The sequence below is a fragment of the Rutidosis leptorrhynchoides genome, chromosome 10 (genome assembly GCF_046630445.1).
Source record: "Rutidosis leptorrhynchoides isolate AG116_Rl617_1_P2 chromosome 10, CSIRO_AGI_Rlap_v1, whole genome shotgun sequence".
Classification (NCBI taxonomy): Eukaryota; Viridiplantae; Streptophyta; class Magnoliopsida; order Asterales; family Asteraceae; genus Rutidosis; species Rutidosis leptorrhynchoides.
The window spans coordinates 65,500,147-65,644,325 of NC_092342.1; the positions used below are offsets into that span (position 1 = coordinate 65,500,147).

Genomic DNA, 144,179 nt, shown 5'->3' on the forward strand with positions numbered 1-144,179 from the left:
ATTCGACAACATATAAATGATGGTACTTTATTATTGGAGAAAATCCTTGGTACGAAGAATCCTGCTGATATGTTTACTAAGGTTGTTACGACAGAGAAATTGAGGTTTTGCATTACCTCAATTGGTCTTCTAATGAATTGATGAGAGAAGACCCCAACTAGAGAATTAGAGAGTTAATGTTTCAATTCTAACAAGTAGTGTTGAAGACCTTGTATCGAAAGTCTGCTCATCCGAAGTATGTGTTGAGTGTGCGTGTCCCAAATGGAATTTGGCGGTATAATGGTGGTTTAACATTCTTGGTTAGATCGTTGATATTTTAGGTTGACGAAGGTTGGGTTTGTTCAAAGTCTCCAAGTGGGAGATTGTTGGAGATATGGAGAACTTTAAACAATTAGAGGGAAGATTTCATGAAACTCACACGAAGCTTCCACGAAGTTGTTAAGAAACTCACATGTAGCTTCCACGAAGTTGTTAGGAAACTCACATGTAGCTTCCACGAAGCTGTGAGAAAATTCACATGTAGCTTCCACGAAGCTGTCAGGAAACTCACATGAAGCTTCAAGGAATTGTTTTTAACTTACTCCTTAAACCATTCTATAAATAGACCCTCTTGTAACTCATTGTAAACACACCACAAATATTCAGTAAATACATTCTCTAGTTGGTCCGTGGACTAAAGCAATCACAACGATTGCATATAACCACGTTATCTCTTGTGTCGATTTACATTTCTTGCATTTATAATCTTTCGTTCATTAAGTGGGTTAGTAATCTTGTAGAATTACTATCGGTGAGTGATCTTGTTGAATCACTTGCGTTGTTTTGGGTCCTAATATCCTTACACTCTCTGCTCTATATTCCTCTCCCGCCGAAACCAACAAAAGTTTGAGGAAACCAAAGGAGGATCACTAATATTTTAAGGTTGGAAATTTTGATTCGTGTTAAGTTCCATGTGTCAATTTGGGTTTGTTTGAAAGATAGAACTTTAAATTCATATTGCTCATGTTCATTCGTTATTATTTATCAACAAAGAATATATATACTACAAATTAGGTAAACAATTATTTTACATCGATTGTTAGATACATTGTGAGATGGGAAGAAAAGAAACAAATATGTGAGTATCATATAATGTGCAGTTTAGACAATATCAGCTGCTTCATTTTGACAAATTTTACAAAAATCATAGTAGTGTTTGATAAATGAAAATGGAGAAAAGAAGTTAAGAACGTTATATAAACCTCACCTCATCTGAAGTTGCAGGAGCACCATTTTTTTAGCTTTAGTAGTTGGTATAATTCTATTTGTGGGTAGCCTCTCACTTTTTACCATTGCCACTGCATATTGTTAAAAAAAACCTTCTCAGAAGTAGAGAGAAACTAAAAAAAAAGAAAATGTAATGTATCTAAATCATGTCTTGACTACATACCTTCAGGAAGAGCATTATCATAGTAATTTCACACCCATTCATGAAAACAGTCCATAACTTTTAAATGTAATTCCAAAAAATTAAAAAATATATTTATTATAATAATAGTTTACACTACGGTATCATATTGGGGGATGATTCTCACACACATTTTTTTGATCCTCACACACCAATTGAGCATTATTAGAAGAGCAAAAAGGTTAAAATAGGTGTGTGAGGATCAAAAAAGTGTGTGTGAGAATCATCCCCCTATCATATTTTATTATGTTAGGAAAAGATTTCCTATTGTTAGGAAAAATTTTCTTTTTGTTAGGAATTGATTGGATAAAATCGGTAGTTAATATAAATCCCTTAATTAGTGGGATTTGCATTTATCTAGGGGATTTAGTTTCCTAATTCATATCCCCAAGACTCTATAAATAAAGAGGTCTTGGGATGAGGTTAGATGTCTTTGCCTGCAGTAAGAACCGATCTCATAACTTTGAGATCGTCTATCCCCTGTTTTTCTTTGTTTATTCTCTTCATTGATTCAATAATAAGTTAAACTTTGAGAAACTTTTTATGTTTTTCGTTTCCGCACTAAGATAATGCTTAATTCTTTTGCTTGATTGACGTTATGGGGTCTATCAATTGGTATCAGAGCAGGATCAACATATGTTGTTGATGATCCAGTCATTTTCGAGCAAAAGATGTCTTATTAAAGATACAAAAGAAAAATCATTTTCAGATTCGTCATGCTATGCGCAGCGATATATAAATGATCATATCTCATTCGTTAACCGTTCAATCTTCATAAAATTTTGACTGTAGGTTCACAACACATGGAATTAAATTCCTATTGAAGGAAATTTCGATCGGAGCTTTGGATTGAGAGATATCAATGGTTGAAATCTGCTGATGAGATTGGAGGGTTTTTCAGTGCAGTTTCAGTATTTAATTACTGTATCTTCGTTATCATCTATATTTTTATGATTTTCGGATATATCATTGATTACATATAGATGGCCATTGTGTAAAAATTTAATCTTGATTGGACATGTCTATGAAAAGATATATATTTTTGAATACACAGCAGTCTGCTTGTGTTTCAATCTGCGCAGTTAGTTTAAAACGATTATTTTGAATTCGTTGACCGTTGGATTTTCATGATTTTTGGATATGCGGTTCAAGGCATGTGGATCTATTTCGTGTAAAATTTTTAGCTTGATCTGATGATTATTCAAAGAGATATGTATTTTTTTGTTCTACAGTAATTCTGAGTCTGAAAACTCAGACTCAAGACTCTGATTGAGATATGAATCTGAATTTCAGACTTAATTGTTAGACTTAAATGCAGATTCAAAATCAGACTCAAGCATAAACTTTAAAGATCAGAATCAGACTTCAGTTTCATATGAATCTATACTCAGTAGAAGTCAGACTTACACGAGATCAGACTGAGAAGACTTCAGACTCTTGGACTCCAGATTCAAATCAGGTCAGACCCATCTAGGTTCACTCAGATCTAGAAGTGGTCATTCCCCGACACGAATACCGGATGTTAGCTCAACATAATCAACATTTATGAAGATAAAGATTCAACTAATTTGTTCAACATTTATACGCAAGTGGTTACGCGGTGGTGAACGCGGTTTTTCATGCATATTTTCAAATGCGGGTAAGTCATGGTTATGTTCAAATTAGCTTGATGATTTGTCTTGGTTGCACATAAGTGCTGGTAAGGTATTAAAGCTAAGTGTGTTACAATAATAATAAAGAAAAGGGAGTATCGAGCTTAAAGAAAGATCAAATTATCAAGAGTTCTGAAGATCATACAAGATGACTGAAGTTTTAAAGAGGAAGATTAGATTTATTTTTAGTATATATTTACATCTTGTAACTGATTATTTTATCCTAATCAATTAGCGGGAGATTGTTAGGAAATGATTTCCTATTGTTAGGAAAGATTTCTATTTATTAGGAATTGATTGGATAAAATCGGTAGTTAATATAAATACCTTAATTAGTGACATTTGCACTTATCTAGGGGATTTAGTTTCCTAATTCATATCCCCAAGACTCTATAAATAAAGAGGTCTTGGGGTGAGGTTAGATGTCTTTCCCTGCAGCAAGAACCGATCTCATAACTTTGAGATCGTCTATCCCCTGTTTTTCTCTGTTTATGTTCTTCATTTATTCAATAATACGTTAAACTTTGAGAAACTTCTCTTGTTTTTCGTTTCCGCACTAAGATAATGCTTAATTCTTTTCCTTGATTGACGTTATGGGGTCTATCATATTAATAATTAAGATAATTATTATGAAAGCCTATAATAAGTTGTTTGAAAAATGCACAGTTAGTTCGCATCAATATTATTAGTATTGCCAACAAAAATAAAAGATGCATTTGTTTAACCTTCTAATTATATACCTATATCTAAAAGGCAACGGCCAAATGAATAGTACTATTCATTTGGCCACTTTTCGCAAACTTAACCCCCAAACTTTTATTAAAATACAAATCGCACCCCCACTTTATACTCTTATTAAAATACAAAACGCACCCCCACTTTATACGTATATTTTTTCCCAAATTTCACAAACGTAACCCCCTAACTTTTATTAAAATACAAATCGAACTCCCACTTTACTAACTTTTTTTTTTTACTAATATTCAATTTTCACAAACTTAACCCCCTAACTTTTATTAAAATAGAAATCGAACTCCCACTTTATACGTATATTTTTTCAAATTTCACAAACTTAACCCCCTAACTTTTATTAAAATACAAATCGAACCCCCACTTTACTAACTTTTTTTTTTAAAATAAAACCCGAACGCTAAAAGAAGCAACTTTCACAAAAGGAACAACCCTTCGAAAAAAATTCTTTTTTACAAAATAGATCAAGACTTTTTTTTTAACTAGCATTCAAGACGGAGCCCCCGGCGCGAAGCGAGGGCTCCACATCTAGTTTTATTCATTTTGGTAAACTTGTCTCATGACGTCTTTTCGCAAAAAAATGGTCCTGTTACTGTCGCCGTACCGATAATTAAAGACAAATAAACATCTCTATACAAAGTTGTAGTAACACTTTGGGCTTGGGGAACAAGTTCAACTTACCTTCTTGATCTTGATGCACCTTTCACTCGGAAAGAATGTGTTGGTCTTCAAGAACCTTATGTAAGATGTGAAGAAGATCAGTATGATTGCTACTCTTCCGTTTAATGTTAATGCAATCGGTGCATCGATGCATGATCATAAACCAATTCTTCCTGTCCTTCACTCAACTAAATACGGTTGCGGTTGCCACTTATGTTCAGTCACCTCAGTTAACCCCATCTCAGAATCATGTGAACTATCGCAATTAGCCACTAAGGTATTGATTTTAGCTATGACCAATGGTCAAAACCTTACTTTGTCACATATGAATAACTATTATTATGTATTTTCATGTGCACCTTCTGACTTGTTAAAATCACTGCTTAAAGGTTTCACTGGTGTGGTTGCCTTTCCATGGTCCGATTTAGCCTTTCCTCGTCAAGATACTGTTACTAATCTGAACGAACAATTTGCACTTTGTACCTGAGTTGGTTCATGGAGTGACATTTATTGGCAATGGGCAGTATTATTTTCTTCCTTTTCCAAATCATTGAACAAACCTATATAACCAATAAAGGGAAAAAATGAAAATACCCTTTTTCAATGTGAGAGCACTTAAAAATGGAAAAAAAAAAATAAATGTTTGATTGAGCCACCATAAACTTGTATCATTAGAAACCTGTAAAGTATCAAGAAACACAACATTAGCATTCCTCTTGACAACAGCAGAATCTCAACTACGGTGGATTCTAGCTTGATCAGCTATGGGTTGCCGATCCTCTTGCTTATGGCTTTAAGTAATTTGGTGACCAGTGCCAGTAAGCTGTACTTGATGCTTGTAGTGATGTCTACCTAGATATTGTCATTCACTTAGCGTTATGTTAATTCCCCCACAGTGTTTTGCCCTGCAGGTGTGTATTAGCAGCTTTTGGTGGGTTTTGCTGGACAACTGAAGCTGTTTGACACAGTGCATAACTCTGATGTTTTATAATAAACAATATGTTTAAATGGTTCGTAGTAATAACGTAACACCTGTGATTTATGTAATCATATATTTCAGTAATTAATATTAATATATGATGTGTAATTAATAAGTCTTCCGCTGTAAGTGTCTTTAAAAAAATGTGTATGTAAAAAGTACGGTGTTACAGATGTAATAGCTGAAGAATTTCCAACTTATCAGAATGATAAGAATGAAGATCTTTCGGGTTTTGATGAATTGTTTAGAACAAATTATGAATTTTTGAATAGAAGGTGCGAAGCAAAGGAGAAAACTAGAAAACTGAGGTTTTTCCTTGTTGGGGGGGGGGGGGGGGGGGGGGGGGGGGGGGGGTTTCTATCAGTGAAGCTCATCAAAGAGAAGGTTGAAGTATTGGAAGATGAATGGCGAATATTGCTATGAATAAGGCAGTATTGTGAGAAGCCTAAGCTTGAGCCGAAATACTTGAAGATAATTAATCTGAAAAAGGGTCAAGTTTCTAAAGGTAAAATCCTCGCCTTGGCACACATTGAAGAATTCAACACGTTTGCGATCAAGAAGGAGTTTGGTGTTGATTATATCAGCATGGTCATGAGTTCAAGTCACTTCCGTATTACGAGCTCATGCAGTTTGCCAGGATAAGGATGTTGTATTGTGGTGTTGATGATAGATCCTCATTGCTGGTGAAGAAAATTAGAAATGTATTTCGGTCAAAGAATTGGGAAGATTTTCGGCCACAGTATCTGAGGATTAGCTACAAAGTTGATCCTAAGACAGGTGAATCTCGAAAGATTGTCAAGTATAAGCCTGCGAAGACGATGAAGAAAGTTCCTTTGAGGAAGATGCCGCAGAACTTTAGTCAGAGATTCAGATGGTGGTATTATGACGACCGATCTAAGGAAGTTGTGATTGTTTTGGAGAAGAAGACCGAGAATGATGAAGACAGTATTAATGTGTTAGATCCAATCTAGCTGCGAAATTGTATAAAGGCTGATATCTTTACTTTGTACTATTATCAAATGTTATATCGCGGGGAGAATCGAGTACAGGCTGAGCAGTTTCCAAGCTGTGCTACTTGAACAATATGATTACGGATCCGTTTGAATAAAGAGAATGATTGAAGACATGTTATAGTAGGTCGTGAGGGGAGTTTGTTGGTGCATTTTTTGTAATCCCCCATTCTATATTTAATACTCATTTAATTCAGTCATTTCGTGTATGAACAAATTTTTGAATGTTTCGTTATCGTTTATTAATGTTTATCTTGTTTAACCAATACCGAAGGATGAGTTTAGAGTTATTGGTTGGCAACTCTGACCATCTCCAGATGGAAGGCACCATCGGACGAGGGACATGGACCATCGGACGACTGTAGATGACTATATATATGGGTTACGGGTCACATTGCTAGTCTACATACCCTAATCACTCATAGATGTATCTCTGATCTCTGTAATTGTCCCTAACACAACCCCAACTGAATAGCAATCTTAGACATCGATCTAATCTCGTTGTAGGTTTGATTCTTCGATCCCGAAGGGTTAATCATATTCAGTTCTCCTTTTCTAGTGATTCTGCCTCTAGTTTTAGGTTAAACGTTTGATCTATGGTCTATAATTCGTCTACAAAAGTGATAACCCTAATTATTGATTTTAAAATTGTATAAACGAAATTGAAAAAACACATAAACAAATTGCACCAGAATATATAAACATATTAAGAACATGCAATACAATTATAAAGTGAAAAGTAAAACGATCAAACCGAATTTAAGAGTTAAATCGGGCTTGATCAATTTGAATTTGACACAAGCCTGGTTCAACTCTTAAATTTGGTTTGATCGTTTTACTTTTCAGTTTATAATAGTATTGCATGTTCTTAATATGATTATATATTCTCGTGCAATTTGTTTATGTGTTTTTTTCAATTTCATTTATACAATTTTACTAACAGTCTTAAACAGATTTGTCTATTCCCAGAGTACACCGGTTCGAAGCAGCGTACTGTCGGACTTGAACCATTTCCTTAAAAGTTATCAGAAGCGGTGAGACCGTTGTTGTATCGAGATGAAGGCCGAAAAAACAAATTTGAGAAGCTCAAAGTATTCGTAGGTGTATAATGAGGATTTGCAGGTTTTGTTGTGTGTTTCTCAATACCAAAAGGTTGGTATATATAGTGCAAACACAATCCTTTAAATAAGTAAACAATTTACAATATCAATAAAAAAGGAAACGATTTATTTTTGGTGAACAAGAAAAATGCTTTCTTTGGCGGACAAGAAAATAATTTTTCTTGAATGAAAAGTCAAAAAACGTATAGCAAAACCGTGTTCGCGTGTCGTGCGGGCACGCATTGGATCAGAGAAATCCTGATATCCGCTAAAAAGTCACATTGTTACCTTGATATAAGGCCCAAAAACAATAAAGTTCCAAGCTTTATCGTCGAAATAATCACTTTGTCTGTTAATTTTGTAGATTTAGTAATTACAAAGATGATGCAAAAAGAATCAAGCAAACGGAGCTAAAACGAAGATTCTAGAGCGAAAACGGTGAAAGACAAGTTACGACACCGGAAACCAAGTTACGATCCCGGGACCGAGCAAGACGGTCCAAGCAAACAGCAAACCAGTAGCCCACACCGGCCTCCTGAGTCGGCTTGCCACGCATGCCATATGGGCGCCGGCTTGCCACCTGTTTTGGACACCGAGTAGGGAACACGGCCAAGGCAAATAGCCTGCCTGGCACCGGTCTCCTACGCCGACATGTGGTGCCGGCTGGCCAGGCCAGCCTGCCACCCATTTCCCAGCCAATTTCCACTATTTAAGCACCATTTTGCATCCCATTTTCACACACACTTCTTCATACTCTCTCACTACAATACACTTTCTCTCACTAGGAGCTTTCAAGGCGTTCTCACCTCCGATAGGGAAATTTTGTACCTGGAGGCGAACGCCGAAGATTGTACTAGGAGCTGTCTAGAGGATGTCAGTACTTGAAATGATCCAGATCTCGTCTGTAAACGGTGAACGTCTTCCTTAATTTAATAAAGTTACTTTGTTACTTTGAGTTGCTTTCATCTTGCATGCTTGACTATCTGTTACAAATGTTTACTATATGTGAATATCTTATCCGAAACTTATACTATTGTTATGCTGAAACCTTGTCGGGTTTAGAAGTGTAATTTACCAACCACCCTTTCCATTTACTTACGTGGCTATAACCTAGTGTTAGGACCTGATCAATCCTAGGATACAAGGTTAGTAGTTATATGTGCTTAACGACACAATAGGGAGATAGTACCTACGTACGGTTAATCACTTATCCGTCAAAGAAGAGCTGCCCATTTAGATTGTGATTAGAGTAGGAAATATATAGTTTAGCGAACATTAGCTTACTCAAAAGCATGGTTCGCGTCAGAAGCAATGTTCTTGAGATATTGTAAGATGATCCGGAGTTCAGTAAGTGATCGCAAAGGAGAGACCTTTAACCCAATTTGTCACGCCCCGTAGAAATTCATCGTGTACGGATCATCAACAACAGGATCATTACACGGTTATAACACTATATGCTATTTTAAAGCAAGTTTTGCATTCATAAAAAGATAACGTCTTTACCAACGTCAAATGTTTTACAAAAGATAACGTGCTTCTACAAATAGAGAGCATTAACATAAGTACATGACACAAAGGTCATTACAAAACCATAGCTCGTAAATAACATAAGTTGTGAATGCAAAGTAAAAGTTTCATGATTGAGACATCTCTAAACAATGCAGCGGAAGTCTAACACAGCGAGTCTGTAACAGCAAGTCTATAGCACCAGGACTATAACATCAAGTCTAACAGCGGAAGCAACAACGTCTAAGCACCTGAGAAATACTTGCTTTAAAATGTCAACACGAATGTCGGTGAGCTATAGTTTTATTGTAAACAACAATGTAATGTAGACCATGAGATTTCGTATTCAAAATAGTATCTCAAATCCGTATGATAAAGTATATGCTTATCTGTGGGCACTCGGTAACTAACTTAACGTAAAAAAAATATATCACCCCCTAAAAGTACACTTGGCGAGTGCGTATGTTCTCGAAGTATTAAACACCCGTTAAATACTAGCGCGACTAGCCCGAGTGGGGATGTCAAACCCTATGGATCCATATCTAATATTCGCGTCTACCGGTTCAAAAACCAATAGTTAAACGTTACCGAGCTAAGGGAAATGTTTGTGCCATTATATCACCCACACATATATAAAGTTTAAGTACTTGTGTCTAGTATGTAAAACATAAAAAGCGCATGTATTCTCAGTCCCAAAAATAGTTAAAGTAAAAAGGGAGCTATAACTCACAATGAATGTGCGGTAAAAGTCGGTATGAAAAGTATGCAAGTAGTAAGTCGGTCCGAAAGGTCCTCAACCTAAATCAAAGATTACTAAGTCAGTAAATTGTCCCCCAAAAGTTTAAAAGTAAATAAGTTAAGTCTTAAGTATCATCATCATCATCATCATTCGTAAAAGATAAAGTAAGTTTTCAACAAGAATAGAGATCGAAACAAAGAGCTGACTTCGGACAGCTGCTACGACCTCTGTACAAACTGAAAAGACGCGTGGTCAGTGGCCAAGACTCCGTATGTGAGTCCTCTTACCGCTGTCAAATTTTCAGATACTAACTCGATGTCGTTTGACCGTGGTGACGGTTCAAGCGCGAGTAGGTTAGAAATTTCAGCACGTCGTTACAAAGGCGTAGTGATTTTCGAAAGGCTATAAATCCTAAACCGTATATCGGGTTTAGGCGAGACTTAAATGAAAGGTCATCTACTCGAACCGAAATATCTGAAAATCAACTTTCCAGAAGTCCCAGGAGTCTGATCAGACCCTGAAAAACAGTAAACAAGTGCTCCGGTAGGTTTCTTGGTGTTTGATGCTCATCACGGTTCTCATCATTGATGCGTATAAGCCTCAAGTGTACAACTCTTGATGTTTTAACATCACTTTGACCAAGTTTCAACCATCAACACACAATGTCAAGACTAAGAAGAAATACAACTCACTTAAGAGTTTTAGAAGGATGATGAACCAAGGTTACATCATGTTCTTAGTCTTAACACAAATACAAGTTCTATTCAAGATTAAAGCTACAAACTTTGATTAAAATCAAGCAAGACCTTAAGTCACATAACTTAGATCAAACAAAGTAATGAAACCCTAAGCTAGAAAGCTTGGATCCCTTAACAATAATTATGAGATTTCAAAGCTAGAAAGCTTGAATCTTTTATGTTCTTGAAGATCTTTAAAGCAAAAAATCTAGATCTTCAAGTTTCATGAAGATCATAAACACAAGTTTTGATCTTTTAACAAAAACAAAGTGATCTTAAGCTATAAAGCTTAGATCCATCAAAGTAATGAAGATCCAAAGCTAGAAAGCTTGAATCTTTTATGTTCTTGAAGGTCTTTAAAGCAAAAAAGCTAGATCTTCAAGTTTCATGAAGATCATAAACACAAGTTTTGATCTTTCAACAAAAACAAAGTGATCTTAAGCTATAAATCTTAGATCCATCAAAGTAATGAAGATCCAAAGCTAGAAAGCATGAATCTTTTATGTTCTTGAAGGATTCAAATCAAAGTTTGAATCTGCAAGATATAACAAGATCAAAAAGCTAAAAAGCTTGATCTTATGATGATGATGATGATGATGATGATGTCGTGATTAAGAAGAGAAGAAGAAGAAAATTTAAGAACTTACAATTTTAGTGTGAGAAAGACTAGAGAGAAAATTAGAGAGCAAGTGTGTGTAAAATGAGGATGAGATCAAGTGTGAAATGGATGAATGAGGCTTGATATTTATAGTGGTGGTGGTGGTGGTGGGTGTCTCCAAACCATAGGCATCATGGGGGACAAAGGGGGACAACTTTTTGCTTTTTGCATGGCGGTGGTACAAAGGTGGTGCTTGTTGTTGGGATCCCATGCAACATGTGTAGTAATGGCTAACAAAAATGCTAGTATGTTGGCTCACCTTAATGGGTTTTTGTCTTACATTTTAATGGGTCATAATTCCATTAAAATTGAGCTAACTTAAAAGTCCATTAGCTAGAGTAGGGTGGGCTAAGTCCATTAAGGTAAAAAGTCCATTAAGACTAACTAGCGTACATTAGTAAAACACTAAGCGTAATTAAGAAACCATCAAGCCAAGTAATTGTCATAACAATTAGTATTACGTAGTCATAATATTCCAATTATGACAAAAGTTTAACGTGTACAAAGTACATAGCTCGTTTTAAACGACAAGTGACACTATCGATCGTAAAAGCATTCGAGGATCAAGTTAAGTGATTACGCACTTAATAACACGTTGTAAGATATTAACGAAAGTAATTAATCATGAATAAAGATCCCAGAGCATAAACTAGCTCAGTTCGCACATATACGTAGATTCGTGAAAGTATAGAGCACAAAAAATATAATTCGAAAAGTCGGGTCGTTACATTACTCACCCGTTAAAGAAAATTTCGTTCCGAAATTTTGAGGAGTGACTAACAACGGTACCGAATTTGAAGAAGAAGGAGCGTATCAAAATTCTGAGAGACTCGTGGGCTCAGAAGTGAGCTATTTACCTTGAAAGGTACTTGGGCGTATAAAAGTAAGAATAGGTATATGCCATTAATTAAGTCTCTTGACCTTAGAGATCAACAAATTGATTTCGTTTCTTGTTAACATAAGTATGTCATCTGAATATATATCCACAAAAGGAAAGATGATGTTTTTAGCCTTACAGGCATCTTCAGTAGGCTGGATGCATGAAATGCATCATGAATGTTACCAACTTATCTAAAACATTGAGCGCTTATGTCGCAATACAAAGCTGACAGGTAGAATGGAAAACATGGTGATCACAACCATGCGATTTGATGTCTGGATAGTGTTAGCCACGGATTTTACTAACCCCTTAATTTCAGAAGGGGGCCATAGGCATAAAGAACCCGATATTTAAGAAACGTTTCATTTGAATAAAAGAATTAAAATTTAACTGAGAGTGACTAATCAGACTTACATGCAATGCAAGCCATAATTATTTATAGTGTCTTCAGGACGGTCTGAACGAACGATGAAAGATATCACCCAGTTTAACATACTGCTGGTGAACTTATCCTGGGATGGAATGAAAGCACAGTTCCATAATGTAACTATATGCTTTCAGTTACATGCTGAAGTTAGGGTTAACATCGACTAGAACAACATATAGTTGCAACCAACGAAGGAAGAAATATATATAGAGTAACCACATCAGTGTTATAGATGTTTTAAGCAGTCCCTTCCAAGAGGATAACAAGATTCATAGATTTTTAAAGTAATTTACATTACATTTCCGAAAGAAAATCGCACGAAAGGTGTGATCTTTAAACGAGAGTGAACTCTTTGTACAACGAGTTAGTTGATCTGAATTTATCCTTATACTTAAGGGGATGCGCGGATGAGAAGATACGTGAACCCTTGGTCATAAAGAATGGTTTACTCCAAGTGAAAAGAATCTCAAAAATGATTTCTTGTACCTCAACATACTGATTCATAGAGATGATGTTTATGAGGGTGTTGCGATTAGCCGAGAAATATTGAGAGTAGAAACCCACCTAATGCCTTTCCTACAATAGAGTGACAACTGAGTGTACCTCAGAAAACTGATTTACCGGCCCGCGTTTTTGCCATGTCTAACCTTAAAAGGAACATTTTATGAGCGCAAAGACTTCCTAACAAATTTTATAAAACTGCCATCCAAAGTGGCTCAAGAGTTTTTAACAAAGATCTTAATGGTAAGCTTCATCCCTAAACGGGTGACGAGAAGAAGTGTGATCCATACATGGTGTAGACTAATACGAAAACCTTTAATAAAATCAACCAAGGAAGCTTTGAAAATGCTTTAAACGTTTGATGTGACCACATAAACGGAACGAAGTTCTTAGTAAATTTAGAAGCATGTACAACGTGTACCATTTTGCACAAAACTATTTGACTTAAGTTAAACAACTCAATAAAGGAGCGAGTTTTAAATAATTTGAAGGTATAACTTAGTATGTACTAACTAAAATAAGTAAAGGTAAATTTATTAACTTTCTTATATACATACATATATAATTTTATAAATCGCATAAGTGACAGAAAAATTTTATTACTTTCATTTGTCTATAAATCTCGTGAGGACCGCACAAATAAACAACGTGTAAAAATTTCTAATAAACATAGTTTTTCGTATTTCAGAGGTTACGAGTTGAAAAAGATCGAGTGAAAAATCTTTGAATCATCGGGTGACATGTCACTAGGTAATGAAAACTAATGAATTAAATATAGTTTTGATAATTATCAGGACATAAGTCTTTGGGCCAAAAATGTTCACGTGCGAAGCCGTTGCTAAAAATGTGAGGTATGAAGGATAGAGCATGAGGACGAGAAGTTAATCGCTTCTTGACTTTGCAAAATGCCAAACAGGTTATGACTAATATTAAAGTCGGAATACTGATGGTGTTAACATCTCTAAATGAGAATCCCCTAGAATAAGTCAGGACTTAGAATTGTGTAAGAAAGAGCATCGCTCCAACAGGTGTGGCAAATAAGATCCCTGGGGTAACGCAATAATCTTGAATGGTTTAAGTATTAGTGAATGCCCAAAGGCTCTGCATGACGTGGCAGTAAGTGCCTTTATCACACACACACACATGAATCTCTCGATTTCGACGGTTGTAAAGTCTTCATGATGACTTGGATACGTATAACACGAAAAAATTTCTATAACAAGCAACGAAAATTTTATAGAAATCGTTTGAGGGACAATGTAAGAAAAGAAACGAAGTTTTTAGTAAACATGTACTATTCTAAGTAAAATATCTTTTGAATAAAAGAATTGATTTGTAAAAGTGAAAGTAAAATTTCACATGTACTAGTCAAAAATAAGTAATTATTTACTTTATTATATATAACATATACGATTTCTAAAATTTGTACGAATGGCACTGACATAAATTTATTTTTATAAAACTTCGAGAGGATCGCACAGTAAAATAGTGTGTGTAAAATTTTGGCAAACAAAATTTTCATATATCGGAGGTTACAAGTTGGAAAAAGATTGATGAGGATCGAGTAGAAGATTTTTGAAAATTTTGGGTGATATTTGAGCAACAATGTTATGAGGTAATGAAAACTATTGAATTTAAATGTGGTTGATGGCTATTAGTAGGGCATAAGTCCTTCGACCAAAAATGCTTAAGTGTGAAGCTGTTGCTTATAAGTGAGATACGAATGGGAGAGTATGAGGATGAGAATTAATCACCCATTGATTTGGAAAATTTTGAACTGGTATGACTAATATCGAAGTAAGGAGGATGATGGTGTGATTATCATCAAATAAGAAATCTCTCGGAATAAGTTAGGATTTAGAGTCGCGTATGAATGAGTATCAAATAAGATTCTTGGGTAGTCTTTAATATAGAATTTGAATTGCTGAAGTGACGGGATACAATTTCCTTTATGTATCGTTGTGCAAGTTTGTCCATTGTATTGGTTTCTTTCATGGCTAAAAAGTGAGCAGTTTTGGTGAGACGGTCAACAATAACCCAAATAGTGTCATAACCGCCTACCGTTTTCAGTAGCTTCGTGATGAAATCCATTGTTATTCCTTCTCATTTCCATTGTGGGATTTCGAGTTGTTGAAGTAACCCAGATGGCTTTTGGTGTTCGGCTTTGACCTTGGAACAAGTCAGACACTTCCCAACATAAGTAGCAATGTCCTTTTTAAGGTTCGGCCCCCAATATTGTTCCTTGAGATCGTGGTACATCTTACCAGCTCCGGAATGAATCGAATACTGTGACTTATGGGTCTCGTCTAGAATAAGGCCTCGTAAATCCTCACAACTGGGTACCCAAATTCTTCCGGTGAAATATCGGAGTCCGGTCTCTTTAACCTCGAATCGAGAGATGAGAATGTTCGAGCGTTCTTGAGCAATATTCTCCTCAGTCTCCAATTTCTTCGCATGTGCCAAAATAGCAAAACGCCCTTTTCTCATGACCTTTTGTGCCTTCATGCAACTAATAAAGTTTAGCTTCGGGCTACTTCTCTCCCAGTAACTATTAATGGCTCACCATTCTCGTGAGGTATACGAATAATCTTCTCACTATAAATAACTTTCTCTTTCATCCTTGAAAGCCAGTCCATTCCAACTATTACATCAAGCTTCCCAAATTGATGGGTGTTAGGTTAATCTTAAGGTTCATTCCAACCAAATCTTATTATACTACCGTGAAAAATTCTATCAATCTTCTCAAATAACATCTGCTTGTGTTTAGGTAATTAATCCTTTCCAACTACTACTTTAAAACTTCCAAGTTTTGTTGACATGAGGTCATCTCCAAATGACCCACCTATTAATTTTAAGGTACTACCTTAAATCATTCCTCTATCTCTGCCAGCTTACCATTAGCTTGTCCTATAGAATACTTAACTCTCATGGTTGTTAATGGCTTGTTAGTCATAACACTAAGGTTCTTAGATATAAGGTTTCTATCGCTCTAGTATTAAACAACTTCGAGACAATAAAATGTTGTGACGAAACGTACCCTAACTAAAATCAGGATCCATGCGAGTCTCCATAGCTGAGATAACGATTGGTCTACCGCAAGTAAGTCCAAAGTTTTTCCTATTTGAGAACTTTTTCCTTAAGTGTCCAGGGTGTCTATAACAAATTTTCGGGTTATCAATTCTGTAATCAAGGCCCTTCTTGTACAGTATCTGGGCTACGTGGTTATTCTTTCCCACCTTTAACAGACCATAATGCGTATACTCAAGTGGTTTCTATCAAAATTTTCTTTGAATCACTTCATATTCCTTATGTAGTAACATTGGAACTTCTGCATGATTTACTTCAATATAATCACGCTGGCCAGGTGTCATTATATTGTACTAAATCGTACATTCATTCCAATATCACTCCATATGGTCAATGTAGCGTGATCACTTCAAGTTCTACTCAATTTCATCTAATGGTGCTTCATCTATGCTATCTCAAAACAAAATCTACATAATTAATCTCACAGCTTCTCAGTGTGGGTGCGTAGGTTCCATAGGTCATGCATCAATGCCTAAATGTCCCGAAATTTCTTCAGAATGTTCGGGTTCAGGTAATATAGTTATGTTCCTTTCTATAAATTCAATCTGGGTCTCGTGTCGAGTTGTACGTGTAGCAGGTAGTAATACGATATGTCTTGAGGCGACTCCCAAGTCCTTGGGTATGGCTGAGCATCAGTAGAAGACACTCTGACCTTGTGAAAGGAGATGCCTTCCCGACTTCTGTAATGCCTAAGAGTGTTAGGGACCTAAGTTCAGAAGTGTCGTTAGAGCGCCGAGCAGTGGTGAAGGATGAAAAAGATAAGTGACGGTCATGAAAGCGTACGGGATACGCGTCAACTTGCGAAAACTGAACAACCTTCTAACATTCATACGTTGTACGTGGCTAATTAGGGTGAGCTCGGGAGGTGGGGCGAGGTGCGGTTACTCCGACAAGTCCTCACATGTCTTCTCCTCCGAGGATCAACTTTAGTGGGCGTGTAATCCGAGGGGTACTCTTCCTAGATTGCGTGAAGTAATGTTTCGATCTCTAAAACAGTGGAACGGTAGTAACAGGTGGATTACAATACTAGTCCTTAGGATTAGACGAGTGGGAAAAGGGTTCAGAAAAACATCTGAACTAGGAAAGATAAATTTTCCAAGTCGGTACAGCGAATAGCAGACATGTAGCAAGAAACAGCATCAACAATAACCTAGGTAGTGTCATGTAGTAGTATCAGGTAATCAGTAGCATGCAGTAGTAATAAGCAATAACATGCAGTAATATCTAACAGTAGCATGTAGCATTTTCGCAGAAAAAAGTAAAAGAGCAAGTTGTAGATTAGTCCTATTAGTGAATCCTACTCGACTCGATCAAGACACACTAATGCAACCTAATTCCCTACAACCAATGCTCTGATACCAAATGTCACGCCCCGTACAAAATCAATGTGTACGGATCATCAACAACAGGATCATTACACGGTTATAACACTATATGCTGTTTTAAAACAAGGTTTGCATTCATGAAAAGATAACGTCTTTACCAACGTCAAATGTTTTACAAAAGATAACGTGCTTCTACGAATAGAGAGCATTAACATAAGTACGTGACACAAAGGTCATTACAAAACCATAGCTCGTAAATAACATAAGTTGTGAAGCAAAGTAAAAGTTCCATGATTGAGACATCTCTAAACATTGTAGCGAAAGTCTAACACAGCGAGTCTGTAACAGCAAGTCTATAGCACCAAGACTATAACAGCAAGTCTAACAGCGGAAGCAACAATGTCTAAGCACCTGATAAATACATGCTTTAAAATGTCAACACGAATGTTGGTGAGCTATAGTTTTATTGTAAACAACAATGTAATGTAGACCACGAGATTTCATATTCAAAACAGTATCTCAAATCCGTATGATAAAGTATATGCTTATCCGTGGGCACTCGGTAACTAATTTAACGTAAAAAAAAAAATATCACCCCCTAAAAGTACACTTGGCGAGTGCGTATGTTCTCGAAGTATTAAACACCCGTTAAATGCTAGCACGACTAGCCCGAGTGGGGATGTCAAACCCTATGGATCCATATCTAAGATTCGCGTCTACCGGTTCAAAAACCAATAATTAAACGTTACCGAGCTAAAAGGAATGTTTGTGCCGTTATATCACCCACACATATATAAAGTTTAAGTACTCGTGTCTAGTATGTAAAACATAAAAAGCGCATGTATTCTCAGTCCCAAAAATAGTTAAAGTAAAAAGGGAGCTATAACTCACAGTGAATGTGCGGTAAAAGTCGGTATGAAAAGTATGCAAGTAGTAAGTCGGTCTGAAAGGTCCTCAACCTAAGTTAAAGGTTACTAAGTCAGTTAATTGTCCCCCAAAAGTTTAAAAGTAAATAAGTGAAGTCATAAGCATCATCATCATCATCATCATCATCATTCGTAAAAGATAAAGTAAGTTTTCAACAAGAATAGAGATCGAAACAAGGGGCTGACTTCGGACAGCTGCTACGACCCCTATACAAACTTAAAAGACACGTGGTCAGTGGCCAAGGCTCCGTATGTGAGTCCTCTTACCGATGTCAAATTTTCAGATCTTAACTCGATGTCGTTTGACCTTGGCGACGGTTCAAGCGCGAGTAGGTCAGAAATTTCAGCACGTCGTTTCAAAGGCGTAGTGATTTTCGGAAGGCTATAAATCCTAAACCGTATATCGGATTTAGGCGAGTCTTAAATGAAAAGTCATCTACTCGAACCGAACTATCTGAAAATCAACTTTACAGAAGTCCCAGGTGTAGTGACCCGAACTTTTCCATGTTTATATATATTAATTGAGATTAATATTTACATGATTAAATGTTTCCAACATGTTAAGCAATCAAACTTGTTAAGACTTGATTAATTGAAATATGTTTCATATAGACAATTGACCACCCAAGTTGACTGGTGATTCACGAACGTTAAAACTTGTAAAAACTATATGATGACATATATATGGATATATATATATAGTTAACATGATACTATGATAAGTAAACATATCATTAAGTATATTAACAATGAACTACATATGTAAAAACAAGACTACTAACTTAATGATTTTTAAACGAGACATATATGTAATGATTATCGTTGTAAAGACATTTAATGTATATATATCATATTAAGAGATATTCATACATGATAATATCATGATAATATAATAATTTAAAATCTCATTTGATATTATAAACATTGGGTTAACAACATTTAACAAGATCGTTAACCTAAAGGTTTCAAAACAACACTTACATGTAACGACTAACGATGACTTAACGACTCAGTTAAAATGTATATACATGTAGTGTTTTAATATGTATTTATACACTTTTGAAAGACTTCAATACACTTATCAAAATACTTCTACTTAACAAAAATTCTTACAATTACATCCTCGTTCAGTTTCATCAACAATTCTACTCGTATGCACCCGTATTCGTACACGTACAATACACAGCTTTTAGATGTATGTACTATTGGTATATACACTCCAATGATCAGATCTTAGCAGCCCATGTGAGTCACCTAACACATGTGGGAACCATCATTTGGCAACTAGCATGAAATATCTCATAAAATTACAAAAATATGAGTAATCATTCATGACTTATTTACATGAAAACAAAATTACATATCCTTTACATCTAATCCATACACCAACGACCAAAAACACCTACAAACACTTTCATTCTTCAATTTTCTTCATCTAATTGATCTCTCTCAAGTTCTATCTTCAAGTTCTAAGTGTTCTTCATATATTCTACAAGTTCTAGTTACATAAAATCAAGAATACTTCCAAGTTTGCTAGCTCACTTCCAATCTTGTAAGGTGATCATCCAACCTCAAGAAATCTTTGTTTCTTACAGTATGTTATCATTCTAATACAAGGTAATAATCATATTCAAACTTTGGTTCAATTTCTATAACTATAACAATCTTATTTCAAGTGATGATCTTACTTGAACTTGTTTTCGTGTCATGATTCTGCTTTAAGAACTTCGAGCCATCCAAGGATCCTTTCAAGCTAGATCCATTTTTTTCTTTTCCAGTAGGTTTATCCAAGGAACTTAAGGCAGTAATGATGTTCATACCATCATTCGATTCATACATATAAAGCTATCTTATTCGAAGGTTTAAACTTGTAATCACTAGAACATAGTTTAGTTAATTCTAAACTTGTTCGCAAACAAAAGTTAATCCTTCTAACTTGACTTTTAAAATCAACTAAACACATATTCTATATCTATATGATATGCTAACTTAATGATTTAAAACCTGGAAACACGAAAAATACCGTAAAACCGGATTTACGCCGTCGTAGTAACACCGCGGGCTGTTTTGGGTTAGTTAATTAAAAACTATGATAAACTTTGATTTAAAAGTTGTTATTCTGAGAAAATGATTTTTATTATGAACATGAAACTATATCCAAAAATTATGGTTAAACTCAAAGTGAAAGTTTGTTTTCTAAAATGGTCATCTAGACGTCGTTCTTTCGACTGAAATGACTACCTTTACAAAAACAACTTGTAACTTATTTTTCTGACTATAAACCTATACTTTTCTGTTTATATTCATAAAATAGAGTTCAATATGAAACCATATCAATTTGATTCACTCAAAACGGATTTAAAATGAATAAGTTATGGGTAAAACAAGATTGGATAATTTTTCTCATTTTAGCTACGTGAAAATTGGTAACAAATCTATTCCAACCATAACTTAATCAACTTGTATTATATATTATGTAATCTTGAGATACCATAGACACGTATACAATGTTTTGACCTATCATGTCGACACATCTATATATATTTCGGAACAACCATAGACACTCTATATGTGAATGTTGGAGTTAGCTATAGACACTCTATATGTGAACAACCATAGACACATCTATATATATTTCGGAACAACCATAGACACTCTATATGTGAATGTTGGAGTTAGCTATACAGGGTTGAGGTTGATTCCAAAATATATATAGTTTGAGTTGTGATCAATACTGAGATACGTATACACTGGGTCGTGGATTGATTCAGGATAATATTTATCGATTTATTTCTGTACATCTAACTGTGGACAACTAGTTGTAGGTTACTAACGAGGACAGCTGACTTAATAAACTTAAAACATCAAAATATATTAAAAGTGTTGTAAATATATTTTGAACATACTTTGATATATATGTATATATTGTTATAGGTTCGTGAATCAACCAGTGGCCAAGTCTTACTTCCCGACGAAGTAAAAATCTGTGAAAGTGAGTTATAGTCCCACTTTTAAAATCTAATATTTTTGGGATGAGAATACATGCAGGTTTTATAAATGATTTACAAAATAGACACAAGTACGTGAAACTACATTCTATGGTTGAATTATCGAAATCGAATATGCCCCTTTTTATTAAGTCTGGTAATCTAAGAATTAGGGAACAGACACCCTAATTGACGCGAATCCTAAAGATAGATCTATTGGGCCTAACAAACCCCATCCAAAGTACCGGATGCTTTAGTACTTCGAAATTTATATCATATCCGAAGGGTGTCCCGGAATGATGGGGATATTCTTATATATGCATCTTGTTAATGTCGGTTACCAGGTGTTCACCGTATGAATGATTTTTATCTCTATGTATGGGATGTGTATTGAAATATGAAATCTTGTAGTCTATTATTATGATTTGATATATATAGGTTAAACCTATAACTCACCAACATTTTTGTTGACGTTTTAAGCATGTTTATTCTCAGGTGATTATTAAGAGCTTCCGCTGTCGCATACTTAAATAAGGACGAGATTTGGAGTCCATGCTTGTATGATATTGTGTAAAAACTGCATTCAAGAAACTTATTTTGTTATAACATATTTGTATTGTAAACCATTATGTAATGGTCATGTGTAAACATGATATTTTAGATTATCATTATTTGATAATCTACGTAAAGCTTTTTAAACCTTTATTGATGAAATAAAGGTTATGGTTTGTTTTAAAATGAATGCAGTCTTTGAAAAACGTCTCATATAGAGGTCAAAACCTCGCAACGAAATCAATTAATATGGAACGTTTTTAATCAATAAGAACGGGACATTTCAGTTGGTATCAGAGCGTTGGTCTTAGAGAACCAGAATTTTGCATTAGTGTGTCTTATCGAGTTTGTTAGGATGCATTAGTGAGTCTGGACTTCGACCGTGTTTACTTGAAAAATGATTGCTTAACAAATTTTGTTGGAAACTATATATTTTTAACATGTGAATATTATGTGATATATTAATCTCTTAACACATTTGATATTATGTGATAGATGTCTACCTCTAGAACAAGTCCCATTGACTCACCTAATAATAATGAAGAGTCAAATGTAAATTGGAATTATTCGTGGACTGATTCACAAGTTCCCGAAGAGGAACCGGAAGAAGAGTCGGAACCGGAAGAAGAGTCGGAACCGGAAGAAGAATCGAAACCGGATGAAGAAATAGAACCGGTGGGAGAAATAATAAAACGGTTAAGTAAAAGAAAATCCTCAACCAACCGACCAAGGTTAATTATGGTCAATGGTGTTTCCGCCAAGGAAGCAAAATATTGGGAGGATTACCAATTCTCCGATGAATCGGATTCCGACGAGAATTCTGATGATGTTATAGAAATTACCCCAACTGAATTTAAAAAGGCAAAAGAAAATAATAAGGGAAAGGGCATAAAAATAGAGAAATCTAATTCCAACCCCGATGAACTTTATATGTATCGTCAACCCCCGAAGTCCTTAAGTTGTAACAATGACCCGGGAACCTCTAAACCACCAGGTTTTTCTAAACTAATGTGGAAAACGACGGCTCGTATTAGGGGAACATCATATATCCCTAGAAACTTGGCAAAATGAACCAAAACCGAAGAAGAAGAAACAAGTGAGTTGGAATAAGATAGTTGTATTCGTGTGGTGTAATATATGTAATATAGTGTGCTTATGCTTTATGATATATGTAAAAATTGCTTGTATTAATAAGTATTTTTTTTATGAATCTAACTCTTGTCTATTTTACAGTATAAAAACACAAAATGGATAGACAACCCAATATTTTAAGAGACCTACCCGGAGACATGATTGATGAAATCTTGTCTAGAGTTGGTCAGAATTCTTCGGCACAACTATTTAAGGCGAGATCAGTTTGTAAGACATTCGAAGAACGTTCCAAGAATGCCTTGGTTTATAAAAGGCTTTCGTTCGAAAGATGGGGGATATCACATTGGGAAATCCATAAGTTACGATGTGTTTACTTTGACGCATATATTGCGGGGAACCCAAATGCTATTTTACGCAATGGGTTAAGAAATTATTTTGACTCAATATATCCGAATATTGGACTTCGTGATTTAGAAAAAGCGGCTAACATGCAACATAAAGAAGCATGTTATGCTTACGGATTAGTAATGTTCGCTTCTCACCAAAGTGCGAACAAGAACATCGGGCTACAACTATTAAACAAAACGTTCCCACAAGTGACGGAGTCGGTAATTGGGGTAAGAAATGAGGTTTTTAGATTGTTACGGGACTTTTGGACATTACGTAACCCTCGTCCCTTTGACGACGTTACAACACGCTGTCTTATCAAGGGCCATAACGGTTATGTTCCACAAGACCAAGGATGGGAAGTAATCCTAGTAAAACCAGAATGCATGACTTGTTTCTGGACGTATGAATTACGTGTCTTTATTGCCTTTGCTGAACGACTTGTGTACTAGCTAGAATTATCTTCACAACCATCTTGTATCAAATTTATTGTGTGCTATATTTCATGCTATATGTAAAATAAGCGGTATTGAAAGTTTGTAAAATATCGTGTAAAAGTTTGAACGCGAAATATTATTATAATCAGTTTTTCATATAGAATTGTAGTAGTTGAATTGTATATTAGCTACTAAGTATGAACTTAACGGGTAGGTACTACCCGAATTTAAACTTATAAAACGCTAATATGAAGAAAAAGCTTTTATAAATGAGTTCATATTATGCTACGAAATACTATTAACTACTCTTAATATTCTGTATGATTAACTTGTTCCATTTGACTATTTTGAAGGAAATGGCACCGACTACTCGACACACCGTGAATATGAATGAAGAGGAATTCCGTACTTTTCTAGCTTCAAACATAGCCACAGTACAGGCTGCGCTACATACCAACAATAACCTTGGATCTAGCAGTACAGGAAATCGTGTAGGATGCACCTACAAAGAATTCACTGCCTGCAAACCTTTGGAATTTGATGGAACCGAAGGACCGATCGGATTGAAACGGTGGACCGAGAAGGTCGAATCGGTGTTTGCCATAAGTAAGTGTACTGAAGAGAACAAAGTGAAGTACGCTACGCATACCTTCACAGGTTCTGCGTTAACATGGTGGAATACCTATCTAGAGCAAGTGGGACAAGACGATGCGTACGCACTACCGTGGTCAGCATTCAAGCACTTGATGAACGAGAAGTACCGTCCCAGAACCGAGGTCAATAAGCTCAAGACAGAACTTAGGGGGTTACGAACCCAAGGATTTGATATTACCACGTACGAAAGACGATTCACAGAATTGTGCCTATTGTGTCCGGGAGCATTCGAAGATGAGGAAGAGAAGATCGACGCGTTTGTGAAAGGATTACCGGAAAGAATCCAAGAAGATATAAGTTCACACGAGCCCGCCTCCATACAACAGGCATGTAGAATGGCTCACAAACTAGTGAACCAGATTGAAGAAAGAATTAAAGAACGGACTGCTGAAGAGGCCAATATGAAGCAAGTCAAAAGAAAGTGGGAGGAAAACGGTGATAAGAATCACCAATACAACAACAACAGCAATTACAACAATAATCGCAACAATTATTCCAACAATCGCAACATCAAATGCAACTACAACAAACGGCCCAACAACAACAACAACAACAACAACATCAACTACAACAATCATCCCAACAATAATAATAACCGCAACAACAACAACAATCAGAAGCAGCTATGCCAAAGGTGTGAAAAGTATCACTCGGGGTTCTGCACCAAATTTTGCAACAAGTGTAAAAGAAATGGTCATAGTGCGCCGAAGTGTGAGGTCTACGGACCAGGGGTTAATAGAACGAAAGGAACAAATGGTGTCGGAACGAGTAATGGCGGAGCAAGTAGTGTCGGAGCAAGTTATGCCAATGTAGTTTGTTATAAATGTGGAAAACCGGGCCACATTATTAGAAATTGCCCGAACCAGAAGAACACGAATGGACAAGGCCGCGAAAGAGTTTTCAATATTAATGCGGCAGAGGCACAGGAAGACCCGGAGCTTATTACGGGTACGTTTCTTATTGACAATAAATCTGCTTACGTTTTATTTGATTCGGGTGCGGATAGAAGCTATATGAGTAGAGATTTTTGTGCTAAATTAAGTTGTCCATTGACGCCTTTGGATAGTAAATTTTTACTCGAATTAGCAAATGGTAAATTAATTTCAGCAGATAATATATGTCGGAATTGAGAAATTAAACTGGTTAGCGAAACATTTAAGATTGATTTGATACCAGTAGAGTTAGGGAGTTTTGATGTGATAATCGGTATGGACTGGTTGAAAGAAGTGAAAGCAGAGATCGTTTGTTACAAAAATGCAATTCGCATTATACGAGAAAAAGGAAAACCCTTAATGGTGTACGGAGAAAAGGGCAACACGAAGCTACATCTTATTAGTAATTTGAAGGCACAAAAACTAATAAGAAAAGGTTGCTATGCTGTTCTAGCACACGTCGAGAAAGTACAAACTGAAGAAAAGAGCATCAATGATGTTCCCATTGCAAAAGAATTTCCCGATGTATTTTCGAAAGAATTACCGGGATTACCCCCACATCGATCCGTTGAATTTCAAATAGATCTTGTACCAGGAGCTGCACCAATAGCTCGTGCTCCTTACAGACTCGCACCCAGCGAGATGAAAGAACTGCAAAGCCAATTACAATAACTTTTAGAGCGTGGTTTCATTCAACCAAGCACATCACCGTGGGGAGCTCCTGTTTTGTTTGTCAAGAAGAAAGATGGTACATTCAGGTTGTGTATCGACTACCGAGAGTTGAACAAACTTACCATCAAGAACTGCTACCCACTACCGAGAATCGATGACTTATTTGATCAACTACAAGGCTCGTCTGTTTATTCAAAGATTGACTTACGTTCCGGGTATCATCAAATGCGGGTGAAAGAAGATGATATTCCAAAGACTGCTTTCAGAACACGTTACGGTCATTACGAGTTTATGGTCATGCCGTTTGGTTTAACTAATGCACCAGCTGTGTTCATGGACCTTATGAACCGAGTGTGTGGACCATACCTTGACAAGTTTGTCATTGTTTTCATTGATGACATACTTATTTACTCAAAGAATGACCAAGAACACGGTGAACATTTGAGAAAGGTGTTAGAAGTATTGAGGAAGGAAGAATTGTACGCTAAGTTTTCAAAGTGTGCATTTTGGTTGGAAGAAGTTCAATTCCTCGGTCACATAGTGAATAAAGAAGGTATTAAGGTGGATCCGGCAAAGATAGAAACTGTTGAAAAGTGGGAAACCCCAAAAACTCCGAAACACACACGCCAGTTTTTAGGACTAGCTGGTTACTACAGAAGGTTCATCCAAGACTTTTCCAGAATAGCAAAACCCTTGACTGCATTAACGCATAAAGGGAAGAAATTTGAATGGAATGATGAACAAGAGAAAGCGTTTCAGTTATTGAAGAAAAAGCTAACTACGGCACCTATATTGTCATTGCCTGAAGGGAATGATGATTTTGTGATTTATTGTGACGCATCAAAGCAAGGTCTCGGTTGTGTATTAATGCAACGAACGAAGGTGATTGCTTATGCGTCTAGACAATTGAAGATTCACGAACAAAATTATATGACGCATGATTTGGAATTAGGCGCGGTTGTTTTTGCATTAAAGACTTGGAGGCACTACTTATATGGGGTCAAAAGTATTATATATACCGACCACAAAAGTCTTCAACACATATTTAATCAGAAACAACTGAATATGAGGCAGCGTAGGTGGATTGAATTATTGAATGATTACGACTTTGAGATTCGTTACCACCCGGGGAAGGCAAATGTGGTAGCCGATGTCTTGAGCAGGAAGGACAGAGAACCCATTCGAGTAAAATCTATAAATATAATGATTCATAATAACCTTACTACTCAAATAAAGGAGGCGCAACAAGGAGTTTTAAAAGAGGGAAATTTAAAGGATGAAATACCCAAAGGATCAGAGAAGCATCTTAATATTCGGGAAGATGGAACCCGGTATAGGGCTGAAAGGATTTGGGTACCAAAATTTGGAGATATGAGAGAAATGATACTTAGAGAAGCTCATAAAACCAGATACTCAATACATCCTGGAACGGGGAAGATGTACAAGGATCTCAAGAAACATTTTTGGTGGCCGGGTATGAAAGCCGATGTTGCTAAATACGTAGGAGAATGTTTGACGTATTCTAAGGTCAAAGCTGAGCATCAGAAACCATCAGGTCTACTTCAACAACCCGAAATCCCGGAATGGAAATGGGAAAACATTACCATGGATTTCATCACTAAATTGCCAAGGACTGCAAGTGGTTTTGATACTATTTGGGTAATAGTTGATCGTCCCACCAAATCAGCACACTTCCTGCCAATAAGAGAAGATGACAAGATGGAGAAGTTAGCACGACTGTATTTGAAGGAAGTCGTCTCCAGACATGGAATACCAATCTCTATTATCTCTGATAGGGATGGCAGATTTATTTCAAGATTCTGGCAGACATTACAGCAAGCATTAGGAACTCGTCTAGACATGAGTACTGCCTATCATCCACAAACTGATGGGCAGAGCGAAAGTACGATACAAACGCTTGAAGACATGCTACGAGCATGTGTTATTGATTTCGGAAACAGTTGGGATCGACATCTACTGTTAGCAGAATTTTCCTACAACAACAGCTACCATTCAAGCATTGAGATGGCGCCGTTTGAAGCACTTTATGGTAGAAAGTGCAGGTCTCCGATTTGTTGGAGTGAAGTGGGGGATAGACAGATTACGGGTCCGGAGATTATACAAGAAACTACCGAGAAGATCATCCAAATTCAACAACGGTTGAAAACCGCCCAAAGTCGACAAAAGAGCTACGCTGACATTAAAAGAAAAGATATAGAATTTGAAATTGGAGAGATGGTCATGCTTAAAGTTGCACCTTGGAAAGGCGTTGTTCGATTTGGTAAACGAGGGAAATTAAATCCAAGGTATATTGGACCATTCAAGATTATTGATCGTGTCGGAACAGTAGCTTACCGACTTGAGTTACCTCAACAACTCGCGGCTGTACATAACACTTTCCATGTCTCGAATTTGAAGAAATATTTTGCTAAAGAAGATCTCACTATTCCGTTAGATGAAATCCAAATCAACAAAAAACTTCAATTCATCGAAGAACCCGTCGAAATAATGGATCGTGAGGTTAAAAGACTTAAGCAAAACAAGATACCAATTGTTAAGGTTCGATGGAATGCTCGTAGAGGACCCGAGTTCACCTGGGAGCGTGAAGATCAGATGAAGAAGAAATACCCGCATCTATTTCCAGAAGATTCGTCAACACCTTCAACAGCTTAAAATTTTGGGACGAAATTTATTTAACGGGTAGGTACTGTAGTGACCCGAACTTTTCCATGTTTATATATATTAATTGATATTGATATTTACATGATTAAATGTTTCCAACATGTTAAGCAATCAAACTTGTTAAGACTTGATTAATTGAAATATGTTTCATATAGACAATTGACCACCCAAGTTGACCGGTGATTCACGAACGTTAAAACTTGTAAAGACTATATGATGACATATATATGGATATATATATATAGTTAACATGATACTATGATAAGTAAACATATCATTAAGTATATTAACAATGAACTACATATGTAAAAACAAGACTACTAACTTAATGATTTTTAAACGAGACATATATGTAACGATTATCGTTGTAAAGACATTTAATGTATATATATCATATTAAGAGATATTCATACATGATAATATCATGATAATATAATAATTTAAAATCTCATTTGATATTATAAACATTGGGTTAACAACATTTAACAAGATCGTTAACCTAAAGGTTTCAAAACAACACTTACATGTAACGACTAACGATGACTTAACGACTCAGTTAAAATGTATATACATGTAGTGTTTTAATATGTATTTATACACTTTTGAAAGACTTCAATACACTTATCAAAATACTTCTACTTAACAAAAATGCTTACAATTACATCCTCGTTCAGTTTCATCAACAATTCTACTCGTATGCACCCGTATTCGCACTCGTACAATACACAGCTTTTAGATGTATGTACTATTGATATATACACTCCAATGATCAGCTCTTAGCAGCCCATGTGAGTCACCTAACACATGTGGGAACCATCATTTGGCAACTAGCATGAAATATCTCATAAAATTACAAAAATATGAGTAATCATTCATGACTTATTTACATGAAAACAAAATTACATATCCTTTATATCTAATCCATACACCAACGACCAAAAACACCTACAAACACTTTCATTCTTCAATTTTCTTCATCTAATTGATCTCTCTCAAGTTCTATCTTCAAGTTCTAAGTGTTCTTCATATATTCTACAAGTTCTAGTTACATAAAATCAAGAATACTTTCAAGTTTGCTAGCTCACTTCCAATCTTGTAAGGTGATCATCCAACCTCAAGAAATCTTTGTTTCTTACAGTAGGTTATCATTCTAATACAAGGTAATAATCATATTCAAACTTTGGTTCAATTTCTATAACTATAACAATCTTATTTCAAGTGATGATCTTACTTGAACTTGTTTTCGTGTCATGATTCTGCTTCAAGAACTTCGAGCCATCCAAGGATCCGTTGAAGCTAGATCCATTTTTCTCTTTTCCAGTAGGTTTATCCAAGGAACGTAAGGTAGTAATGATGTTCATAAAATCATTCGATTCATACATATAAAGCTATCTTATTCGAAGCTTTAAACTTGTAATCACTAGAACATAGTTTAGTTAATTCTAAACTTGTTCGCAAATAAAAGTTAATCCTTCTAACTTGACTTTTAAAATCAACTAAAAACATGTTCTATATCTATATGATATGCTAACTTAATGATTTAAAACCTGAAAACACGAAAAATACCGTAAAACCGGATTTACGCCGTCGTAGTAACACCGCGGGCTGTTTTGGGTTAGTTAATTAAAAACTATGATAAACTTTGATTTAAAAGTTGTTATTCTGAGAAAATGATTTTTATTATGAACATGAAACTATATCCAAAAATTATGGTTAAACTCAAAGTGAAAGTATGTTTTCTAAAATGGTCATCTAGACGTCGTTCTTTCGACTGAAATGACTACCTTTACAAAAATGACTTGTAACTTATTTTTCTGACTATAAACCTATACTTTTATGTTTAGATTCATAAAATAGAGTTCAATATGAAACCATAGCAATTTGATTCACTCAAAACGGATTTAAAATGAAGAAGTTATGGGTAAAACAAGATTGGATAATTTTTCTCATTTTAGCTACGTGAAAATTGGTAACAAATCTATTCCAACCATAACTTAATCAACTTGTATTGTATATTATGTAATCTTGAGATACCATAGACACGTATACAATGTTTCGACCTATCATGTCGACACATCTATATATATTTCGGAACAACCATAGACACTCTATATGTGAATGTTGGAGTTAGCTATACAGGGTTGAGGTTGATTCCAAAATATATATAGTTTGAGTTGTGATCAATACTGAGATACGTATACACTGGGTCGTGGATTGATTCAGGATAATATTTATCGATTTATTTCTGTACATCTAACTGTGGACAACTAGTTGTAGGTTACTAACGAGGACAGCTGACATAATAAACTTAAAACATCAAAATATATTAAAAGTGTTGTAAATATATTTTGAACATACTTTGATATATATGTATATATTGTTATAGGTTCGTGAATCAACCAGTGGCCAAGTCTTACTTTCCGACGAAGTAAAAATCTGTGAAAGTGAGTTATAGTCCCACTTTTAAAATCTAATATTTTTAGGATGAGAATACATGCAGGTTTTATAAATGATTTACAAAATAGACACAAGTACGTGAAACTACATTCTATGGTTGAATTATCGAAATCGAATATGCCCCTTTTTATTAAGTCTGGTAATCTAAGAATTAGGGAACAGATACCCTAATTGACACGAATCCTAAAGATAGATCTATTGGGCCTAACAAACTCCATCCAAAGTACCGGATGCTTTAGTACTTCGAAATTTATATCATATCCGAAGGGTGTCCCGGAATGATGGGGATATTCTTATATATGCATCTTGTTAATGTCGGTTACCAGGTGTTCACCATATGAATGATTTTTATCTCTATGTATGGGATGTGTATTGAAATATGAAATCTTGTGGTCTATTATTATGATTTGATATATATAGGTTAAACCTATAACTCACCAACATTTTTGTTGACGTTTTAAGCATGTTTATTCTCAGGTGATTATTAAGAGCTTCCGCTGTCGCATACTTAAATAAGGACGAGATTTGGAGTCCATGCTTGTATGATATTGTGTAAAAACTGCATTCAAGAAACTTATTTTGTTGTAACATATTTGTATTGTAAACCATTATGTAATGGTCGTGTGTAAACAGGATATTTTAGATTATCATTATTTGATAATCTACGTAAAGCTTTTTAAACCTTTATTGATGAAATAAAGGTTATGGTTTGTTTTAAAATGAATGCAGTCTTTGAAAAACGTCTCATATAGAGGTCAAAACCTCGCAACGAAATCAATTAATATGAAACGTTTTTAATCAATAAGAACGGGACATTTCACCAGGAGTCTGATCAGACCCTAAAAATAGTAAACAAGTGCTCCGGTGGGTTTCTTGGTGTTTGATGCTCATCATGGTTCCCATCCTTGATGCGTATAAGCCTCAAGTGTACAACTCTTGATGTTTTAGCATCACTTTAACCAAGTTTCAATGATTAACACACAATGTCAAGACTAAGAAGAAATACAACTCACTTAAGAGTTTTAGAAGGATGATGAACCAAGGTTACATCATGTTCTTAGTCTTAACACAAATACAAGTTCTATTCAAGATTAAAGCTACAAACTTTGATTCAAATCAAGCAAGACCTTAAGTCACATAACTTAGAACAAACAAAGTAATGAAACCCTAAGCTAGAAAGCTTGGATCCCTTAACAATAATTATGAGATTTCAAAGCTAGAAAGCTTGAATCTTTTATGTTCTTGAAGATCTTTAAAGCAAAAAGCTAGATCTTCAAGTTTCATGAAGATCATAAACACAAGTTTTGATCTTTTAACAAAAACAAAGTGATCTTAAGCTATAAAGCTTAGATCCATCAAAGTAATGAAGATCCAAAGCTAGAAAGCTTGAATCTTTTATGTTCTTGAAGATCTTTAAAGCAAAAAACTAGATCTTCAAGTTTCATGAAGATCATAAACACAAGTTTTGATCTTTTAACAAAAATAAAGTGATCTTAAGCTATAAAGCTTAGATCCATCAAAGTAATGAAGATCCAAAGCTAGAAAGCTTGAATCTTTCATGTTCTTGAAGGATTCAAATCAAAGTTTGAATCTACAAGATATAACAAGATCAAAAAGCTAAAAAGTTTGATCTTATGATGATGATGATGATGATGTCGTGATTAAGAAGAGAAGAAGAAGAAGAAAATTTAAGTACTTACAATTTTAGTGTGAGAAAGACTAGAGAGAAAATTAGAGAGCAAGTGTGTGTAAAATGAGAATGAGATCAAGTGTGAAATGGATGAATGAGGCTTGATATTTATAGTGGTGGTGGTGATGGAGGGTGTCTCCAAACCGTAGGCATCATGGGGGACAAGAGGGGATAACTTTTTGCTTTTTGTATGGTGGTGGTACAAATGTGGTGCTTGTTGTTGGGATCCCATGCAACATGTGTAGTAATGGCTAACAAAAATGCTAGTATGTTGGCTCACCTAAATGGGTTATTGTCTTACATTTTAATGGGTCATAATTCCATTAAAATTGGGCTAACTTAAAAGTCCATTAGCTAGAGTAGGGTGGGCTAAGTCCATCAAGGTAAAAAGTCCATTAAGACTAACTAGCGTGCATTAGTAAAACACTAAGCGTAATTAAGAAACCATCAAGCCAAGTAATTGTCATAACAATTAGTATTACGTAGTCATAATATTCCAATTATGACAATAGTGTAACGTGTACAAAGTACATAGCTCGTTTTAAACGACAAGTGACACTAGCGATCGTAAAAGCATTCGAGGATCAAGTTAAGTGATTACGCACTTAATAACATGTTGTAAGATATTAACGAAAGTAATTAATCATGAATAAAGATCCCAGAGAATAAACTAGCTCAGTTCACACATATACGCAAATTCGTGAAAGTATAGAGCACAAAAAATATAAGTCGAAAAAGTCGGGTCGTTACACAATTAGCAGTACCTTAGAATATCTAAGATTGCACATCTGTTAATGTTAAGGCATAGCTTAGTATTAAGTGGAGGAATGTTACTGTAGTTAAACCAACTAGGATTAAGAAAAGCTGAGACTTTCCTTTAAGGATATACCACTTTATTCATGTACTATGATTCCATCCTCATGGTCGTTTAAACCCTTTAAGGTTAACGTTGGGAGTAGGGATATCCGTCTTAGCCAGAATCTTCAAAGCCTAAACTCTTAGTGACAAATTGATTAGGTTCTTAACCCAATTAATTGAGGTTTAGTGTTCATTCTAGGAAGTTAAACTCTTTTAACAACTCTCCATCAGTATCATATTCTCCATACCTATCCCTTTTATCTTTATAATTCATACCACCTTAATTAAGTTTATTCTATCACCACTTGTCATTAGGGTTAACTATATAGGCACTTTATCCCACATTACTGAGCAAACATACAAAAATACGAACCTAAGTTATACTTGCCACTTACTCGTTAAAAGGAAGACAAGTAGGTGAAATATAGCTAGGAAAACCCAGCTAAATATAAATAATAAAACCATTACTCCCTTTTGATAACTAATTTTGACGTTTTGCGACCTAACGACACCGCATAAACAAAACCGTTCATTTTGGTCATATCAAATCCCAAGCACGAACCCAGGTTTTTGCACACACCCTGCGCGCACGTTGGCAAAGGAGTAAAACACACACACAAGATCTTAACAAGGTTTGGAGTTAAACCCTTATATACAACCCAAATTTCCCTTTTTGGGTCGATGTGGGACAAGTCACCATTTTACTCGGCTTTTGTACGAAACACCCATCTTTGATACGCGATATCTCATTCATCTTTTATCCGTTTTAGACACACCTTTGCTCGTAATAAAGCCCTTGTTAAGGAATACAAAACCCAATAAATAGTTACGAATATATACTGCTTTATCATATATTAATGTTTGTAAAGTTGGTAAAAACACATTTGTTTTAACCGACTTTTCAAATAATCTCCCACATGAATGGAGATCGCCTCATAAACAACAATCTTTCGATTAAATTTTAGCAGTTGAATCTTGCATACGATAGTAGGTGTTACCCTTTGAACCTTCTCTTACGAAACACACTTAGTTTACTGGCTCTGAGTAGACGCCGATGTTTTTGATCTAGTCTGCCGTTTGTGTAGGCGAGAATACGCTTCACACAAGACTCTCCCTAACAAAGTCAACTCCTTATAGTTATGTTCGTTATGGTCATGAACATTAGCCTGGTTCTGCGAGAGCTTATCAAGTATATTGCCCCAACAATACCTTTCAAAGCGTTCTACTTCTCTCTCACATAGGTGATTCGTCACTGAGTAGCTACTGAGTAACCACACATGGTTATCTCAGTTGAATCATTAAAAGTTATACGCTTATCCTTTTGTCACTTTTAGAAATGGTCTAGGAAGTTTACTCTTAATTAGTAAAGTCGTTTTAAAAGGTGTAGGGGTTGCTAGTTTAGTAATTAACTCCCACACACTGACTTGACTAGTTCATACAAGTAGGTTGTCATATTAAACTCAGATCTTGAAATCTCCAGTCAACTGAGTTAGGTTTTCCTTCATATAAATTTAGCCAATGGGTATAATGTCAATAAGAAAGATCCAATATGCTTGCTAGAACTTTAAATTAGAGTCTGTTATTGACAAAATTACACGGTTTCACAAAGAGGAATTCTAGAACCACACACTTTTTACACAATTATATCCACACACTTACGTGGCAGGGTGACTTGGCCCAACTTAAACTTCCACGTAGAGTTAACTGCACCCTTTAAATATGGTAAATTATCTTCATTTTTAAAATTAAATAATCTTTTCCAAATAAAATAATACGAGTTGTCGTCGATTACCTAACTAATTACTGTATTTTTTTTTTCCTTTTTCTCACCCAAAAATATGAAAATCTCTTTCTTCCTCAAAAGTTGAATTTCTCTAGCATCCATTGTTAACTGTATGGAGCTTTTGAATATAATTCTAAAAGTTACATAATTATGGGGTGTTTAATTGATATTTTTATCTTAATGTTCGTATATCATTATAGTTTGACATGTTGTACTGTTTTTTACATCAAAATATTTTGCCCAGTTTGTGAATCCATATTAATAATATATCGTCTTTTCTAAAAATCTCAAAATTCATAAATAACATCAACAAACTAGTGAATGTATTAAGCTGAAAGAACATGTATGTGCATTCTTAACGGATCACAAGAGTCCAACGTCAGAATTTGTGAACGTGAGTTATTGAAGCCAAAGGAACAAAGTTACCAATTCTCATATGAGCTATAAAGAGTTGCAAATAACAATTAATAGTCGATTTTCAAAATTTTACACACGTGATAGAAACAGACTACTAGATGTTGTTTTATATGAAACAAAAGACATCAATTTAATTGAAGACTTTGATGGTTGCTCCACAAACATGTTTAATTGAATTCACAATTATAGTTAGGTACTTGCATTACTCAGTATTTTATTTGGAAAGAATAATTTAATTTATAGGTAAAGATAATTAACCAAATTTAAAGGGAGCAGTTAAATTTACGTGAAAAGTTCAAATTGTGTCTAGTCACCTTGCCATGTCAGCGTGTGGATTTAATTGTGTAAAAAAAATTGAGTGGTTGTAGAATTTCTCTTTGACAAATACCTGGCGGATAATTCAAATATTTTGAATAATTATATGTTTATGTGTATGTAATCACATCTAAGTTACATCAATTTGAATGACTTTTTGTTTGAAATGTTGACTGACACATTAATTATTAAATATTTAATTTTAAAACTTAACAAAACTCTTAGTTATGATTATCGATTCATGATACTTTGAGCATGTCCAATTCACGAACACTCGTCTTCACTCTTTTTTTTTGGGTCAAAAAATTGTAAACGACCCTAAACGAATACCCAAGCAAAATTTTGAGAATTCAGTAGTCGAGAATTGAAACGTGGTAACAACGTCTACAAACAATTGATTGTTGCAATCAAAGTGTATTCATTCTTAACGTTTACGATACTTACAATTACAATAATTTTGGTTTCAATACAAATACTGTCAATAATGATTTAATTCGCCATTGTAATTGTATCATACAGCTAATCGGTACTAATAAAAATGATTTCGAATACTATTTTATAGAGCAGTCGTGCAACGCACGGGCTCTTAAATCAAGTGTGTATATATATATATATATATATATATATATATATATATATATATATATATATATATATATATATATATATATATATATATATATATAGTTAAAAGTTCAAATGTGAACCACAAAAATGAGAGAACTGCGAGAACTTTTAATTTACAAAGATTTTCACGTGTGAGTAGATTAGATCACTCATAAATGTTGATTGATGGAGATTAAGATTGAACATAGAATATTTCGAAAAAACTTATATTTTACCTATACAATCAAGTATATAGTTTCTCGTTCAGATATGAATATTTGTTAGTGAACATGTGAATATTTTAATAATTTAACATGTAATTTGTGGTAATGAACATATGTTTGTTAATAATACGAGCATTAATTAATAATTTCTTATACATCTTTAAATATATTACAAAAGGGCAATCTTTTATTTTTCAATTTAAAGGCTTAAAAGCGCAATCTTTATTTTTATTTCATAGGTATGAAAACAACACAATCAAATTAAACTTACATTATTTCTAGTTGACAACTTCAAAAGGCTCATAACCATCATTAATAGAAGCTACAATCGCATCAATCACCACTTGTGTCTTCCTACTAAGCATTGGCCACTTTTTCTCTGGTTTAGCATCACCACTATGAATTCGCTCAACCAATCGAGCGAATTCCTGAACCATCAATGCTTCTTGAGGAAGCTCAGTTGTGATCTTAAACTCACTTGGTTCTGGGTCCAACCCAAGTTTAACCCATTTGGAATTTGATACCACATAATAATGTCCAACAGTCTCGGTAAACGGGACAACGAAGTCATGAACTCGCAAGTTCCCCTTTGTTCCAAGGGCAATTAGATCAGTGGATAAATTCGAAAGAAATGAACAATAAAATGTTACAACTTTCCCTTCATAATTTAATGATGCACCACATGATAAGATTACTCCTGATTCATTTAACTCGGCATCTCGGATAGCAGTCACAGTTTTTGGAAGTTGGTAATCGAGAGCCCATAAAATGGCTCGTATGCTGTACCAGCCCATATCACCAAGTGCTCCAAGCGAATCAAGATTAGAGTTTACGCGGATATTGTTTTTCAGGAAATCGCCTTCGCCAACATACGAACATGTACTATGAAGCTATAACCATGTTAATGTCATTTAAGATAATACGAAAAAATTAGTAACAGAAATCTCAAATTAATCCCATTTGTTAAGGTATAAACTAATGGCTTTAATATGACTAAAGCGGAACATTGCTACATATAGGTGTTCATCGATTTGGTTGCAGTTTATTCGGCTTCATTTGTCTCGTCTTTAAATTTTTAAGAGCAAAACCGAAAATCGAATTCAAACTCAAAACCGAAACCAAAATCGAACCAAAAACCGAATTTGAATTCGATTCGGATACAGTTAATACCGGAAAACCCAAGAAAAAAACATATTTTATCAAAAATTCATTTAAACCTATTTAAATTTGACTTTTGATATTAAAATCTCTTTGCAATCTATATAGATTAATAATTTAACATATTATTTTTTTGAATTCAGCTTTGATTCAGTTTAACTAAATTCTAAAAAGTAAAATCTAAAATTGAATTCAGCATTGTAAACATGCCAAACCGAAAATTATATTCAAATTTGGTTTGATTTTCACAGTTTAATTTGGTTCAATTTTCAAATTAAGCCGTTTTGACTAATTATTGAACAGACCTAATAATAGTATAAACAAACTTCAAAGTCTATCATTACCTCTCCAAGACAGACAAGAAAAAACAAATAAAAAAAGATATGTAACCATCAGTAATAACAGTTAGATAAAAACAACCCAAACTGAACTAACCAATGTTAATGTTATAATAAACCAGTTCTTTAGTACCCAAATTGATAAGACAAAAACATACCGAATTAAGCTGCCCAAATCTTTGTTGATCAGAAAGCACCTCCTTCATCTTTTCTGTCCGTGGATGATGCATCCACATGGTAGCATCCATGAACTGTACCCCACTCGATTCACACGCTTCCAATATCCTATCAAGTTCACCTACGTTAATCGCCACAGGCTTCTCAAGCAAAACATGCTTTTTCTTCTGAGCTGCAACAACAGCCCAACGCAAATGAAGACTTGTCGGTAAAGGAACATAAACCGCATCGACATCAGGATCATCCAACACGGCATCGTAGTTTCCATACACTTTGGCTGTTTCAGGGAAACCGTTTTCGGATGCGAAAGCAGTTGCCTTTTCTAACGAACGGCTGCCTATAGCGGAAATGGTGGTGTTTGGGGAAAGAAGAATCGCCCTTGATACCTTCCGGGCTATGTTAGCACATCCTATGATACCAAACCGGATTCGGGTTTCTATCATTTTTCAGTCGAATATTTTGAGCATGGACAATTAGACTGGTGAAACTATGAAATAAGTTTATATGTATAGCAAGTGGCTTATTTTAATTGGCTAATTACATAATATAGTATTAGTAAAAAATAAAAAATTAGTATTGCTAATGGGCGCAGATCTCCATCCACCTGCAAGAACAAATTAAAATTGCATCCATTAAAAAATATATACTCCGTATATTTTTGTTTATATATTTAACCTACGAGTGTTACAGAGATGTCAGATAGCTTAAGGAATCTATTAGGTTGTGAATTGTTAGTACATATTTGTTAATCCCTAGTTCTAATCGATCTGTACGTTTTACGGAGTATTAATTAAGTCATTGTGTCTTGAACTTTTGATGAACATTGAACTTTGTAAATCGATTAGTTGTAATCGGTCTGTACGTTTAATTCAGTCATCGGGTCTTGAACTTTTGATGAACTTTGATTGTTTATGATAATGATATTACTTGAATATTTGTGTTTATTACTGTCTATCATATTGTTCAAGTTTAAACTAAAGTTAAACTGACATTGTCTATTGCCCGACAGTGAGAGACGGTCGCACGACAGACAGACTCTGTCGGTCGACAATAAATTTATGTGATGACCCATAAGAACCGGTTATAGAATGTGTATATAATGCGGTTCCTTTTTCTTATAATTTTTGTAGTAGTAGGACAATAAATTTTATGTGATAAAATTTTGAAGTACTATTAGGATCGCTTCATTCCACCATTATTCCATACAATCTACTTAATCATATTATTACATACTACCATGAAATTGTAAGGTTGATTACCCACTTATCTTAAACAAATCAGCCCAAACTCACAGGCTCGCCGCTTTTGTCAATCGAGGTCTTAACAGCATCCAACACAAACTGTGTCATCCGACTTAGATTCGGCCACTTTTTCTCGGTCAACGAACCATCATTCTTGATACTTTTAACCAACCTTGAGAATTCAGTAACCATAAGAGCTTCCTGTGGAAGATCATTCACAACAGTATGCTGACTAGGCAAAGGGCCCCATCCCGTTACCAAATCATTGAACCGAGATTCTGTTGCAGTAGTAAACGAACCTTGCTTCTCTTCAATAGGGATAACAAAGTCATTTATATGCAAACTACCTTTTGTCCCGGAAGCTGTTATGGTCATGCTCAAGTTTTCAAAAAACGAGCAACGAAAAGTTGCTGTTACCCCGTCTTCCCATTGGAAAGCGGCCCCACACGATACAATAACTCCTGCCTTGTTAAAAATGGTTCCTGGTAGAGCAGTAACCGATTTGGGAAGTTGGAAATCATTTGCCCATAAAATTGCTCTAACGCAGTACCATCCTACGTCTCCAAGTGCACCAAGAGCATCAAGGTCGGGCTTTATACGGATATTATTCTCGAGGAAGTCAGGGTCAGCGGTAAAGGAAAAGACGGCATGAACCTGCAACATATTCATAAGTTTCACATGAGTGTATATGATGATGTGCCATTTTAACAAATAAAGGTGTAGATCGGCAGGGACGCACTGTGTTGCCTTTGGCAACCCACTAAACCACCCCTGAAGGGATCATGCTGGGCCATTACCTCAACTGGTAACCCAACCATGTGACAGGCTCGAGATTCGAACATGTGACCATCTTTACCGAATCTTCCACATGGCGTGGCCTCAAGTATGGTACGATAGAGCTACAAGCTCGTTGGTTCCCATTTATTTATGAATGGGTCAAACTAGAACGCGTTTCATTTCAAACATGTAAAACAAAAGGCTTAACGGAAACATGTCAAACCATTACAAGATAGCCTAGTGGTTGGGTCTTGATATCTTCACAAGCGGTCACGGAATCAAACTTCAATAGAAGCATATTTAGGGGTGATCAGGAAAAGGGTCAGTAACGGTTAAGGGATAACCCGTTTAGGCCGCGTACATCGAAAACTTTATCCGTTTACCTGTTTACCCGTTTACCTTGACAACGACCAGTCAAAGAAATCAAACTAGTTAAGCTATCGATTAAAAATGGAGAGAAAAAAATTGTTGTTGTACAACCCAGCCTAAACGACCCATTTTGATCCAAGCGGCAATATAACCCATTTACCACTACTTTTTTGACCCGTTAGGCAACTCGACCATTTTGCTATCTTTAAGTTTAAAATAGCAATTGCGAGATAAAAACTGAGAAGTAAAACATAATTGAGTGAATGAAAAATGGCAAGAGCATAAACTTAATTACAAGACTATAAAGTTCAGACATAAAGAATAAGGCAAGTAAAATATCATCTAAGACAGAATTTATGTCCAATGAATGGTCTAAACGAGGAAATTAAGCTCGCGCATTTTGGCGGGGTAAAAGCTTTTGTTTCAAAAAGATAAAAACAAAATAGAAATGGATGATGACGTGCATCATTATGTGTTAATAATTAGGCTTCATATCTATTTTTGAGTTAGATGGCTAACGATCTTCAACCCAATGAATCTCTACCTCTCAAAATAGAGGCTGAGCTTGACATATGCCAGACATACACACTAAACTTTACTATATTCACATTCCAATTTGTTGGTGATTGTTGGACTAATTTGACTCAATTTCAATTTGGATTGTGAGTTAGACCACCTAACACATCTAGATGGATCACATGGGTGGTTGTTGAAATATGCATTCAACACATGGGATTATTCAAGGTTGGCCATGAAATGTCTTGAATTCACACATGCATTCATATGGCTCATTTCAACTATAAAAGGCAATGCTTGGAACTTCATTGAGGCATCCCATTCTTCACATCACAAAATCTCATATCAAAAACACATACTTGAAAGAGTTCAATAATAACTCTTGTGAGTAGTAGTGTAGAAAATAGAGAGGGTATAGAATTGTTAAATAAAATTCTATACGAGTGAGTTACGAGAGAAGTGTAATAATCTAGTGAGCGGTCCAAATACTTTGTTAGTATTTTCAGAGCCTAGATTAGGGTGATACATTGTAACCTCGGGTTTGCCATATTTGCTAGTAAAATCCATCTCTGCTTCCGCCCGTGGACTAGGCCTCACGCCGAACCACGTAAAATCTTGTGTCTTTATTTATTGCTTAATTGTTCTATTAATTTCTCGGGTCTTAAAAGTGCGTTAAATCACAACAAACTGGTATCAGAGCTTAGCTGTGATTAAATATTCAAGATGACGATAATCAGGTCCGATGTAGAGAAATTTAATGGCCAGAACGATTTTGGTCTTTGGCGAATGAAGATGCGGGCTCTACTGAGCCAACACGGTTATTTGTTAGCTTTGAAAGGGAGAAAACATCTACCCGAAAAGTTGACAGATGAAGAGAAGGATGAACTTCTGGAGAAGGCACACGGCATGATTATTTTAAATCTTGCCGATTGTGTGCTTAGAGAAGTTGCGGCAGAAACCACACCGGCTGGACTTTGGAAACAGTTAGAATCTCTATATATGACTAAGAGTCTCACGAACCGGTTGTATATGAAACAACGGTTGTATACTCTTCGGATGAAAGAAGGTTCATTAAATGATCACATCGATGAGTTCAATAAAATAATTTTGGACTTGAATAATATTGGTGTGAAAATTGACGATGAAGATCAATCATTAATTTTCATATGTTCCTTGCCAAAATCATACGAGCATTTGGTTACAACTCTACTATATAGTAAAGATAATATTTCCATGGAGGATGTCAAATCTACCTTGAACTCTGTTGAGTTAAGGAAGAAATCCTCGACGAATTATGTGGAAGAAAGTGCAAATGGTTTGGTGGTGAGAGGAAGAAGTAATGATAGAGCATCAAGTAGTAACAACAAAGGTCATTCTAGATCGAAACCAAGATCTAGAAAGATCAAGTGTTACAATTGTCACAAGGAAGGTCACATGCGTAGAGACTGTCCAGACTTAAAAGGAAAAAGAGAGACTTGGAATGCAGCGGGAGCCGAAAAAGTTGCCGCGGTTGTAGAAAATGATTCTGATGGTGCAAATGTTCTTAGTGTTACCGATGGCCGCTCTAGTAATGAGTGGATTCTTGACTCGGGTTGTTCTTATCATATGTGTCCTATTAGAAACTAGTTTACTACCTATCAACAAATAGATGGTGGTAAAGTCCTTATGGGAAATGATGTAGCTTGTAAGGTTGTTGGCATAGGAACGATTCAAATCAAGATGTATGATGGCACGGTGAGGACGTTGACAGATGTCAGGCATGTTCCAGAATTGAAGAAGAATCTTATTTCCTTGGGTACGCTGGACTCCATCGGTTGCGAGTATCGAGCTCGAGGTGGAGTATTAAAAGTTTCAAGAGGTGCACTTGTCGTGATGAAAGGTGAAAGGTTTAATGGCCTTTACCTGTGAAAGGGTAGTACTGTTACTGGTGCGGCTGGAGTTTCTTCATCAGCTAAAGATGTAGATACCACCAAGTTATGGCACATGCGCTTTGGGCACATGAGCGAGAGAGGAACGATGGAGCTTAGTAAAAGAGGTTTGTTGTGCGGACAAAATATCGGAAGATTGGAATTCTGCGAACACTGTGTATTCGGAAAACAAAGCCGAATAAAGTTTGGCACAGCCGTTCATAGGACGAAAGGTACTTTGGATTATATCCATTCAGACCTTTGGGGTCCATCTCCGGTTCCTTCAAAAGGTGGTGCGAGATACATGTTAACCTTTATTGATGACTATTCGAGAAGAGTGTGGGTTTATATCCTTAAACATAAGGATGAAGTCTTTGTCAATTTCAAGCAATGGAAGATGATGATAGAGAAGCAGACTGGAAAGTTCATCAAGCGCTTGAGAACTGACAATGGACTGGAATTCTGCAAAGGCGAATTCAATGAGTTTTGCAAGAACGAAGGCATTGTGAAACACCACACAGTGCGGTTTACACCACAACGGAATGGCGTTGCAGAACGGATGAATAGAACGCTCCTTGAGCGAGCAAGGTGTATGCTCTCGAACGCAAAATTATCAAATACATTTTGGGCTGAAGCTGTCAACACAGCTTGTTATTTGGTAAATCGGTCTTCATCAACGACAATTGATTGTCAAACTCCTTTGGAGAAATGGTCAGGTTCCCCTGCAAGTTACAGTGATTTGAAGATATTTGGTTGTCCTGCTTATGCTCATGTGAAAGATGGTAAACTTGAGCCGAGAGCCAAAAGATGCATATTTCTAGGGTATGCAGATGGGGTGAAGGGTTATAGATTGTGGTGCCCTGATGGTAAATCATCCCGATTTCTTATCAGCAGGGATGTGACATTTGATGAGTCTGCTATGTTGAAAAAGACAGAGGAGGAACAAGTAGTTACTGGAAAAGATCGTGAAGTTGAAGAGCAGGTGGAGCAAGAAATAGAAGTTCCACAAGGAGTAGTACAAGATACTCCTGTCGAGCCCGTTGTAGAAGACGTACATGACTCCGGTGTTGATCAAATCACACCAGAAGATCAGTCAGATGAGCAACATGATCTACAGAATTATAATCTAGCAAGAGATAGAGAACGACAAGCAATAAAACCACCACAACGGTTCGGGCATGCAGATTTGGTAGCTTATGCCCTGAGTATGGCAGAAGATATAGAGGTCCAAGAACCTGCTACATATCGTGAAGCTATAAGTGGCCCAGAATCTGCAAAGTGGTCTGTAGCTATGAATGAAGAGATGGAGTCTCTTTATAAGAATCATACGTGGGAGCTGGTGAAACCGCCAAAAGGTCAGAAGATTGTTGGATGCAAATGGATCTTCAAAAAGAAGGACGAAATTCCGGGTGTAGAAGATGAAAGGTTCAAAGCACGCCTTGTAGCAAAAGGCTTTACTCAGAGAGAGGGAGTTGACTTTAATGAAGTTTTCTCACCGGTCGTAAAGCATACATCTATTCGCGTGTTACTTGCCATGGTTGCTTTACTTGATATGGAGCTGCAGCAACTAGATGTCAAGACAGCATTCTTACATGGTGAGTTGGAGGAACGGATCTTTATGCGCCAGCCAGAGGGATTTGTGGTCAAAGGAAAGGAAGATTATGCTTGTTTGCTGAAAAAGTCATTATATGGCTTGAAGCAATCACCTCGACAATGGTATAAGCGGTTTGACGTATTCATGACTAGTAAATGTTACTCGCGGAGTGATTATGATAGTTGTGTATATCACAAGAAACTTCCTGATGGCTCGTACATTTATTTGCTATTATATGTGGATGATATGTTGATTGCTTCGAAAAACATGTCAGAGATCGATCAGTTAAAATCTCAACTCAAAAGTGAGTTTGAGATGAAAGATTTGGGTGCAGCTAAGAAGATATTGGGAATGGACATTATCAGAGATAGACGTGAAGGAAAATTGTATTTGTCACAAAAGAAATATATTGAGAAGGTTCTTCAGCGTTTTGGGATGGATAACTCCAAACCGGTAAGTACTCCACTTGCTGCACATTTCAAACTTTCATCGGCGTTGTCACCGGAAACTGAGGAGGAGGTGGAGCATATGTCACATGTTCCATATGCTAGTGCTGTGGGTAGCATCATGTATGCTATGGTATGTACTAGACCGGATATTGCACAGGCGGTAAACGTGGTGAGTAGATATATGGATTGTCCAGGGAAAGCTCATTGGAAAGCGGTGCAATGGATTCTTCGGTACCTCAGAGGGACAACTGATATTGGCTTAGTATTTGATAGCGGTGGTAATACTAATGTTACCAGATACGTTGATTCAGACTATGCTGGTGATTTGGATCGGAGAAGGTCTCAGACGGGGTATGTTTTTACTCTCGGAAGATGTGCTATTAGTTGGAAAGAAACATTACAATCGACGGTTTCTTTGTCGACAACTGAAGCGGAATACATGGCTCTGACTGAGGGTGTGAAAGAAGCAAAGTGGCTGAGGGGTTTGGTTGGTGATCTGGGTTTGCAACAGGATGAAACTGTAGTGCATTGTGATAGCCAGAGTGCCATACATTTGACTAAAAATCAAGTGTATCATGAGAGAACCAAACACATTGATGTACGTTATCACTTTATTCGTGAAGTTATATCAACAGGAGTTATAATTTTCAAGAAGATTTGCACGGCAGATAATCCGGCAGATATGTTGACTAAGCCAGTTACTACAAACAAGTTCGAACACTGTTTGGACTTGGTTGGCGTTCGAAGAAAGTGATGAGCCCGGTGTAGTGACCCGAACTTTTCCATGACATATATATGGATATATATATAGTTAACATGATATTATGATAAGTAAACATATCATTAAGTATATTAACAATGAACTACATATGTAAAAACAAGACTATTAACTTAATGATTTTGAAACGAGACATATATGTAACAATTATCGTTGTAACAACATTTAATGTATATATATCATATTAAGAGATATTTATACATCATAATATCATGATAATATAATAATTTAAAATCTCATTTGATATTATAAACATTGGGTTAACAACACTTAACAAGATCGTTAACCTAAAGGTTTCAAAACAACACTTACATGTAACGACTAACGATGACTTAACGACTCAGTTAAAATGTATATACATGTAGTGTTTTAATATGTATTCATACACTTTTGAAAGACTTCAATACACTTATCAAAATAATTCTACTTAACAAAAATGCTTACAATTACATCCTCATTCAGTTTCATCAACAATTCTACTCGTATGCACCCGTATTCGTACTCGTACAATACACAGCTTTTAGATGTATGTACTATTGGTATATATACTCCAATGATCAGCTCTTAACAGCCCATGTGATTCACCTAACACATGTGGGAACTATCATTTGGCAACTAGCATGAAATATCTCATAAAATTACAAAAATATGAGTAATCATTCATGACTTATTTACATGAAAACAAAATTACATATCCTTTATATCTAATCCATACACCAACGACCAAAAACACCTACAAACACTTTCATTCTTCAATTTTCTTCATCTAATTGATCTCTCTCAAGTTCTAACTTCAAGTTCTAAGTGTTCTTCATAAATTCCACAAGTTCTAGTTACATAAAATCAAGAATACTTTCAAGTTTGCTAGCTCACTTCCAATCTTGTAAGGTGATCATCCAACCTCAAGAAATCTTTGTTTCTTACAGTAGGTTATCATTCTAATACAAGATAATAATCATATTCAAACTTTGGTTCAATTTCTATAACTATAACAATCTTATTTCAAGTGATGATCTTACTTGAACTTGTTTTCGTGTCATGATTCTGCTTCAAGAACTTCGAGCCATCCAAGGATCCGTTGAAGCTAGATCCATTTTTCTATTTTCCAGTAGGTTTATCCAAGGAACTTAAGGTAGTAATGATGTTCATAACATCATTCGATTCATACATAAAAAGCTGTCTTATTCAACGTTATAAACTTGTAATCACTAGAACATAGTTTAGTTAATTCTAAACTTGTTCGCAAATAAAGTTAATCCTTCTAACTAGACTTTTAAAATCAACTAAACACATGTTATATATCTATATGATATACTAACTTAATGATTTAAAACCCGGAAACACGATAAACACCATAAAACTGGATATACGCCGTCGTAGTAAAACCGGGGGCTGTTTTGGTTGGGATAATTAAAAGCTAAGAAGAACTTTGATTTAAAAGCTATACTTCTGGAAAAATGATTTTTCTTATGAACATGAAACTATATCCAAAAATCATGGTTAAACTCAAAGTGAAAGTATGTTTTTCAAAATGGTCATCAAGATGTCGTTCTTTCGACGGAAATGACTACCTCTTTCAAAAACGACTTGTAACTTGTATTTACGACTATAAACTTATATTTTTTCTATTTAGATTCATAAAGTTAAGTTCAATACGAAACCGTGGCCACTGGAATCACTCAAAACGGATTAGAAACGAAGAAATGGCGAGTAAAACAAGATTGATAAAAACTACTCATTTTACCTACATGAAAGTTAGTAATAAATCTATGCCAACCATAACCTAATCAACTTATATTGTATATTATGTAATCTTGAGATACCATAGACACGTATACAATATTTTTACCTATCATGTCGACCCATCTATATATATATATTGCGGAACAACCATAGACACTCTATATGTGAATGTTGGAGTTAGCTATACAGCGTTGATGTTGATTCCAAAATATATATATAGTTTGAGTTGTGATCAATACTGAGATACGTATACACTGGGTCGTAGATTGATTCAAGATAATATTTATCGATATATTTCTGTACATCTAACTGTGGACAACTAGTTGTAGGTTACTAACGAGGACAGCTGACTTAATAAACTTAAAACATCAAAATGTATTAAAAGTATTGTAAATATATTTTGAACATACTTTGATATATATGTATATATTGTTATAGGTTCGTGAATCAACCATTGGCCAAGTATTACTTCCCGGCGAAGTAAAAATCTGTGAAAGTGAGTTATAGTCCCACTTTTAAAATCTAATATTTTTGGGATGAGAATACATGTAGGTTTTATAAATGAGTTACAAAATAGACACAAGTACGTGAAACTACATTCTATGGTTGAATTATTGAAATCGAATATGCCCCTTTTTATTAAGTCTGGTAATCTAAGAATTAGGGAACAGACACCCTAATTGACGCGAATCCTAAAGATAAATCTATTGGGCCTAACAAACCCCATCCAAAGTACCAGATGCTTTAGTACTTCGAAATTTATATCATATCCGAAGGGTGTCCCGGAATGATGGGGATATTCTTATATATGCATCTTGTTAATGTCGGTTACCAGGTGTTCACCATATGAATGATTTTTATCTCTATGTATGGGATGTTTATTGAAATATGAAATCTTGTGGTCTATTGTTACGATTTGATATATACAGGTTAAACCTATAACTCACCAACATTTTTGTTGACGTTTAAAGCATGTTTATTCTCAGGTGAATACTAAGAGCTTCCGCTGTTGCATACTAAAATAAGGACAAGATTTGGAGTCCATGTTTGTATGATATTGTGAAAAACTGCATTCAAGAAACTGATTTCGATGTAACATATTTGTATTGTAAACCATTATGTAATGGTCGTGTGTAAACAGGATATTTTAGATTATCATTATTTGATAATCTACGTAAAGCTTTTTAAACCTTTATTTATGAAATAAAGGTTATGGTTTGTTTTAAAAATGAATGCAGTCTTTGAAAAACGTCTCATATAGAGGTCAAAATCTCGCAACGAAATCAATTAATATGGAACGTTTTTAATCAATAAGAACGGGACATTTCAGTTGGTATCCGAGCGTTGGTCTTAGAGAACCAAAAAATTTGCATTAGTGTGTCTTATCGAGTTTGTTAGGATGCATTAGTGAGTCTGGACTTCGACCGTGTTTTCTTTAAAAATGATTGCTTAATATTTTTGTTGGAAACTATATATTATTAACATGTATATATTATGTGATATATTAATCTCTTAACATGTTTGATATTGTGTGATAGATGTCTACCTCTAGCATAAATCCCATTGACTCACCTAATAATAACGAAGAGTCGAATATATATTGGACTGATTCACAAGTTCCCGAAGAAGAACCGGAAGAAGAATCAGAACCGGAAGAAGAATCAGAACCGAAAGAGGAGGAACCTGAGGAGGAAATAGAACCGGTGGGGGAAATAATAAAACGGTTAAGTAAAAGAAAATCCTCAACCAACCGACCAAGGTTAATTATGGTCAATGGTGTTTCCGCCAAGGAAGCAAAATATTGGGAGGATTACCAATCTCCGATGAATCAGATTCCGACGAGAATTCCGATGATGTTATAGAAATTACCCCAACTGAATTTAAAAAGGCAAAAGAAAATAATAAGGGAAAGGGCATAAAAATAGAGAAATCTAATTCCAACCCCGATGAACTTTATATGTGTAGCGACCCGACCAAATCATGTTTGACGGCGCCGTCTACTTAGGTCCCGTTACGTGGTCATAAGTCTTTAAGACAAAGTTTGACCAAAATATGTCGCCTTCATTTCAAAATAAAGATTGTTCCCAAAGTTTACAAGAATTGTTCAACCAATAGTTAAGTTACAACGTTATAATACGAATGAAATCTAGGCGACACGGTTTAAAGTAAAGTCAAAAGACGCTCCATGAAATGCACATATACTCGACATCCAATGCAAGTATCAAATAATGAGCGGAAGCATGTATCATGTATCGTTCAAGGACCTGAGAAAAACATAGAAATCTGTCAACGAAAACGTTGGTGAAATCATAGGTTTAAGTAAGTAAGTACAAGTGAACCACAAGATTTGCATCAATGAAATAATAGTAATACATTCCAAAAGTTTGTTTCACGAGCACCCAATTATCAAAGCTTAACATTCCTTCCATTGTATACCCCATCACTTAGTGCTAGAACAAACACTGATTCTCGAAAATATATTTCATCCGTAGACGGTAGCGAACCGTCAAAGATGAGGGTTGTCAACCCATATGGCCATATAACATAAGTTCTCGCTTACACCCGGCAAGTGTAACTAATGATAATCGAATTGAGGATTTTGTTCTAAACTCGTATGTAGAATGTTTGTTTTCCTGTACTTGTGTTCACTTAGTAAAAGAAATGTTTATGTTTTCTCATCCCAAATGTAAGTTCAAAAAGAGTAAAAGTGGGACTATGATCTCACCTTGAGTGCACGAGTAGTAAAGTACTTCAACAAGTAAACGTGTGCAAAGAACAATGCTAATCTTGACCTAAACAATAGGTTGTATCAATAACGGTAAACACGATAGGTCAAAGATGTTCAATTAGTCCTATGGCTCGTTACGACTCGATTAATATAGCATGTGAATCAATTTGTCAAGTTTCATGCACGATACAAGTAGTTAAGTATGTTAGAACGATTGTATAATCGTTTGGTTATGTTTGACTAAAAGTCAAACTTGGTCAAAGTCAAAGTCAACGGGGTCGGGTCGGGTATCCGACAATTTTCCCATGATGAGAAATCATTTATGAGCAGAATGGCCAAGTTTCATGTTAATCGGAGTTACGGTTAAGCGGGAAACATTTTGTGAAAGGAAAAATAAAAACAAAAATGAGCTGGGCATATGCGCGGCGCGCAATGGGTTGCGCGGCGCGCACCCAGTGCAATTTCTGGTCAGAACTCAACCAAGAAGGCAAACATCTGGGATTTCTGATTCTGCGCGGCGCGCGGGTAAATGCGCGGCGCGCAATACCTGGGAATCATGCAGTTTGCAGAAAAAAAATGGTCCAAGTCACGAACCAAAACTCAAATTAACATATTTTATGAACCGAAAACATCCAAAATGCATACTATATATCGTTGGAAAGGTAATTTGACAAGGAAAACAACTAAACACATTTCATCAATCAATCTACCTATTACAACAACCAAAACCGCATCTAATGCTTAACATTAACCGCATACAAGTTCATAAATGCAATTCAATGATTCGGGCAACCAATTTACATGAATGATATGCCGTTTCGAAGGTAATCAAGCATACAATCCAACTAAACACTTACCAATAATAATCCATGGCATTCAATGCATCAAAAGTCCATTTCAAGTTCATCAAACCCTAACCCAAATTCACCAAAATCAATAATCAAGTTCATGAAGTTTTCTAAGGCAACCTACACATCAAATTAAAGCTAGAGATGCTAGTAACACAATTAAAGCATCAACTTTTAACATCTAACAACATATGATCATCCAAAATTCAAGAACAACACACCAAAATTCAAGTTCATGCTAGTTACACTAAAACAACGAGATCGAGCATATAAATCATATATTCATGTTAGACTTGAGCCATAGACACTAATTAACACTTTTATAAGTTAAAAACATAAAGAACACAAAATCTAGTGATTTTAGAAAGTTACCCAAATGAGATGAAGTTGGTACCAAAATGAAGAGGATGAAGAGAGGATCACGAATATGTAATTTATTTGGTTGCTAGCTCCCTAATCCGGATTTAGATGATGAATGAATGAGAAAGGAAATTGGGTGTGTTCTTGCTAGAGAGAAAGAGAGAGAGAGATGGTAATGAATGGGTGAAAGGGGTTTGACCCTTTGACCTAGTCAAGGGTTTGATCCCTTGTCAAGTTTAGTCCCTCAACTTTCGTTCGGGTGCGGGAATTACCTAAACGAGATAATTTAAAACGCGTATCAACGGGAGATGTTATAAACATATAACGGACTTTATATTAGTATAACGGAAAAGTAAATGGAAAAAGGCGGGATGTTACATTACCTACTCCTTAAAAGAAATTTCGTCCCGAAATTTAAGTAGGCGTAGTAGTCGTTGTTTCTTCCTCGAGATCTTGCGTTTCCGAATTCACGAATAGATGAGGATACTTCCTTTGCATTTGATCTTGTCTTTCCCAAGTAAACTCGGGTCCTCTTTTGGCATTCCAACGAACCTTGACAATCGGAATTCGGCTTTGTTTCAATGTCTTGACGGAGGTGTCCACAATTTCAACCGGTTCCTCCACAAAATGAAGTTTGTCATCAATAGTAAGTTCTTCGAGAGGGATGACGATATCGGGTTCGGCAAGACACTCTTTCAAGTTAGATACATGGAAGGTAGGATGAACGGAGTTCAATTGAGGCGGAAGATCTAAACGATAAGCAACGGTTCCAATACGCTCCAAGATTTCGAAAGGACCAATATACCGCGGATTTAGCTTCCCGCGTTTCCCAAAACGGATTACACCCTTCCAAGGTGCGACTTTTAACATTACTCGGTCACCGACTTGAAATTCAAGATCGTTGCGTCGTTTGTCGGTATAGCTCTTTTGACGACTTCGGGCCGTCCTAAGCCTATCTCGGATTTGAACGATTTTCTCGGTGGTTTCGTGAATGAGTTCGGGTCCGGTGATTTGCACGTCGCCTACCTCGGCCCAACAAAGAGGTGAACGACATTTGCGGCCATATAGCACTTCAAAAGGTGCGGCTTTAATACTCGCGTGATAACTATTGTTGTAAGAGAACTCGGCGAGAGGTAAGTGCTTGTCCCAAGCTTTTCCGAAATCAACCACGCAAGCTCGTAACATGTCCTCTAAGGTTTGAATTGTACGTTCGCTTTGTCCATCGGTTTGAGGATGATATGCGGTGCTCATGTCTAAACGCGTTCCCAACGCTTCTTGCAATGTACGCCAAAATCTAGAAACGAAACGGCCATCTCGGTCGGAGATAATCGATAATGGTACACCGTGTCGGGCTACGATCTCCTTAATGTAAAGTTGTGCAAGTTTCTCCATTTTGTCCGTTTCTTTCATGGCAAGGAAGTGTGCGGATTTGGTGAGACGGTCAACAATAACCCAAATGGTATCATAACCGCCCGTCGTTTTTGGTAGCTTGGTGATAAAATCCATCGTTATCCTTTCCCACTTCCATTGCGGGATCTCGGGTTGTTGAAGTAGTCCGGACGGTCTTTGGTGTTCGGCTTTGACTTTGGAACATGTCAAACACTTGGAAACATAAGTAGCTACGTCCCTTTTGATGTTCGGCCACCAATATAGTTGTTTAAGGTCGTGGTACATCTTATTGGCACCGGGGTGAATCGAGTATCGTGACTTATGGGCTTCATCTAAAATAAGGCTTCGTAGATCCCCATAACTAGGCACCCAAATTCTTCCGGCGAAATATCGGAGTCCGGTTTCTTTAACTTCGAATCGAGAGGTGAGGACGTTCAAGTGTTCGAGAGAGATGTTTTCATCCTTGAGAGCCTCATCTTGGGCTACCCGAATTTGGCTATTAAGGTTGGTGTGAATGGTGATGTTTAAAGCTCGGACACGGAGAGGCACCGCTCTTTCTTTTCGACTTAAGGCATCGGCTACTACATTTGCCTTCCCGGGATGGTAACGAAGCTCGCAATCGTAATCGTTTAAGGTTTCAATCCACCTTCGTTGTCTCATGTTTAGTTGCTTTTGATCAAAAATGTGTTGAAGGCTTTTGTGATCGGTGAAGATAGTACTCTTGGTTCCATAAAGATAGTGTCTCCACATTTTAAGTGCAAAGACAACGGCTCCGAGTTCGAGATCATGTGTCGTATAGTTTCGTTCATGAATTTTGAGTTGTCGAGAAGCATAAGCAATGACTTTCGTTCGTTGCATCAATACACACCCAAAACCATGTTTTGAGGCATCGCAATATACAACAAAGTCATCATTGCCTTCGGGAAGTGACAAGATAGGAGCGGTGGTTAGCTTCGTTTTCAAGATTTGGAATGCGGATTCATGTTCGGTCGCCCAAATGAATTTCTTTCCCTTGTGAGTCAATGCGGTCAGAGGACGTGCAACCAAAGAGAAATTTTCGATGAATCTACGATAGTACCCGGCGAGACCCAAAAATTGACGAATGTGAGTAGGAGTAGTAGGAGTCTCCCATTTGCTAATGGCTTCGATTTTCGTTGGATCGACTTTAATACCTTGGTCACTTACAACATGACCAAGAAATTGAACTTCCTTTAACCAAAATTCACACTTGGAGAATTTGGCATAGAGTTGTTCTTGTCTTAAAAGTTCAAGCACAAGTAGGAGATGTTGTTCGTGCTCTTCTTCATTTTTAGAATAGATCAATATGTCATCGATGAACACAATAACGAATTTATCGAGATACGGTTTGCACACGCGGTTCATAAGATCCATGAACACCGCCGGTGCGTTAGTGAGACCAAATGGCATGACAAGGAATTCATAACTACCATAACGAGTTCGGAAAGCGGTTTTGGAGACATCTTCCCCCTTAACCCTTAATTGATGATAACCCGAGCGGAGATCGATTTTCGAATATACACAAGACCCTTGTAGTTGATCAAAGAGGTCATCGATGCGAGGAAGAGGATATCGGTTCTTAACCGTCAATTTATTTAGTTCACGATAATCAATGCACATTCGTAGGGATCCGTCTTTCTTTTTAACAAACAAAATCGGAGCGCCCCAAGGTGAATGGCTAGGTTGGATAAAACCTCGATCAAGTAGTTCTTGGATTTGACTTTGCAATTCTTGCATTTCAGATGGAGCGAGCCTATATGGTGCACGTGCTACGGGTGCGGCTCCCGGGATAAGATCGATTTGGAATTCAACCGGTCGATGAGGCGGAAGACCCGGCAATTCATCGGGAAATACATCGGAATAGTCACTAACAATTGGCACATAATCGATATGCTTATCATCGGACTCGACTTTCTTAACGTGGGCAAGGATCGCAAAACAACCCTTACGGAGCAGTTTTCTAACTTTAAGGCACGAAACGAGGTTGAGTCTGGTGCAACTCTTATCGCCATAGACAATCAAAGGTTCACCATTCTCGATAGGAATTCGGATTGCGTTAAGATCGCAAAGAATGTGAGATTTCGTTTTGACTAACCAATTCATACCGATTATTACATCAAAGCTTCCTAGTTCCATGGGTATCAAGTCAATTTCAAATTCCTTACCCAAAATGTTTAACGTACACCCCCGGTAATATGTGTTGGCACTTAATAGTTTCCCGTTAGCCACTTCAATGGTATAAGTGGTATCTAATGGAAGAGGTGGAGTGCTAAAAGAATGAGTCATGGTCTTGGATACAAAGCATTTATCGGCACCTGAATCGAATAAGCAAGAGACATAAGAATTGTTGAGGAGAAACGTACCCGTGACTAGTTCAGTGTCATCCCGGGCTTCCTCGGTGTTGATGTTAAAAGCTCGGCCGCGCGTGTTGGGGTTATCTTTCTTCTTTGGGCATGCATTTCTATAATGACCCGTTTGGCCACATTCGTAACAAGTGCCCGTCTTTGGTGCATTGGGCCACTTTCGAGCGACGGGATTGGCACTTTTACAATCGTTGGCCTTATGACCAATTCCTTGGCACCGATGAAAAATTAGCTTACTACATTCGCCAAAGTGTTGTTTGTTGCATTTGTTGCAAAAAGGTAGATTCCCGGCATAACCCTTCTTGCCGTCGAAAGTGAAAGATTTCTTGGCAAAGTTGTTGTTGCTTGATTGGGAGGGTTCCCACTTTCTTTTATTGCCGCCCGATTTATCCTCGGCCTTAGGTGCCGGAACTACGATTTCGTCAACCGTTTCAATTAGTTGGCGAGCCATGTTCATAGCGGCTTGATGAGTAGTGGGTTTGGATGACATCACCCCTTGTTTGATGCTTTTTGGAAGACCGAGCATGTAGAGCTCAATCCTTTGAGATTCGGGGTTAACAAGATTAGGACACATCAAGGATAGTTCGGCGAAGCGTTGATTATAAGCTTTAAGATCGTTTCCGACCGCTTTCAAAGCTCTTAGTTCTTCCTCAAGCTTTCGGGTTTCTTCGCGCGGAAAATATTCAACAATCATCTTTTCCTTTAGATCGGCCCAAGAGAGGGCATGAGCTTCATCGGTACCCACCGATTGAACATAGGTGTTCCACCATGTTAGAGCAATTCCGGAGAAAGTGTGAGTGGAGTATTTGACCTTGTCTTGGTCCCGACAACCGCTTATGCTAAAGACGGCTTCCGTTTGCTCAAACCATCGGGTGAGCACGACCGGTCCCCCGGTTCCATCAAAAGTGTGAGGTTTGCACCCCATGAAAGCTTTATAGGAGCATCCCTCGTTTGAGTTTCCGGCTCCATTGTTGTTGTTGTTGTTGTTGTTGTGGTTGTTATTATTATTGTTGTTGGATGAGTGACCGGCCATGGCCGCATCTACGGCGGTGGCTATCATCCGTTCGAGAGCTTGTTCGGGAGTTTCATTGCGGCGTACACGACGAGGAGCCATTGTTCCTTCAAGACACAAGAATATCATTGATTAGTATTCTCAATAATACTAACCGTGATATAGAATAAAGATAAAGAGAAGTTTTTCCTCGACTCGCCTTAAATTCTTTATGTCATAATGTCGGAACGTTCATATGAGTCACCGTAATATAATCCCGGAAATTATATTACCCTGATTCATATGTGCATTCGACATCATTTCATATAGTCAAGGTGGCGCGTCAATCAAATTAAACAACGTGAGATTAAGATGAACTAAGAGTAGATATGAGTAGAAGCGTTCGAGTATAAATGCACAAGTAGTCAAGTAATTCCTACTTCAAGTCTATATGCCGGTTGTAGTCTAGACTCACCAATGTACCATATGACTCGGGGTCGACACCAATGAACTCTAAATCCCTACAACCAACGCTCTGATACCATCTGTAGCGACCCGACCAAATCATGTTTGACGGCGCCGTCTACTTAGGTCCCGTTACGTGGTCATAAGTCTTTAAGACAAAGTTTGACCAAAATATGTCGCCTTCATTTCAAAATAAAGATTGTTCCCAAAGTTTACAAGAATTGTTCAACCAATAGTTAAGTTACAACGTTATAATACGAATGAAATCTAGGCGACACGGTTTAAAGTAAAGTTAAAAGACGCTCCATGAAATGCACATATACTCGACATCCAATGCAAGTATCAAATAATGAGCGGAAGCATGTATCATGTATCGTTCAAGGACCTGAGAAAAACATAGAAATCTGTCAACGAAAACGTTGGTGAAATCATAGGTTTAAGTAAGTAAGTACAAGTGAACCACAAGATTTGCATCAATGAAATAATAGTAATACATTCCAAAAGTTTGTTTCACGAGCACCCAATTATCAAAGCTTAACATTCCTTCCATTGTATACCCCATCACTTAGTGCTAGAACAAACACTGATTCTCGAAAATATATTTCATCCGTAGACGGTAGCGAACCGTCAAAGATGAGGGTTGTCAACCCATATGGCCATATAACATAAGTTCTCGCTTACACCCGGCAAGTGTAACTAATGATAATCGAATTGAGGATTTTGTTCTAAACTCGTATGTAGAATGTTTGTTTTCCTGTACTTGTGTTCACTTAGTAAAAGAAATGTTTATGTTTTCTCATCCCAAATGTAAGTTCAAAAAGAGTAAAAGTGGGACTATGATCTCACCTTGAGTGCACGAGTAGTAAAGTACTTCAACAAGTAAACGTGTGCAAAGAACAATGCTAATCTTGACCTAAACAATAGGTTGTATCAATAACGGTAAACACGATAGGTCAAAGATGTTCAATTAGTCCTATGGCTCGTTACGACTCGATTAATATAGCATGTGAATCAATTTGTCAAGTTTCATGCACGATACAAGTAGTTAAGTATGTTAGAACGATTGTATAATCGTTTGGTTATGTTTGACTAAAAGTCAAACTTGGTCAAAGTCAAAGTCAACGGGGTCGGGTCGGGTATCCGACAATTTTCCCATGATGAGAAATCATTTATGAGCAGAATGGCCAAGTTTCATGTTAATCGGAGTTACGGTTAAGCGGGAAACATTTTGTGAAAGGAAAAATAAAAACAAAAATGAGCTGGGCATATGCGCGGCGCGCAATGGGTTGCGCGGCGCGCACCCAGTGCAATTTCTGGTCAGAACTCAACCAAGAAGGCAAACATCTGGGATTTCTGATTCTGCGCGGCGCGCGGGTAAATGCGCGGCGCGCAATACCTGGGAATCATGCAGTTTGCAGAAAAAAAATGGTCCAAGTCACGAACCAAAACTCAAATTAACATATTTTATGAACCGAAAACATCCAAAATGCATACTATATATCGTTGGAAAGGTAATTTGACAAGGAAAACAACTAAACACATTTCATCAATCAATCTACCTATTACAACAACCAAAACCGCATCTAATGCTTAACATTAACCGCATACAAGTTCATAAATGCAATTCAATGATTCGGGCAACCAATTTACATGAATGATATGCCGTTTCGAAGGTAATCAAGCATACAATCCAACTAAACACTTACCAATAATAATCCATGGCATTCAATGCATCAAAAGTCCATTTCAAGTTCATCAAACCCTAACCCAAATTCACCAAAATCAATAATCAAGTTCATGAAGTTTTCTAAGGCAACCTACACATCAAATTAAAGCTAGAGATGCTAGTAACACAATTAAAGCATCAACTTTTAACATCTAACAACATATGATCATCCAAAATTCAAGAACAACACACCAAAATTCAAGTTCATGCTAGTTACACTAAAACAACGAGATCGAGCATATAAATCATATATTCATGTTAGACTTGAGCCATAGACACTAATTAACACTTTTATAAGTTAAAAACATCAAGAACACAAAATCTAGTGATTTTAGAAAGTTACCCAAATGAGATGAAGTTGGTACCAAAATGAAGAGGATTAAGAGAGGATCACGAATATGTAATTTATTTGGTTGCTAGCTCCCTAATCCGGATTTAGATGATGAATGAATGAGAAAGGAAATTGGGTGTGTTCTTGCTAGAGAGAAAGAGAGAGAGAGAGAGAGATGGTAATGAATGGGTGAAAGGGGTTTGACCCTTTGACCTAGTCAAGGGTTTGATCCCTTGTCAAGTTTAGTCCCTCAACTTTCGTTCGGGTGCGGGAATTACCTAAACGAGATAATTTAAAACGCGTATCAACGGGAGATGTTATAAACATATAACGGACTTTATATTAGTATAACGGAAAAGTAAATGGAAAAAGGCGGGATGTTACAATATGTATCGTCAACCCCCGAAGCCCTTAAGTTGTAACAATGACCCGGGAACCTCTAAACCACCAGGTTTTTCTAAACCGTTGTGGAAAACGACAGCTCGTATTAGGGAAACATCATATATCCCTAGAAACTTGGCAAAACGAACCAAAACCGAAGAAGAAGAAGAAACGAGCGAGTCGGAATAAGATAGTTGTATTCGTGTGGTGTAATATATGTAATATAGTGTGCTTATGCTTTATGATATATGTAAAAATTGCTTGTATTAATAAGTATTTTTTTTATGAATCTAACTCTTGTCTATTTTACAGTATAAAAACACAAAATGGATCGACAACCCAATATTTTAAGAGACCTACCCGGAGACATGATTGATGAAATCTTGTCTAGAGTCGGTCAGAATTCTTCGGCACAACTATTTACGGCGAAATCAGTTTGTAAGACATTCGAAGAACGTTCCAAGAATGCCTTGGTTTATAAGAGACTTTCGTTTGAAAGATGGGGGATATCACATTGGGAAACCCATAAGTTACGATGTGTTTACTTTGACGCATATATTGCGGGGAACCCAAATGCTATTTTACGCAACGGGTTAAGAAATTATTTTGACTCAATGTATCCAAATATAGGACTTCATGATTTTGAAAAAGCGGCTAACATGCAACATAAAGAAGCATGCTATGCTTACGGGTTAGTAATGTTCGCTTCTCTCCAATGTGAGAAAAAGAACATCGGGCTACAACTATTAAACAATACGTTCCCACAATTGACGGAGTCGGTAATTGGGGTAAGAAATGAGGTTTTTAGGTTATTACGAGACTGTTGTTCATTACGTAACCTTCGTCCCTTTGACGACGTTACAACACGCTGTCTTATCAACGGCCATAACGGTTATGTTCCACAAAACCAAGGATGGGAAGTAGTCCTAGTAAAACCAGAATGCATGACTTGTTTCTGGACGTATGAATTACGTGTCTTTATTGCCTTTGCTGAATGACTTGTGTACTAGCTAGAATTATCTTCACAACTATCTTGTATCAAAGTTATTGTGTGCTATATTTCATGCTTTATGTAAAATAAGCGGTATTGTAAGTTTGTAAAATATTGTATAAAAGTTTGAACGCGAAATATTATTATAATCAGTTTTTCATATAGAATTGTAGTAGTTGAATTGTATATTAGCTACTAAGTATGAACTTAACGAGTAGGTACTACCCGAATTTAAACTTATAAAACGCTAATATGAAGAAAAAGCTTTTATAAATGAGTTCATATTATGCTACGAAATACTATTAACTACTCTTAATATTCTGTATGATTAACTTGTTCCATTTGACTATTTTGAAGGAAATGGCACCGACTACTCGACACACCGTGAATATGAATGAAGAGGAATTCCGTACTTTTCTAGCTTCAAACATAGCCGCAGTACAGGCTGCGCTACATACCAACAATAACCTTGGATCTAGCAGTACAGGAAATCGTGTAGGATGCACCTACAAAGAATTCACTGCCTGCAAACCTTTGGAATTTGATGGAACCGAAGGACCGATCGGATTGAAACAGTGGACCGAGAAGGTCGAATCGGTGTTTGCCATAAGTAAGTGTACTGAAGAGGACAAAGTGAAGTACGCTACGCATACCTTCACAGGTTTTGCGTTAACATGGTGGAATACCTATCTAGAGCAAGTGGGACAAGATGATGCGTACGCACTACCGTGGTCAGCATTCAAGCACTTCATGAACGAGAAGTACCGTCCCAGAACCGAGGTCAATAAGCTCAAGACAGAACTTAGAGGGTTACGAACCCAAGGATTTGATATTACCACGTACGAAAGACGATTCACAGAATTGTGCCTATTGTGTCCGGGAGCGTTCGAAGATGAGGAAGAGACGATCGACGCGTTTGTGAAAGGATTACCGGAAAGAATCCAAGAAGATATAAGTTCACACGAGCCCGCCTCCATACAACAGGCATGTAGAATGGCTCACAAACTAGTGAACCAGATTGAGGAAAGAATTAAAGAACAGACGGCTGAAGAGGCCAATGTGAAGCAAGTCAAAAGAAAGTGGGAGGAAAACGGTGATAAGAATCACCAATACAACAACAACAGCAATTACAACAATAATCGCAACAATTATCCTAACAATCGTAACATCAATCGCAACTACAACAAACGGCCCAACAACAACAACAACAACAGCAACTACAACAATCATCCCAACAACAATAACAACCGCAACAACAACAACAATCAGAAGCAGCTATGCCAAAGGTGTGAAAAGTATCACTCGGGGTTCTGCACCAAATTTTGCAACAAGTGTAAAAGAAATGGTCATAGCGCGGTGAAGTGTGAGGTCTACGGACCAGGGGTTAACAGAACGAAAGGAACAAATGGTGTCGGAATGAGTAATGGCGGAGCAAGTAGTGTCGGAGCAAGTTATGCCAATGTAGTTTGTTATAAATGTGGAAAACCGGGCCACATTATTAGAAATTGCCCGAACCAGGAGAACACGAATGGACAAGGCCGCGGAAGAGTTTTCAATATTAATGCGGCAGAGGCACAGGAAGACCCGGAGCTTGTTACGGGTACGTTTCTTCTTGACAATAAATCTGCTTACGTTTTATTTGATTCGGGTGCGGATAGAAGCTATATGAGTAGAGATTTTTGTGCTAAATTAAGTTGTCCATTGACGCCGTTGGATAGTAAATTTTTACTCGAATTAGCAAACGGTAAATTAATTTCAGCAGATAATATATGCCGGAATCGAGAAATTAAACTGGGTAGCGAAATATTTAAGATTGACTTGATACCAGTAGAGTTAGGGAGTTTTGATGTGATAATCGGTATGAACTAGTTGAAAGAAGTGAAAGCAGAGATCGTTTGTTACAAAAATGCAATTCGCATTATACGAGAAAAAGGAAAACCCTTAATGGTGTACGGAGAAAAGGGCAACACGAAGCTACATCTTATTAGTAATTTGAAGGCACAAAAACTAATAAGAAAAGGTTGCTATGCTGTTCTAGCACACGTCAAGAAAGTACAAACTGAAGAAAAGAGCATCAATGATGTTCCCGTCGCAAAAGAATTTCCCGATGTATTTCCGAAAGAATTACCAGGACTACCTCCACATCGATCTGTTGAATTTCAAATAGATCTTGTACCAGGAGCTGCACCAATAGCTCGTGCTCCTTACAGACTCGCACCCAGCGAGATGAAAGAACTGCAAAGCCAATTACAAGAACTTTTAGAGCGTGGTTTCATTCGACCAAGCACATCACCGTGGGGAGCTCCTATTTTGTTTGTCAAGAAGAAAGATGGTACATTCAGGTTGTGTATCGACTACCGAGAGTTGAACAAACTTACCATCAAGAACCGCTACCCACTACCGAGAATCGACGACTTATTTGATCAACTACAAGGCTCGTCTGTTTATTCAAAGATTGACTTACGTTCCGGGTATCATCAAATGCGGGTGAAAGAAGATGATATTCCAAAGACTGCTTTCAGAACGCGTTATGGTCATTACGAGTTTATGGTTATGCCGTTTGGATTGACTAACGCACCAGCTGTGTTCATGGACCTTATGAACCGAGTGTGTGGGCCATATCTTGACAAGTTTGTCATTGTTTTCATCGATGACATACTTATTTATTCAAAGAATGATCAAGAGCTTGAAGAACATTTGAGAAAAGTGCTAGAAGTATTGAGAAAAGAAAAACTGTACGCTAAGTTTTCAAAGTGTGCATTTTGGTTGGAAGAAGTTCAATTCCTCGGTCACATAGTGAACAAAGAAGGTATCCAGGTGGACCCGGCAAAGATCGAAACCGTTGAAAAGTGGGAAACCCCAAAAACTCCGAAACATATACGTCAATTTTTAGGATTGGCTGGTTACTACAGAAGATTCATCCAATATTTCTCCAAAATAGCAAAACCCTTGACTGCATTAACGCATAAAGAGAAGAAATTTGAATGGAAGGATGAACAAGAGAAGGCGTTTCAGTTATTGAAGAAAAAGCTAACTACGGCACCTATATTGTCATTGCCTGAAGGGAATGATGATTTTGTGATATATTGTGACGCCTCAAAGCAAGGTCTCGGTTGTGTATTAATGCAACGAACGAAGGTAATTGCTTATGCGTCTAGACAATTGAAGATTCACGAGCAAAATTATACGATGCATGATTTGGAATTAGGCGCGGTTGTTTTTGCATTAAAGACTTGGAGGCACTACTTATATGGGGTCAAAAGTATTATATATACCGACCACAAAAGTCTTCAACACATATTTAATCAGAAACAACTGAATATGAGGCAGCGTAGGTGGATTGAATTGTTGAATGATTATGACTTTGAGATTCGTTACCACCCGGGGAAGGCAAATGTGGTAGCCGAAGCCTTGAGCAGAAAGGACAGAGAACCCATTCGAGTAAAATCTATGAATATAATGATTCACACTAACCTTACTACTCAAATAAAGGAGGCGCAACAAGGAGTTTTAAAAGAGGGAAATTTAAAGGATGAAATACCCAAAGGATTGGAGAAGCATCTTAATTTTTGGGAAGACGGAACCCGGTATAGGGCTGAAAGAATTTGGGTACCAAAATTTGGATATATGAGAGAAATGGTACTTAGAGAAGCTCATAAAACCAGATACTCAATACATCCTGGAACGGGAAATATGTACAAGGATCTTAAGAAACATTTTTGGTGGCCATGTATGAAAGCCGATATTGCTAAATGTGTAGGAGAATGTTTGACGTGTTCTAAGGTCAAAGCTGAACATCAGAAACCATCAGGTCTACTACAACAACCTGAAATCCCGGAATGGAAATGGGAAAACATTACCATGGATTTCATTACTAAATTGCCAAGGACTGCAAGTGGTTATGATACTATTTGGGTAATAGTTGATCGTCTCACCAAGTCAGCACACTTCCTGCCAATAAGAGAAGATGACAAGATGGAGAAGTTAGCACGACTGTATTTGACGGAAGTCGTCTCCAGACATGGAATACCAATCTCTATTATCTCTGATAGGGATGGCAGATTTATTTCAAGATTCTGGCAGACATTACAGCAAGCATTGGAAACTCGTCTAGACATGAGTACTGCCTATCATCCACAAACTGATGGGCAGAGCGAAAGGACGATACAAAAGCTTGAAGACATTCTACGAGCTTGTGTTATTGATTTCGGAAACAGTTGGGATCGACATCTACCGTTAGCAGAATTTTCCTACAACAACAGCTACCATTCAAGCATTGAGATGGCGCCGTTTGAAGCACTTTATGGTAGAAAGTGCAGGTCTCCAATTTGTTGGAGTGAAGTGGGGGATAGACAAATTACGGGTCCGGAGATAATACAAGAAACTACCGAGAAAATCATCCAAATTCAACAAAGATTGAAAACCGCCCAGAGTCGACAAAAGAGCTACGCGGATAGTAAAAGAAAAGATATAGAGTTTGAAATTGGAGAAATGGTCATGCTTAAGGTTTCACCTTGGAAAGGCGTTGTTCGATTTGGTAAACTGGGGAAACTAGATCCAAGGTACATTGGACCATTCAAGATTATAGATCGTGTCGGACCAGTATGTAACATCCCGCGTTTTTCCGTTAAATTTATTTTTAACACCGTCTTTTTTTTCTTTTAAATAATACCATTCGTTATTTAAATTCGTAGTTTCCGTTGACTAACGTTCATAATAATTCCGTCATTTAATTATAACATCTCTCGTTAACTTGCGTTTTAAAAATATTCGATCGGTTAAATCCCGCACCCGCTTTGAAACTTGAGGGACCGAAGTTGTCAAGTGGGCAAACTAGTTGACTAGGTCAACTAGTCAACCCACCATTCTCATCCATTCAATCCCTCCATCTCTCTCCCTTTTCTCTCTAGCTCAAGAACCCCATTTCTCCCAACTTCACTAAATCATCATCTAAATCCGATCTAGGAGGCTTACAACAAAACAAATTACATTTTCGTGATCCTCTCTTCATCCTCTACGATTTGATACTAACTACACCGATTTTGGGTAACATTTCTAAAACTCTAGATTTCTTTAAATTCGTGTTTTTGACTTGAAATGTTGTTAGTTAGTGTCTATGGCTCGTGTCTAGCATGATTATATGATTTGTATGCTCGATCTTGATGTTTTGGTGTAACTAGCTTGAAAATGAAAAGTGGATGCTTAATCCTTGATTTTGGATGAGTTAATGTTGTTAGATTGTTAAAGTGCATGTTTTAATTGTGTTCCTAACATCACTAGCTTCAAATTGGTATGTAGGTTGACATGGATTAGTTTCATATGCAAGATTGTTGAATTTGTGATTTTGGATTAGGGTTTGATGAGCTTTACATGAACTTTTGATGCGTCAAATGCTATGTGATATTGTTGTTAAGTGTTTTGTTGCAATGTGTGTTTGATTACCTTCGAAACGACATAACATACATGTAAATTGGTTGCCCGAATCATAAAATGCGTTTTTGGAACTTAAACTTTGATTATGAATGTTTAATTACGGTTTTTGGTTGTTGTAAGTGGAAGTTTGATTGATGAAATGTACTTAGTTGTATTCCTCGTCAAAATACCTTTCCAACGATATATAATAGGCATTATAAGTGTTTGCGGGTCAAGAGTTGGGTTGGAAAAGGTTTTGGCTCGTGCATACTTTGGAAAAACAGAATCAGACCTGCACAGAGGGTGGCGCGGCGCGCCCCTTACCCGCGCGGCGCGCCGAATGGCCTGGACAGATTCTGTCCAACTTGGTCAATTTTTGAATAATGTTTGGCATGCTACGCACCTCCGATTAACATGTAACTTGGCCAACATGCTCATATATGATTTCTAAGATTAGAAAAATAGTTCGGAACCCGACCCGAACGTGTTGACTTTCGTTGACTTTGACCGACCAAGTTTGACTTTTTGTCAAACTTAACCAATTGATTATGCAAACTTCCTAACATGCTTTTATACTTGTATCTTGCATGAAACTTGACAATTTGCTTCACATGCTACATAATCGAGTCGTGTCGAGCCATAGGACTAATTGAACAACTTTGACCGATCGTGTTTACCGTTATTTGATACGACCTATTTGTTTAGGTCAAGACTAGCATTGTTCTTGCACACATTTACTTGTTGAAGTACTTTACTACTCGTGCATTCAAGGTGAGATCATAGTCCCACTTTTTCAATCACTTTTATTCTTTACATCGTGGGCTGAGAAACACGTACATTTCATACTTATTTACTTTTCATGCTTTTACATTGTGAACAAATACGAATACAAAGATGCATACGAGTTTGAACAAAAGTCCTCAATCCAATTATCATTAGTTCTACTTGCAGGGTGTAAGTGTAAGCGTGTAATTATGTTGTGTGGCCATACGGGTTTAACAAACCCTCATTCAGACGGTTCGCTACCGTTAGTGAATGAAATATAATTTCAACAATGTATAGTGTAAGTTCTAACACTAAATTCAAAATTCAGAGGGAAGATTCGGTTAAGCCTTGATAATTGGGTGCTCGTGATACAAATACTATTTTGGAATGTGAACGATTTTGGTTGAGCAATTCTTAAAGAACCTTGTGGTTCAATACAATTTACTTACTAAACCTATGATTTCACCAACGTTTTCGTTGACAGATTTCTATGTTTTTCTCAGGTCTTGCACGATATGTGATACATGCTTCCGCTCATTATTTGATACTTGCATTGGATATCGAGTATACATGCTTTTCGTGGAACGTCTTTTGACTTTACTTTAAACCGTGTCGCCTAGATTTCAATCGTACTTATAACGTTGTAACTTAACTTTTGGTTGAACAATTCTTGTAAACTTTGAAACAATCTTTATTTTGAAATGAAGGCGACATATTTTGGTCAAACGTTATCTTAAAGACTTGAAATCAGGTAATGGGACCCACGTAGCCGACGCCGTCACTTGACGATTTGTCGGGGTCGCTACAGTTGGTATCAGAGCCTTGGTTGTAGGGATTTAGAGTTCATTTGTGTCAACCCCGAGTCATAGGGTACATAGGTGAATCTAGACTACAACCGGCATATAGACTGAAGTAGGAATTATTTGACTAATTGTGCATTTATACTCGAACTCTTCTATCATATCTAACTCGTATTCGATCTTGATCTTACGTTGATAAATTTTGTTGGTGCGCCACCTTGACTTTATGAAGTAATGTTAAATGCACATGAGAATCAGGGTAATATAATTTCCGGGATTATATTACGGTGATTCACATGGACGTTCCGACATTATGACATAGAGAATTTAGGGCGAGTCAAGGAAAATTTTCTCTCTATCCTTATTCCATACTCCGGTTAGTATTGTTGAAAATACTAACCAACGATATTCTTGTGTCTTGAAGGAACAATGGCTCCTCGTCGTGTACGCCGCAATGAAACTCCCGAACAAGCTCTCGAACGGATGATAGCTACCGCCGTAGATGCGGCCATGGCCGGTCACTCATCCAACAACAATAATAATAACAACCACAACAACAACAACAACAACAACAATGGAGCCGGAAACTCAAACGAGGGATGCTCCTATAAAGCTTTCATGGGGTGCAAACCTCACACTTTTGATGGAACCGGGGGACCGGTCGTGCTCACCCGATGGTTTGAGCAAACGGAAGCCGTCTTTAGCATAAGCGGTTGTCGGGACCAAGACAAGGTCAAATACTCCACTCACACTTTCTCCGGAATTGCTCTAACATGGTGGAACACCTATGTTCAATCGGTGGGTACCGATGAAGCTCATGCCCTCTCTTGGACCGATCTAAAGGAAAAGATGATTGTTGAATATTTTCCGCGCGAAGAAACCCGAAAGCTTGAGGAAGAACTAAGAGCTTTGAAAGCGGTCGGAAACGATCTTAAAGCTTATAATCAACGCTTCGCCGAACTATCCTTGATGTGTCCTAATCTTGTTAACCCCGAATCTCAAAGGATTGAGCTCTACATGCTCGGTCTTCCAAAAAGCATCAAACAAGGGGTGATGTCATCCAAACCCACTACTCATCAAGCCGCTATAAACATGGCTCGCCAACTGATTGAAACGGTTGACGAAATCGTGGTTCCGGCACCTAAGGCCGAGGATAAATCGGGCGGCAACAAAAGAAAGTGGGAACCCTCCCAATCAAGCAACAACAACTTTGCTAAGAAGCCTTACACCTCCGACGGCAAGAGGGGTTATACCGGACACCTACCGTATTGTAACGAGTGCTACAAACATCATTTAGGCGAATGTGGCAAACCATTTTGCTTGAAGTGTCAAAGAAGTGGCCATGTAGCCCACGATTGTAGGAATACCGCTCCCGTCGCTCAAAAGGAGCACAATGCACCCAAGACGGGTGTTTGTTTTGAATGTGGCCAACCGGGTCATTTTAGGAGTGCGTGCCCAAATAAGAAAATCAACCCCAACGCACGCCGTTAAACTTTCAACATCAACGCCTAGGATGCCCGAGACGACGATGGACTAGTCACGGGTATGTTTCTTCTCGAAATTCTCACGTTTCATGTTTATTCGATTCGGTTACCGTTAGACGTTTTATAAACAAGGCTCTGACTCATACTCTTTGCACTTCATTTTTTTTTTTTTCCCTAGACATTACTTAGGCAATTTAAGTGACCAACGGAAAATATTGTGTGCCTATAAATTTTATTGGAGGATATACGTTAAGACTTTTGACTTGACACCTATAGAACTAGGGAGCTCGGAACCTATTCAAAAAAAAAAAAAAAAAAAAAAAAAAAAAAAAAAAAAAAATGTTTCCCCATCATCTTGTATAGATTATTGTGAACTGAGTAATTTTCGGTTGGAAACCGATACCCTCTCCCTCGTATCCATGACCTCATGATTATTTGCACGAATCCCGTATGTTCCAAATCGACCTCCGTTCCGGTTATCATCAATTGGGGGTTAAGTGAGACGATGTCTCCTAAGCCATCTTCCGAACTCACAACGTTAGTTGTAAATCTCTCTTAGTACAATTCGATTCATTTAGGACTCTGTCCGTATTCATGAACCTCCTAAACCACGTATGCAAACTTATCTAGACAAATCGGTTATCGTATTTATAGATGACATCTTGAGTTATTCAAGTAAAGAAGGAAAACGAACAACATCACCATCTTACGCTCGAACTTTTGAGAAAAGAGCAACTCTATACCAAATTCTCCGAGTGAGAATTTCTGTTGAACGGAGTACAATTTTCTAAACCATGATGTGAATGGTCTAGGCATTTCAATCAATCTCGAAATCAAGCCACATGTAATCAGGAAACTCCCCCGACTCAGACTTGTATTCGTAAAATCTTAGATCTCGCCTGTTATTACCGAAGATTCATTTCTGACTTTTCTCGTGTTACGCGACTTTTAAACTTGTTAACTCACTAAGAAAAAAAAAAAAAAAAACTATAAACCTCTACGTGCCCGAATCTTGAGCGTGATTCTTCACACCAACATTTCTAGTTAAATTCGTTATTTTGCACGAAGAAGTTGAATACTAAATTGTGGATCCGATCAATTTTCTCGTCATCACGTACCACGCTACATATCTCTGTTATTTCACCATTTCCGTCTGATATTACTGGAACTTAAGATAACACACGATCCAATGATACTTCACTCTTCTTTGACTTAATGTCATTGTGTTTCTAATAATCGGCCAACTATTATTCAACCCCGAACTAAACAACTACGTGTACGATCTCGTTTCTCTTTCAGACTTCAACTTTTGACAACTAGAGGCACGATATGGCAACCTCGAGATGTAAGCTCATCCTATTCTAAGTCCTCATTTCACTCCTATCTTTATCGCTCACATTTCCGTTTAAGGAAACTCCTTGTAACATTTCTCCATGGATAGAGGAACTCCTCATATTACATTAGTATTCGCCACGAGGGTGAATAGTCCTAACGAACATTTTTCGAACCCTAACTGACTTGTTCAAACATATCTTAAGAGATTATATTCCAACACGGTGTATCCTTGTCAATTATCCCGTATCGAAATACTCGTTTCACTTCTAGTTTTACAAGAAACCTTGGAGACCCGCTTAGACATGAGTACCGCGTACCACCCACAACCCGATGAACCAAGCAAACGAACGATTTACGTCTTGGAAAGACATGTCACGACTCGTATTGTCACCTTTAGTAGATCACTCTTACAACAGTAGTTACCACTCGTGTGTTCGCACGCACTTTCCGAAACCCTATATGACCGCTAATGTCATACCCCCGTTCATTCAACCAAGCGTCAACCACCGGAATCTGAACTCCATCAAGAAACAACAATTGAGATCACTCAAGTCCGGAAGGGCTCGAGGCGGCCCGTAGTCGCCAAAGGAGTTATACCAAATTTAGATGAAAACCTCACAAATCCCAGTGTGTAACCGCGTAATATTGAGAACCCGCACCTTGGAAGGGTGTAATCCGTTTCGGGAATCAGGGAAATTTAAACCCGCGACATGTTAACCCTTTTGAAACCTTGGGGCGTATTGGAACCGCTCCCTACCGTTTAAACTTCCGACTCAATTAAGTTTCCGTTTACCCTACATTTCGTGTAACAAACTTAGAAACGTGTCCTGCGGAACAGGAACGTGCAATCCTGCTGGATACATCAACTATCGATGACAAACTTCTCTTCGTAGGAAAACCAGTTGAAACTGGGGATCGTAAAAACCGAACCTTAATGCAACGTAAAACCCTGACTATCCAAATTCATGAGAACCCTCAAGGACGTACTTTCACTTATTCATAGCATTGACAACGTAAAGTCTCGAGTAAGAGATATCGACTACTACTTTCAACTAAATTTCGGGACGAAATTTCTTTTGAGTTGTGGATAATGTAACATCCCGCGTTTTTCCGTTAAATTTATTTTTAACACCGTCTTTTTTTTCTTTTAAATAATACCATTCGTTATTTAAATTCGTAGTTTCCGTTGACTAACGTTCATAATAATTCCGTCATTTAATTATAACATCTCTCGTTAACTTGCGTTTTAAAAATATTCGATCGGTTAAATCCCGCACCCGCTTTGAAACTTGAGGGACCGAAGTTGTCAAGTGGGCAAACTAGTTGACTAGGTCAACTAGTCAACCCACCATTCTCATCCATTCAATCCCTCCATCTCTCTCCCTTTTCTCTCTAGCTCAAGAACCCCATTTCTCCCAACTTCACTAAATCATCATCTAAATCCGATCTAGGAGGCTTACAACAAAACAAATTACATTTTCGTGATCCTCTCTTCATCCTCTACGATTTGATACTAACTACACCGATTTTGGGTAACATTTCTAAAACTCTAGATTTCTTTAAATTCGTGTTTTTGACTTGAAATGTTGTTAGTTAGTGTCTATGGCTCGTGTCTAGCATGATTATATGATTTGTATGCTCGATCTTGATGTTTTGGTGTAACTAGCTTGAAAATGAAAAGTGGATGCTTAATCCTTGATTTTGGATGAGTTAATGTTGTTAGATTGTTAAAGTGCATGTTTTAATTGTGTTCCTAACATCACTAGCTTCAAATTGGTATGTAGGTTGACATGGATTAGTTTCATATGCAAGATTGTTGAATTTGTGATTTTGGATTAGGGTTTGATGAGCTTTACATGAACTTTTGATGCGTCAAATGCTATGTGATATTGTTGTTAAGTGTTTTGTTGCAATGTGTGTTTGATTACCTTCGAAACGACATAACATACATGTAAATTGGTTGCCCGAATCATAAAATGCGTTTTTGGAACTTAAACTTTGATTATGAATGTTTAATTACGGTTTTTGGTTGTTGTAAGTGGAAGTTTGATTGATGAAATGTACTTAGTTGTATTCCTCGTCAAAATACCTTTCCAACGATATATAATAGGCATTATAAGTGTTTGCGGGTCAAGAGTTGGGTTGGAAAAGGTTTTGGCTCGTGCATACTTTGGAAAAACAGAATCAGACCTGCACAGAGGGTGGCGCGGCGCGCCCCTTACCCGCGCGGCGCGCCGAATGGCCTGGACAGATTCTGTCCAACTTGGTCAATTTTTGAATAATGTTTGGCATGCTACGCACCTCCGATTAACATGTAACTTGGCCAACATGCTCATATATGATTTCTAAGATTAGAAAAATAGTTCGGAACCCGACCCGAACGTGTTGACTTTCGTTGACTTTGACCGACCAAGTTTGACTTTTTGTCAAACTTAACCAATTGATTATGCAAACTTCCTAACATGCTTTTATACTTGTATCTTGCATGAAACTTGACAATTTGCTTCACATGCTACATAATCGAGTCGTGTCGAGCCATAGGACTAATTGAACAACTTTGACCGATCGTGTTTACCGTTATTTGATACGACCTATTTGTTTAGGTCAAGACTAGCATTGTTCTTGCACACATTTACTTGTTGAAGTACTTTACTACTCGTGCATTCAAGGTGAGATCATAGTCCCACTTTTTCAATCACTTTTATTCTTTACATCGTGGGCTGAGAAACACGTACATTTCATACTTATTTACTTTTCATGCTTTTACATTGTGAACAAATACGAATACAAAGATGCATACGAGTTTGAACAAAAGTCCTCAATCCAATTATCATTAGTTCCACTTGCAGGGTGTAAGTGTAAGCGTGTAATTATGTTGTGTGGCCATACGGGTTTAACAAACCCTCATTCAGACGGTTCGCTACCGTTAGTGAATGAAATATAATTTCAACAATGTATAGTGTAAGTTCTAACACTAAATTCAAAATTCAGAGGGAAGATTCGGTTAAGCCTTGATAATTGGGTGCTCGTGATACAAATACTATTTTGGAATGTGAACGATTTTGGTTGAGCAATTCTTAAAGAACCTTGTGGTTCAATACAATTTACTTACTAAACCTATGATTTCACCAACGTTTTCGTTGACAGATTTCTATGTTTTTCTCAGGTCTTGCACGATATGTGATACATGCTTCCGCTCATTATTTGATACTTGCATTGGATATCGAGTATACATGCTTTTCGTGGAACGTCTTTTGACTTTACTTTAAACCGTGTCGCCTAGATTTCAATCGTACTTATAACGTTGTAACTTAACTTTTGGTTGAACAATTCTTGTAAACTTTGAAACAATCTTTATTTTGAAATGAAGGCGACATATTTTGGTCAAACGTTATCTTAAAGACTTGAAATCAGGTAATGGGACCCACGTAGCCGACGCCGTCACTTGACGATTTGTCGGGGTCGCTACACAGTAGCTTACCAACTGGAGCTACCTCAACAACTTGCGGCTGTACATAACACTTTTCACGTCTCAAATTTGAAGAAATGTTTTGCTAAAGAAGATCTCACTATTCCGTTGGACGAAATCCAAATCAATGAAAAACTTCAATTCATTGAAGAACCAGTCGAAATAATGGATCGTGAGGTTAAGAGACTTAAACAAAACAAGATACCGATTGTTAAGGTTCGATGGAATGCTTGTAGAGGACCCGAGTTCACCTGGGAGCGTGAAGATCAGATGAAGAAGAAATACCCGCATTTATTTCCAGAAGATACGTCAACACCTCCAACTGCTTAAAATTTCGGGACGAAATTTATTTAACGGGTAGGTACTGTAGTGACCCGAACTTTTCCATGTTTATATATATATTAAATGAAATTGTTATTTACATGATTAAGTGTTTCCAACATGTTAAGCAATCAAACTTGTTAAGACTTGATTAATTGAAATAGGTTTCATATAGACAATTGACCACCCAAGTTGACCGGTGATTCACAAACGTTAAAACTTGTAAAAACTATATGATGACATATATATGGATATATATATAGTTAACATGATATTATGATAAGTAAACATATCATTAAGTATATTAACAATGAACTACATATGTAAAAACAAGACTATTAACTTAATGATTTTGAAACGAGACATATATGTAACGATTATCGTTGTAACAACATTTAATGTATATATATATATCATATTAAGAGATATTTATACATCATAATATCATGATAATATAAAAATTTAAAATCTCATTTGATATTATAAACATTCGGTTAACAACACTTAACAAGATCGTTAACCTAAAGGTTTCAAAACAACACTTACATGTAACGACTAACGATGACTTAACGACTCAGTTAAAATGTATATACATGTAGTGTTTTAATATGTATTCATACACTTTTGAAAGACTTCAAGAAACTTATCAAAATACTTATACTTAACAAAAATGCTTACAATTACATCCTCATTCAGTTTCATCAACAATTCTACTCGTATGCACCCGTATTCGTACTCGTACAATACACAGCTTTTAGATGTATGTACTATTGGTATATACACTCCAATGATCAGCTCTTAGCAGCCCATGTGATTCACCTAACACATGTGGGAACCATCATTTGGCAACTAGCATGAAATATCTCATAAAATTACAAAAATATGAGTAATCATTCATGACTTATTTACATGAAAACAAAATTACATATCCTTTATATCTAATCCATACACCAACGACCAAAAACACCTACAAACACTTTCATTCTTTGATTTTCTTCATCTAATTGATCTCTCTCAAGTTCTAACTTCAAGTTCTAAGTGTTCTTCATAAATTCCACAAGTTCTAGTTACATAAAATCAAGAATACTTTCAAGTTTGCTAGCTCACTTCCAATCTTGTAAGGTGATCATCCAACCTCAAGAAATCTTTGTTTCTTACAGTAGGTTATCATTCTAATATAAGGTAATAATCATATTCAAACTTTGGTTCAATTTCTATAACTATAACAATCTTATTTCAAGTGATGATCTTACTTGAACTTGTTTTCGTGTCATGATTCTGCTTCAAGAACTTCGAGCCATCCAAGGATCCGTTGAAGCTAGATCCATTTTTCTCTTTTCCAGTAGGTTTATCCAAGGAACTTAAGGTAGTAATGATGTTCATAACATCATTCGATTCATACATAAAAAGCTGTCTTATTCAACGTTATAAACTTGTAATCACTAGAACATAGTTTAGTTAATTCTAAACTTGTTCGCAAATAAAGTTAATCCTTCTAACTAGACTTTTAAAATCAACTAAACACATGTTCTATATCTATATTATATGCTAACTTAATGATTTAAAACCCGGAAACACGATAAACACCATAAAACTGGATATACGCCGTTGTAGTAAAACCGGGGGCTGTTTTGGTTGGGATAATTAAAAGCTAAGAAGAACTTTGATTTAAAAGCTATACTTCTGGAAAAATGATTTTTCTTATGAACATGAAATTATATCCAAAAATCATGGTTAAACTCAAAGTGAAAGTATGTTTTTCAAAATGGTCATCAAGATGTCGTTCTTTCGACGGAAATGACTACCTCTTTCAAAAACGACTTGTAACTTGTATTTACGACTATAAACTTATATTTTTTCTATTTAGATTCATAAAGTTAAGTTCAATACGAAACCGTGGCCACTGGAATCACTCAAAACGGATTAGAAACGAAGAAATGGCGAGTAAAACAAGATTGATAAAAACTACTCATTTTACCTACGTGAAAGTTAGTAATAAATCTATTCCAACCATAACCTAATCAACTTATATTGTATATTATGTAATCTTGAGATACCATAGACACGTATACAATGTTTCGACCTATCATGTCGACCCATCTATATATATATATATATATTGCGGAACAACCATAGACACTCTATATGTGAATGTTGGAGTTAGCTATACAGGGTTGAGGTTGATTCCAAAATATATATATAGTTTGAGTTGTGATCAATACTGAGATACGTATACACTGGGTCGTGGATTGATTCAAGATAATATTTATCGATTTATTTCTGTACATCTAACTGTGGACAACTAGTTGTAGGTTACTAACGAGGACAGCTGACTTAATAAACTTAAAACATCAAAATGTATTAAAAGTATTGTAAATATATTTTGAACATACTTTGATATATATGTATATATTGTTATAGGTTCGTGAATCAACCAGTGGCCAAGTATTACTTCCCGACGAAGTTAAAATCTGTGAAAGTGAGTTATAGTCCCACTTTTAAAATCTAATATTTTTGGGATGAGAATACATGTAGGTTTTATAAATGAGTTACAAAATAGACACAAGTACGTGAAACTACATTCTATGGTTGAATTATTGAAATCGAATATGCCCCTTTTTATTAAGTCTGGTAATCTAAGAATTAGGTAACAGACACCCTAATTGACGCGAATCCTAAAGATAGATCTATTGGGCCTAACAAACCCCATCCAAAGTACCGGATGCTTTAGTACTTCGAAATTTATATCATATCCGAAGGGTGTCCCGGAATGATGGGGATATTCTTATATATGCATCTTGTTAATGTCGGTTACCAGGTGTTCACCATATGAATGATTTTTATCTCTATGTATGGGATGTGTATTGAAATATGAAATCTTGTGGTCTATTGTTACGATTTGATATATACAGGTTAAACCTATAACTCACCAACATTTTTGTTGACGTTTAAAGCATGTTTATTCTCAGGTGAATACTAAGAGCTTCCGCTGTTGCATACTAAAATAAGGACAAGATTTGGAGTCCATGTTTGTATGATATTGTGAAAAACTGCATTCAAGAAACTGATTTCGATGTAACATATTTGTATTGTAAACCATTATATAATGGTCGTGTGTAAACAAGATATTTTAGATTATCATTATTTGATAATCTACGTAAAGCTTTTTAAACCTTTATTTATGAAATAAAGGTTATGGTTTGTTTTAAAAATGAATGCAGTATTTGAAAAACGTCTCATATAGAGGTCAAAACCTCGCAACGAAATCAATTAATATGGAACGTTTTTAATCAATAAGAACGGGACATTTCACCCGGGAGGGCTGACGGGAAGCGGAGATTGAGAAAAGATAGCAAAGGAATGGAATGTTCGTCAAGGTGGAGATTTGTTGGACTAATTTGACTCAATTCCAATTTGGATTGTGAGTTAGACCACCTAACACATCTAGATGGATCACATGGGTGGTTGTTGAAATATGCATTCAACACATGGGATTATTCAAGGTTGGCCATGAAATGTCTTGAATTCACACATGCATTCATATGGCTCATTTCAACTATAAAAGGCAATGCTTGAAACTTCATTGAAGCATCCCATTCTTCACATCACAAAATCTCATATCAAAAACACATACTTGAAAGAGTTCAATAATAACTCTTGTGAGTAGTAGTGTAGAAAATAGAGAGTGTATAGAATTGTTAAATAAAATTCTATACGAGTGAGTTACGAGGGAATTGTAATAATCTAGTGAGCGGTCCAAATACTTTGTTAGTATTTTCGGAGCCTAGATTAGGGTGATACATTGTAACCTCGGGTTTGCCATATTTGCTAGTAAAATCCATCTCTGCTTCCGCCCGTGGACTAGGCCTCACGCCGAACCACGTAAAATCTTGTGTCTTTATTTATTGCTTAATTATTCTATTAATTTCTCGGGTCTTAAAAGTGCGCTAAATCACAACAGTGATTTTAGTGGGCATCTAGGTGATTGGGATTTACTTGAAAAGCAAGAGTTATCTAGTTATACTTAGTAACAGGTTCGGAGAGTGCGGAGTGCACACCTGTAAGGGTTGACTAGACACTGTCGCAAATTGGCGGGGTCAAAGGGGCTGCGCCCCCTTGCGGGGTCCAAGGGCAGCGCCCTTGGCGGGGTCCAAGGGGCAGAGCCCCTGGATGGGCCCCGCTCCCAGGTGAGCGCGCAGGTGCTTCCAACTGGTTTTCCCGCCAACTGTTATGACTGTTAATTAACAGTTATTCCCGCCAAAATAAATGGTTGTATCCCTTCATTTTAACTGTGTACAACAGAATATCAAATTCGATTTTAGCATTTTTTGCTTTTCATAACAATATAGACAGAAAACAAAACATTCTCACTAATACTATAATTTGATCTCTTCTTGCCTAGAATCAAATTGCGTTATTGTCTTATCCTAATTAAGATTTCGTGCAACCCGAGGCAGGAAAGGGTCGAAATACTTAATTTAAAAGTGTTTCACGATTCAAGAATCAATCAGGGATTATCAATCCGCAACCCGTTTTATAACACCATTGATTCAATATAGCCAAACCTACATACTAATACAATCATATCCGATTTTCAGCTAATAATTCAGCTTTATACTTCAAGTCTTTAACCTACTTGACTTTGTCTTTAACCTATTTGAATGTTCAAAGCTTGAAATGAAAAATGGCCAAACATAACATATAATTTTAATCACTCGGAAAATAAAAAATAAAGAAATTACCGATCGCAATACACCAAACTTCTCACGATCCAAAATAAATTCCTTCATACGAGCAGTTCTCGGATTATGCATCCACATAGTAGAATCCATCAACTGCACACCATTTAGTTCACACGTTTCCACAATTTGATCAAATTCACCAACATTTAAAGCAACAGGTTTCTCAAGTAAAACATGTTTCTTTTTCTGGGCAGCAACAACAGCCCATTTGATGTGAAGACTAGTAGGTAAAGGTATGTAAACAGCATCAACATTAGGATCATCCAAAACGGCGTCGTAACTGCCATATATTTTGGCAGTTTCAGGGAAGTTGTTTGAAGCTGCAAATTTGGTTGCTTTTTCATGTGATCGGCTACCAATGGCGTAAATGGTGGCGTTTGGTGCGAGTATGATTGCACGTGAGAGTTTTCTGGCGATATCAGCACAGCCTAAAATCCCGAATTTGATTTGGGGTTGTGACATTTTGGATTTGTGTTTGAGGTTTATGTTTGTGAGAACTAAATAACTATGTTTATGTATTTATATTGAATGTTACGTAATAAAAGATTATAAAATTTGTTAAGACAATAATGTGTTTGTTTCAAGTCATTGTATTAAGAAGTGTTGTGATTGTGATTGTATTCAAAGATTCCTAGAATTCATCAATCATGTAAGCAAGTGCGTTTATAAAAATCAGGTGGAGCCGTTTATATACTAATATAGTGCTAATTACGATTAACAGGTGGAGCCATTTATTTATTTATATTTATAAATATACTAAATACGATTACATGTTACCGTTCACTGGTCATGCTAGCTGACTCCATGCTGACGTACGGCTGATGCTTTTTTTAACGAATAATTAATCAAAAAGGTTAGTAAAAAGTTAAAGCATAAAATAAAATTATCATTTTATAAAAAATACTCCGTACTAAAGTATAGCATGTAATAACAATGCTTTATTAAATTGCATAGTGTCTTTTGATGATAATTAACTTGTGACGGACAAGTGCATTCCATACTTGATGAGGCAAATCATTTATGCAGTTATAAACTCAAGGTTTGTAACATAAGACCAAACAGCATATCAGCTAAAAAAAGAAGTTAAGAAAATAAAAATCAATAAACACGAGATAACATAATGACAACATATGTCATTCACCTTACAAAATGAAAAAGAAATTAATTAATTAAATATGAATATGTTTGTGTTACTTAACAAAAAATAATGTGAAAGAACTGTATCTCAACCCTACTTTTTCTTCTAAACCAACTCGATAACATAATTTGCAGCCGTTACAAGTGTAATTGGGTTCTTATCCCCTCAAGATTCTGAACTACTACTCTACATAGGTATATCAAAAAACTGATCCAAAAACTGATTAAAAAAAAAAAAAAATTGCTGACAAATGGCACGGACCTATTTCCGTTTGTGTTGACTAAGTTGACTTTCGAAGCATCTGTTGAAGCTGAATAACTTGCTGTTGCTGTTCTTGAGGCAGAGAACTCAACTGCTCTGGAGAAAGATTCAATACTTGTTCCAACAAAGCAGATTCGGTACCATCATGAGGCTGAAGCTATCAAAGTACAGAAATTCACTAGCAGTACATTAAAACAACGAAAAACGAAAATTCAATATCAATTTCAAAGTCTCGAACCTAATCTGCCCAGTCAAACTCAGTCAAAACTCGGCTAAAAGTCGGAATTACTGAGAAAATCGGTTGAAACTCGGCCAAGCTCGGGATTACACGGAAAATCAGACGAAATTGGTCAAAACGGTGAAAGTCAAACTTAGTCAACATCCAAGTACTCGGCCAAAACTCGGGATTGCACAGAAAATCAGAAAAAGTTGGTCAAAACTTGGTCAACTCGGTCAGAGTCAAACTTAGTCAACATCCGAGTACTCCCTTAAAAAGTCCTGACCGACTACTCCTCGAGTAGCATTTGAACATCAAACAATTACCAAAAAGAAACACGTAAAGTGTGGATAAATACCTCGTGGTTCTGCTTTTGTGAGTCTACGGGACCCGTTTTAAAAATCTGATTTCCAGTTGACGAAACAACTTGAGATGACCCCAAAACAGACGCAGAAAGATTCACATCTACTGGTGAATAAACGGTACTCAGCCCACCGTCCATCTCTAATAATTTCAAGGACGACTAATCTGATCTTTGTCATTCACAAAGTTTGTATTGTCATTTAACCTTAAACCTACGTTCGGATGATCATCGACTTTACGACCCCGGGCAGGATTGTTATGCAATAAAAGCTGAGGGTTGACGTGATTCTTGTTTCCATTATTTGGTAATGCAGAAACAAATGAGGAACTAGGTTGCAATACATTAAGAACCCAGCTTCATATTTAATACTCCGTACAAGATATTGAGACACGGTTATGTCAAAAAACACATCAACGGCAACCTTTTTTTTTTTTTTTTTGAAAGATCTCAACGCCAACTTTTTTCTAATTCAAGTATCAAAAGAAATATCTCTGATATTACGAGGTGTTTGGATTAGGCTATTTTTTATGGCTGTTGGGCTTATTGTATCGAAAAACAGAAGATAAGCTTGGCATTAAAAGATGCAAAAATCATTACTCGGAGAGTACTCGGTCGTGACTTTTTAAGGAGTGCTCGGCCACTTGGGGAGTACTCGGATGTTGACCAGGTTTGACTTGGACAGATTTTGACCGAGTTTTGACCAATTTATGGGATATGTACTATTATACAAGACAACTGACTCCCAACAATCATATACTCCCTCCGTCCCAAAATAACTGTCCCCCGTTTGACTTTTTAAAGTCTTTCTTTCTAAATTTTGACTTTAAATATTTTTATCTGTGCTATATAATATTTGATGAAAATTATATGAATAGATTCAGTTTTAAAATGTGTTCATTGGTATAACTTCTATCAAATATTATATAATACAAACAAATATTTGAAGTCACAAATGTAGAAATAAGACTTAAATAGTCAAAGCGGGACAATAATTTTGGGACGATGAGTATTAAATATTTATTGGCACCTTATGATCGGGAATAGAAGGCGGAACCGGACCAGCTGCACCATTCGTTCCAGAGTACTGCAGCAACGGTAAGGGGGTCGCCGTATGCTTTTCGACCCGATTCAGAAGACTAACATTGGGTTGCGAGTGTAATAATTGATTTCCCGATAACGTCGACTGTTGTAAAACCTGACGCTGAGATGGTTGTGGAGTCTGTAACCAAGCTTGCGTAGGAAGTAATGGTGCAGCATACGGGTTAGGAACTAATGGAGTTGGATGACCGGAAGATGGTTGATTATGAGATTGTGGAATGAACCCAGGTTGCACCTTGTTCTGGGCTAGAGGGGGCAGCCCGGATAACGGTTGTATTGAAGACGGTTGAGCCGGTGGGCCCCCTTGCACAATCGGAAGTGCATGTGGACCCGAAAGTTGGTGAGCATTTGGCATCTGCAACTAGAGAAATAATAAAAAGCAGAAATTTAAGACCACATGCCCAAATAAGGATTATAGACGTAATAAAATACTCGGTACATTATTACATACCATGTGGGGAGGAACCGTTTTTAGCATTATATGAGCCTGAAAAAAAATAATGTTAGAAACTTGTAAGATGCTATATACTATTTTACGTCAAGTAACAGATTTCTTATCTCACGATTACAGAAAATGACTATATTTTCAGGCAGCTACTATATGAATTTTAAAAGTTAATATTAAAATGCAAAAGTGACCAATGATTTAAGAGATAATTTAACTTGATCAACAGAAACTTTATTTTTTTTTTTTTTTTGAAAAGCTCAACAGAAACTTTATTAGAAAGCATAGATTGTTTATGAAAACTAAACAACCTGCAAAACTGACTTTGACAACTGTGGGTGCGCAAGTAACAGCTGGCGTGCTTGTTCCTTATTTTGAGTAGCCATCGCCTATTATTAATATTATGACAATAAAATTAGTGACTTATTTCAAGATAGTGAAAAGATAAAAAAGTAAAATCTAAATGGTTACCTTTACTTCAGTTAAAACGTCAATTAACTGGGCTTTGGGAATCTTAGAAAAATGAAGAGTCAAAGGATCAGTTCCCAGTATCGGTTGACCTTGACCACCTCCAAAAGTTCCAGCCATCACTACTGCAGCAGCCATGGCCACTTGGAGACCAATGGGTTGGTGCAGACTAGGATCACCTTGTACTGTGGGACCACCAATTTGCTTTTGAGGAGCTATTTAACAGCATCAACAATGAAGCAACATTACGTTATCATACAATACAATACAATACAATTATGTCTTTTAAAAAAAAAAAAAAAAGATGATAGATTTAAGCTTAGCCTTACTGGTGGCTGTAGACAGTCCAGGTCCACTGCGACCCTGAATAAGGAACAAAAGAAATGGGAAAAATCAAGATTCTGTACAGAATACACCACCCACCTAAGGTGAAATGCAAATAATCACAAGTTCTCAAGTTCGTAAATAGTTTCATGATTCACTAGTTTTCAAATTTCTAATAGCCTGAACGAACGTAAGTAGGATCATAAGATCACAAGTTTTTAAATAGCTTACTAGTAACACGGATCGCAAGATTTCAAGTTTATAAATAGTTTAGAAGTAATATGACCTCAAGCTTTCAAGTACGAAAATAGCTCCGTAGTTCGTAACATTTCAAGTTTATAAACAATTCCACGGACTATAAGATTTCACAGTTATCAAGTTCATAAATGGTCTTCAAATAGTTTTTGTGGACCACAAGATTTCAAAGTATAACAGCAGTTCAAGTTTAAGCTAGTTTCCAAACGATTATCAAGTTGGTTCGAAAACAGTAAAAAGTATATTCTATATGATGGAGCTCCCAATATTGAACTTAACAAGTAGATACCGAAGTATCCGTACCCGAAAAACCTAGTCACTCATAGTCCAAAAGTGACCCATGACGAAGTCTGAGCATCCGATTAGTTTAACTACTAAGTCCGAATGTGGTTGTCAAACCCAGATAGATCTATCCCCATTATTTGTGTTTACCAAAACCAGGTAATTAACAATATTGGAATCGGGATTTCAGTGGATTATAGAAGTTACTCCGTAGAATATAGTTTAGTTACTCATGTCCACAGCATAAAACATAGATCAAACATAATTCACATTCCAAGTTACAAAACGTTTAAAAGGAACCACACAGTTAACTCATATCAAGCGTAACATGGTTTGATATAATCCTATTATAAGTTTCATGATTTAAAGTCATTCATTATAATACACTACGTTGACAGTTGACTTGTCAACTGATGAAGCTGCACAAAAATCATGTATTGCCAAAGATTGAAGAATAAATAACCCGTTTACATAAAAGGACTATGGGATTCCAAAAGATACAAGAGACCTACTTAATATAACAATTAACAAGGTGATGTCTCGCCACTAAAGTACTAAACTCTGGTACTTCATACCCAAGAGAAGTATTCGGAGTGCAATTTCGACCCATTAACTTATTAATTGGTCTATTTCGGTTAACGTTTTATCCAAACAGTCAAAGGGTCAACTTAAAGCCTTTAAAAACAAAGGTCAACCTAAAAGATTAGATAAAAACGGAAAGGTCAAGTGGGTGTGGGTCGTACTGGTTACAGGAGGTGATAATCTCCATGTACTTTTAATCCACACAAGCATGTAACCACCAAACGTACTTACTATAAACATCTCGATAATTAGTACAAAGTAATAATATTGTTTCCAACCACATAGTGTACATTAAGTCTTTATTACAACAACCAAAAAAAAAAAAAAAACAGAGCAAGTATTCAACCCACCAAGCTGAAATAATAATTAATTTGAACTGTTACACAGCCAGCCAGACCAACAAGTGGGTAAAAATCCCTAATCGAGAATAATAAAATCAAAGTTAAGATTCAAGCATGTACCTCATTAATAAAATATTTTAAAACTTCTTAATTACAATTATCCCATCAACATGCTATCCTTTTTAAATATTATAAAAACTAAAATACAATGAGGCCAAAGTTAAAACCTTGCTGCAATTCATACTCGAGACATATAAATACACTAATGCTGATTAGGATCATCTAACTTGTAACAAATATATGCTTTAGTAGAATGAATACCCAAATCATTTACCTGTTCTCGGCTTTTATCATTATTTTTGTCATTTTCAGCAAAATCAACTCTTAACTGTCTTCCATTGATATCGTAACCATGAAGATTACGTCGGGCACTTAGAGCAGTTTCTTCATCCTTGTACTCACAGAACCCATAACCCTTGGGTTTACCAGTCTCTCTATCTATAACTATTCTGAAACGACAGAGTTAAATTTATCTCGCATATACTTTAGCAATAATCTAATAATACTTCATGAAAGTACAATACTTTTGGCTACTAACCAAGGTTCCATATACACCGGATTTTAATTCCATACTACTGATAAAAAAAATTGAAGGAAGCAATTCGATTACATTTACTAACTACTAAGTGTATATATAATGCAATTCCTTAAGTGCATGTCAAGCATACAACCTACAGATTCAAGTAAACATTTTTAGTTACAGTAACAAACCTGAATGATACAACAGGGCCAACCTCCTCACAAATTTGTAAAAGCTGTTCTTCAGTTGCATCATATGGTATATTTCCAACTATACACAAACGAACGAATCATAAAGCTGTTTAATCTATCATAAAAATCCACTAAGGTACACAATAAAGACAAATTAAACTGCAAATAAGGGAATTGGCAATGAAAACGAACCAAAAACGCAGCGATGTTGAGAATTTGCCATTGAATTTAACAAATTGAGTTCAAGTTACGGTTTAGCTGAATCTTTTTCATCCTCAGAATCGTAAGTTAATCTCTGAACAAGATGGTACCAAATTGAAGCCTAAAATTGGTAAAACTGTATTCAAAGTTAGGGTTTTGGGTTATCAAATACATATAATTGGGGTTTTTTAAAACTTTTTTGGAATTGGAATTGGTACGGAATTGAACCCTAAAATCCCACAAAAAAAATTGTATTTAAAAGGGAGAGAAAAAAAATGATGATACGATATATAGTTCTCAAAATCCCGGCAAGTTTGTAAGACAATTTACATATACGCGTGAGTTTGCGCCAAATATATATATATATATATATTTTTTTTTTTTTTTTGACATATTATATATATTATTTGGAATCACCATAGACACTCTATATGCAGTAATGATCGAGTTCTCTATACAGGGTTGAGGTTGATTCTACAATAATATATATAGTTTGAGTTGTGATCGAGTCTGAGACGTATACGGGTCACGACACGTATTAATTAATTCGAATATTATATATTAAACTACATATATGAATTATTGGACTGTCAACTGTGGACTATCGACTGTGGACTAATAACATTAAACAATTAAAATAAATTAAAATATTGATTATAACATATGAAACTAAACAAGTCTTCAAGTTTGCCACTTGATTTCACCTTAAACCTCATTTGTATCTTGACGATTACAATCTGCGTTCAAACCTTTCATGATTCTTGAAAACGCCTCAATCGATAGGATGAACCAACCGCACTTCATCTACGGAAGCAAAGATTGATGCATATAGTAATGCACTTGAAAAAATCTCGGAAACTGAGTAAACGTTTAACACATAACTGTGCAAATTTCTTTAGTGTTATTATTACCCAAAAATAACTTTGCAGTTCTTCTTCAAAATAGCCAATTTTGTCACAGCTCCAGCAAGTCAACTTCGACTTTTCGTTTGAAACAACTTTATTATAACCTTGATACATACGTTGTCTTTTCGCCTTCGTTACCGGGGAACTGTTTATATCCCACCACATTAACAGTAAACGTACCAGCAACTTCACAACTCTTTGGCGTAAGTCACTTCGATAAATCACTATATTTATTCATAAATACCCTATCATATACTAATCCTCGTTTTGTAACAAGAATTGCCTTACCGGGAATCAACAAATCAGTATTTTAAATCTCGCAACGTTTCTACATCAACAGTTATATGTATACATATAACATTTATCTCTTAGAACTATGATCTTTCATTCTGAAATTCTGAAAAGCACCCAGTCTGCGAATTAATACTCTGAATGTTGAAAAAGCTGAATGAAGCAGCAGAAACTGTAGACAACCGTAAACGACCTTAATCGTCGGAAGTTTAATGATAAAGAATAGTATGTTGGAAAAGCTCAGAAAAGTTGGAACTGAAAAACGGATTGAGCTAACCATGAAGGAGACCAAGAACAAATACAAGGACCATACCCTATATTCAAATAATCCAGAAAATTCTGGATCAGTTGAAATCTTTAGAGAATATCTTGCTCCGAAGTCATGTTAAAATCTTGCGGAAAATCTTTCTCCATCAACCATCGAACTTAGAAATTTCAAAAATATCCTCATCAATATCTTCGATATTTCTGAGGATATTTTCATAAATATTCTCGTCCGAAATTATATACCTCCTCGTGTTTCCTGTGTATCATTATATTGGAAACATTCAATAGAAAATTTAGTACCGAAAAGCAGATTATGCGAAACTATGAAGAAAGCCGTGGACAAATCACAAAGAATAAGTTTGACTTCAAAGAATCCAAATGATTCAATGTCTGCTAAAGTCTTTAGTGAATATCTTGCTCCTTACTCTAAACCCTTGCAGACAATAGTTTTTATCATCCTTCGATATTAAAAATTTCAAGATATCATCGTATCTATCATTATAAATATCCTCCATATTTCTGAAGATATTTTATTATTATTATCTGAAATCAATAATCTCTTCGTGTTATCAGTGTTACATCATATAGAAACTGCTAGTTTCTATATTCTGTAAACTTTCGAGATTAAAATATGAATGTTATTGAAGTAATGTTGGGAACTGATGCATGAATTAGTATAATATAATGACACTTGATCAACGTGATTATATTACAGTAAGTCATGCTGAGTTTTTAATAAAACATGATGATTCACAGACTCTAACGTCATCATGTTCCATGTTACATAACTCTTTCATTCTATTTAACCTCCGAACATATCAAAGAAAATATATTCTTGATAGTTCTATCTTCTGTAATTCTGGTAATTTAACCAATCAAATCGTGCTATTACAAATCTTCTGCTTAGTATATTATGATCATTCAGAATTTCATACATATGAATTCTGGACCATTATTCGCTTGACTTAGAGTCGGGAAGAGAAAACAAGAGCATGAAGCTCCGAAATATAAAAGAAAATATAAAGCCTAATAACAACACGGAAATTACAAACCGTGTATATCAATGTTTATCGCAACATAAAGACACGGGAGAAATAAAAAAGACTATAACCCCAAGGGCGAAGTAGAAGAAAACAGATTCATCCGGTGGGAGTTGAAAAAGAAGAATGACAGATACGATAGTCAGGATAAGGATAAGGATTAGAACTGGATTAAGCATTACTATAATCTTTTGAGTATATGAACTGAGAAAGAAGGTGTAGGAGTGGTGAAAACTAATGGAACGAAAGAGTTTAATTTATAGTGAAAATATCAGACAGAGTAATCGAGGCAGATCACCTTATTTAATTATAGAGATTTTAAATCTCCTTATTCGCCGAAGAATCAAATCTCTCAGATTTCGAAGATTTTCTTTAAATCCCTTGAATTCCGGAATTCAACCAAGACAACGTCAAAAAATAAGACGAATCTCTATTTCTTCATTTCACACTCTTGTGATAGCTTCATTCATACGCTTCGATTAATTGAATCATTTTATCCATATTACTCAATGATGATAAAACTCAAGTTATCAACTCATATTCGTCATGAAAACATTTTTATTGTTAACCATGACCACCTCACTCAAATTTCGGGACGAAATTTCTTTAACGGGTAGGTACTGTGATGACCCGAGAATTTTAGACCAAATTTAAACTTAATCTTTCGACATGATAAGCAAAGTCTGTTAACTTGAGTCTCAAAATTCTTGGAACAGTTTACATAAATTTATTTAACCTCGACCAAATTCCGACGATTCACGAACCATTTTATAACTTGACATGAATATATATATATATATATATATATATATATATATATATATATATATATATATATATATATATATATATATATATATATATATATATATATATATATATATATATATATATATATATGTATGTATGTATGTATGTGTGTGTGTGTGTGTGTGTGTAACAATTAGGAACTTATAAAATATAATTTAAACATTAGAATTTAATATGCAAAATAGGATATAAAATAATTAAGTTATAATTAAAATAAAATGATATGAAAATATATGATTCCTATATTATTATTATTATATGTATATTGTAAAATATGCTAAAAATATAATATTCAACATAAGTATTATGTGATGCATATTATATAGTCATATTACATAAACAGTAATATGTAATACATATATATTCAATTTAATTATAAATATACTTGTTAAAATAATGTTGATATTATTTTCAATGAAATAACAATACTAGTATTTTTTTATATTATTTTAAATATAAAACCTATAGATTTGAATCGATTATATATAAAAGTGTTGTAGTATTATTATTCCTAATATTATTAGTATCATAAATGATATTAGTATTATTATAATTAATATTACTATTATTAATAAGATTATTGGTATAAATTTTATAGTTATTATTATCATTATTATTAATAATAGTATTATTTTATTTATTATGAATTTTATTATTACTAATTACAATATTAAGAATATTATTACTATTGTTGTATGTATTAGTTATATATAACTACAATGTATAAATATAAACACAGATTATATAAATTCATATTATATCAGCTATATATAAGTACTCACACAGATATATAAATACAGGCGTGTACAGATAATTCATTTAAATGCAGATATTTACGGTACAGATATATAAAAGACCAAAAATTTTGCATATAATATATTTCCTGTCTCTGTCAATTATATATTTTTTTTTCTTCCTGTAACCTGTTTACTCGTGATTTTTGGTCGTTACACAGCTGCAACAGGGAGATAAAATCAAACTCCATTATTTATCTCGTTCATGTAATGATAATTATCTCTGCGAATTGATTTAAAGAGAGAAATGCTTTATATTTTTTTTTTCTATTTTTCAACGAAACCTCTGTATGTGAGGAATTTCTTCATATTTTGATTTCGAACCATTTGGTAAAATCTAAAAATGCAGAAACGTTAGAAATCTTTCTTTGAATCGATCTGCAAAATCTCAAGTCTCAAATCTTCATATCGAGTTTCAATTCTTGAGTCAAAGTTTTAATTTTAAAAAGTCAAAGTTTGTTCATCACTCAAATTCGAGGTCTCTGAGATGATTTGAGTTAGATTGATGATACCAATAGTTTTTATGAACGATTTACAATCTAATTCGTGTTATACACTTTGTCCAAAACTTCTTCAAAATTGAAATCAAATTTTTTTTTAAGTAAGCAGCGAACTGCACAGCAGTATAATTTTTTCTTCTTCTTTTCGTTAATTTTTTTTTTCTATTATTGCAACCATTTCAGATTGATGACTTTTAATTATTTGTAGAATATGAAACGTTGCTGTTATGATTAAATGAATTTGGGTCGATTGAATGTTAATTGAAGAAGATGAAGTTGAATATAAAACTGATTTCAAGTTATATGTATATGGGAAGAGGGTTAATCGGAAAAAGCAGGCATGGAGCCGTGGTTTAGAGTGTTTGGGGGGGTTCGAGAGGTCTCGGGTTCAAGCCCGGTCGTGGGCATTTTTTTTAAAATGATTCTGATAAAGGGTATATTTTCTTTTCCTTTCTAATTATTGTTATTATTATCATTTGTTATTATTATTGTTATGTTAATTGTTATAATTACTACTATAAATACAAATTATTATTTTTAATAGAGATAATATCTTTATATAACTATTAATATCATTGTTATTAGTATTATTATGAATATGAATATTATTATAATTATAATTAGTATTAATATGATTAATAATATTATTGTTATTATTATCATTTTAATTATAATTATATTAATAATAATCTAAATACAAATACTTATATTAATAATATTAATATTAATAATAATAATAAAAGTAATAATAATAATAAGTCATAATAATAAAAATTTGATGAATTTGATAATAATAATATTAATGATAATTGTAATAATAACACTAATCATTTTAGTATTGATAGTAATATTAGTAGTAATAATATCAAATTTCATATTTAAATATTATATTTATAAAATAATGATATGAATAATGATAACAATAATATTAATAAATATAACAAATTAAATGTATCAAATTTTTGTATTAATAATACTGATATTTATTATTTGAAAGTAACTATAACAACCATATTATTATCCTGTAATTGCATTTAATCTAGTACTATTACATATTATTAATTTTGTAATATTTTAATAATTATACTATATATGTTATATGATAACATTTTCTTTTTATATTTAACATTCATATATTTTATATCTGTTACAATGTACTTATCAATTATGTATATAAATTATTTATATATATATTCAACTTACTATACCTATAATCGAATTACGTCAAAAGTTAAGGCAAACATTTAATTTTCTCATTTACTCTTTTACGATAGCTTTATTTATACTCTTTCTATAATCTAATTACTTTATCCATATTATTTAATGTCGATAAAACTCTAATTAATCATTCTTGTTATAAAGAATGACGATCTCTATCAAATTTCATGACTATGATTTTCATGAACTCCTCTCTGTTTTGTCTGCCTAATATTGCAGCATAAACGCTCAAGGTTTTAAATGAGCTCAATATTATTCATAACACATTTCATGTATCCAATTTACTGAAATGACTTGCATAACATCATCATTTTGAATGATCTCTGCATTAATGATAAAATGCACTTCGTAGAAGAACCTATAGAGATTATGGTTTGTATGACTTAAACGCTTGAAACAAAACAATATTCTATCCTTTGGAAAACACGCAAGGCCCCGAACATACCTGGGAACGTGAAGACCAAATGAAACAGAACTATCCCCATCTCTTCCCAACCGCTGATGCATCCGAGAAGTCTACCTAAAACTTCAGGACGAAGTTTTTATTAACGGGGAGGTACTGTAACAGCCCTCACTTTTCGACTTCTAAATTACTGAATTAACCCCAGGGTTATATGTCTGACTATATGTATTAAGGGTTGTTATATACAATTAAATATTGACCGAATAGTAATTTTTAGTCAACAATGTACGCTTAAATAAATAATATATTATTAATTTATATAATTTGACATAATTTAACTAAGTATATAAACTTTGTATCACTTTTATTATTTAGTTAATGTATTATATATTTAACTATATAATAAATCCAAATATATATAAATGTAATAATATTTACAAACTTACTAAAACTATAGTTTAATAATTAAAATCATAATTATTATTAAAAATACAAAATACCGAATTATTTATTATTTTTATGCAAAATTTGTATTTATTAATTAAATAAAACAAAAAAATAAAAAAAAAATATTATTGACAAATATTCTTGGAAAAACATTAAATAAATTTGTTTATTTACATAAAAAAAATCCTTAAAATAAATAAAAAATAAATAAATAAATAAATAAATTACTTTTTAATTAAAAATTTTAATGGAAAAACTACTTTTATTATTTTATTTTGTGCATTATCCCATGACCTAACATTTAATACTTTTTAATTTTAAAATTCTATTAAGAATTAAATATTTCTTTTTCTTTTAATTATTTTATTCTTTTTACCTAATTTTTTCAAGTATAAATACCCCTCATTTCTCATTCAAACTCACACCAAAATTTCTCTCATTCTCTCTTTGAAGAATTACTACTAGTAAGTATTCTTTTTTTACTTTTTATTTTTTTTACTTTTTACTTTTTACTTTTTACTTCGGTTATTATTTTTACCGAAATATGTAAATAATGTTATAAATTATATGCAATTAAAAATAAAATAAATAACATGTATACACTATTACTATTACTATTACTAGCACCTATAACCTACTACTTATATTGTAACTTACAAAATATATTTTGATGTAGTTAACCTAGTCATTTATTTTTTCACCACTTTTTTTTAATTTTTATAACAATTAATATTTTTCTTATAAAAGCATACATTACACATTTTTATTGACACATGTATTTCACATACATCTATAATGTAATTAATCTCGTGATGAAAACTCATATTTAAATAATAAAAATATAATTATAATAATAGTTATAATAATAATAATAATAATAATAATAATAATAATAATAATAATAATAAATTTTGCTTAGAAGTTGAATATTTATATTTTTAATAATAATGTTAATAATAACAAATCCCTCTTAAAATATTTTTAAAAACTAAAATGCAATTATTATATAAAAATTGTACAATAGGTTTCAAAATTTGTACATGTGTTCATGTGGTTTTTGTAAAAGATTGTACAATTTATTTTAAAATTTGGACATACGAGCGTAGAGATGTTTATCATAACGTGGTACATAATAGTTCAAATATTGTACGTATGGTCATCAGGATATTATATCATAAATTGTACATAATGCTTAAATAGTGTATGTATGGTCATGGAGTGTTTTATCAAAAGGTTGTACATAATGCTTTATATATTATGCAATTAACATGTTAACTTTTTATTAAATACAATTAATTATCTTAGTTACATCATTATGGAGGGTTTATGTGACAACCCGGAAATTTCCGACCAAATTTAAACTTGATCTTTATATGTTCCGATACGATAAGCAAAGTCTGTAATGTTGAATCTCAAAATTTTGAAACTACATTCATGTAATCAATTACCCTTTGACCATGCTCGACGATTCACGAACATTTATGTGTATAGATATGTATATATAATATATGGTTATATTAATTGAAAACGTTAACAAAGTATTATATGAACGTATTTGTTTCAATATAAGTTTATTATGATTATCGACGAGATTAAAAGATAATATCAAATGATTGAATTATCTGTTATATTGTGATATTATTATAAGTCTTTGTGGTGAGGTCCACGTTGATTTGAGAAATCTGTTCTTTTTAACGGTATTCGAAATAATTGGTAAAGTGATTTACAAGTGAGAACATGGTACCAATTAACGAGTGTTAGACAAAAGTTAGTGGAGATTCCTGTTTAATCTCCAATACATATTTTACAATATTTTCCTCGTGTCTTTTGATAAGTTAATTATTTAGCTTTCATAATGATTGATCATATAGAATAGATAACTAGGATAAGGTTCGTCGATTAGAAAAAAACCATTTGACATTTTACATTAAGACGATTTCATACGTTCGTTTAACCTTTGGACTTTATCTCACGTTTCATCAACAAATGGTAATTCAAAAACTTGAAACCTATTATGAGTACATATAATTTTACTTTTCTAAAACGTTGTATGATATAACGAATTCCATAATTTTAACCTTTTAAAATGATTCTTAAATATATATTAGTTTTGAAAAACGAAAGTTATCATATTTATTTGATTTTGTACTAAAACGTTTTCAGCTTAGAAAGAATTTTATTATCCAAACATTTTATAAGATACTTTGTGTTGGTCCCTTGATAACAACAGGAGTATTGTAGAGGGGGGGGGGGGGTGAATGCAATTTCTTTTCAATTAACTAAACAGTTAAACTCGATTAGTATTCAAGCATGCAAATAAATAGAGTCACAGGTAATTTTCAACAGTTATTCTTTATTGATTGAATCACAAAGAATCACAACTATCCTTGGCGAAATGATAGTTGGTTGATACAGATTACCTAGATTATAGCTAAGAGGTAAACTAACAGCTATTACACGTTTTGACTCTATAAAATAAACCCACACCACTAGTTGTAACAATAGTGGATACAACAAGTTATAGTAGTCTTATTAACCGTGTAATGGTTCTATTGTCCACCGGTACATAGGATGTCTGTACTTGTGGAGACAACTATATCAGAGAGCATGCTCTCTTCTTTCCTCTTTGGTAGCTATTTGCAGGAACACCCCAATTCGGTTTGGTACCACTATTTGATTAAACAAATAGAATGTTGTGTTTCCTAGGTGATGACAAAGTATAACCCATGTCTGTACATGCGTTAACCTTCTGCATTCCCACGTGGTCTTGTAAGGTCACTTATCAGTCGCCGACGCGTGTCCTTTTCTGTTCAACTTTGTCTTTGACTTCTGTTGAATAGTACCATTGATGTAGACCACTCGAGAAACGACTATGCTTATAATGGAGCATAGCTGTCTTGTGTATTGAGCTGCATTCCAGCTGTGCTGGTTCTTCATTGCTGAGCCACTTCATGTTCTTGATTTGCTGAGTACACATCCTGTGCTGATTGAAGAACACTGTCTACCTTGTGCTGGTAGACTAAGCAGCAAACTAAACACTCGACACAGCAATATCTGCTGTCTATACATGAACAAACTTGTGCTGACTGCACATAACACTTTAGTGCAAATAAATTACAGTTTTATCATAATTAAATCCTTAATTATTTTGGGGACTCAACAATCTCCCCCTATTTGATGATGACAAAACCTATGACATGTAGAGAAAACACTAAAGTCAGCACGGAGGGACCTAAAAAAAATAGGCAGTAAATTTGTCCCTTTTTAAGTTTATTTTGGGATCTTTTGCTGAGTTATCCATATCTTATAATTTGATATGATTTTGAAGATAAACTCATTTCACTTTCATTGCAACACAATATGTACAGTAATTACAACAACAGCAGAATGAAAAATGAATTAAACAAAAGCTACAATTTGAGCACATAGGAGACTATCTATCTTTATCTTTTTCTCGTTCTTCTTCAGATAGCTCCTCTTGTTTGATTCTCCGGGCTTCAGGGAACAGATAAGGTACATCAGCAGGGTCAAACATAGGGATATGAGGAGGTAGAATGATGGGGCCTTTTCCAGTTGGTCCTTCACCAGTGGATTTCTTTCCTTTAGGTTTTTGAGAGAGGACTTCATCTACATTTACCATTGGTGCATTCCCAAACCTTGTTGCTTTCTTGAAGAGCTGTTGGAGTTCAGATTTAAGTGTATTTTTGATAGCACTTTCACCTTTACCAATGAAATACTCCAAGATCTCCATCCATTCACTAAATCCAAGGGATCTTAACTCATCATAGTTTATTCTTTCTTGAACTTTATTCTCCCTTACAACATTGAACGCTCTTTTTGACCCTCTGTTTACTTTGATGATCCTGCTAGGATTGGATCTTCTATTCATCACATCACCATACCTACTCCTATAATAATGATCAGGAAATTCACTGGTACAAACAGATTCTATAGGAGCAGTAGCAGGTGCTTTCTCAGCAGCTTCAATCTTATCAAATGCCTTATCCTGTTCTTTGACAATGGCTTTAGCTAATTCTAGAGACTCAGCCTCTTGCTTTCTATCAGCAGCCAATTTGTCTTCTATATCCTGGGGCCTTACCCTCTCAGCGAGTTCAGCATCAGCAGCTTCCCTTCTTTGAATTTCAGCTTGTAGACCCAACAAATACTCGTCAACAGTGATTTTCAGGGATTTTGCTGTTTCAATCATCTTTCTACCCTCTTCAGTTCTAAGGGCAGCACGATACTCTCTTAGATCCATACCCAGCTGGTGAGCCTCTTGAAATTGAGCTTTCTCCTCATCAGTAGAGAGCCTTTGACCACTGTTGTTTAAGTATACACCAATTTCAACGCCATAAGTCAAGGCAGTAATGTAGAGTGGGTGATCAATGGGATGATGCAGCAATCTAACTTGGCGTATCCTTTCATTGATAGCAGCTTGTCTTTGCTCAAGCAATTCCTGTACAGTGATCTCCAGCCGGTAAACATCTCTTTGATCTGGATTCATTTTAAATAAGTCTGGCTCACCACGGGTAACTGAATCATCTTCCCAAGTTCTGTGTTTACCATGACGTTTTGGAGAAGATGGAGGATACATGATTGATTCACCTATGCCAGATGAACTCACTGAAAACTGATTGACACGATTATCCTTTGTTCTGTTAAAATAGGTGAGGTTTGGGGAGAGATAGGTGATTGAACAAATAAATGATCTCCACTACCCCAGACTATAAAGTTAGCAGGAATAACCGTATCATCATCTTGATTAGCACCCAGCTCAACCACCTTGGCTGGGTCTTCAACACTTGTAACACCCAGCAGTACACTTCTGGCTGGGTCTTCATTCACAGCACTCCTTGCTGTGTCTTCAGTACCAGCTGACTGATTAGTATCAGCTGGTACAACCACCTTAGTATCTTCATCAGCTACCTCAAATAAGGGTCCTTTCCTTAGGGGCTGATTGTCCCTAGGAGCAGATTTCACCCTTTGTTTATCTATGGGCATGGGTTCAGCTGATGATTCTTGTGTTGATACTGGCTCAAGTGGAGGCAGGTAGGGAACGATAGCAAGATGCTCCCCCTGAATATGATCATCATCAAGATTGATTGTTTCTGCTGGCTTATGTTGTGTAGATGGCTGTGCAGAAGATGTTGGGCGGGAAGACGAGCTGGTTTCTAACATAGCATCTAACCACTTCATAAAAATGTCAGCTCTAACTCCTCCCCCTGACTCAGTAGATGCAAGATAATCTTTCATTTCTTCTGGCATTTCTTTTTGCCCTCTTTTTGTCGTATTTGACCATGAATTTGGCATTTCTTTTTCGTGCATCCTTTTTGAATTTATCAATGCCAATCAGGTCATCATCAATGTACCTCTTTTTCGGGGTCAGCCATCTCCTATGCTCAATTCTGTGGCGTTTAAGAGCAACATAGGCATCCCATTTGACATTGAAGGCATCATTTAATTCTTGCTGTCTCTTCTGATGTCTCTCCAGTTTTCTTTTCATTCTTCTTTCAATAGTTTGAGAGACAACAAAAGCTTCAGCAACAGCCAGTGCAGAAACATCACTGGGCTTACTGCCAGAACCAATATCATCCACTGATATGGTAGACACACTGGATTGAGATTCACCAGCTGCCTATACACCAGCTTCAGTATGAGCGTTGCTGGGCTTAGTGCCAGAGTCTTGACCAGTAGAACCATCACCATCTCTCCTTGGTTGTTTTGGAGCCTTTTCATGCTCATGCTCCCCCTCTGATTGTTTTCTCTTTTTGAGTTTCTTTTTAGATTTCTTCTCCCCCTTTTTGTCATCAGCAGGGGCAGAAAGGTGAACAGGGGAGACCTGTGCATCAAGGTCACTATCTGAATCTAGAATAGAGAATGCAAAATTGTTTCAGTCAGCAACTTCAGGAGTAAGATGGGCACCAAGATCCACGCCAAATTGTCGAAGAAGGAGGTTGGAAGACCTAACTTCATTCCTTGCAACACCCATCGCCATCTGCTCAACCATGGCCCTAACATCACCCTGTAGGGTAGCCAGTCAATGCATATTTTCAACCATTTGAACATAGGTAGAAGCAGGAATCATATTAGCCATTTACTGTTCCTGTGAATCCAATCTCTCATGTATCACCGTATTTTCTTCATTAAGAAAAAGAATTATGCGATTAGCAGCATCTAAATCAGCTTGAAGACGGGCAATGTCCTCAGTATACTCATTGTGAGAGATGATTCGTTTCTTTAAGTCCTCCTCCTCTTCATGTTGTTTGACAATGGCAGCCATCGCAAGATCTGCAAAGGCACATACTTGTCTGAGCTGGGCTTCAATATTGGAAGTGGTAACCTGCCCAGCGTTACGTATGGCTTCAGTCACACTATCAATAATAGCAGTGCGAATGGTGGCCTGTAGATCAGGTGTAACCTCGGCGAGTGTCTTATAGACAGCCAGGGTGGAGATGTCAGCCACCTCATCAGCATTAAATTTAACATAGCTGGTTGAGGGGTGGTCAGAAGCAGCTAACACAGAACTACCTCCGTGGGGTGGTGGAGGTGGAAGGTTAGAATCTGACTCGTCACCATGATCACCATCATTTTTACCTTCACCCGAAGGTTTAGAACCACTGGTATTCTTGTCAGCATCATGAACAGCATCATCAGTGAGATCCACTGGTTTATCTTTGGTACCAGTCACATTATCATGAGTGACTGGTTCATCCTTACCAGTACCTTTATCAGCATCACCATCAGAAGAAGAAGATGATAAGGAAGAAGCTGATGAATCAGAAGGTATTGGTGAATCAGGAATATTCTGCATAACATATTTACCAGTAGAGGGATCTCTGATGAACTTGAGAGGCCTCCATGTTGATGTTTCGCGAGGTGTATATAAAATACTATTAAATTTTACAAGAAAATACTATTAAATACGATACAATTTTACACAAGATATTTATTTATTTAGAGAATGGATATACTTAAACCTTGCTACAACACTTATAGGCAGTGTACCTAATCGTACAGTAGTGTAATTTTTAGTAAGTCCGGTTCGTTCCACAGGGAAAATCTTTAAACAAAGCTTAACGCTATATTAGTTTACTTTTATAAAAATACAAATATATATATATAAGTAATATTATTATTATAAAGGGGGGTTTTTACCGTTTAATGATCAGTTTGTCGATTTTAAAACTTTAGTCGCAGTTAAAACCAATTGTAAAATAATAAATATAAATACAAGACTTAATTTAAAGCGTAAAGTAAATAACAATAATGAAATTGCGATTAATAAAAATGCGATAAAATAAACTTGCGATAATTAAAAAGTACGATAATTAAAAGTGAAATTAAATATAATAACAATAAATAAAAATGCGATAATTAGAAGTGCAATTAAATATAAAATAAAGGAAATAAAATATGAAATAAATTAATTATGCTTATTTAAACTTCCGTAATCATGATGTTTGACGTGTTGATTTTAGTTTTATGCCCATGGGTTAATTGTCCTTTGTCCTGGATTATTTAATATGTCCATACGGATTTGTCCATAATAGTCCATCAGTCATAAATATAAAGAGCGAAAGCCTTCGTCAAATTATTCTTATTCCCGAAGTCAAATATTCCAACTAATTGGGGATTCGAATTGTAACAAGGTTTTAATACTTTGTTTAATGAATACACCAGGTTATCGACTGCGTGTAAACCAAGGTTTTATTACTTTGTTAACAATTACACTAATTACCCTTGAATGTAATTCTCCCCTGTTTCAACAAGTCTATTAACTATTAATCCGGTTCCGTATCCGGTAAAATGAATAATTATTGGTATTTATAGATATCCCGCCCACCGTACCCAGTCAAGCGTATGTGGTTATATATAAATACGTCGAATTATAAGTTTGTATATTAAATTAACAAGGTATTGTTTAATTAATATAAAACCCATTAATAACCCATAGTTTAATTTCCACAAGTGTCGTTCTTTTATCCAAACCCCAATTATGGTACAAAGCCCAATTACCCAATTTTAGTAATTAGCCCAACATCATGATTACTTCAGATTAAATAAGCATAATAATAACTTAGCTACGAGACATTAAAGTAAAAAGGTTGAACATGACTTACAATGATTAAAAATAGCGTAGCGTTACACGAACGGAATTTCGACTTACACCCTTACAATATTTGCTAACATACCCTTATTATTAGGATTTAAAATTAAAATTAAAATTAAAATATAAATTATATATATATATATATTTACGTATATATTGAGAGAGAGATATATATATTATGTTATGTTGTAAAAAATGATCAGAATTCGGTTGGCTTTATAGGGAATTGAAAAATTTGGGGCTCCGCGACTCGCGGCATTTTTTGCCTTCAAACTCCGCGAGTCGCGGAGTTCGAAATTACAGCTCACAGACTTTGGAGTCTTTCTTGCCGACAGATTTTTTAATTTATATAATATATAAATAATTATAAGAATTATTTAAATATTATATTATATTTATGTGCATAGTTGACTTGTAATTTTTAGTCCGTTGCGTCGAGCGTTGAGAGTTGACTCTGGTCCCGGTTCCGGATTTTCGAACGTCCTTGCGTACAATTTAATATCTTGTACTTTGCGTTTTGAATCTTGTACTCTTGTAATTTCGAGACGTTTCTTATCAATAATTGGAACCTCTTTGATTGTCTTTTGTACTTTTGAGCTTTTTGGTCGTTTGCGTCTTCAATTCGTCGAATCTGTCTTTTGTCTTCACCTTTTATTATTTAAACGAATATCACTTGTAAATAGAACAATTGCAACTAAAAGCTTGTCTTTCTTGAGGAATAATGCTATGAAATATATGTTCATTTTTAACATTATCAAATATTCCCACACTTGAGCGTTGCTTGTCCTCAAGCAATATCGTCTTGAAATACTAGAATCACTTCTTTATTCTTCACACTTTGTACATCAGTGATTTCTATACGGCGGTATAAACAATGGTAGTAACGATATGGTTTACAGTCCCACATGACTATAAAAATTTAGATCCATTAAGGAAATTGGATCTTTATGAAAACATTTGATCTTTTGAAAATTAAATCTAGTTTTTACCCTAGATAAGTTTTCCGGAATAACCCTTTAACGGTGTTTGCAAAATATTTTTGTGGGTTTGGTGGGTTTCAGATTTGAAAATTTTAGCTCAAAACTGATGGTTTTGTGTCACCCACTTGCTAACCTTGTATTTGGAAAGAAACACGTCCAGTTTACTTGTCCCGTATATTACCTTTCGGTAAACTACCGTCCGGTTGTAAAGGAAAGCGTTGAACAAGCAACTGTTAAGGCAATGTCCCCTGACATGCTTTCAATTATGGTCTATAACGTATCGGACGCAATTACTATCCTTTGTAGGAGCAATAGTAAAGCTCACCCTTATAATTTTTTGGTCTGGCACAAGGTCCTGTCTTTGACCACTATGCAACCACCGTTCTTACGGTTGACACCCGATTTGGTTCAGGTGACCTAATGAATTCCAGGTGAATTCCTAGGATTTTACGTTCAATGGTAATGAACGCATTGAAAATAGGGTTTTCAGAAAACAAATCGGTTTGTAATTTTGATCAAAATATTTTCTCGTTCAAGCTCGAGTTTAGATATCATTGAATTCCATGAGTTTGTAATTCTCAATCTTTAAGGTCAATCTCAAGGATTGAGTAATATCAGGCTTAAAAGCTGATTTTTGATCTTTTAAGGAGATTATCCTTTCTGGGGATCTGATTCATTAGTCTTATCCAGCTAATTTGCATGGTGCCCCCCCATTGTACGAGATAAATCCTTCTCATGGTTAGGATAAATCTGACCACTTGGCGACCCTGTTTAATGCTGAGGTCCGTGGATTTCCTGCTGATTTTAGTGATGACTTTTCTAGATTTTTCGTCAACCTACAGCTGGTCTGGACGACAACTTCTTGACCTAAATCAAGAAGCGCGTGTCTTTTTCGGAAGACTTTACTTCCTTTTAATGATGGAATTGATTCATCGTGTAGATCCATCTTTCTTACAGTAAATCAGGTAAAACTTTTTAGTTTAGTCCAAAGCAAAAGTATTTTCAGTTATTTGTACAAAAATATGTGATATATGTTTTGAATAACTTGGAGAATTTTCCCACACTTGGCTTTTATTTTCCTTTTTATTGTCCTCTATTCCATTTTAAATGAATTTTAACATTTTGGTTTGTTTCTCAATTTATGTCCTTTCCGAGGTTACAATAATTTCGGTGTTAAAACCTAGTTTTATCGTTCATAAATATGTATAAACATGATTTTGAGTTCATTTAATTGAAAATTTTGAAAAATTTTACTAGAATTGGGTAGTCAGTATATAAGACTAGGGCTGTTCTTTATTATCAGAGAGCACTAGATTCTAATACAACTACTACGTTACTAGTATTTTTAATGGTAACCAAGTGTATAAAATAAAAATTTTAAAATCTGAAAGAATTTAACCCCTTCCCACACATAAGATCTTGCAATGCCCTCATTTGCAAGAAATCAGTAACAATTTAAATTATTGAGGGTGATTTGTGTGAAAATGATTAAATTTTACCAAAGTTTCCAAATATATTGGCGTTTGCTTGCTGAATGATAAATGGTGCACATCATTTGTTCATTCCGTCTTGTTGTTATTTCACATATATTTTTCATCTTGTCGTCAAAATTAGTTGCTTTTGCTGAACTTAATGTCAGTCTTTGAAAATGCGTTGTTTTACCCTGTTTTATACATAAGATAAACTGCAAACATATATACATATTTTCGAAGTTTGGTATATTACCCCACATTCAAAAATTATTAAAATCTAAGAATAAAAGTTAGAAAATTATAAAAACTATTACAATATTAACATAAGTATTAAATGTATCAACATTACAAATTACAAAATAAATAAAACTAAGTAGACTAGGGATGATACTGATACCAATAGGGGTTCCATGCATAACCATAGGTGCTATAAAATGCTTCGGCAGGGTTATACGTAGGATACGGTGGTTGCATCTCTATAGACCAAGGAGGGAATATGGGTTTTGGAGTAGGAATATAGTTTCTACCTATATGTTGGCAATGAGCTATGATTTGGTTTTGATGAACTTGCTAATCTTCAAATGCTCTCTGTCTAGCATTTTCGTACTCCTGTGCAGCTATAAACCTTTGCATTTCTTGCATTTCATTTCCCCCTCCTACATTACCTTGCTGTTGGTTTCTCTCAACCTGTGGATGTCTACCATGGTATTGTACTGCGGCGTTATTTCGCCTTTTCAAAACTTTCACACCATGGTATACATTTAAACATATAGTATCGCGGGGTTCTGGTTCTTCGACTAATAATCCCCCCCGACTTATATCCACACCGAGATATTCAGCAATCAAAGTAATAAAAATACCACCTCCTATTATGCTATGCGGTCTCATCCCCCTAACCATAGCTGATAAATAATAACCCACACAATAAGGTATACTTGCAGCACTTTGTGGGTCTCGAATACACATATGGTAAAACAAATCCTGTTCATTTACCTTTTCCTGGTTCTTACCTCTTTGTGTAATCGAATTAGCTAAAAACCTATGAATCACTCTTAATTCAGTTCTATCTATATCCAAATAAGAGTAATTTCCCCCTTTGAATCGGTGATGGCTTGTCATTTGACTCCATACACCGTGTGTATCAAAATTTTCATCTATCTTTCTACCATTTAGTATCAACCCTCTACAATCGGCAGATGCTAACTCCTCAGGCGTATATATACGTAAAGCCTGAGCCATGTCTAGTAAAGACATGTGGTGCATCGAACCTCCTAACAAAAATCTAATAAAAGATCGATCGGTTAAACTAGCTACCCGATCATTTAATTCTATACTACACAACAATTCTTCACACCATACTTTATATACAGGTCTACGCATGGTGAATAAACGTACCCAGTCATTAAAGGTAGAATTACCATACCTCTGTACAAGTAATTCCCTAATTGGCCCGGCCAATTCTACAGCTTCTAAGGGTCCCCATTCTATGACCCTAGGTACCTCAACAACTTTAGAATGAAGAGTATGCAAACCCCTTTGATATTTTGGATAATCTATCCAAAGTCTGTCAAATCTCAGGTTCGGGTGCAAATCTTCCAAGTGCATATCAGAAAATGTCATGACTGGATGAGGTATATCTTGCTTGTAGTAGTTATCCACCTCCTGTTGTTCCGCATTCTCAGCAGGAGCATTGCGAGCTTGGAATGAAGATTCACCCCTTTCAGTCTGCAAAACACATCAAACACAATTTTTGTGCATCCAAATATGCATTAGTGTCAGCAAAATCATCAATCAAAATAATTATAATGACATGATCAATTTATATCAAACTTAAGCTCATTTTCATATTTTCATCAAATCTACACTTTTTCAAATAAGCATATACGAAAATGTTCGCCAAATTCATAAGCATTCAACTCAAATAACATGTCAAAATAATCATTACTAGCAATTAAACAAGTTTCAAATGGCATTATCTTTCAAAAATCAAGTTCATGAATTTTAGACTTGAAAAAGTCCACTTTAATTCTCAAAATCATGTTTAGGTTCAAAGTTTAGATCATTTAACTACCTAAACATGTTACACTACTTAATTTAGCAACAATTCATGACAAAAATCGGCCATAACCTGTTTATATCAAAAAGCCCCAAATTTGCTCAAGAACACAAACCCTAGATTACTCAAAATTTGAAGTTTAAGGCTTCTAATCATGTTAAATAGCATCAATCTAGGTTATACAAGCATAATACATAAACAATTTAAGCATAATTACACTAAAAAGCATCAAAATCAAATTGGAAAAAAAATTGCTCAAGAACACTAATTTTCAGATTAAATGGTGTTTAGGTGTAGAAATTTACCATTTTTCTTGAGTAATTCCTTGATAGCATCCTTCTTAACATGATTTTAGTAAAAGATTTGATGATTAACGGTTAAAAATTGTGATTTTGGGGGTGTTTTTGCAATGTTTTCGGCAGTTTTTCGCAGTATTTTTCGTGTGTGGTGTGCAACTGAGCTGTTCCAGCTCCTTTTATTTTTTTCTGTAATTCGTAACCTCCGCGAGTCGCGGTGAATTACCCTTCAAACTCCGCGAGTCGCGGAGTTTGTTATTTTTTTTTTATTTATATCTTATACTAATTAAAACAATTAAGTAATTAATTTTAAAATTTTGTTTCCCTTGTTATTTAGGACGAGGTCGTTTCGGATCGATGTCCTAGTCCGTCCTTCGACAAAATTTTAAAATTTGCCTTTTTGTAGCGATTGTTTTAAAAGCTAAGATTTTTGGGTTTTTAATGTTTTTGGCATACTTTAATTCAATAAGATTAAAAATAATGATAATAAAAGTTCTCGTCCCTCCCTCGGGTAAAGCAATTTCGGTTCAAAGACCTAGTCTTCAACTTACGACGAAGTTTAAAAATCATATTTTTAACTTAATGAGATAAAGTAAATTTTTGTTTTTAAATTCACACAATTTAAATATAAAATTCAAAATTAATATTCAAAATTCACACCAAACTTAAAATTTGAAATGCATAAAATTAAAAATTCATATTTTAAAGATTAAAAATTCACACCAAACTTAATTTAAAAATTTATATTATAAATTCACACCAAACTTACATTAATTTTTCATATTATAAATTCACACCAAACTTATATAAAATTTTCAAATATTTACAATTTTAAAAATATTGTTTTTACAAAGTTTACAATATTAATTTAAGATTTATATATTAATTTTAAAAACATGGTAAAAATAAAATTAAAAATCTTTTTGGCTTTTTATTCTACTTTAATCAATCAAATATTATCAAAAATATGCGCCCCTCTTTTCGGTAAAGTAATTTCGGTTCCAAGACCTAATTTAACTCATGACGAATTTTTGAAATATTTTGGGTTGATTGATTAAAGATATTTATATCTTAAGAATAAACGTTAAATTTCGCAGTGATGTAATAAATTTTTGAATGATATCAATAATTTCGGTCGCCAAACCTAATTTTATTCAATGCCAATTTAATACTTTATAGCGAACAAATTAGCGTTTATTATCAAAAGGTTAAAAAAATAAAAAATAAAAATAAAAACTGTACAGACATACCTGTGAGATAGTATTCTTAGTTATATGATCTATCCCATTCATAAGATAGTCGGTTTAATTGGTTTTCCATAGCTACATAGGCGTAACCTCGAGCATTCAGTGTCTTTTCTTCTAAACATATGAACGGTCCGTCTCTGCATAAAGTAACAAATTCGGTATTTGAATAGGTTTGATTATTTGAACATTTACCTCCATGTGACCATTTTCCGCATTTGTGACATCTTTCTAGGTGTCGTGCTCTTCTTTTCGCTGCGGATTTTGATTTTCCTTTACCAAATTGTAACTTATTATCTTCGCATCTGAATTCTTTTCTAACTCCGTCCAATCTTTCTCTGATTACTGATACTATTTCACTCGGAAGTGTGTCATTATTACGTTTAGTGATCAAAGCGTGTAGCATTAGACCATGGTTTAGTTCACAGGCAGTCTTCATTTCGTAAAAACCTAAAAAATAAAAATTCAGAATGGGGGGAGAAGACTAGTTCTTTAGGGTCTGCTAGGGAAAGACCATTCGGGTTCCATTTTCGAGAACTACACGAAAACAGACAATCTAACTCTAACAGAAATACATAAACCCCCTATACTTAGTTGAAATTGTGATTAACATTATTTTCAATTGAATCATCAACAACTTGTATATCTTTGACTTTTACTTCAATCCATTTGTTGATTTCCTCCGTAACTTTCACAAATTCAACTAACACTGCCTTTTCTTTTGACGATAAATTGGATATTAATCGGTTATATAGCTTAAAGTTTCCTTTAATCTTAGCATCGTGAATCCGTTTATAAAGTTTCTTCGTTGAACTGTTAAAAATGGGTTCATCTAATTTCGTATCATCAACGGCATTCTTTGTGATTGGATCATCATTAAGTGTTTCTTCATCTTCCCCACCCTTATGCGTTTTTATTGGTCTAACAGTTTTGGTTTGTGGAGATCTAAACTTTCGGTTCACAAAGGTGATCGATGTATCACCATCCCTAAGTGTCATTCTACCTTCTCTTACATCAATGAATGCCTCGGTGGTTGCTAAAAATGGGCGACCTAGAATTAGAGGAATATCAAGGTTTTCCTCCATATTAATCACTATGAAGTTTGCAACAAAGGTCAAACTTCCCACGTTAACAAGTAAATTATTTTCTATTCCAACCGGGTGTTTAATGGTTTGGTCAAATGATTGAACACCTATTTTGGTTGGTTTTAATTTACCCATGCCTAATCTTTTGTATAAGGAAAGAGGCATAATATTTGCACTTGCTCCTAAATCTGCGAGTCCATTATATACAACACCATCATTCAGTAAGCAAGAAATGATAAATTCACCCGGGTCTCCTGCTTTAGTAAGTCGAGTTGGTTTGTAAACCTTTTTCGGGTGTTCTTTCCTTGGTTCTTTCACTTCTATTTGAATTTCTTGTTCACATTTTTCTTCGTTTCTTGGAATGGGAGGTTTGTATAAGAATTCTTCTTCATCACTCAAATTTGAATCCTCCTTATATTCTAATCTTGATTTTTCATTTATTGTTGATAACATATTTATGTTTTCATTTTGAAGGTTTTCTTTGGTGGTGAAATTATGATTAACTTCATTGTCAACTTCCATCGGACCATGTATGTAATGTTTAACTCTGTGACCATTTGTAATGACCCGCACTTTTTCGATCGTTCTATACTTATAATATTAATATTTATATAAATTAAACCTTACCAACATGATAAGCAATCCAAATTGTTAAGATTTATGTTTTTGAAAAGAGTTTTACACAACGTTTGACCGTCTAGTTTGACCGATGATATCACGAACTATACAATATATGATAATTATACATACATATTTAACATGATCTAAGGATGTTTTAATATCTCATTTTGTATTAATAACAAAAAGTCATAAGTATATTTTGAAACTACTAACTTAAGTTTTCAAAACAATAACCATACGTAACGTTATTTGACATAAATACTGATGATTTATAATGTTTATACATATATCGTATAAGTAATGTATTTAATCATTTTTAAAGGGCTTTTATACATAAAACAATATAAGTATATTTACAAAAGATAGTTATATTTGAATTCTCGTTCCGTTTCCTCAATAATCCTATACGTATATCTAGGGTACTATACACAGTTTCTAGAAGTATTTACTATTGGTATATACCAATAGAAATCTTCAATTATTGGAATAATATGTCATTCATGACATAATAAATTTTAACTTATCTTAGATATTTTCACTAAAAACCAAATTTTCAAGCCTATAAATAAGCACCATTTCTAACTCATTTTTACACATTCATTTTCCAAATTTTACTTCCAATTTTCACACACACTTGCAAGAACTCTCTCAACTTTTATTTTACTACTTCTTTCCAGCAACTTTACATTTTAAACTTGAGGTAAAAACTCTACTTCAACTCTTTTTCAATTCATATATTTATAGCTATATATATAAGAGTTTATAAACTAGAACATAGTTTGAATGATTTCAAACTTGTTCGCAAACTAAATAGATCCTTCTAACTTAACTTTTAAAATACTTCAAGACCTGTAATATAACTTAAAAATATGCTAATTTAACAAGGTATAACTTGGTTTTTCAAAGAACACCTTAAAAACTGTTTTTATGACGTCGGAGTGCAACCGGGGGCTGTTTTGGGTTGGATAATTAAAAACCATCTTAAACTTTGAATTGGAGGTTTATTTTCTGGAAAAATGATTTTTACTATGAATATGATAACACATAAAAATTTCATGATTTAACTCAAAGTATAAGTATTTTTAGAAAAATAATCATTTAAGGTTGTTTACATGATGGAAAATGATTAACTTCATAAGTTTCACTAAAGTTTGACCTATGACCTGTGATTTCGAATACAAACTAAGGTATTTACAGTTCATAGTCTTAAAGAGGGACTCGATCCAAGGAAGTGGCAAGTTGAATCAACGAAAACGGAGTTGTAACGAAGAAACTATGACCAAAACGAGATCGGATATCTAAGACTAGTTTGGCTACGAAAATAATTGGAGAAAATTAAATAAATCACATCTTTTTAAAATAACATGATATTTTATATATATGTACTCATAATTTAATTTTATATGGTTCAGGATCACCCGTAAACAATACGAGAAGATTAATCATAAGATCCCATGATTGTACGCAACACGTCATTTGACAACACCGGTACTTTATGTACGCAACACGTCATTTGACAACACCGGTACCATGGGTCAAGATTAATCTCGACCAATACATATACGATGGGGGTTTTTATTTATTTCATTGGGGGTTTATTAAACACCTAAAAATGAACCATTAAAATTGAATTACTAACATCGGACTGCTAACTACGGACTAAGAAATTATTAAAACTATTAAAAGTATAAAAAGTATATATATGTGACGATTGTTTAAAATAGAAATATATTGATAAACTATATATGGATAGGTTCGTGATATCAATCGGAGACCAAGTCGAAATTACATATCTTCAAGACGAAAGTGAGTATATAGTCCCACTTTTAAACTCTAAATATTTCGGGATGAGAATACATGTATTTTATGTTTTACGTTATGGACACAAGTAACTGAAAAATATATTCTACGTTGAGTTGTACCACTGGCATACTTCCCTGTAGCTTGGTAACTAATATTTACAGCGGTATTGTAAACGTGAATCCTGTTGATAGATCTATCGGGCCTGACAACCCCAACCGGACTGGACGACCAGTATTCAACGGTTGCACAGTACTTCGTTTCGTGACTACACTTGGTACGGTGTAGTAAGATTTCATAATAAAGGGAATATGCGACGTGATTAAATGTTAAGTATGGTTACCAAGTGCTCAACCACTTAGAATATTTTTATTTAACTGTTTATATATGAAATCTTGTGGTCTATATATATATTGCTGCCGGCACTAAACCTATATCTCACCAACTTTATGTTGACGTTTTAAACATGTTTATTCTCAGGTGATAATTAGAAGTTTCCGCTGCATTATGTTGAATTTGAGCAGGATCTTGCGTACGCATATTTGTGTCAAAAATAAAACTGCATACCCGAGGATTTGTGTTGTAAAATATACTAGAAATCGTGTTGTTATCATTATTTGTAAAGTTTGTAAGTCGAAGATTATCGCTAAACGATAATCATCTTTCTATCGTCTAAAGCTTGTATCAAAAATAAGATTTGTGGTTTGTAATGTAAAATATATGCAGTTTTCTTTTAAAAATGTCTCATATAGAGGTCAATACCTCGCAATGAAATCATACGTTATCTAACTCGTTCTTAGGGTTAAGGACGGGTTATGACATGTGGTATCAGAGCGGTGGTCTTAGCGAACCAGGTTTGCATTAGTGTGTCTAACTGATAAGTCGTTAGGATACATTAGTAAGTCTGGACTTTGACCGGGTCTGATTTCAAAAACCATTGCTTATCACTGTTGGTTAAAATTTATATGTAAATATTATGTAGTACTAATGAGTTAGTTGTGGTGTGATAGATGTCGGGCTCAAAACTTATTATCACATTCAGCGACTCCGAATCAGAATCTTCAGATGGTGTTCCAGTCATTAACCTATCCGATGACGAAAATAATATCTTTGGGGAAGACTCACAAATTCCGGATGAACCAACTATAGAAAATCTGGAAAGTGAACCCGAGGAGGAAAGTGAACCCGAGGAAATTACGAAAGACAAGTTCGAACAAGGAAAGAAACGAAAAGCTAATGAATTAGAAAATTCAAATCCCGAGTTTAGGGAGGATGATGTGGCACCAACTCCACTAAACACTACCACCCTTATTCCCGCTATTCCTATTCGTGCTGTCCCGGCATCTAGTTCTTCAGCCCCACCGCCAAAATATAGGCAGACAGCTAGGATAAGCGTTAGGCCATTCATTGGAACTAAACGTCCTAGAAAATAGACCAAACGATGCGCTGCCGTATTAAACCATGGGATCATATAATGTTTTGTATAATATTATTAGTGTGGTTTGCTTAATGTTCGATGTAAGATAAGTATATGTAAAATAGTGAAGTGTGAAATGCAATAATTTTCCATGGTTAAGTATTATTTAGATTGTAGTAATTGGTTCGGTACTAAGCTATTAAGTATGAACATTAACGGGTAGGTACTACCCTAGATATAATTATAAAACGCTAATAAGAAGAAAAGGCTTTTATAATAATACCTGGTTCATATTATTAATAAGCTATAATGTACTGTAAATATACACTACATCTATAATATTCCATGTGAATAATTATTTTCTTTTCATTCTTATAGAAGAATATGGCGCGATTGAACCGAATGACGGAACAAGAAATCCAGGAACTCATCAATCAGTTAGTGAACGACAGAATGTTATGGGTCGAGGCTGCAAGAGGTGCTGCAGTTAACCCAAATCCTCGTGTGGGGTGCACTTACAAAACTTTTCAAGCTTGCAAGCCCTCATCATTCAGTGGAACAGAAGGACCGATCGGTTTAACCCGGTGGATAGAAAAGATGGAAACTGTGTTCAAAATCAGTGGTTGTGTTGAAAAGGACATGACCAAATACGCATCGTGCACTTTACAAGATAGTGCACTCACGTGGTGGAAAAATTATGTGAAGGCTGTAGGAGGAGATGTAGCTTATGATACTCCGTGGGAAGAATTCAAAACAATGTTAATCAATGAATATTGTCCAAGGAACGAGGTTAGGAAGTTGGAAGATGAGTTACGAAGTCTGAAGGTTATTGGTACTGAAATCACCAACTACAATCAGCGATTCATGGAATTAGTTTTGCTATGTCCTGAATTGGTTCCAACCGAAGAACGGAAGATTGAAATGTACAAAGATGGTTTGCCCAAAAAGGTCAAGGCAAATGTTACAGCATCGAAACCTAAGACAATTCATGAAGCTATAACCATGGCAAACGAGCTAATGGATCAGGTCATTTTGGATAAGAAAGCATTCAATACTGATGTGAAGGTATCAGGTAACAAGAGAAAGTGGAATGGAAGCTATGATCGAGGTAATCAACAACACACTTTTAAGAAACAAGAAACCCCGAAAGGTGCGGGTAGTGGTTCAGGTTTTGGTTACAAAGGACAAAGTCCTTTATGCAACCGATGTCACAAACATCACTTTGGTTACTGTAGTGTGGTATGCAACAAATGTAATCGACAGGGTCATCTTGCTGAAGATTGTAGGGCTCTCGTTACGAATACAAATGATGCCAAGACTCCTGCCACCAACGCAAATAGAACTGCTTTGGCTACCATTACTTGTTTTGGGTGTGGAAAACAAGGCCACTATAAGAGCCAGTGCCCGAATCCAGAGAAGAATATCGGACCTGCACGTGGAAGAGCATTTGTTATTAATGCTAAAGAGGCATGTGAAGACCCGGAGCTTGTTACGGGTACGTTTACCATTAATAACTTATCCGCATCTATTATATTTGATACTGGTGCTGATAGAAGTTACGTGTGTAGAGACTTTCACGCTAAATTGAATTGTTCATCATTACCTCTCGATGCTAAGTACATGATTGAGTTAGCTAATGGTAAACTAATTAAAGCCGATAAAATTTGCCGTGATTGTAAAATAAATTTAGCCAGAGAAACGTTTAAAATTGACTTGATACCCGTAGAATTAGGAAGTTTTGATGTAATAGTCGGCATGGACTGGATGTCCAAAATAGGAGCTGAAGTTGTGTGCACCAAGAAGGCAATTCGCATTCCTCGTAAGGATAAAACGCCAGTAATGATTTATGGAGAGAAGGGTAACTCAAAGCTAAAACTCATTAGTTATTTGAAAGCTCAAAAGTGCTTGAAGAAAGGGTGTTATGCTATCTTAGCACATGTTAATAAAGTCGAAACAAAGGAAAAAGTGAAGAGCATCAATGACGTGCCTGTGGCAAGAGATTTTCCTGAAGTCTTTCCGGAAAAGTTGCCGGGATTACCTCCATTTAGATCTGTAGAATTTCAAATAGATTTAGTACCAGGAGCTGCACCAGTGGCTCGTGCTCCATATAGACTTGCACCGTCCGAGTTAAAAGAACTTCAGAGTCAGTTAAAAGAATTACTGGATCATGGATTCATACGACCAAGTACTTCACCGTGGGGAGCTCCGATTCTATTTGTTAAAAAGAAAGATGGATCTTTTAGGATGTGTATAGATTATCGTGAATTAAATAAGTTAACTATCAAGAATCGGTATCCACTACCGAGAATTGACGACTTATTTGATCAACTCCAAGGATCATGTGTGTACTCAAAAATTGACTTAAGGTCGGGCTATCATCAATTACGTGTCAAAGAAGAAGATATACCGAAAACTGCTTTTCGGACACGTTATGGTCATTACGAATTTTTGGTTATGCCGTTTGGATTGACGAATGCGCCAGCTGTATTCATGGACCTCATGAATCGAGTTTGTAGTCCGTATTTAGATAAGTTTGTTATCGTTTTCATTGATGATATTCTTATCTATTCCAAGAGTGAGCAAGAGCATGAAGAGCATTTAAGGTTGATATTAGAGTTGTTGAGAAAAGAACAACTATATGCTAAATTTTCTAAGTGTGCTTTTTGGTTGAAAGAAGTTAAATTTCTTGGCCATGTTGTTAGTAGCAAAGGAATTCAGGTTGATCCAGCAAAAACTGAAGCCATTGAAAAATGGGAGACTCCTATGACACCAACGCAGATACGTCAATTTTTGGGTTTAGCCGGTTATTATAGAAGGTTTATTCAAGATTTTTCCCGAATAGCTAAGCCGTTGACAGCGTTAACGCAAAAAGGGAAGAAATATGAATGGACTTCTGAGCAGGAGAGTGCATTTCAATTACTAAAGAAGAAGTTAACTACGGCGCCTATTTTATCGTTACCAGAAGGGAACGATGATTTTGAAATATATTGTGACGCTTCGCGACAAGGTTTTGGTTGCGTTCTTATGCAACGAAAGAAAGTTATTGCATACGCATCCCGACAATTGAAGATTCACGAGCGGAATTATACGACGCATGATCTAGAACTGGGAGCAGTCGTGTTTGCATTGAAGATATGGAGACACTACTTGTATGGGGTTAAATGCACTGTGTTTACTGATCATAAAAGCCTTCAACATATTTTTGATCAGAAACAGCTGAACATGAGACAACGTAGGTGGGTCGAGTTAATAAACGACTATGATTGTGAAATTCGTTATCATCCCGGGAAGGCGAACGTGGTGGCCGATGCTTTAAGCAGAAAGGAACGAGAACCAATTCGAGTACGAGCGATGAACATAAAAATTCGCATGAATCTCAACTCACAAATCAAAGAAGTTCAACGAGAAGCACTTACTAAAGAAAATATAGGAAATGAAATAATGAAGAAGTATGAGAAGCAACTCGTTATGCGGGAAGATGGAATTCGATATTTTGCAAATCGTATTTGGGTACCGAAGTTGGGTGGATTAAGGAAGTTGATATTAAATGAGGCACATAAGACAAGATACTCGATACATCCTGGAGTTGGAAAGATGTACCAAGATCTTAAGACACATTATTGGTGGCCTAATTTAAAGACAGACGTTGCAACATATGTTGGGGAATGTTTAACTTGTTCCAAAGTCAAAGCTGAACACCAGAAGCCGTCAGGGTTACTTCAACAACCAGAAATCCCAGAATGGAAATGGGATGGTATTACCATGGATTTCATCACGAAGTTACCAAAGACTGCCTGGGGATACGACACCATTTGGGTGATTGTTGATCGTCTCACCAAGTCTGCACACTTCTTGCCTATAAAGGAAACGGATAGAATGGAGAAACTATTACGATTGTATATAAAGGAAGTTGTTTCAAGGCATGGAATACCTATTTCCATTATATCCGATCGTGATAGTAGATTTACATCAAAGTTCTGGCAATCACTACAGGAGGCCCTAGGAACTCGTTTGGATATGAGTACCGCGTATCATCCGCAAACCGACGGGCAGAGTGAAAGAACGATTCAGACTCTTGAAGACATGCTCAGGGCATGTGTGATCGATTTTGGAAACGGATGGGATAAATATCTACCATTAGCAGAATTCCCGTATAATAATAGTTATCATGCGAGCATTAAAGCTGCGCCATTCGAAGCATTGTACGGAAGGAAGTGTAGATCTCCTATTTGTTGGAATGAAGTAGGAGATCGACAATTAACTGGTCCCGAGATCATACACGAAACGACTGAGAAAATAGTACAAATCAAGGAGAGATTGAAAACAGCCCGTAGTCGCCAAAAGAGCTACGCCGATGTTCGAAGGAAACCATTAGAGTTTCAGATCGGTGACATGGTTATGTTAAAGGTGTCACCTTGGAAAGGTGTAATACGTTTTGGAAAAAGGGGTAAACTAAACCCAAGGTATGTAGGCCCGTTCAAGATCATCGAACGCATTGGACCGGTAGCTTATCGACTCGAGTTACCGCAACAACTCGCCGGAGTACATAATACCTTTCACGTCTCAAACCTTAAGAAGTGTCTTGCAAAGGAAGACCTCACCATTCCTCTTGAAGAAATCCATGTCGACGAGAAACTACAATTCATCGAAGAACCAATCGAAATCATGGATCGTGAAGTTAAACGGCTCAAGCAGAGCAACATACCGATCGTTAAGGTTCGTTGGAATGCTCGAAGGGGTCCCGAGTTTACTTGGGAACGAGAGGATCAAATGAAACAAAAATATCCACACTTGTTTTCCGATGACGCAAAATAGGTACAATTTTAAAATTTCGGGACGAAATTTATTTAACGGGTAGGTACTGTAATGACCCGCACTTTTTCGATCGTTCTATACTTATAATATTAATATTTATATAAATTAAACCTTACCAACATGATAAGCAATCCAAATTGTTAAGATTTATGTTTTTGAAAAGAGTTTTACACAACGTTTGACCGTCTAGTTTGACCGATGATATCACGAACTATACAATATATGATAATTATACATACATATTTAACATGATCTAAGGATGTTTTAATATCTCATTTTGTATTAATAACAAAAAGTCATAAGTATATTTTGAAACTACTAACTTAAGTTTTCAAAACAATAACCATACGTAACGTTATTTGACATAAATACTGATGATTTATAATGTTTATACATATATCGTATAAGTAATGTATTTAATCATTTTTAAAGGGCTTTTATACATAAAACAATATAAGTATATTTACAAAAGATAGTTATATTTGAATTCTCGTTCCGTTTCCTCAATAATCCTATACGTATATCTAGGGTACTATACACAGTTTCTAGAAGTATTTACTATTGGTATATACCAATAGAAATCTTCAATTATTGGAATAATATGTCATTCATGACATAATAAATTTTAACTTATCTTAGATATTTTCACTAAAAACCAAATTTTCAAGCCTATAAATAAGCACCATTTCTAACTCATTTTTACACATTCATTTTCCAAATTTTACTTCCAATTTTCACACACACTTGCAAGAACTCTCTCAACTTTTATTTTACTACTTCTTTCCAGCAACTTTACATTTTAAACTTGAGGTAAAAACTCTACTTCAACTCTTTTTCAATTCATATATTTATAGCTATATATATAAGAGTTTATAAACTAGAACATAGTTTGAATGATTTCAAACTTGTTCGCAAACTAAATAGATCCTTCTAACTTAACTTTTAAAATACTTCAAGACCTGTAATATAACTTAAAAATATGCTAATTTAACAAGGTATAACTTGGTTTTTCAAAGAACACCTTAAAAACTGTTTTTATGACGTCGGAGTGCAACCGGGGGCTGTTTTGGGTTGGATAATTAAAAACCATCTTAAACTTTGAATTGGAGGTTTATTTTCTGGAAAAATGATTTTTACTATGAATATGATAACACATAAAAATTTCATGATTTAACTCAAAGTATAAGTATTTTTAGAAAAATAATCATTTAAGGTTGTTTACATGATGGAAAATGATTAACTTCATAAGTTTCACTAAAGTTTGACCTATGACCTGTGATTTCGAATACAAACTAAGGTATTTACAGTTCATAGTCTTAAAGAGGGACTCGATCCAAGGAAGTGGCAAGTTGAATCAACGAAAACGGAGTTGTAACGAAGAAACTATGACCAAAACGAGATCGGATATCTAAGACTAGTTTGGCTACGAAAATAATTGGAGAAAATTAAATAAATCACATCTTTTTAAAATAACATGATATTTTATATATATGTACTCATAATTTAATTTTATATGGTTCAGGATCACCCGTAAACAATACGAGAAGATTAATCATAAGATCCCATGATTGTACGCAACACGTCATTTGACAACACCGGTACTTTATGTACGCAACACGTCATTTGACAACACCGGTACCATGGGTCAAGATTAATCTCGACCAATACATATACGATGGGGGTTTTTATTTATTTCATTGGGGGTTTATTAAACACCTAAAAATGAACCATTAAAATTGAATTACTAACATCGGACTGCTAACTACGGACTAAGAAATTATTAAAACTATTAAAAGTATAAAAAGTATATATATGTGACGATTGTTTAAAATAGAAATATATTGATAAACTATATATGGATAGGTTCGTGATATCAATCGGAGACCAAGTCGAAATTACATATCTTCAAGACGAAAGTGAGTATATAGTCCCACTTTTAAACTCTAAATATTTCGGGATGAGAATACATGTATTTTATGTTTTACGTTATGGACACAAGTAACTGAAAAATATATTCTACGTTGAGTTGTACCACTGGCATACTTCCCTGTAGCTTGGTAACTAATATTTACAGCGGTATTGTAAACGCGAATCCTGTTGATAGATCTATCGGGCCTGACAACCCCAACCGGACTGGACGACCAGTATTCAACGGTTGCACAGTACTTCGTTTCGTGACTACACTTGGTACGGTGTAGTAAGATTTCATAATAAAGGGAATATGCGACGTGATTAAATGTTAAGTATGGTTACCAAGTGCTCAACCACTTAAAATATTTTTATTTAACTGTTTATATATGAAATCTTGTGGTCTATATATATATTGCTGCCGGCACTAAACCTATATCTCACCAACTTTATGTTGACGTTTTAAACATGTTTATTCTCAGGTGATAATTAGAAGTTTCCGCTGCATTATGTTGAATTTGAGCAGGATCTTGCGTACGCATATTTGTGTCAAAAATAAAACTGCATACCCGAGGATTTGTGTTGTAAAATATACTAGAAATCGTGTTGTTATCATTATTTGTAAAGTTTGTAAGTCGAAGATTATCGCTAAACGATAATCATCTTTCTATCGTCTAAAGCTTGTATCAAAAATAAGATTTGTGGTTTGTAATGTAAAATATATGCAGTTTTCTTTTAAAAATGTCTCATATAGAGGTCAATACCTCGCAATGAAATCATACGTTATCTAACTCGTTCTTAGGGTTAAGGACGGGTTATGACACCATTAACTTTAAATTCAATCCCATTTGAATTTATCAATTCTACTGTTCCGTATGGAAAAACTCTTTTGACTATGAATGGTCCAGACCATCTTGATTTCAATTTTCCAGGAAATAGCTTGAATCGTGAATTGAAAAGAAGAACTCTGTCTCCTTCTTTAAATTCTTTTGAACTTCTGATTCTTTTATCATGCCATTTCTTCGTTCTTTCTTTATAGATTAACGAATTATCGTATGCTTCATGTCTTAATTCTTCTAATTCATTTAATTGACTTAATCGTAGACGTCCGGCTTCATGTAAATCAAGATTACATGTCTTCAAAGCCCAAAATGCTTTGTGTTCAATTTCTACTAGAAGATGACATGCTTTTCCATAAACAAGTCTAAAAGGTGTGGTTCCAATTGGAGTTTTGTAGGCTGTTCTAAAAGCCCAGAGTGCATCCTCCAATTTAATGGACCATTCCTTCGGATTTGATCCTACGGTTTTCTCTAGAATACGTTTTAAAGCTCGGTTGGTATTTTCAACTTGTCCACTTGTTTGTGGATGATATGCGGTGGAGATTTTATGAGTTACTCCATATCTTTTAAGAACTTTCTCAAGTTGATTATTACAAAAATGAGTACCCCGATCACTTATTAAAGCTTTCGGTGTTCCAAACCTTGCAAAAAGACGTTTTAAAAAGTTGACTACAACTCGTGCATCGTTAGTTGGGAGAGCTTGTGCTTCCGCCCATTTAGATACATAATCAATGGCTACGAGTATATATAGATTATTATGAGATTTTGGAAATGGACCCATAAAGTCAATACCCCAAATGTCAAATACTTCACATACTTGGATGACATTTTGTGGCATTTCATCACGTTGACTTATTTTTCCGGCCCTTTGACAAGCATCACAGGATTTGCAAAGAAGGTGTGCGTCTTTGTAAATTGTAGGCCAATAGAATCCAGCATCATAAACTTTTCTTGCTGTTAGTTGAGGCCCATAATGCCCTCCTGTTGGTCCTGTGTGACAATGGTTTAATATTTTACTAGCTTCATCTCCAAATACACATCGGCGTATTATTCCATCGGGACAACTTTTAAACAGATGTGGATCTTCCCAGAAATAGTGTTTTATATCACTGAAGAATTTCTTTCGTTTTTGGTACGATAATCCTTTTTCAAGGAATCCACAAACTAAGTAGTTTGCATAGTCTGCAAACCATGAGATTTCATTATAATCTATCTTCAATAGATATTCATCAGGAAAGTTGTCTTGTATGGCCGATTCATTTAGAACTTCTAATTCGGGATTTTCAAGACGAGAAAGATGATCAGCGGCGAGATTTTCTGCTCCTCTTTTATCTCGGATTTCAATCTCAAACTCTTGTAAGAGTAAGATCCAACGAATTAATCTTGGTTTAGCATCTTGTTTCGAAAATAGGTATCTAAGAGCAGAATGGTCGGTATAGACCACCGTTTTTGCTAGAACGAGATATGATCGAAATTTGTCAAAAGCAAAGACAATAGTAAGGAGTTCTTTTTCAGTAGTTGTATAGTTCATTTGTGCTCCTTGTAACGTCTTACTAGCATAATATATAGGTTGAAATCATTTTTCAATCCTTTGTCCTAAAACGGCTCCCATTGCAAAATCACTTGCATCGCACATTAGTTCAAATGGTAGATTCCAATTTGGTGTTATCATGATCGGCGCATTAGTGAGTTTCTCTTTAAGAATATTAAAAGATTTGATACACTCATCTGAAAAGATGAATGGAGCATCCTTTTCTAGGAGTTTATTCATAGGAGTGGCAATTTTAGAAAAATCTTTTATGAAACGTCGGTAAAAACCGGCATGCCCTAGAAAACTCCTAACTCCTCTAACATTGGTGGGATGTGGAAGTTTAGCAATTACATCTACTTTAGCTCTATCCACTTCAATTCCTTCTTTTGAAATTTTATGACCAAGAACGATGCCCTCTTTAACCATAAAATGACATTTCTCCCAATTAAGAACTAAATTTGATTGTTCGCATCTAATGAGCATTCATTCAAGATTAGCTAGACACGTTTCAAATGTATCACCGAAGACTGAAAAGTCATCCATGAAAACTTCCATGCATTCTTCTATCATGTCATGAAAAATCGCCATCATGCACCTTTGAAAGGTTGAAGGGGCGTTGCAAAGTCCAAATGGCATGCGTTTGTAAGCAAAAGTACCATAAGGGCACGTGAATGTGGTTTTCTCTTGGTCTTCGGGTGCTATTGGAATTTGAAAATATCCGGAAAATCCATCTAGAAAATAATAGTAACTATTTCCGGCTAATCTTTCCAACATTTGATCAATGAAAGGTAAGGGAAAGTGATCTTTTCTGGTGGCGTCATTTAATTTTCTATAATCAATACATACCCGCCATCCTGTTACAGTCCTAGTAGGAATAAGCTCATTTTTCTCATTTGTAATGACAGTCATGCCACCCTTCTTAGGCACGCATTGTACTGGGCTTACCCATGGACTATCAGAGATTGGATAAATTAAACCTGCATCTAGCAGTTTAATAATCCCTTTCTTAACTACATCTTGCATATTAGTATTTAGTCTTCGTTGGCGTTGCACATACGTTTTATGACCTTCTTCCATAAGGATTTTATGTGTGCAATACGAAGGACTTATTCCTTTAATATCATGAATGTTCCATGCAATGGCTGGTTTATGAGCTTTCAACACAGAAATGAGTTGTGATTTCTCATTTTCAGTAAGAGAAGACGATATTATTACAGGTAATTCAGATTCACCATGTAAATAAGCGTATTCCAAATGGTTTGGAAGTGGCTTTAATTCTAATTTCGGAGGTTCTTCTATCGATGATTTATATCGATATCTGTCTTCTTCTTTTAGCATTTGAATTTCTTCTGTTGTTGGTTCATATCCATTAGCTATAAGTGTAGCTAACATTTCAGCTTCATCAATTGGTTCATTACCTTCTCCTAAAGAACATTCTCCCGTTCCTTGTAATTCTGGAAATTCTTCTAATAATTCTGCATGTGCATCTATAGTTTGAATATAATAACATGTATCATCTGCAGATTGCGGTTGTTGCATTGCTCTATCAACTGAAAAGATAACACTCTCGTCCTCTATACTTAGGGTCAATTTCTTACCGAACACGTCTATCATTGCTTTAGCCGTATTTAAGAATGGTCTTCCTAATATGAGAGGAACTTGAGAATCTTCTTCCATGTCCAGAACAAAAAAATCTACTGGAAATACTAAAGTACCAACTTTAACTAGCATGTTCTCCATTATCCCTCTAGGATATTTTATTGATCTATCGGCTAGTTGTATGCTTATTCTGGTTGGTTTCAATTCTCCAAGGTCTAGTTTAGCGTATAGTGAATACGGCATTAGATTTATACTAGCACCTAAGTCTGCCAATGCTTCTATTGAACTAAGACTACCCAGAAAACATGGAATTGTGAAACTTCATGGATCAGATAGTTTTTCTGGTATCTTATTCAACAGCACTGCTGAACAATTAGCATTCATAGTAACAGCCGAGAGTTCTTCCATTTTCTTTCTATTTGAGATTAGATCTTTCAAGAATTTAGCATATCTAGGCATTCCTGAAATCACATCAATGAAAGGAAGATTTACATTTATCTGTTTAAACATATCCAAGAATTTGGATTGCTCGGCTTCAAGTTTCTCTTTCTTCATTTTACTCGGGTAAGGAAGTGGTGGTTGGTATGGTTTAACATAAGGTTTAGCCTTAACTGTGTTATCATCATTAACCTTTTCAACTACCGGTTCTTTTTTCTTATCTTGATCAGGTTGTGGTTCTTGTGGAGTAGGAATAGCTTCATCAGAAGTTACAGGTATTTCAGGTGGTTTAAGTGTTGTACCACTTCTTGTGGTAATAGCTTTAGCTGTTTCATTCCGGGGGTTAGCATTTGTATCACTAGGTAGACTTCCCGATTTTCTTTCACCTATTAACCTTGCTAGGTTACTTACTTCTTGTTCCAGATTTTGAATAGAAGCTTGTTGATTTCTAAATGCTTGAGCATTTTGTTCATTAGTTTGTTTCTGAGATGTGAAAAACTGCGTTTGAGTTTCAACTAGCTTCGTCATCATATCTTCTAAATTCGGCTTTTTATCATCGGTTTGTTGTGGTAGTTTGTTTTGAAAATTAGGTCTTTGCTGGTTGTAAGTATTATTGGATACTTGTTGATTGCTAGGACCTTATTGGTTGTTGTATGGAATATTTCGGTTATAATTCTGGTTTTGATTGTAGATCGGTCTTGGCGGTTGATAATTATTCTGATAATTATTTCCAGGCCTTTGGTTTATGTATGAAATATTCTCTCTTTGTTCCATTGTTAGTTCAATACTGAGACAATCTTTTGTCAAATGTGGTCCTCCACACTGCTCACAACTAATTCGTATTGAGTGAATATCTTTAGTCATCTTTTCCATTCGTCTCTCGACAGCATCTATCTTTGCGGAAATGGAATCTAAGTCATGGCTAGAATCGGCTCTAGCTGCTTTAGATGATCTAACGATATCTTTTTCTTGGTGCCACTCATGTGAGTGGGAAGCAGTGTTATCAATAATTTTGTAAGCATCATTTTCGGTTTTCTTCATAATAGAACCACCAGCTGCTATATCTATGTCTTTCCTTGTAGTGATGTCGCATCCTTGGTAGAATATTTGTACTATTTGACAGGTGTCTAAACCATGTTACGGACATCCTCTTAATAACTTTCCAAATCTTGTCTACGCCTCATATAGAGTTTCATTTGGCTTCTGTGTAAACGTAACAATTTCTGCTTGAAGTCTTACGGCTTTAGATGCCGGAAAGAATTGTTTAAGAAATTTTTCAACTAAAACATCCCATGTATCAATCGCCCCTTCAGGTAACGATTCCAACCAATCTTTGGCTTCTCCCTTTAAAGTCCAGGGAAATAACATGAGATATATCTGTTCATCCTCCACTTCTCGGATTTTAAATAGTGTGCAGATCCTATTAAAGGTACGTAGATGTTCATTTGGATCTTCCTTCGGCGCACCACTAAATTGGCATTGATTAGTCACCATGTGTAGAATTTGTCCTTTGATTTCATAATCTGGCGCATTAATGTCTGGATGAGTAATTGCGTGACCTTGGCCAGTGCGTTTAGCTCTCATTCGGTCTTCCATACTTAAAGGTTCCAGATTCTCCATAATTGAATTTGTTGAATCGGAATCACTAGAGGATTCTGATTTAATGGTTCGTTCCTCAACAATCTCTGTTTGAATGATTGGTGGTTCCGGAGGAAAATTTAATGGTTCAGGATCTACGAATCGTTCCTGAATATTCTCCGGATTCTCAATTGTGAGGTCGGGTTCAAAAAATGGATTATCGGAAATTTGAACTGGAGTACTTGGTCGACTGGATGACGATTCTAAAGAAAAATCAACGACGGTAATATTTGCTAAATGTCTTGATCTAGTTACAGGTGGTGAACGTACAAAAGGTGGTGAACGTCTTGCTCGGTGCATTCACTGAATATCCTATTAGTTTTTAAAAGGAAAGAAAAATTATAATAAGTTATCCAATCAATAGACTTTTCTGATTTTGCCCACGTTTCGAATAGCCAAAAGATGCAGCAGAGGGGCAGGATTCGTTTGGTCTCAATATAATTGAGGACTGTTTGGCTCCAATAACCCGGTCCACGTACAAATACAACTATTACTACGAACCAGAAAATTTTGATGTCTATCAATTTAACCACTTAAAATAAATTTTTGTAATTTTAAGAAAATTAGATAAGAAGTAGAATAAAAATCTATGTCCTAAAACTAGAATAGCGAGAAATAAGAAAGAAAAAGAGTTCGTCGAAAAAAGGTCGAAAAAGAAAAATGGTTGAAAAATAAAAGGTGACGGAAAAATAAAAGAAACTTATAAAACTTAAAAAACACTTGACTAACCTAACCTTATTACTACAACTAACTTAAAATTATAATCGCATATTGAGATTACTAATTGGAATGATAATTGACACATAGGTAAAAGTCGTCTAAAAATATTAAAGCTTACAGGAAAAACTAAATCCCAAATGGAAATAACTTAAAAAGAAACTAAAACTTAAAAAGGCGTCGCAAAATTCTAAAGTACCTAAATCTTAGTCTAAAGAAAAAGCACTTAAGGAATTCTACGGCAAAGCCTAAAAATCTAGAAGTAAAAATAAATATGGCAAAACTAAGTTTAAAACTAAATATGAGCTAAAAATACAAATATTACGCTAAAACGATTAAAAAGGGACAAAATATAAAAATATACAAAAAGTGATAAAATTACTTATTTTTAAAAAAATATTATTTTTATATTTATTTTATAATAGTATTAATTTTTATATATAAATAAAACTAATTAAAATTTAATATTACAAATTAATTAAAAACTTAAACTAAATAATATTATATATAAAACCTAATTAGGTTTAATAATAATAATAATAAATAATTAAAACCTAAATCGTATTAATTGCTGGACCAGGTTCGTGTCAGACGGCTCCGCGAGTTGCGGTATTCGAGGCTGCAAACTCCGCCAGTCGCGGGGTTCCAAAATTCAACTCTGGAACAGTTTAAAACTTGACGCGTTTTTTTTATATATTTTCTGTTTTTAATTTAATTAATATATTTATATAATTTAAATAAGACTTATCTTAAAAACTAAGATAAAAATAAAATACTTTACAATTTTATAAATAACAATCTAAAAAATAGATTTAGATATAATTATTTTTTTCGGTTTTGATTTGTTTTTTTAAATAAAAACAAAATACTTAAATAAAACTTATATAAAAATAAAGAAACTTTATAAAACTTAAATATTTAACAAAATCTTAAAAATACTTATATTTTTGTTTTTCTTTTTTTATATTTTCAAATATTTAAAACGTATTTTTATAAAAACAAATTTTAATAAAAGTAAACTAAAAATCTTTTTTTTTTATATTAGCGTTGCGCTTCCGGCTTTTAAGACTGTCCCCGGCAGCGGCGCCAAAAATAACTTGATGTTTCGCGAGGTGTATATAAAATACTATTAAATTTTACAAGAAAATACTATTAAATACGATACAATTTTACACAAGATATTTATTTATTTAGAGAATGGATATACTTAAACCTTGCTACAACACTTATAGGCAGTGTACCTAATCGTACAGTAGTGTAGTTTTTAGTAAGTCCGGTTCGTTCCACAGGGAAAATCTTTAAACAAAGTTTAACGCTATATTAGTTTACTTTTATAAAAATACAAATATATATATAAGTAATATTATTATTATAAAGGGGGGTTTTTACCGTTTAATGACCGGTTTGTCGATTTTAAAACTTTAGTCGCAGTTAAAACCAATTGTAAAATAATAAATATAAATACAAGACTTAATTTAAAGCGTAAAGTAAATAACAATAATTAAATTGCGATTAATAAAAATGCGATAAAATAAACTTGCGATAATTAAAAAGTACGATAATTAAAAGTGCAATTAAATATAATAACAATAAATAAAAATGCGATAATTAGAAGTGCAATTAAATATAAAATAAAGGAAATAAAATATGAAATAAATTAATTATGCTTATTTAAACTTCCGTAATCATGATGTTTGACGTGTTGATTTTAGTTTTATGCCCATGGGTTAATTGTCCTTTGTCCTGGATTATTTAATATGTCCATACGGATTTGTCCATAATAGTCCATCAGTCATAAATATAAAGAGCGAAAGCCTTCGTCAAATTATTCTTATTCCCGAAGTCAAATATTCCAACTAATTGGGGATTCGAATTGTAACAAGGTTTTAATACTTTGTTTAATGAATACACCAGGTTATCGACTGCGTGTAAACCAAGGTTTTACTACTTTGTTAACAATTACACTAATTACCCTTGAATGTAATTCACCCCTGTTTCAACAAGTCTATTAACTATTAATCTGGTTCCGTATCCGGTAAAATGAATAATTATTGGTATTTATAGATATCCCGCCCACCGTACCCAGTCAAGCGTATGTGGTTATATATAAATACGTCGAATTATAAGTTTGTATATTAAATTAACAAGGTATTGTTTAATTAATATAAAACCCATTAATAACCCATAGTCTAATTTCCACAAGTGTCGTTCTTTTATCCAAACCCCAATTATGGTACAAAGCCCAATTACCAAATTTTAGTAATTAGCCCAACATCATGATTACTTCGGATTAAATAAGCATAATAATAACTTAGCTACGAGACATTAATGTAAAAAGGTTGAACATGACTTACAATGATTAAAAATAGCGTAGCGTTACACGGACAGAATTTCGACTTACACCCTTACAATAGTTGCTAACATACACTTATTATTAGGATTTAAAATTAAAATTAAAATTAAAATTAAAATATAAATTATATATATATATTTACGTATATATTGAGAGAGAGAGATATATATTATGTTATGTTGTAAAAAATGATCAGAATTCGGTTGGCTTTATAGGGAATTGCAGAATTTGGGGCTCCGCGACTCACGGCATTTTTTGCCTTCAAACTCCGCGAGTCACGAAGTTCGAAATTACAGCTCACAGACTTTGGAGTCTTTCTTGCCGATGGATTTTTTAATTTATATAATATATAAATAATTATAAGAATTATTTAAATATTATATTATATTTATGTGCATAGTTGACTTGTAATTTTTAGTCCGTTGCGTCGAGCGTTGAGAGTTGACTCTGGTCCCGGTTCCGGATTTTTGAACGTCCCTGCGTACAATTTAATATCTTGTACTTTGCGTTTTGAATCTTGTACTCTTATAATTTCGAGACGTTTCTTATCAATAATTGGAACCTCTTTGATTGTCTTTTGTACTTTTGAGCTTTTTGGTCGTTTACGTCTTCAATTCGTCAAATCTGTCTTTTGTCATCACCTTTTATTATTTAAACGAATATCACTTGTAAATAGCACAATTGCAACTAAAAGCTTGTCTTTCTTGAGGAATAATGCTATGAAATATATGTTTGTTTTTAACATTATCACATGTACCAGGCCATGGAGAAGCAGCTGGAGCCATGCCAAAAAAATGATAATATGGCTGCTCGTTGATCTGTTCTAAAGTAGCCAACCTCTCATAAACTTCTTCTCTAGCTGGTCGATCAAGCTGAGACAATAGTTCAGTCAGCTCTTCGCGAGGTAATTTGCTGGCTGAGACTATGGCAGTTTGAGGATCAATAGTTAGCTGATCCACCAGCAGAGCAACTCTGGGAGTAATAGACGCTCCCCGATATATGAAGTTAGGGACAACTTCATCAGGATCTGGCACCTGGCACACATAAGGTTTCTTCTCAGCAGAAACAGTAGCCTGAGAAGAGTCAGTAGTGGCAGAAACAGGGATACCAGCATCCATAACGGGTTTCGTAGAACCAGTAGCAGCGGTAGGTAACTTTGCAGTAGGTGAAGAAGCAGCATCTCCAGTAGTAGCATCAGTATCCATCGTTGGCTCTGTGGAAACATAGCCAACATAGCCAGCATTAACAAAATCAAGACCCTCCAGAACAGTATTACCATGTGAACCAGAATCTGATGGAAAAGTAGCACTTTTACCAGCATCCATGATAACATCAGATGGAAAAGTAGCACTTGTACCAGCTTCCATGATAACATCAGATGGAAAAGTAGCACAAGTACTAGCATCCACAATAACATTTTGTGCATCGGTAGCAGCAGCAGACGCAATGTCATCCTTTGGTTCAGTGACAGGTTCACAATATTGTCAATTACCTTTTTAAGAACAGGAGGATCCACTATGATTTCATCTTCCACTTCAGGTGTAGTAGTGGAAGCAGCAATACTGGGAGCAGTATCACCAGCAGCTGTAGAAGTAACAGTACTAGCATCAGCACCACCAGTAGGAGAAATAGTAGCACCAATACCAGTAGCAGAGGCAGCAATCTGCTCAGTAGGAATAATATCATCTTTAACTTGCTCCCCCTCTGCCTGTTCATCTACCCTGCTAAGAACTGAAACAATAGAACATTTTATGTTAACAATTGTAGAACCAAATAAATTTGACTCAACAATTGCATCTGTTGTTGGTCTCTGGGGACAGACTGGTGATTTGGTCAACCCTTCAAATGAGACAGAATAAGGTGTCTGTAAGTACAGCTGTGACTCTGCTGACTCATTGGCGACACATGTTGACCCAGATAGTGTAAGAGTTCTAGCTGGTAATGATGTAGGAGTGAGACTCTTATCATGATCCGAGTAACATAATGGCTGTGCAGAATCCTGAGCTGGTTTAACACGATGAGGGCCCAGCTCAAGTTTGCTTTGAGGGTCAGGTATGTGCTCTGCTGATTATACTGGCAGCAGAGGATATAGCATTAAGTTTAATTTTGAAAAATGTAGAAGTGTCTAGCTAGAAGAGTATGGGTTGCTACTCTTCTTAACACTAGTTTTAAAACCAGTCAGCTTGGGAGCCAGGGTTATACCTTTAACTCCACTTTCATTTTTCAAGTTAGCAGTTAAAAGATTTTTAATGATGTTAGAATTTTCTGCTGTTTGGTCTAGAAACGCACCAGGTTCCATAGCCACATCCTTTGCAGGAGCAGCAGTTGAGACTGGTGCAATCTCCCCTGTGGTGAGCCTGGAGCCAACTTTTGCTCGTTTGGATTTGCCTGTTACCAAGAAATAGTTAAGCAACGGATTCCAATACTAGAAGTGGATAGTCAGTATATAAGACTAGGGCTGTTCTTTATGATCAGAGAGCACTAGATTCTAATACAACTACTGCTTTACCAGTATGTGAGACGGTGGCTGTACTAGTTGAGGTAGCTGGCTTCTTCCTTTTTATAGCTGGCTTTTGCTGAGGTCCCTCCCCCTCAGCTGGTGCAGCACCAGAGGCAGCCGGTTGGTTCACTCCACCTCGAACAGCAAGAAACTCAAGCATGCCTGGTGTCAGGACATTATATGGAGCAGCAGGAGCATCTTTTGGCATTCCCCCTTGTTTTGAAGGCAGGTCGAATGATTCATCAGCAATCTGCTGATAAGCTTCACCCAGCTCATTTTCAAAAACAAGGCTCAAAAACCTTGGAAAGGGGATTAAGTGTGTTCGTTTAGGTGCAAGCACCATTTTCCTTAGCCTTAAGTAAATTTCACTGGCATAATCAATATTTCGATTGAACAACATCCCATGACCAATCTTCATCTCAAAATCTGAGCACTGATCAAAGCTCCTGGACTTCTGACTGATGCAATGAGTCAGCAAGCCAAAGAAATAGTTCCACAGAGGTGGTATCTGCCTCCTTAAGGTCGTATAAGCCACTGGTCCATCAAACCCTATAATCTCCAGTACCTCTCTTCTAAACTCATCACTGGTTGGTGAATTAATGAACGGACCAATGGGTAATTGGAGAGCACGTCGGATGGCATCAACAGTGATGGAGCAGGCTAGGGTTTCAGTCACCATGCCACGAATACATGGAACGTTCTGTTGAGTGGTGGCCGTGGTGGCAGTATACCAGAATCTGGCCAAACAAGCCTGATAAAGACGAGAAGGTACGCCGGTAATAGCTCGAGCCAGTGGTGATTGTCTTATGTAATCGATAAGTGCATCGTAACCCAAGTTGGCTTTGGATTTGGGAATTGAAAGGGCATGAGCAGAATTGCCTCTTGATAGGCGAATGGAAGAGTGTTCTGGTGCATTTGCAGACCTAACAAGGCTTGGGTGCAGGTTGAACAGAGGGCCCTGCACCACTTATTCTTCGATGACCGGTGGTGGTTGCTGTTCTGGTTGTTGTGGTGCTACCGGTTGTTGTTGCTATGGTTGTTGTTCCTCTGGCTGGTTTGCAGCAGGTGGTGATTGATGTTGTTGTTGTTGTTCTGCCATTGATGATTTCGTAGAAGATGGATGTATGAATTGATTTGAAGATTTGGGGATTTTTAGAGAGAAGAGTGTGAACTTGAAAACTGGATAACCGAAGGTTATTATGGAAGATAAAACACTCTTTTAACCGTTGTGATTGGGTGAAAAAGGCAGGAGAGAGAAAATGACAACATGAGACGACCCGACCCAATCCATAGGGACGAATACAATAACATATGATAACATTGCGAGGTACATGACCTCTATATGATACATTTTACAAACGTTGCATTTATTCTTAAAAGGCAAACTATCATTACATCAATATTTGACATTTTCGTCTAACATTTCATAATATCCAAATGACCTAATCTGTCATTTACTTATTAATATTTTCTATTGAACTCCAATGACTCGAATGCAACGTCTTTGTATCATGGCTTAAAAGGTCCCAAGTAGTATCCTTAACATGAGCTAATGCACAGCGGAAGACTTAATTCATACCTGAGAATAACATACTTTAAAACGTCAACATAAAGTTGGTGAGATATATAGGTTTGATGCTAGCAGCGTTATAACAATGGAACACAAGATTTCATATATAAACATTTTAATAAAAATATTCTAAGTGGTTGAGCACTTGGTAACCATACTTAACATTTAATCACGTCGCATATTCCCTTTATTATGAAATCTTACTACACCGTACCAAGTGTAGTCACGAAACGAAGTACTGTGCAACCGTTGAATACTGGTCGTCCAGTCCGGTTGGGGTTATCAGGCCCGATTGATCTATCAACAGGATTCGCGTTTACAATACCGCTGTAAATATTAGTTACCAAGCTACAGAGAAATATGCCAGTGGTACAACTCAACGTAGAATATATTTTTCAGTTACTTGTGTCCATAACGTAAAACATAAAAATACATGTATTCTCATCCCGAAATATTTAGAGTTTAAAAGTGGGACTATATACTCACTTTTGTCTTGAAGATATGTAATTTCGACTTGGTCTCCGATTGATATCACAAACCTATCCATATATAATATATCAATACCTTTTCTTTTTAAACAATCGTTACATATATATACTTATAATACTTTTAATAATTCCTTAGTCCGTAGTTAGCAGTCCGATGTTAGTAATTCAATTTTAATGGTTCATATTTAGGTGTTTAACCCCCATCGAAATAAATAAAACCCCCGATGTATTTGAATTGGTCGAGATTAATCTTGACCCACGGTACCGGTGTTGTCAAATGACGTGTTGCATACATAAAGTACCGGTGTTGTCAAATGACGTGTTGCGTACAATCATGGAATCTTATGTTTAATCTTCTCGTATTGTTTACGGGTGATCCTGAACCATATAAAATTAAATTATGAGTACATATATATAAAATATCATGTTATTTTAAAAAGATGTGATTTATTTAATTTTTCTCCAATTATTTTCGTGGCTAAACTAGTCTTGGATATCCGATTTTGTTTCGGTCATAGTTTCTTCGTTACAACTCCGTTTTCGTTGGTTCAACTTGCCACTTCCTTGGATCGAGTCCCTCTTTAAGAATATTAACTGTAAATACCTTAGTTTGTATTCGAAATCACAGGTCATAGGTCAAACTTTAGTGAAACTTATGAAGTTAATCATTTTTGTTACAAAACATCATTTAATGACCATTTTTCTAAAAATACTTATACTTTGAATTAAATCATGAAATTTTTATGTGTTATCATATTCATAGTAAATATCATTTTTCCAGAAAATAAACCTCCAATTCAAAGTTCAAGATAGTTTTTAATTATCCAACCCAAAACAGCCCCCGGTTGCACTCCGACGTCATAAAAACAGTTTTTTTAAGGTATTCTTTGAAAAACCAAGTTATACCTTGTTAAATTAGCATATATTTAAGTTATATTACAGGTCTTGAAGTATTTTAAAAGTTAAGTTAGAAGGATCTATTTAGTTTGCAAACAAGTTTGAAATCATTCAAACTATGTTTTTGTTGTTAAAATTGTATACCATACAATAAGATAGCTATATATATATGAATCGAATAAGGTTATGAACAAAGTTACTACCTCAAGTTACTTGGACAAGATTGCTGTAAAAGAGGAGTAAAAACCTAGAACCAAAAGAGTGATGAAATTGGATGAAAGATTGGAAGCAACTTAAGACATAAACTTGAATTGAAAGTTGTATTTTTGTAGTGTTTTTGTTGATCTTTTTATGGTGGTGTTTAAGGTGATTCTTGAGAGGATTTTTGCTGGAGTTCTTAGAGAGACATGAGGCTAGTAAGTGTGTGTGTTTAGCTAGAGAAATGATGTTCCAAAAATTGAAAATGGATGCATGTATTTATGGTGGTGTAAAAGGTGTATAAATTTGTAATTTTGTGAAAAGATCTTTTAATCATGTGAAATTGTCATACTAAATAACAAAAGTAGTTACCTTATACATAAGGCATGAACAAGGGCTGGTTGGTGGTGATTTGATGTGTATATACCAATAGTAAATACGTATAGAAGCTAGGTATGATACGAGTACATATACTCTAGATATACGTATAGAAATCTTGTGAAAAATGGAATGAGAATTCAAATATAGCTATCTTTTGTGAATATACTTATATTGTTTTATGTATTTAAGTCTTTAAAAGTGATTAAATACATTATATATACGATATATGTATAAACATTATAGGTCGTAAGTATTTATGTCAAATAACGTTACGTATAGTTATCGTTTTGAAAGCTTAAGTTAGTAGTTTCAAAATATACTTATAACTTATTGTTATTAATACAAAATGAGATATTTAAACATCCTTAAATCATGTTAAATATGTATATATACATATATATACACAAACGTATAATTAACATATATTGTATAGTTCGTGATATCATCGGTCAAACTAGACGGTTAAACGTTATGTAAAACTCTTTTCAAAATCATAAATCTCAACAATTTAGATTGCTTATCATGTTGGTAAGTTTTAATTTATGTAAATATTAATCTTATAAGTGTAAAACAATCGGAAAAATCCGGGTCGTTACAGTACCCACCCGTTAAAGAAATTTCGTCCCGAAATTTGGTAGAGGTTGTCATAAATAACAATAGGAATGTTTTCATGACGAATATGAGGTATTAATAGAGTTTTATCATTATTGGAAGATATGGATAAAACGATCCGGTCATGTGAAGCGCACGAGTGAAGCTATCACAAAAGAATGAAATGAGTGAATATAGAATTGTTTTAACCGATGTCGAGATTAGGATTGATTTCCAGAATTTAAGGGATTTAAAGAAAATCTTATGTAATAAGATTTGGTTCTTCGATGATTTAGAAAACAGGATCTCCTTTGATTTAATGCGATAATCTGTTTCGATTTCTTTGTCGGATATTTCACTATAAATCCACCTCCTTCCCTTTCTTACTTCCATACCTCACATCTCTTACTCTTCCTCCTCTAATTCATACCTTAAGGTATCCTTTAAAATGCTTCATCCCGTTCTGATTTTTGTTATACTTCTAACTTTCATATCTTTCATTCTTCTCTTTCATCTACCGCTAGAAGAATCTATTCACTTTTATGATTTTCTTGGAATTATAATGTTTCTAATTCTCCCGTGTCTCTACGTCGCCATACGTATTGATATACACGGTTTGTAGTTTCTGGGTGGTTATTGGGTTTGATATCTTTCCTTATATTTCAATGCTCCTGCTTCTGTTTTCCATAATCATTGTCATCCATAGTTAATACTCTCTTCTATTTGCTGTGATCTATACCCCACTTTCTATTTTGGGACTTTGTCCCTTCGTTTCTTCTTCCCGTCCTTGAGTAAAGCGATCAATAGTTCGGAATTCGTAGGTGTAAAATTCGGAATGAACATAGCTAAAGCTCTAAGAAAGGAATGGTAATGGCACGATTTTGATTTGTCAAATTACCAGAATATCCAGGAAAATAGAACTATCAAGATGATTTGTTCTTAATATGTTTCGGAATTGGATAGAATGTAAAAGTCGTGTAACATGGCACATGATGACGGTACTGTGAATCATCATATTCCATTAGAAACTTAACATGACTTACTGTAATATAATGAAGTTGATCAAGTTTCATTATATTATACTAGTTCATGCATCAGTTCCCAACACTGCTTCAGAACATTCCTATTTTAAACTTGAAGGATTTAGAAACTAACACAGTTTCCTTTATATTGTAACGCAGATATTACAGAGAGATAAATGATTTCAGATAAGGATAGTGGTGAAAATATCTTCAGAAATATTGAGGATATTTATAATGAAAGATATGATAATATCTTGGAATTTCTAATGTCGAAGGATGATGATGAAGATTGACCCGTAAGGGTTTAGATTCAGAAGCAAGGTGTTTGCTACAGAATCGTCATAATTCTTTATGTACAAGTTTAGTCCTTGTAACTTGTTCAGAGTCTCCTTCATGGTTTGTTCAATCCAGTTTTCAGTACCAATTTTCTATCGAGCGTTCCTAACACTTCCTTCTTTTATCATCAACATTTGGTCATTAAGACCTTCTACAACATGCTGCTTCGTCAGTATTTTCAAAGTTATCGGATCTGGGTCATTGGTTATCAAACCAAGATGGTTTAAGGAGAATTGTATTTTTAGATGATTAAACGCTGATGGTAATATGATGGAATATAAAAGGTTCTCCGGTAACGATGGCGAAAGAACAACGTATATATATATATCGAGATTGTAATAAGAGTAGTCTTACTGAGATATCGAAGTGGAGCTGTGACAAAATTAGTTAATTGAAAAGGAATCGCGTGATTGTTTTTGCTAATGGATGATAAGGAATTCGATGCGGATACGTTTTAACTATAACTTCGAGTTCAAAAATTTTTAGGTGCATAACTGTATGCATAAATCTTTATTCCGTAGACGAGGTGCGGCTGGTTGAACTTCTCGATCGAGATGTTTTCAAGAATCATGAAAAGTTGTGAATGCGAATTGTAATCGTCAAGATACAAATGAGGTTTAAAATAGAATCAAGTGGAAAACTTGAAGGATTGTTTAGTTTCATATGTAATAATCATCATTTTAACTCATTTTTAATTGTCCAAAGTTAGCAGTCCAATAGTCCGATTGTCCAATGGTTCAATAAATTCATATATGAACTAAATATATAATATTCGAATTACTTAATACATATCGTGACCCGTGTACTGGTCTCGGTGTCGATCACAACTCAAAGTATATATATATTTTGGAATCAACTCCGACCCTGTATAGTCAACTCCCACCTTCACATATAGAGTGTCTATGGTTGTTCCGAAATATATATATAGATGGATCAATATGATAAGTCGAAACCTTGTATACGTGTCCCGTTATTTAAAATGCGTAAAATAAATAAATATATATCATGACCCATTATACAACGTGTTGTCTCAGAATTAATCCGACGTGTTGTTGTACATGTGTCCCGACGGTATGTAAAGTACAGAAATTAAAATTGCAAGAATGTAAATTGCGATAAATTAAATATTAATCAGTTAGCTGGGAACAGTTAGCCGGAACAGTTAGCGTGTAATCCTATCACAATTTCAATTAATTAATTCATCTGTTTCTAACAATTTTTATTTTGCCAATGTTTCTTCATTATGCCACTTGTTGGATTCGGATAGGTAAAAATCCAAATATGAAATTTAAATGGAAATGGTTAATCTGGGGTGAACGGATACGTATATCGGTAATTGTAAGTAGGATAATAAATGATCGTTGAATCAGATTCGAAGAATGTACAGTGTAACTTGTTAATGTGAATTCTAAATATTCCTTGGGTACTACCCACCCGTTAAAATATTTTCATCATTAACAGTTTGTACGAATGAAATTTTTAATTACAATCTTTATGAAAATATATTTGCATATATATTTTCTTCGGAGGTAACTATGAATTTAATGAGTCAATAAAATATTCAACTCATTTGATTTATCGTTATTACTAGATTACATAATCTCCAAAACATTAGAGATTACATAATCGTCATGTCGAACGAAGAACGATACGTAAAGAAGAGGTAATCGGTGTAGAATGATATGTAGAACAAAGATCATATTCGAAGTTCAGATGATGATGTTGAGGTACGTGGTGCGGATGTGATTGTTGGTGGTGGTAATGATACGGTTGGTGTTGATGCTGATGATGTCGTTGACGTCGATGATGCTACTGGTACTGAAGATTGCGAGGTTAATGTTGTTAACGGTACTGGTTATGCTGCTGGTGCTGCTGCTGGTGTTTGTAACCTTCGCACCGTGTTCTCCAAAGCCGTCACACGAGCGCGAAGTTCGTTAATTTCTGCTAGTACACCAGGATGATTGGCGGTTGGAGTGAGCGAATGAACAAGATCCGAAATATGGGATAGGATATAATCGTGACGAGATACTCGAGAAATGAGAGAGAAAATGGTTTCTCGAACAGGTTCGCAGGTAAGTGCTTCAGGTTCGTCGCCAATGGGGCAATTCGGTGGGTGAAAGGGATCACCTTCTTCTTGTCTCCAATAATTTAGTATACTACGAACCCATCCCCAATTCATCCAGAATAGATGATGAGAAATTGGTTGATCCATTCCAGTGACGCTGCCTTCGGAGCCCGAATGGAAATCCATATCAGCGTAGCTGTCGGAGTCGGAGGAATTCGAACTGGACGCGGAGTTCATCTTGTACAGTCGGGGAAATGAATTTTTGGTTTGGAATAGATTATAGGAGTTGGGTTTGGTATTCTTCAATACATAATTTACATATGTATTTATAATACTCAAAATCCCGTGAATTACGGAGAATCTTTGAAATTCGTCAGGCAATGTCTATAGCAACAGATACGCTAGGATACGAATTTTGTCTATACACTATCGATGCACCAAATGCAGTAAGACGTGTCTAGACTTAAGAATACTAAGCAGGAAATTCTTAAGGATGATAAGCAGATGATTTTCGACTAGATATGATAAGCAAAACTTTTGACATGTAGACACGATCAAAGTCCAGACTCACTAATGCATCCTAACAACTACCAGCTAGACACACTAATGCAAGGCCTGGTTCGCTAAGACCAACGCTCTGATACCACATGAGACGACCCGACCCAATCCATAGGGACGAATACAATAACATATGATAACATTGCGAGGTACATGACCTCTATATGATACATTTTACAAACGTTGCATTTATTCTTAAAAGGCAAACTATCATTACATCAATATTTGACATTTTCGTCTAACATTTCATAATATCCAAATGACCTAATCTGTCATTTACTTATTAATATTTTCTATTGAACTCCAATGACTCGAATGCAACGTCTTTGTATCATGGCTTAAAAGGTCCCAAGTAGTATCCTTAACATGAGCTAATGCACAGCGGAAGACTTAATTCATACCTGAGAATAACATACTTTAAAACGTCAACATAAAGTTGGTGAGATATATAGGTTTGATGCTAGCAGCGTTATAACAATGGAACACAAGATTTCATATATAAACATTTTAATAAAAATATTCTAAGTGGTTGAGCACTTGGTAACCATACTTAACATTTAATCACGTCGCATATTCCCTTTATTATGAAATCTTACTACACCGTACCAAGTGTAGTCACGAAACGAAGTACTGTGCAACCGTTGAATACTGGTCGTCCAGTCCGGTTGGGGTTGTCAGGCCCGATTGATCTATCAACAGGATTCACGTTTACAATACCGCTGTAAATATTAGTTACCAAGCTACAGAGAAATATGCCAGTGGTACAACTCAACGTAGAATATATTTTTCAGTTACTTGTGTCCATAACGTAAAACATAAAAATACATGTATTCTCATCCCGAAATATTTAGAGTTTAAAAGTGGGACTATATACTCACTTTTGTCTTGAAGATATGTAATTTCGACTTGGTCTCCGATTGATATCACAAACCTATCCATATATAATATATCAATACCTTTTCTTTTTAAACAATCGTTACATATATATACTTATAATACTTTTAATAATTCCTTAGTCCGTAGTTAGCAGTCCGATGTTAGTAATTCAATTTTAATGGTTCATATTTAGGTGTTTAACCCCCATCGAAATAAATAAAACCCCCGATGTATTTGAATTGGTCGAGATTAATCTTGACCCACGGTACCGGTGTTGTCAAATGACGTGTTGCATACATAAAGTACCGGTGTTGTCAAATGACGTGTTGCGTACAATCATGGAATCTTATGTTTAATCTTCTCGTATTGTTTACGGGTGATCCTGAACCATATAAAATTAAATTATGAGTACATATATATAAAATATCATGTTATTTTAAAAAGATGTGATTTATTTAATTTTTCTCCAATTATTTTCGTGGCTAAACTAGTCTTGGATATCCGATTTTGTTTCGGTCATAGTTTCTTCGTTACAACTCCGTTTTCGTTGGTTCAACTTGCCACTTCCTTGGATCGAGTCCCTCTTTAAGAATATTAACTGTAAATACCTTAGTTTGTATTCGAAATCACAGGTCATAGGTCAAACTTTAGTGAAACTTATGAAGTTAATCATTTTTGTTACAAAACATCATTTAATGACCATTTTTCTAAAAATACTTATACTTTGAATTAAATCATGAAATTTTTATGTGTTATCATATTCATAGTAAATATCATTTTTCCAGAAAATAAACCTCCAATTCAAAGTTCAAGATAGTTTTTAATTATCCAACCCAAAACAGCCCCCGGTTGCACTCCGACGTCATAAAAACAGTTTTTTAAGGTATTCTTTGAAAAACCAAGTTATACCTTGTTAAATTAGCATATATTTAAGTTATATTACAGGTCTTGAAGTATTTTAAAAGTTAAGTTAGAAGGATCTATTTAGTTTGCAAACAAGTTTGAAATCATTCAAACTATGTTTTTGTTGTTAAAATTGTATACCATACAATAAGATAGCTATATATATATGAATCGAATAAGGTTATGAACAAAGTTACTACCTCAAGTTACTTGGACAAGATTGCTGTAAAAGAGGAGTAAAAACCTAGAACCAAAAGAGTGATGAAATTGGATGAAAGATTGGAAGCAACTTAAGACATAAACTTGAATTGAAAGTTGTATTTTTGTAGTGTTTTTGTTGATCTTTTTATGGTGGTGTTTAAGGTGATTCTTGAGAGGATTTTTGCTGGAGTTCTTAGAGAGACATGAGGCTAGTAAGTGTGTGTGTTTAGCTAGAGAAATGATGTTCCAAAAATTGAAAATGGATGCATGTATTTATGGTGGTGTAAAAGGTGTATAAATTTGTAATTTTGTGAAAAGATCTTTTAATCATGTGAAATTGTCATACTAAATAACAAAAGTAGTTACCTTATACATAAGGCATGAACAAGGGCTGGTTGGTGGTGATTTGATGTGTATATACCAATAGTAAATACGTATAGAAGCTAGGTATGATACGAGTACATATACTCTAGATATACGTATAGAAATCTTGTGAAAAATGGAATGAGGATTCAAATATAGCTATCTTTTGTGAATATACTTATATTGTTTTATGTATTTAAGTCTTTAAAAGTGATTAAATACATTATATATACGATATATGTATAAACATTATAGGTCGTAAGTATTTATGTCAAATAACGTTACGTATAGTTATCGTTTTGAAAGCTTAAGTTAGTAGTTTCAAAATATACTTATAACTTATTGTTATTAATACAAAATGAGATATTTAAACATCCTTAAATCATGTTAAATATGTATATATACATATATATACACAAACGTATAATTAACATATATTGTATAGTTCGTGATATCATCGGTCAAACTAGACGGTTAAACGTTATGTAAAACTCTTTTCAAAATCATAAATCTCAACAATTTAGATTGCTTATCATGTTGGTAAGTTTTAATTTATGTAAATATTAATCTTATAAGTGTAAAACGATCGGAAAAATCCGGGTCGTTACACAACTGCCATTAGCAGGCACGTGGGCAGATGTGACAGACTGGCATACTCGAGGGGACACAGACTGATGATTTGACGTATATACGGCTTGAACACTCATACCTCCCATTCAACATTAAATGCAGAAGGTTTTAATTTTCAAAAAAAAAATTAAAAACCACAAGATAAGTTTTGTATTAAATACAAAATACTTTGTTACATTTAATATGTCATGAATTTAATTTAAATCATTGGAAGTAAATGAGTTTCAGATTTAAGGAATCATTTAATTTTGTGAGCTATTTATTATTTCAATTAAAAACATTTTGAGTAACTAAAATATAAAAGACCTTGTTGTGCTGAGTGTTTTATATGTAGGCAGTAAGTTAACAAAAATGGCTTACTGGTTTGCCCTACATGTTGTAGAGCCAGCACACCAACAAAAATTGTCTTTTATTTAAAGTTCAAGCATACCCAGCTCAGATATGAGATAGTTAAAACGTTTCTCATCTAAGGGCTTTGTGAATAGATCTGCTAACTGCTGGTCTGTTGAAATAAAATGTAGCTCCACATCTCCTTTTTGAACATGATCCCTTATGAAGTGATATCGAACGTCAATGTGCTTTGTTCTTGAATGCATCACAGGATTGTTGGTGATAGCTATTGCACTTGTGTTGTCACAGTAGATTGGAGTCTTTGTAACATGAACACCATAGTCTTTCAGCTGGCTTTGCATCCATAGTACTTGAGCAGTACAACTACCAGCAGAAATGTATTCTGCCTCAGCAGTAGATGTGGACACAGTATTTTGCTTTTTGCTCGTCCAGCTGACTAGCCTACCACCCAGTAACTGGCAACCACCAGTAGTACTTTTCCTTTTACACCCTGCAAAATCAGCATCTGAATACCCAATTAGCTCAAAATCCTGGTCTTTGGGATACCAAAGACCATGTTTAGCAGTAGCTTTCAGATACCTAAATATCCTTTTTACTGCTAGCAAGTGTGACTCTTTAGGATCAGCTTGATATCTGGCACAGAGACATGTGGCAAACATAATATCTGGTCTGCTGGCTGTGAGATAAAGTAGGGATCCAATCATACCTCTATATTCAGTGATATTGACTGGTTCACCATTGGGATTAGCATCTATTTTAATAGTTGCTGCCATTGGAGTCCCTATATCTTTTAAACAGGTCAGACCAAATTTCTTTAGCATATCTTTGATATATTTATCCTGACTTATAAAAATTCCATCATCAAGTTGTTTAATTTGCAATCCTAAAAAGTATTGCAAGTCTCTTTGTAAGCTCATTTCATATGTCTTTGACATAAGTTTTGAAAAATCTTGACAATGTTTCTCATTTTTAGATCCATAAATAATATCATCCACATATATCTGTACCAGCAAGAGATCACCATCTGTCTCTTTTGAGAACAGAGTGGTGTCAATTGTTCCAACTTTAAAACCTATACCAGTGAGATACACATGAAGTGTCTCATACCATGCTCTTGGAGCCTGTTTGAGGCCATAAAGAGCTTTGTCTAGCTTGTAGACATGGTCTGGATATTTACTGCTTACAAAACTAGGAGGCTTTTTGACATAAACTTTTTCTTGCAGCTTCCCATTTAGAAATGCAGATTTAACATCCATCTGGAATACCCTAAAGTACATCTTAGCAGCATACGCCAAGAACAGTCTGATAGCTTCCATCCTAGCTACTGGAGCATAAGTCTCTCCATAATCCAATCCTTCTTCCTGTTTGAAACCTTGAGCTACCAATCTAGCTTTGTTTCTGATCACAATCCCATCTTCATCCATCTTGTTCTTGAAAACCCACTTGGTACCAATGATTTTCTTAGTTTTATCATCAGGTTTAGGTACCAACGTCCAAACCTTATTCCTATCAAACTGGAAGATCTCTTCTTACATAGCTCCTGCCCAGCTTAGATCTTTGATTACTTCATCAGGACATTTAGGTTGAATGGTAGACACAAAATTTACATGCATACAGAAATTGCTGGTTGCATGCCTTCTTGTTTTAACACCACTAGCCAGATTACCATTGACTTGCTCAATTGGATGCTCTTTTTGTCCATCTAGTGTTATGAACAGGTGAGCTTATCATGGAACACACAGCATCTTGATCATCAGCTGGTTCAAAGGTATGAGCAGCAATTGGAGACAGCTGTTCAGTATTAGTGTAACCGGTACTAGCTTGTGATCCTTCAGAACCAGTAGACCTATGCTCAAGTTGTAGGACTTCAGTAGAGCCAGTAGGTCCACTTGGTTTACACACAGATGGAACAGAGTGTTCCATCTCATCATCAGAGAACCCAGCAACATGGATTGGTGAGGGATTTGCAGCTGGTTCCTCTTCATCATCGAGACCTTGCTGAGTAGGCTCTTCAAACAATAACTCTTCATCTTCTTGACTGGAAGATGAAGCTGGGGCAGTTTCATCAAATGTAACATTAATAGATTCTTCAAAACAACCCCTTCTTTTATTGAAAACCCTATATGCCTTTGACATGTTGGAATATCCCAAGAATATACCTTCATCAGCCTTAGCATCAAACTTGCCCAACTGATCCCTATTGTTTAGAATGAAACAGGGAGTGCTAAATACATGAAGAAATGAGATTGAGGGTTTTCTTCCTTTGAGAACTTCATAAGCAGTTTTCTGATGTCTTTTCACAATTAGAGATCTATTCTGGGTAAAACGTGCAGTGTTCACAGCTTCTGCCCAATATGAATTTTTCAGCCCAGACTCAGCTAACATAGATCTTGCTGCTTCAATGAGATTTATGTTTCTTCTTTCTGCAACACCATTTTGTTGAGGTGTTCTCACAGCAGAGAAGTTCTGTGAAATACCTTTATCAGCATAAAATTCTTCTAATGTAGCATTTCTGAATTCTGTACCATGATCACTTCTTAGCTGTTTCACCTGTTGCCTATTTAAAAGCTCCATTCTTTTGATAAAATTGATAATTTCATCAGTAGCTTCACTCTTTTGCTTCAAAAAGAATACCCAGGTGTATCTGGAATATTCATCAACAATAACCAGTGTATACTTCTTCCCACTACAGCTGGCCACATTAACAGGACCAAAAAGATCCATATGAAGTAAATGAAATGGTTTCTCAACAGATGAGATTTGCTTTGATTTGAATGAGGCATGGTGATGTTTTCCTTTTTCACAACCAGGAC

At 35.2% G+C, this 144,179-nt stretch overlaps 3 protein-coding genes across 10 annotated transcripts; all 3 read right to left on the bottom strand.

The window, feature by feature from the left end:
* Positions 1 to 37,355: 37,355 nt before the first annotated feature.
* On the bottom strand, positions 37,356 to 39,395 carry LOC139873282 (uncharacterized oxidoreductase At4g09670-like). The gene is made up of 2 exons (XM_071861213.1): positions 38,784 to 39,395; positions 37,356 to 38,019 (listed from the first exon to the last, which is right to left on the bottom strand). The coding sequence occupies exons 1-2, from the start codon at positions 39,243 to 39,245 to the stop codon at positions 37,408 to 37,410; spliced, it is 1,074 nt and encodes a 357-aa protein (XP_071717314.1). The 5' UTR covers positions 39,246 to 39,395; the 3' UTR covers positions 37,356 to 37,407.
* Positions 39,396 to 40,079: 684 nt separating this feature from the next.
* On the bottom strand, positions 40,080 to 79,557 carry LOC139873288 (uncharacterized oxidoreductase At4g09670-like). Its single transcript, XM_071861221.1, has 2 exons — positions 79,096 to 79,557; positions 40,080 to 40,697 (listed from the first exon to the last, which is right to left on the bottom strand). The coding sequence occupies exons 1-2, from the start codon at positions 79,555 to 79,557 to the stop codon at positions 40,080 to 40,082; spliced, it is 1,080 nt and encodes a 359-aa protein (XP_071717322.1).
* Positions 79,558 to 80,450: 893 nt separating this feature from the next.
* Positions 80,451 to 86,092, bottom strand: LOC139872002 (cleavage stimulating factor 64). Of its 8 annotated transcripts, none has more exons than XR_011766828.1 (10): positions 85,834 to 86,092; positions 85,642 to 85,720; positions 85,205 to 85,379; positions 83,416 to 83,449; positions 83,090 to 83,301; positions 82,930 to 83,007; positions 82,625 to 82,660; positions 82,103 to 82,534; positions 80,733 to 81,244; positions 80,520 to 80,651 (listed from the first exon to the last, which is right to left on the bottom strand). XR_011766828.1 is itself a non-coding variant. In XM_071859782.1 (10 exons), the coding sequence occupies exons 1-9, from the start codon at positions 85,862 to 85,864 to the stop codon at positions 81,107 to 81,109; spliced, it is 1,215 nt and encodes a 404-aa protein (XP_071715883.1). In that variant the 5' UTR covers positions 85,865 to 86,092; the 3' UTR covers positions 80,520 to 80,645; positions 81,070 to 81,106. The 8 variants fall into 8 exon arrangements, 6 of the variants coding, with proteins under 6 accessions (XP_071715886.1, XP_071715885.1, XP_071715884.1 ...); XM_071859782.1 differs by having other exon boundaries at positions 80,520 to 80,645; positions 81,070 to 81,244; XM_071859781.1 differs by having other exon boundaries at positions 80,521 to 80,651; positions 81,070 to 81,244.
* Between the last annotated feature and the right edge of the window lie 58,087 nt (positions 86,093 to 144,179).

What these genes read in the sequence shown, in the direction of transcription:
- LOC139873282 (XM_071861213.1), bottom strand. Translation starts at nt 39,245, where the DNA reads ATGATAGAAACCCGAATCCGGTTTGGTATCATAGGATGTGCTAACATA. An exon ending in GATTTGGGCAGCTTAATTCG is followed by an intron (nt 38,020 to 38,783) that starts GTATGTTTTTGT and finishes ACATGGTTATAG; the next exon opens with CTTCATAGTACATGTTCGTA.
- LOC139873288 (XM_071861221.1), bottom strand. Translation starts at nt 79,557, where the DNA reads ATGTCACAACCCCAAATCAAATTCGGGATTTTAGGCTGTGCTGATATC. An exon ending in AGTTTGGTGTATTGCGATCG is followed by an intron (nt 40,698 to 79,095) that starts GTAATTTCTTTA and finishes AATATGTTGCAG; the next exon opens with GTTCATGCCGTCTTTTCCTT.
- LOC139872002 (XM_071859780.1), bottom strand. Translation starts at nt 85,864, where the DNA reads ATGGCAAATTCTCAACATCGCTGCGTTTTTG. An exon ending in TCAACATCGCTGCGTTTTTG is followed by an intron (nt 85,721 to 85,833) that starts GTTCGTTTTCAT and finishes GTTTGTGTATAG; the next exon opens with TTGGAAATATACCATATGAT. An exon ending in ATGATAAAAGCCGAGAACAG is followed by an intron (nt 83,450 to 85,204) that starts GTAAATGATTTG and finishes TTCCTTATTCAG; the next exon opens with GGTCGCAGTGGACCTGGACT.